The 138089-nt window shown below is 37.3% G+C and overlaps 3 protein-coding genes and 2 long non-coding RNA genes across 23 annotated transcripts; 1 reads left to right on the forward strand and 4 right to left on the reverse strand.

The window, feature by feature from the left end:
• Positions 1–3330: 3330 nt before the first annotated feature.
• Positions 3331–82774, reverse strand: LOC128019119 (centrosomal protein of 120 kDa). Of its 7 annotated transcripts, XM_052605174.1 has the most exons (21): positions 18155–18315; positions 17222–17378; positions 17033–17147; positions 16634–16734; positions 16204–16339; positions 15849–15997; positions 15574–15771; positions 14316–14540; positions 13776–14049; positions 12263–12413; positions 12043–12192; positions 11780–11962; positions 10365–10458; positions 10139–10282; positions 9380–9469; positions 8030–8122; positions 7796–7957; positions 7373–7495; positions 7193–7291; positions 3819–3964; positions 3331–3643 (listed from the first exon to the last, which is right to left on the reverse strand). In XM_052605174.1, the coding sequence occupies exons 5-21, from the start codon at positions 16271–16273 to the stop codon at positions 3445–3447; spliced, it is 2550 nt and encodes an 849-aa protein (XP_052461134.1). In that variant the 5' UTR covers positions 16274–16339; positions 16634–16734; positions 17033–17147; positions 17222–17378; positions 18155–18315; the 3' UTR covers positions 3331–3444. The 7 variants fall into 7 exon arrangements, with proteins under 7 accessions (XP_052461134.1, XP_052461132.1, XP_052461128.1 ...); XM_052605172.1 differs by lacking the exons at positions 16634–16734; positions 18155–18315 and adding an exon at positions 81732–82774; XM_052605168.1 differs by lacking the exons at positions 16634–16734; positions 18155–18315 and adding an exon at positions 62187–63264.
• LOC128019121 (uncharacterized) lies at positions 37148–61653 on the reverse strand. 9 transcript variants are annotated; one of them, XR_008185075.1, is made up of 2 exons: positions 51193–52269; positions 37148–38831 (listed from the first exon to the last, which is right to left on the reverse strand). XR_008185075.1 is itself a non-coding variant. In XM_052605179.1 (2 exons), the coding sequence occupies exon 1, from the start codon at positions 56850–56852 to the stop codon at positions 55947–55949; it is 906 nt and encodes a 301-aa protein (XP_052461139.1). In that variant the 5' UTR covers positions 56853–56954; the 3' UTR covers positions 42161–42793; positions 55502–55946. The 9 variants fall into 9 exon arrangements, 5 of the variants coding, with proteins under 5 accessions (XP_052461139.1, XP_052461138.1, XP_052461136.1 ...); XR_008185076.1 differs by lacking the exon at positions 37148–38831 and adding an exon at positions 41911–42793; XR_008185073.1 differs by lacking the exons at positions 37148–38831; positions 51193–52269 and adding exons at positions 41911–42793; positions 43329–43588.
• Positions 67695–80663, reverse strand: LOC128019122 (uncharacterized). Of its 3 annotated transcripts, none has more exons than XR_008185079.1 (3): positions 80216–80663; positions 68801–68894; positions 67695–68265 (listed from the first exon to the last, which is right to left on the reverse strand). It is a non-coding gene; the product is annotated as an uncharacterized LOC128019122 (long non-coding RNA). The 3 variants fall into 3 exon arrangements; XR_008185078.1 differs by lacking the exon at positions 80216–80663 and adding an exon at positions 76348–76790; XR_008185077.1 differs by lacking the exon at positions 80216–80663 and adding an exon at positions 72703–73150.
• A 4172-nt stretch (positions 82775–86946) lies between the features above and the next one.
• Positions 86947–102378, reverse strand: LOC128019123 (uncharacterized). Of its 3 annotated transcripts, none has more exons than XR_008185082.1 (3): positions 99780–102378; positions 88141–88234; positions 86947–87605 (listed from the first exon to the last, which is right to left on the reverse strand). It is a non-coding gene; the product is annotated as an uncharacterized LOC128019123 (long non-coding RNA). The 3 variants fall into 3 exon arrangements; XR_008185081.1 differs by lacking the exon at positions 88141–88234 and adding an exon at positions 92093–92186; XR_008185080.1 differs by lacking the exon at positions 88141–88234 and adding an exon at positions 95304–95397.
• Positions 102379–128075: 25697 nt separating this feature from the next.
• Positions 128076–132388, forward strand: LOC128019126 (cysteine dioxygenase type 1). Its single transcript, XM_052605183.1, has 5 exons — positions 128076–128361; positions 129064–129141; positions 130429–130586; positions 130671–130840; positions 131808–132388. The coding sequence occupies exons 1-5, from the start codon at positions 128192–128194 to the stop codon at positions 131835–131837; spliced, it is 606 nt and encodes a 201-aa protein (XP_052461143.1). The 5' UTR covers positions 128076–128191; the 3' UTR covers positions 131838–132388.
• The last annotated feature ends 5701 nt before the right edge of the window (positions 132389–138089 follow it).

Consider the following 138089-nt stretch of genomic DNA (forward strand, 5'->3'; position numbering starts at 1 on the left):
AAACAGCAATTTTGCATTTACAGTCAATAACAATGATTCACAATAAAAAATAATTTAATAAGGCACTAAGTAATGAATAAAAATAAGATACAAATATATTATGTAAAAATAAATAAAAAGTGTGATATATGCATGATGTTAGTGTTCAGATCTGTTCTGAACAGTCACACAGTGTATTAATAATTTATCATTTCTGTTGTCATACACATGTGACTATACACGACCCATTAATTTAAATTAATATTTATTCATCTAGCAGATGCTTTTATCTTTTATCATGCACTAATGCACTGGTTGTGTGTGTATAATTAAGACGGATATATTTACTGGAAAACAAGATAAAAGATGAAATAATATTGAGGAAGAATGTGACTTTTTGCAGTTTTGGGGGTCAGACCAGCAAATAAACAATATTCATATATAATCTATATCTGTAGATGTGGTTTTCGGACAGAAACGCATCACGTCTGTGTGACTGCATCGTCAGCATGACTTACGCTTCACCAAAAATGACTTTCCTTTGTATAAAGTGTAAATTCTGAATATTATATTTCTCCCACATCATGCTGAATGGCACTTTGATGATGATTTAATATTTGAGCTTCACTCTCTTATTCCCAGATCACCTTTATATCTTGTGTTTCCCAGAGCTTTAATATGATTGAGACACTTTTTAATGTAAGTGAAGTTTCACTGAATGCTCTTGTGCTTCTTTTCTAAACACGTTTTGATGAATCGTGTGATTCTCTGATAATCATGACTGTGCTGTATTTTCAGGATCAGCTCAAATCCAGCTTTTGTTTGCATGGTTTTAGCATTTTTGTACATAAGCACCATAGGCCAAAAAATGTTCTTGTGAATAAAGTAATGACCAAACTTTGATTAACATTACACTGCGTGATTGTGTTTGATTTAACTTAGTGACTTTACTCACACGGGGTACACTTTTCTTTCTTTAAAAAAAGCACCTCCCCCCCCATTTTTGGTCAAAAAATAACGTATATATAAAACAAACAAAATTTGTTAAAGAAGTTTATCATTATGAGAAATGTACAAAAGTTTTATTTTCAAAGTTTATATAATACATATAAACAATATATATATATATATATATATATATATATATATATATATATATATATATATATATATATATATATATATAATAAAATCAAAGTAATAGATTCAAACAAGTTGTGTTCCAAATTTGAAGTTGATATCAAAAAATAAAAAATAAAAATTTTATTTGATAAAAAACATATTTTGGTATTTTTTTGAAAATAAAATATTTATAATAAAGTATATATATATATATATATATATATATATATATATATATATATATATATATATATAAACAAACAAACAAACAAACTTTACAAACTTGAGGGGATTTTTTGTTGTTGCATTATTTAATTACCAAATATATGATTCGATCTTTTCTCAACTTCTTTTGATTAGTTTAGCACAGGTTTTGTATTTGACCTCAGCTCTCGAGTGAATCTTGCCAAAATGATCCACAAATAATGTTTCTTCACTCAAAACGGACATGTATGAGATCACATCAAACCTGTGCTTATACAGAGAGAACAAGTTAAATATTAAATCCAAGATTTGCTGATGATATTAAATAATGAGATTTAAAAGCCATTTTTGACTAGAAACCCATTGGTATTTAACGTCTCAACACTCTTGGTACACAGTGCATGGTGTTTCTGCTCAGGAGTCTCTCTGATGAACCTGATTTATTATCACACACCTCTCTCTCTCTCCTCCAAACAGCAGAAACAGTGATTTCTGGAGGACGGTGTTCATGTGGAGCGCTTGAGCCTCGTGTGTTTGCTGTTAAATGGCGTGAATGATTGGAGCCGAGTACATCAACATTATTCCTCCGGTCTCTGGCCTTGTTGTGTTTGCTTTGGCTCGGCTGATATTAGAGCAATAGCTTCTCGTCTGAATATAGTTCTGCCCCCTGGTCTCGCTGTAGTCTCTGGATCATCATTAGAGTTCAAGGCTCTTCTGGGGGATTGTTTCTGAGAGATGAAGACGAACGAGATGCTGATTTCTATTCTCGCTCATGGGAACCTTCACTCTGTGTTCTGCTGGTTCAGCTGTTTATTTGGTGAAATTAGGTGGTCATGAATGTGCAGTGTTTCGACACAGAGACGTGTTTTGGGAAGGGTTTTGTGTCGGGTCATATTGACTCATTGGTTTCAATGCAGTTTGACAAAAATCAACAGTTTGAGAAACAGCAAAGAGTCAAAGCTAAAGATTTAGTGTAGCTTTAAAAACACTAGAATACTTGACAACTTTAGACTTTTTTTGAGACGGTAAAAAAAAATCTACCAGAATTGGTAGGTCGCATTTTCTGACACGAAATTAATTTAAGCATTCGTCTTCCTCCATGTAATCGAGGTTAAAAGGCAATAGTACTGCTTACATGGTAAATCTAGGTTTTTAGACTTATATACATCATACAATATTAAAAACTCATCTTCTGACAAATGATTATCATTTAATGCCAAAAGCATATATAAGAACAACACTTACAATAATATTAGCTCATAAAACACGGAAATAAGATTATTACTGTATGTGGAGGACAGAGATGACGGAGAGTTACACTCATGTTCCTCTGTATTTCCAGCATCATTCCTCCAGTCTCCAGTGTCACATGATCCTCAGAAATCATGAGAATATTATCATCAGTTCTGGGTTTGTGATGCTTAATACTTTTATGGAACCTGTGATACTTTTTTTCAGGATTGTTTGATAAAGTTAAAAAAGAAAGAAATAGAAATCTTTTCTAACAGTGTGTTTTTATTATCACTTTTTATTAATTTTACACATCCTTGCTGAATAAAAACATTAATTTCTTTCATCAAAAAAAGAAATCAAAATACTGACCCCAATCTTTTAAATAATAATAATAAAAAAAAAAACATTTTAAATAAATGCTGTTCTTTTAAACTTTATTCTGCAAATAATCCTAGAAGAAAAAAAGGAATTATCAGTTAAGATGTAACAGTTTTTGGTTCAATGTAACCTTAAGTTTGAAATCAGTGTAGATTTCACTACTGAAATAGTGTTAAAAATTAACTTGAGTCACCTAAAAAAAAAAAAAAAGAAGAAATTCTGATTATTGCGTTTCGGTGGTAACAGATATTTCAAATCTTTCTGAAAATACAAAATGAGAATTAACTGCAAAATTCCTAGAAATGTGTTCCCTGGATTCTGTCAGACTCGTGACTTTATTTCTTCTGATTTCACCAGACCGGTCCGATTAAACCTTAATCTGAGCAGAAACAAACTGGATCAGAAACGTCAGAGTATGAAGAGATCAGAAAAACATTTATTTAAACCGACAGTCACATCTAAACCACACACACACACACACACACACACACACTATAACAGTCCCACAGCAAGGCTTTCTCGCGCGTGTCACGTGTTCCTGCGGCTCATGATCTGCTGGATCTGTCGGTCCAGCTCAGAGATGATCCTGTCGTCATGCGTGTAGACTCCGGTGCGCAGCAGCGTGTCTCTCTCCTCCAGCAGACGTGTCACGTGTTCATCAGCGCTCTCGCTCGCACACGCGTGTGCCGTGTCCCTCCAGCTGCGCGGCTCCTCCTGCGGCTTCAGCCTGACACAAGCAATCAAACCGGCTCCAGTTCAATCCAAACACATTTAATACACAGACATCCAGCATCTGAGCTCTACAGTTTAATGAGAGACAGCTGCTGAAACATGCGGACGACAGCATCAACAGAGGCAGAAAAACTCACTGCTACACGGTAAACAAAGGGTTACGTTCTCACCGGTTCAGCTCGTTCCGGATGTCCTGAAGCTCGTGTTTCTCGTTCTGGACGACCTCCTTCTCTTCAGCGGCCAGGTATCGTAACCTCATGTGCTCCAGCTCCTGCTGCTGCTTCCTCAGACGGGTCATAGCGTTCTCCTGCTCGCGCTGGACACACACACACACACACACACACACACACACACACACACACACACACACACACACACACACACACACACACACACACAGCTGGTGATCCCCTCTGTGAGAAACAAACACTTAGACGAGGCCTTGACTTACGGTCACACACACAATCATCTCTGCGGTGGAGAGGTGTGTAAACACATGAGCAGATTCACACACACCTGGGACGCTTCACTGAGCAAAGTTACCCAGAAACCCCACACAGATCCATCACAGCACATCTCTGTCACGTGTGGGAGCAGTAATGTGTTTAAAAGAAGTCTCTCCTGCTCATCAAAGCTGCATTCATTTGATCAAAAATATGCTGCGTTTCCACCGAAATTACCCGGAACTTTTTTTCCCAGGAACTTTTTTCCCCCCAGACCCGTTGCTTTCTGCGTTTCCACCGCGGTGTAAAGTACCGGGTAGATTAGGCAGATAGACCGGTGACGCAGGTCTGCGCGCGTTTCTCAATACAAAGTACCGCTGATTTAACAAAATAAATAAAAGGTACACTGATTTTGGACGTGCATCATCGGTAGTTAGTTCTGACTTCGTGCATTCGACCGGGGAGTGTGATGTCCGCGACGACGCGAATCCTGTAATTTTCCTCTCTGTATATTTACAATGAAACAAAATGGGATATCAAATACCACTGCCTCACTTGGTTTTCATTTAAGCATAATAACAGCTGCAGAAATGTACTTACTTCAGGGATATGTGTATATACAGCCATTACAATGAAACGAAATATTATATAAATTTGCCTTTTTATTTTCATTTTGACATATAGATAAATTGAATACAGACCACAGAAAACCTGTTAGATTTACCCCGCAGCTGAATTATATGTTATGTTTAACCACTAAAGACACATCAGAGCCAGCGGCACATATCAGAAGGTCTATCCCAGGAGAGGCTGCTTCTCTGCGGATACATGAGGACTGAGCTCCCGCTGATCGAGTGGAGCTCTCCGTCGCAGAGATCGGCCAAACACATTTTTAAATAGGCTCTGTCTTTATAAATAAACCATAGATTTGAGTTTTAAACAACTACATTCTCGCCTGAAATACTTTTAAAATTGAATTTCATGACACAATAACAGTAATATTTGAAAATGTTGATCTGAATAAATGGTGGTTGAACTCAACCAATGCTGTGTGAACTCAACCAATCAGGATGTTTAGCGCCAAAGTCCCGCCCCCGAAAGTTCCTGAACTTTGAAAAAGTACCACCTCGCCAGCAGGGACTTTCTGAGGGGCATTTCTTTACCCGGAACTTTATTTAGTTCCTGGTTCCTGCGGTGTAGTACCAGGTACCAAGTACCAGGCCAAAGTCCCTAGTTCCTGGGTAAAGTTCCTGCGGTGGAAACGCAGCTATACAGAACAAATAGTGAAATACTATTCTAATTACTGTATTCTCAGCATCATTCCTCCAGTGTCACATGATCTTCAGAAATCAGAATAATATGATGATTTACTGCTCAAGAAACATTTCTGATTATTATCAGCGTTGAAAACTATTTAGAGCTTAATTAACAAAAAAAAAAAAATTCTCGCTCTCTTTTTTCCAAATAATTTAATATTTCAGTAATCAATTAATACTAGGAAGGATGGGTTAAAGCAATAAAAAGTGATTTCTTTCTCATTTGGAACAGCTTGTTAAAGATTTATCTTTTATTTTATTTTTATTTTTAGATTATTGAAGAATAATCTAAAAAAAAAAAACTATTTTTGTGCATTTCTACTACTAATAAACAAACTTCTATAAATGTATTACTTATGTTTATTTATTTACTTCAGCAATGATGCCTTTTTAAAAAGAGACCAATCTTTAAGATTTACGACTTTTTTATGCTAGAAATTTCATTTTCAGTTCTACGCTCAAAAAGAGATTCACGGAAATAAACAATATCATAACTATTTCAAAAATATAATTTAGTCCCATAAAATCCACTAAAAATACAAAAGATTATCAAACTAAATATTGGTTTCATTCAAATAAAAATGATTTTTGACCAATACCAAAATTCAGTTACATTTCAAAGTGTATTAAAATAGAGTTATTTTAAATTCTACTAATATATGAGTGTTTTTAAACACGGCTGCTGTGTGTCTGAAACAGTTATGAGCAGCTGATAATCTCAGGTTCACGTCTGCTTTAACTGCTCCATTAGTCTTCAGCCGGTTCTGCTACGATCCACAACACAAACTCAAGACTATTTTTAGAGCCATTAAGATTTTTTACATTGCAGCGTTACTTTCACGACACTGAAGCACATTCTCACGACTGTGGAACTAAAGTATTAATGCACCACAACAGTGTCTGAGATAGAGATATATAAAATAATACAATTTCATTAAAAAATTCTAAAAACTATATAGATATTTATATGAGGAGTTCATTTCCAAAAGCAGAATAAAAATCATGTTTTTTCATTGTGCATTCCAATTAATCTCAATCAAACCGCAGTTGGGTTATTTTGATAAGGTTTTTAAAAAATAACTAAAAAATTACATCTAACTAACACAATAATAACACGATTACAAAACAAAAAACAGGATTTTTGAAAATTTGAAATGTTTTCTGTTTTTGCAACAACAAAAACCTCCATATATATATACATTAATATTTGTAATAATAATAACTTGAATACAGTAAAACTTACAATTATGAATAATTTATGTAAATAATTGTATATTTATATATTGTATTTTTAAATACATAAAACAGTAAACATGTTTCAAGCAAATATATAAACTATTATAAAATTATATCTATATACACACAAAATTTCAAACAAAATATTTTTAAGAAATACTTTTATAATTTCATGATGTATTTTTCATAATTATGTCTTTCAATATTTTAAGTGCTTAAGAGTAACTTGGATACAGTAAAAAGTAAAATTGTGAAAAATACATATTTATAAATAAGAGTATTTTATATAAATTCTATAAATTCATAAAGTATATATTCTTAAAACAGAATTCATTTTCTTTATGCAAACTTAGTTTTTGGGGTTAAAACTACAAGCTTTCACTTAACATTTCTAGCAGTGACGAGAATCCAGACAGCGATGGTAAAACACACTCAGTAACGTACTGAACCCATGTGACCTCGCCGTGTGACCTCGCCGTGTGACCTCGCCGTGTGACCTCGCCGTGTGACCTCGCCGTGTGACCTCGCCCAGTCTGTTGAGAGTCTCACCTGTTTAAACCTGGCCAGCTCCTTCAGGGCTCGTCCCCACTGCTGCTTGTAATGCAGTTTGGATTTGGTAGCAGACTCCAGTTTACGCTCCAGCTCCACCTTCAGGATAAACACAGATCTGATGTGATGAGGAAGACAGGCTCAAAGCCTCTGCTCTGTGCAGGGTTTCGTGTCTCTGACCTTCTCCAGGGTCAGCAGGTTGATCTCTGACTGCAGACGGACCTCGGGCCGGACGTTCTGCTGATCCCGGTACTGAACAAACTCCTTCTCCAGCTGCTTGTATTTGTTCTCAGCCTCTTGTATCTTTGATGAAGGAACAAGAAATATCAGATATTTTAAGTAATGCAAATATATTTGATGTATCATATATATATTTGCAGGCTGCATTTATTTGATCAGAAATACAGAAAAAACTATAAAATTAGTGAAATATTATTCTAATGTAAAACATCTGTTTTCTGTGTGAATCTGTGTTAAAGTGTAATGTATTTCTGTGATGCTCCGCTGTATTTTCAGCATCATTCCTCCAGTCTTCAGTGTCACATGATCTTCAGAAATCATGAAAATGATGCCTTGGTTTGACCCCCCAGCTCGTGTGTTTACCTGCTGTCGCTGCTGAGCCAGCTGATCCTCGAGCTGCCTGACCTTTGACCTCTCCAGCTCTACCTGGTGAGTGCAGTCCTGGCGCAGACGCCGGCCGCTGTCCTGCAGCTCTCTCATGTTGAGCTCGTGCTCGGAGCGGAGCTCTCGCTGCAGTCTCTGCGTCTGGACGAGCGACAGACGAAAGCCTCAGAAACACGTCACACCACACACGCTCTGAAGATCTTTCAGTCTCACCTCCATCTCAGCGTGAGCCAGAGCTTTCTCTCTCTTCTCCAGATCACACAGAGTCTTCTGCAGCTGCTCCTCCAGAACATTATACTCCAGCTCCTGAAACATAATCATTACAATTAGTTACTATGATACAACAAATACTTTAAAAATACAAATAAATGCAATTCATATTTATACATATATAAGTCAGATTTTAAACATAAAAATACATTTATGTTTAGCTCCAGAAAGCACTTATAAAATGACCCGAGTGCTCCTTTATGTGAAGTTTACATGATTCAATTCACATTTAAGCATGTGGCGGATGCTTTTATAAAGTGTTGCAGTGCAAGTGACCTTTACACACTGCAAAAAAAGCTTTTGTTTTGTTTCCAGCCCAGATCTCTAAAAATTCTTAAAGCTGCAGTCGGTAACTTTTGACGCTCTAGCGGTTAATAAACAGAACTGCTTGCGTCTTGCGGAAGAACATCGTAGCCGGAACTACTTCTCTCTGTTTATGTCTATGAAGAATCACAAAGGTACTGGGTTACTCCGCCGCGGTATCCCCGAAGCAATCTAAAATAGTCCGAATATAAACACTTATTATAGGTGCACCCTAGTGATTCAGCACAAGCCAAAAACACGGTTTGGAAAATGCTTTCATTGTGTACTCGCTTATTATATACATTTTTCTACATTTTGAACACAAACAAAGTTACGGACCGCAGCTCTGATTGGTTGTTTCTTACCAGGAGCGATGGAGTTTCTGCAAATGGCAATAGGACACTGGGAGGAGCCAGAGGAGCTTGATTTATTCACAGATTATCTGTCTCATATTCTACTGTCAGGATATAATGACAGGTTTAATAAATATAAAAGTTACCTACTGCAGCTTTAAATCAAGTAAATCTTTAGTCTTGTTTACAGAAAAAAAAAACGAGTCAAAATTCAGCTTTAGTTCGAAACTAGCAAAATAATATTCTTTTCTGTTAGAAATAAGTTTATTTGGCGTATCCCATTGACAGATTTCTCTTTTTTTTTCAGAAAACAAGTTGTCTAGATAAACCTTCTTGATTTAAGAATTTTTCTTGAGATTTTGGCTGGAAATAATTATTAATATGAATACATTTTATTTATATATTATTTTTTTAAATAGTTAAAACAATAGTAAAATAAAATTTACAGTTATTTAAATTTAAAGTTTCAATATCACAATAAACCTTGCCTTTACTGAAGGAGGACTGATGTTTTCTGTGTGTGTGTGTGAGCGTGTGTGAGTGTGTGGGTGAGGGAGCGTGAGTGTGTTTGTGTGTGTGCGTGTGTGTGAATGAGTGTGTGTGTGTGTGTGAGTGTGTGTTTGTGTGTGAGTATGACCTTCTTCTTGATGAGCGCCTCCCGCTGGAGATCTCTCTTCCTCCACTCCTCGGCCAGCGCCTGCATGTGACTCAACTCCTTCTGCTTCAGCTGAGGACAAAACAAGCCTGATTCACCTCTCTTCTGGTGTGGAAGTGATTTTACACTTGCCAAAAATGGAACGTTTTTATATTATAAACAAGCAAACAAGCCCAGCCCAGAGGAGAAGAAGTAACAAAACGCATCACTTTCCATATAAGGTAACTAAGTAACAGTTCTTCTAGGGAGAAACGCAACATTGTAACATTTCTTTTAAAAGTAACTTTCCCCAACACTGCTTGTAGTTCAATGTTAATATATAACAAATGATTAAAAACAGTTTTTAACTTTATAATTTACTGAGAAACACCTTAAAAACTAATATTTAAATATATAGAAGGTGTACAGATTTTCATAAACGCCATCATAGTAACATACACATGATTTTAACAACATTAAACCTTAATGCACGTGACTGTTAAATCTAAGTAGTAACAGTTGTTTTAATATAAAAGCATTCAATGTAAGGACTATTACAGTTTATACAGTAAAGGAGCTTTCCATTAGCCAATTAATAGTCTTTTACAATTAAAATTACAATCATTTTTAAAGTGTGTGAGCTCAACGCTGTTGTTAGAGCGAGAAGCTTTGCATTGTGAAGGTTAGAAGGTTACACCTCGCACTCTTAATATTAATGTTAAAAACAGCGGTGGTTCAGTGTGTTCCCTCTGAGATCTGAACCTGATTATCGAACAGATCCTCCTGCATCTCCTTCCACATCTCCAGCTCCAGCGCTGCCTTGTACTCCGGGGTCTCTCGAGGACGAGTGAGAGGCTCCGCCCCCCCGGGGCCCTGAGGAGGAGGAGCCAGAGCCGCCGCCGGCCCCTGATCAACAGACAACACTCCGCTGTTCAAGCCACATACACATTCAGATTCAGAACGGGAATCAATCAGAGAGCGACATCACCTGTGACGATTCAGAGACGAGGACGTCTTGAGCTTTCACGAAGCCCAGATCTTCAAGAACGCTCACGTAACAGAGTTCAGCCAACCTCTCGGACCTACAGTAAAACAGCTTTAGAGCTCACAATTCTCAAATAAAGAAGTTATATCTCACAGTTCTATCACAACTAGACAAAAGATCAGAACTGTGAGACATCAATCGTTATCATGTATCCTAAAAATGTGCTTGATGTGACATCTAAAAACATCTGAAACCCGTGTGCTTCAGACCGGTCTGACTCTCTTCCACAAACACAAAAGAGGATTTTATTCTCCGTACAGTGAAAGTGAATGGGGTTACATTCTACAAAATATTTTCATTTGTGTTGTAAAGAAGAATGAAAGGACAGCATGTTTATTCATTGGGTGAAACATGTTTAACCCCTTAAGGGTCACCCGCAGGCCCACAGCCATGACACATTTATTGCCTTTTTACTCTATCAAAAATAATAGCAATCACATATTAGATATCATCTGAAATCTAAAAACCTAACAATTCATCCCTACCATAGAAATGGTACTTTAACATCTTTTGGCAGTCTCCTCCCCTTAGTGGGAGGAGTCATATTACAAAATGTATTAATGTACTTTACAGTCTGAGTCTCAAGATTCCATATTTGGCGACAGAAGTAACATTGTATCAAAAATATAGAAATGGAGTGTCACCCGGAGGCTGTCTGTGGAATAACAGTCTAAATAAACTCCAACAGTAACCCCAATTAGATTCATTTTTAACATCAACTTCAAATTTGTGACATAACTTACATATTTAATTTCAACGCAATTTTCCAGTAAAACTTAAAATAATCACAAAAAGTAGACTTTACAGTTAATCAACTTCTATAACATTTTTCCAATACCTTCATATTTTGATCTGATTCCACTTCTACAATAAAAAGTGTCCAACCTTAGGTCTGTATTCTAAAGTGTTTAATAACCGAGAAGTTTGAATAGTGCACTTTTACATCCAGGCAGAACCATTTTTGGTTAATAATCACCTTATTCTGAAAAATCCAAGTGTTTCAAAAAGTGAAACGTAGCTCGTGTGTATTTCACGATGAGTTTCATTCAAATACAAATGCACAAATAATAATGCAATACACTTTTTTGCCTAAATCGAAGAAAGTAACAAAAACAACAAAAACCTAGCCTTTTAATTTATTCTTATATTTCTTTACAAAATGTATTTGTTCTATGTCCTATTCTGTTTGTTTCCTTTTGCACCTGATTCTACTGTTCTAATGTAAACATGTATTGTTGTCGTTGTTGGTTCACGATATACCGTTCTATAATAATAAAAAGATTTGAGCATTGTGTGTTTGGAGTGACCTAGAGCTAGTGGCTGGGATTAAAACAGACTATGATCGACTCTGCACAAACCCGTCTGCTCTCATGATGGGGATCCTCTCAGAACAGCTCTGTCTCCAGCGCTGCAGACCGGACGGGTCCAGGAAGCGTGTCTTCTCGGAGCTGAGGAGACGGGACAGATGAATGCTGACAGAACCCAGCAGAACATCTCCAGAGATCGGCTCTCTGTGCCACATCTCCACCAGCAGAGGAACCCTGGACACACCAGATCGAGCTGAAGCTGGACGGCTGATCAGGTACAGTCAAAGAGTCCCAACTATCTCTCAGAGTCTCACCTGAGGAACGTGTCCTGAAGCTGATTGGGTAAAGCGGCGAAATCAAAGGCGCAGTACGACTGCGGCAGAAACACCTCGGTGTTCTTCTTCACCTCCACCGCTGGACTGGTCATGATGGGAGCCGCGCTGCCGAAGAACTGGTAAGCGTACCTGGGGAAAGACACACGTTAGGAACACGCTAAAGGTGCGTGATGGAGCTCAGGCTGCGAGCGCTAGTCACCGGAGGATGCAGTTCACAGGGAAGCTGGTCCTCAGGTCTCGGACGCTGCGCAGGTCCAGGGAGAAGCTGTAGTGATGTGCAGACGCAGGGATGGAGATCTTCGGAGCAGAAACAGAGACGGACGAGTCTCCAGCATCAGCTTCAGTCACATCTGTCAGAACAAAACAGATTTCACACTTCAACACGTGTATCAGACAGTCACACATCCAACACTACTGCATTCACAGCACTATAAGGCCTTTATTTGAACTGAGATCTTAAAGATGAATAAATCATCTCTCCATTGATGTCTGGTTTGTTAGGAGAACAATATTTGAAAATCTAGAATCTGAGGGTGAAACATTTTTGAATATTGAGAAAATCCTCTTTAAAGTTGTTCAAATGAAGTTCTTAGCAATGCATATTACCGATCAAAATTAAAGTTGTGATATATTTACAGTAGGAAATTTACTAAATATCTTCATGGAACATGATCTTTACTTAATATCCTAATGATTTTTGGCATAAAAGAGAAATCTATAATTTTAACCCATACAATGAATTGTTGGCTATTGCTACAAAAATACCCGTAACATATATTTACATAAAAATGAAACACACTTATTCTGCCCAGTACTTATTAAAATATATAAAAGAAAAGAGGGATCATACTAAGTTTTATTATATTTTAAATGATTCAGAACTTTTGGGTAAAAGCAAGTGGTTTGAATTCGTATCATCAGCTTGAAACCAAAACTGAAATCAATTATATATCAAGCCTGAATTGCACTGGGACTCTTATTTTGAAATGTCTACGCTGTACTACTTAAGCAGAAATTTGCATTCTTACAGCCATCAACAGCATATTAGAAAAACTGTCATAATTTCATAATTCATAACTGTCTAACATCAACAGTAGATCAAAAGGGATTGCTTGGCATTAACGTGTGATATTCATTGACCGTGATCGTGCAGCGCTTATTATTTAATCAAATACTAACCTTTTGAAGGGTAATAATAATAATAATCATTTATGACCATTTAAGATATTTAAAAATGTTAATGATCTTAAATGTGATCGATTTAAATTTAAGACTAAAAAAAACTATTTAAATCATTAGGGATGCACGATAATATCGGCACAACATCGGTATCGGCCGATAAAAGCTTAAAATGACCATCATCGGTATGGGCCGATATGAATATTTCTGCCAATGAGCCAAACCGATATTCTCCAAGTGAAATAATTGACCTGTTTTTCAGGTGTGAATGTCCGTCTACATTTGTAAAATAATACATTTATGGTTGAATCAGTACAGAAGAGATACATGGATTTCTCTTCAGTAAAATTAAAGTTTAAATATATCAGGCGAAAATGTTTATATATATATCGGTATCGGCCAAAATTATTTTGAAAATAGCGGCATACCGAATATCGGCCAAAATCCAATATATACCTATAAATCATTCTGCAGAGGACAATGGAAATGAATGTCATTAATCCCACAGACTGGACATGTACTTGAACACTTGCCATTTGCTGTGGGCGGGGCCTGTCTCTCGTGCGCCGTGGGCGGGGCCTGTCTCTCGTGCGCCGTGGGCGGGGCCTGTCTGATGTCACTGCACAGACTCTCGGCCTCGCTCTCTGAGTGCTGGTGTTCAGGAGAAGCGTCAGGAGTCTGGAGAGGCCGGTCCGGTGATGGGGTCCTAAGGGCTCTGGGCTCCTCTGAGGGACGTTCACGACGGGCGGCTGGAACCGGGCCTTTCTTCACTGGCGTTTTAGGACCATTCTCAACGGGTACTTCCAGCTGTTGACAAAAAAACAAAACAAAACAAAAAAAACACATGATAGGCCATAATCAGCAACAAACTACACAGTCAACAGCATCCGGAGTCTAGAACTGAACAGAACTGGGCTAAAGAAAAAAGACAAAGCAATAAAATAATAAAGGATAATAGTTATTAAATGCACTAATTGTTTAACTGTTTTTGTACCATTACAAATCGACTTTCAATGTTAGTAAAGCTTTCTAACTAAACTCAAGTTTTCTTCAGTTAAGGGTAGCTGTGAGACCTGATGAGCGCTGTCTTCGGTTCGGAGGGTCACAGACACGCTCACAGTGGGCTGGAGGTCCGGCGGGACACACTGCAGGCCGGCCTTCACTCGCTGCGGAGGCTGAAGGATGAAAACACCCTCTATAGTGGCCGGAGCTTTAGTGAGATCAGCGCTGCTCTTCATCAACCCGGCCAGACTGACCTCAGTGCTGCCCAGAGACTGGTTTCCACAGCAGAGATGGATCTGTGCGCACAAAAGCACATTCTGTTACTACACACTGGTGCTGTCGATTTAACACGTTCATGTGCTGCGATTCATGCATTTAAAGTGACGCCTCTTTATCTCTCACTGATGCAGCTGCTGATAACCACAAACAGGCAAATTATACACTGATATGAGGCTAAAGATCAAAATAGGAATGCAAAAATGTTTAGTTCAGCAATATCACACCAGCAAGAGCTGTTTCTCCTCCACTGCAAATATGAAGTGATTTAGACAAAAACGTTATACTGTGTTATATTTTAGACATAACATTGTCTGTTTTTGCTCATTTTCACAGCTGAAAACAGTTCCAATCAAAGCTACAGCAGAACTGTTCAATTGAGCGTCTCTGATCAACACACAGCAGTGATTCGTTACTGAATGAGTCAGTGATTTCGAATGAATCGAGTGAGTCAGTGATTCAGTGACTCATTTATAAATTCAGTCAAGTCACCTTTATCTATATCAGTGCATTTAACAATACAGATTGTGTCAAAGCAACGTTACAGTATTTAATAAGAAACTAACATGTCAATAAAGGAGTCACTTGCTTCGTATCTGAACGATTCGGCTGAATGAACGATTCAATGACTCGCCACCATCTACTGCCTCTTTTACTTTCATATTTAGAATATCATTCTATTTTAAAATAATTTCAAAATGAATAAAAAAAAAAAAAAACATTGATACCACTTTATTGTCATTATGCAATGTACAATCTTAATATTTCTTTCTAAAGCTAATTTTTTTGCAATGTCTATTCAATGCTTTCAAATTTAACAATAATAATTTAAAAATATATTTTGGAGGGGGGGGGGGGGGGGGCACATTATGTAATTAATTAGATTAAAAAAGTAAAATAAAAAAACAAAATCACAGCCCTACGAAAGACACAGAAAAAGAGTACTGTGAAAAATCTGGAAATTTACGGAACTTTCCAGAAATCCCTGAAATAGTCCCAAAAATTCCTGGAAAGTTTCCAGCTTTCTGCAGGTGTCCTGAGAGCTGTGCTGACCTGCAGACAGGGCTGCTGACCGAGGAAGAGCCGCAGGAAGGGCTCACTGCTGCGGATGCGCACCGACGCTCGCTCCGGCTCAAAGTTCGGACTCAGCAGGTTCTGGAAAGGTTCACTGGTGACATCGTTCCCCAACAGAGTGTAATAGAAGAAGAACTCGGAGCCCTCGCTGGACAGCTTGGTGGAGCTGGAGATCAGCTGAAGATCAGAAGACGAGTCGTTTAGTCCTGACACACACAGAACATGAACCAATACACCACCGCAGCTCTCTTCACCTGCTCCAGCTTAGAAGCAAACGCAAGCGTCACCGACAGCACAAACATCTCAGCGCACACATCTTCAGGACCGATCTGATGGAAACCTTCCTCCTCGTTCAGAAGCGGCCTGAGTTTATCAGAGTCCAGAGCAACCAGCGCTGGAGAGCCTAGAGGTCACAGAGAGGTCATTAACAAACCCCACTCACATCCATCACATGACTGACAAACACAGCCCGAGACACAGACGTACATGAAGAGGCTCTGAAGCCCATCAACAGAGGAAAGACAGAAAATGGGAAGGAAACAACGGCGCAAACACAAGAAGGAAAGAGATGAGACGTGTGCACCAGGATAAGAAACAGCGCTCGGGTACCTGGCCTCGCTGGAGCTTTCTTGGCCTTGAGCGGCTCAGCTGCAGGTTTGGTGTCGTTCTCTAAGATCATGCTGATCAGAAGAGCAGGTTTCAGTTTGGTGTACTTGCTACTGAGTAAAGGATGCCATTTAGGAGCCTGAAGAACACACAGAAGACTTTCAGAAAAGTCTTTAAGACTATGCTTTTTTCTGAAAGAAGTCTTTTCCGCTCACCATTTATTTGATCAAAAATACAATAAAAATAGTGAAATATTATTATAATGTGAAAGAGCTGTTTTCTGTGTGAATCTGTGTTAAAGTGTAATTTATTTCTGTGATGTGCAGCTGTATTTTCAGCATCATTCCTCCAGTCAGAAATCATTCAAGAAACATTTCTAATTAATGCGGAAACTTTGATAAAAAAAAAGTTTGGAATAAGAAATAAAAAATACTTTTATTCATTAAGGCTGCATTAAACTGCTCAAAAGTTTCACTGAAGATTTCTATTTCAGATAAATGCTGTTCTTCCGATCTTCGTATTCATCTGTGAATCCTGTAAAGAATTAAATGTATCAGTTTCCACAAAAATATTACACTGATAATAATCAGAAATGTTTCTTGAGCAGTAAATCATCATATTATTCTGATTTCTGAAGATCATGTGACACTGAAGACTGGAGGAATGATGCTGAAAATACAGCGGAGCATCACAGAAATACATTACACTTTAACACAGATTCACACAGAAAACAGCTGTTTTACATTAGAATAATATTTCACTATTTTAACTGTACTTTTGATCAGATAAATGCAGCCTTGAAAGAAAAGAAACAGAAAGTGGAGGATGTGACCTGCTTGATCTCTTGCAGCGATCTGAGATCGAGGACGATGTATCCCACACACTCCCTCGCAGACGAGCTGGAGTCGATGGCGTAACACTGTAGTTTGATGGGTGTTCTCTGGAGCCTGAGGAAGACACAGTGAGAGAGGAGCTGAAGGAGGATCATCACACTGAGCTGGATCAGACGAGCAGAACTCACCGGTGCTGATGCAGAGTCTTGCGGTCCAGCTCCCAGGCCAGCTCAGTGCAGAACTGGGGCTGTTCTTTGTGTTCCACGGGGTCTGTGGCCAAACTCTCGCCGTCGAAGCGAGCCTCGACTACGAGCGTGTGCCGAGGACTCCTGGGAAACCGACGGCCTGATGAAGGAGAACAGGGATCAGAGGAATGTTTTAAAGATGTCTCTTCATGATCAAAAATACAAAAAAAATTAAATAAAAAATTGCTAAATATTTTTACTATTTAAAAAGCTGTTTCTATGTGAATCTCTGTTAAACTGTAATTTATTTATGTGATCAAAACTGCATTTTTCAATCAAACATACAGTAAAAATAATAAAATATTATTTTAATGTAAAACAGCTGTTTTCTGTGTGAATCTGTGTTAAAGTGTAATTTATTTCTGTGATGCTCTGCTGTATTTTCAGCATCATTCCTCCAGTCTTCAGTGTCACATGATCTTCAGAAATCATAAATCATAATATAATGTTACTGATTTATTATTGAAACCGTTGTGCTGTGCAATATTTCTGTGGAAACTGTGATGTATTTCCATTCAAAAGTGTGGAGTACTATATAAAAAACAAATTAATACTTTTATACATCGAGGATACATTGACCTGATTAAAAGTGACAGTAGAGGAATTTATGGTGTTACAAAAGATTCATATTTCAGAACAATACTGAAAAATAAACGATTAACGTTACAATAATCATGTACTGTGGTAAACACTTGATACTCTAAAGTGCTGAGAAATAGTGTTACCATGGTATTCTGTCAATAAACACATATTTAAATATAATTAATAAGCGTGTCAAGCCTCTGAAATCACTGGTGGTTCCTGTGAGAACATCACAATCATCAAGTATCCGTTTAAAAACACTGCCGGAGTCATAAACAAACACATCTCTGTTACCTTCGAGCACAGAAACAACAATCAGCAGCTGTTCTGGTTTTGAAGCCATGTTTTCGACACATTCATGATGATCTGAGGACGAGTTTGATCTGCTGTTTGTCTTTAGCGCGTCTGTTGTGTTTGAACAGCGACGGTAACTGACAGCCTGCGTCACTTCCGCCGGAAACAGCGGTTTGTTCGTGTGAGTGAGAGAGGCGCGCTCCCTCTGCAGGACGGATGAGCGCGTTACACGTTTCTCATAAACTACAAATCTTTTGTCTTTTATGAAAAAATACATAGACGAAGTAAGTAAATAACAGTAAATAAATAAAACAAAACAACAACTTTAACAAAATAAATAAAAAATATTAAATAAATGAATCGTTTTACAAGCTTTGAGATTCTTGGAAGATGAAATAGTTTGAACATACTGTTGAGCCTCTTTTTCAAAAACAATATATAAAGGATTTTGACGATTGAATTTACTACGGTGAATGTGAAATTTTAGGTTAGGTTAATAATAAAATATTCCTTAATTTTATCTTTTGGTATTAAAGAAGCCAAACAGTACATCCTTAAAAAGCAGAGGGAAACCCTGGAGCACACTGCTATTGATAACACTACAGAATTCAATCCAAAATTGCTGCGTGTGAGGACAATCCCAAAATATATGTATATCAGTTTCATTAGGGTCACCACAAAAACAACAGCTTGTATCTATGTCTTATTTAAATCTTCTCAAAAACACTTTAGTTGGGTAAAATCTGTGTAATAATTTGAATGAGATCTCTCTAACCTTGTTTGTTATTATGTATTTCGAAGACAGATTCCATACTTTTTCCAATCAATATGATCGACCACATTCGTCCAATAAAACACAGCATTAGGAGTTGTAACAAGCTCCTTCTGGAAAAGTGATCTAATCTTAAACTTACGAGATGAAGAAGGTGACAGAAAGCATAGTTTTCCTACTGGGATTTCAAATGGGTCTAAAGAAATAGATAAAGTGCTGGATGATCTAACAGCTCCTTTAGGAATAGCATCCATGACAATGGAAAATTCGTTGGGAGTTACTGGAAAATTAAATTTACATAAAAATTCTTCATAACCTCAAGAAATAAAATAACGTAAAATAAAATAACGTAAAGTAATTTAAAGTTGAGCTGGAGTGAGTGTCTTTCTCTGCTCTTGGTCTAAGCTCAACCTGAATAAACAAATTATGAAATGGATAAAAAAAAGAAAAAAAAAGGGTTTTATTCCAAGATAGCATGAAATAGATTATATTATATGCTGTTATAACAGTAACTTATACAATCTATTCCATGCTGTCTTAAAATGAATTTATTACTTAATAATCTTAATTAATTTATTCACAAATAATAATACCACATCTAAATGAAAATACACCATTACAAATCTAACTTCTGTATTCAAAATTCTGTAAGCATTAACAAAGTTTGAAAGCATTAACTGTAACGTTAACAACATTTTTAAAAGTAAAAGCACAAAATATTTCTTAATATTAGCTACTGCATGTGGCATTTTACAGCTAAAATGTTGAAGTTTAGCTGTTTTAACTACTGTAATCATTAAAAATGTAGCAACCTGAATATCACTTCCTAACATCATCCCTAGCAAGTAACTCTTTCTCCTCTCATGCTCCATACCTACTGTATTTTCCGAACTATAAATCGCACTTTTACCTGCCGTTTTCCAGATCACAAAGATGGCCAGTCAGCACCTGTTCGTGGATGTTTCGACGTGGAAAGCTGGTTCGCGAATCATTTGAGTCAGTTCGGGGATCGCAAATCATTTGAATCAGTTCGGGAGTTCGGAGCGGGTTCGCGAATCATTTGTTTGTGGATGTTTCGACGTGGAAAGCAGTTTGGAATGGAAATATTTATATTTTATTTGTTAACAACATAATTTTCGTACCTTAAAATCAGTAAATGTTATGAAATTAGAGAACTAAGCCAATAGAGTTCAGAGTGTGATTCATTTGAGTCAGTTAGGGAGTTCAAAGCGGGTTTGCAAATCATTTGAGTCATTTTGGGAGTTCGGACAAGGTTCGCGAATCATTTGAGTCTGTTCGGGAGTTCATAGCGGGTTCGCGAATCATTGGAGTCAGTTTGGGAGTTCGATACGGGATCATGAATCATTTGAGTCAGTTTGGGGGTTCGGAGTGGGATTGCGAATAATTTGAATCAGTTCGGGAGTTCGTAGCGGGTTCGCAAATCATTTGAGTCATTTTAGGAGTTCGGAGAAGGTTCGCAAATCATTTGAGTCTGTTCGGGAGTTCGTAGCGGGTTCGCGAATCATTGGAGTCAGTTTGGGGATCGCAAATCTTATGAATCAGTTGTCATCATTTGTGAATCATTTGAGTCAGTTTGGGGTTCGCGAATCATTTGAGTCAGTTCGGGAGTTAAAAGTGGGTTCGCGAATCATTTGATCGGGGCTTCGGAACGAGTTAGCAAAACATTTGATTCAGATCTGGACTCTGAAACACGTTTCGCAAATCACTTGATCGGGGCTTCGGAACGAGTTAGCAAAACATTTGATTCAGATCGGGACTCCGAAGCGCGTTTCGCGAATCATTTGAGATCAGGTCTTTCGAGCAGATTTGCAAAGTATTTGATTCTACCATGTAGGCTAGTACTAGATCAAGTTTTAATAAAGAGAAAAGAGGTTTAGAGACAAATTTTTGTTAATAGCCTGTTAGTAATCCCACAGTCCATAATCCCTGTTAGTTTTATCCAAAGCGATTTACAAATGAGGATAAAAAACAACACAACGAAAAACAACAAAAAGGGCAACCAAAAGTTTATAAGTGAGTATAAACAAGATGCATGCAATATGAAGGCAGATATTGTCTGATATGTTAAGAAATAATATAAAACAAAAAGTCCAGATGATTCAAGCTGTTCGTGACTGTGAGTGTAACAGCAGCAGCAGAGATTATTAACCGTAAATGAAAACATTTAAAACTCTGATTCCTCAATTAGAAAATAAATAAATAAAAATGTAGCAAAACTTTACATTCAGATGATATGTAGAACTCTCTGTGATTATCAGTGTCAGACAGGCGTACTACTCTGGCTGTGACATCATCATCCTGGGGAGGGACTTTGAGAGGATTCAGATCATCCCAGGAGCCAAACACGGGAACATCTAGGTGGACACACACACACACACACACACACACACACGGTTCTGGTGTCCAAACAACATCAAGGTCTTTATAAACTGTTACAGCACTTTCTCAGAGTGACAAATAGCATAGCTTTTAGCCTCATGGTTGCAGTTTGAGGTTTAGGAATTAGTTTTATTAATCTTTTTTTAGCCTTTATGTTATGTCAGTTTTAATAATTTTAGCATTTCAACTTTTTTTGTAAAAAGTTACTACTTTATAAATTAAATGAAAACAGTACTAAAATTAGTGCTTTTTACTTTACAAATCATTGCAAAGCAACTTTACAGAAAATAAGTTTCTCCCATATTTAGTAGTAGCTTACACGACTTATCTATATCATTTTACTTTAGCTTTATTTCAATTACAGAAAACTGTTTTTAGTTGTTTCAGTCTTAGTTAACAACAATGACACATAGTTGGTTGCTTTGGGAATAAATGTTAAACTGTGTGAGCTTATTTTATATATTTATTTCTTTAAATAAAATGTAAAAAATTATATATTTTTTGTACGAGTTTCTGTCTTCTGCTGAATGCTAAAAAGATGATGCTTTAAAGACCAAACGGTTGACGGTACCCATTCACTTCCATAGTATTTCTTCCTGTAGCATAGAAGTCAATGGGTGCCGTCAACTGTTCACTCTCAAAAAACATCTTCTTTAGTGTTCAGCAGAAAAAAAAACACTTTCAGGCTGAGGAAGAGTAAACGATAGCAGGATATGATTGTTTGATTCCTCTCACACAGACAATATACAGTTGTGTTCCAAATTATTCAACCCCCTTGACTTGCAAGACAATTTGCAGTGGAGGATAACATTTTATGAAATCAATTTAACAAAATCACCCATGTGGGTGTTTTGAAACTGCTGGGTGTTTCTGAATCATGCAATCTAAATGATCCCCCTTACCCAACCCCACCCCTAAACCTAACGTCACTATTACATCAACTAATCAGGTATCATGGTGTAAAAACACCTTGATCTCATAACTCCCATTACTTTTTTTTTTTTTGAGAGAACAAAAGAGGGGAAAACAGAGACATGTGAATCTGTAAAGCAATAAGATGCATACTGTATAACATATCAATCATGTTTCTAATACATTAAGTATCCTTTTCAGCAGTTTAAATGTCTTTAGAGCTTTTCGATTATTCTGTATTGAAGGTAGAGAGTCGTAAAAAAATCTTCAGAAATCTACCATTTGGTACAGTCGATATACATTTTGCTTTATGTATGATATTTTCCTAACAGAGTAAGAAGTGAACAAAAAAAAAAGTGAAGTGAAGTGACATTCAGCCAAGTATGGTGACCCAATGCTCTGCATTTAACTCACCCGAAGTGCACACACACAGAGCAGAGAACACACACCCGGAGCAGTGGGCAGCCATTTATGCTGCGGCGCCCGGGGAGCAGTTGGGGGTTCAATGCCTTGCTCAAGGGCACCTAAGTCGTGGTATTGAAGGTGGAGAGAGAATTGTACATGCACTCCCACCCACAATTCCTGCCGGCCCGGGACTCGAACTCAGAACCTTTCGATTGGGAGTCGGACTCTCTAACCATTAGGCCACGACTTCCCCTGGATTAAACCAGTATCACAATCCATAAACAAGACCATTACATCGGTTATTGTGACAAACTTATAAAATAACTCAAAAAGAAACCAAGAAACTTGGGACCAAAATAATTTAGTATAATTACAACTGAAAAATTAGTGTACAATTGTTTCATTTTCTTCTTTACAGAAACTACATAATGGCAAAAACCCTTCTTTAAACTTACCAATAAAATCATTACATGGATAGTATCTGTTTATTATTTTAAAGTGAGTTTCTTTAACTTTATTAGGAATTACATATTTATTTATATCTGACCACAAATTCTTAAAACCACAAATTACTTTCCTGCAGAGACCTATACTTGGTCGACTTCTGGCGACAGCGGAAGTTCGTCACTACGTTTGTGCACGGCCACGGAGCCTATTAACATAAAGCAAACAACAATACATGTATTATTTTGTGTTAAGCATAACACTTTAATAAAAACAACTCATTAATTTGGAAAGTTACTATCACATGTATGCAATAATATACCAGTTACTTAGAACATCAATTCAAAGTTAAATAACCTACAAACCATTATAAAATAATTTGAATTCTGCTTGTTCAACAGATTTGTTCAACTGCTCGTATTTCCTACATTGTTGTGGATTTTATTGATAACTTTAAATGTCTTTGTTAATTTTGTGTGACTTAAGCCAGAAAGAGAGCAGTATAAAAGGGTGATGGCAAAAGTATAAAAACACCGCTTCACTAACCTGCTCGACTGTTAGCATAACTGCTACCATGTGCTACATTAAATGTATAACGTTACATCTAACAATACAAATAAAACATACTATATTTGATTAATGTACATCTAACAATACAAATAAAACATACTATATTTGATTAATGTCTATATAGTTACCGATAAGCTTTTAATATAAGTTATTGTTTTAGTTAACACACTCACCTGGGACTGGACCATCTGGACATTTACTGCTCTGCACCACAAACAGCCCGTTATGACGCGTGATTTAACGTCTCCGCAACTTTTCCACGCAAACCTGGAAGGCACAGCCCACGGTGCGAGATCGACCGTACTCCGCTTGGACACGGACCTCATCCTCCGTGAAGGGCTTAGCACACACTAAAGTACCTTTCCTCAGAGTAATTGTCGTCTCCTCCTCTCACCATATAGCCCAATTCAACGCTTATTTTTATTTTCGTAGGTGGGAAAACTATGAAATGATAAATAAGTTTTTTTTTTTAAATTAGAACACAAAGGCACACTATACACATCTGAATACTTTTGGTCTCCGCTATTTTTCGGCAAGCGAATGAACGCTGTAGCGCTTTCACTGGAAAATAACTTGAGATCTGGGATTTGGAGCGAGTTCGCAAAACATTTGATTCATATCGCGACTCCGAAGATCGTTTCGCGAATCTTATGATCGGGCCTTCGGAGTTCGCAAAACATTTGATTCAGATCCGGACTCCGAAGCGCGTTTCGCGAATAATTTGATCGGGGCTTCGGAGCGAGTCGGCAAAACATTTGATTCAGATCGGGACTCCGAAGCGCATTTAGCGAATCATTTGATCGGGGCTTCGGAGCGAGTCGGCAAAACATTTGATTCAGATCGGGACTCCGAAGCGCATTTCGCGAATCATTTGATCGGGGCTTCGGAGCCAGTCGGCAAAACATTTGATTCAGATCGGGACTCCGAAGCGCATTTAGCGAATCATTTGATCGGGGCTTCGGAGCGAGTCGGCAAAACATTTGATTCAGATCGGGACTCCGAAGCGCATTTCGCGAATCATTTGATCGGGGCTTCGGAGCGAGTCGGCAAAACATTTGATTCAGATCGGGACTCCGAAGCGCATTTCGCGAATCATTTGATCGGGGCTTCGGAGCGAGTCGGCAAAACATTTGATTCAGATCGGGACTCCGAAGCGCATTTCGCGAATCATTTGAGATCTGGTCTTTCCAGCGGATTTGCAAAACATTTGATTCTATCATGTACTTGTCCAGATCAACTTTTAATAAAGAGAAAAGAGTTTTAGAGACAGATTTTTGTCAATAGCCTGTTAGTAATCCCACAGTCCATAGCATCAGTAACTGTATAATTTAGTAAGGGAAAATTAAAACAAAATAGGATGAGTTTCAATTTTTATTTTATTTTTGTAGAAATGGTCATCTTAACCTCTGTGCAGTGTTCAGGTTATTTCAGGACCCCAAATTAAATTCTAATACTAATACTGCATCATACAGGTGTTTATTTGAGTTGAATATTTCGATAATCATGTAAGGAAACGAAGCCATAATTTGATAAGTTTACATTTACATTTATTCATTCAGCAGACGCTTTTATCCAAAGCGACTTACAAATGAGGATAAAAAACAACACAACGAAAAACAACAAAAAGGGCAACCAAAAGTTTATAAGTGAGTATAAACAAGATGCATGCAATATGAAGGCAGATATTGTCTGATATGTTAAGAAATAATATAAAACAAAAAGTCCAGATGATTCAAGCTGTTCGTGACTGTGAGTGTAACAGCAGCAGCAGAGACTATTAACCGTAAATGAAAACATTTAAAACTCTGATTCCTCAATTAGAAAATAAATAAATAAAAATGTAGCAAAACATTACATTCAGATGATATGTAGAACTCTCTGTGATTATCAGTGTCAGACAGGCGTACTACTCTGGCTGTGACATCATCATCCTGGGGAGGGACTTTGAGAGGATTCAGATCATCCCAGGAGCCAAACACGGGAACATCTAGGTGGACACACACACACACACACACACACACACGGTTCTGGTGTCCAAACAACATCAAGGTCTTTATAAACTGTTACAGCACTTTCTCAGAGTGACAAATGGCATAGCTTTTAGCCTCATGGTTGCAGTTTGAGGTTTAGGAATTAGTTTTATTAATCTTTTTTTAGCCTTTATGTTATGTCAGTTTTAATAATTTTAGCATTTCAACTTTTTTTGTAAAAAGTTACTACTTTATAAATTAAATGAAAACAGTACTAAAATTAGTGCTTTTTACTTTACAAATCATTGCAAAGCAACTTTACAGAAAATAAGTTTCTCCCATATTTAGTAGTAGCTTACACGACTTATCTATATCATTTTACTTTAGCTTTATTTCAATTACAGAAAACTGTTTTTAGTTGTTTCAGTCTTAGTTAACAACAATGACACATAGTTGGTTGCTTTGGGAATAAATGTTAAACTGTGTGAGCTTATTTTATATATTTATTTCTTTAAATAAAATGTAAAAAATTATATATTTTTTGTACGAGTTTCTGTCTTCTGCTGAATGCTAAAAAGATGATGCTTTAAAAGACCAAACGGTTGACGGTACCCATTCACTTCCATAGTATTTCTTCCTGTAGCATAGAAGTCAATGGGTGCCGTCAACTGTTCACTCTCAAAAAACATCTTCTTTAGTGTTCAGCAGAAAAAAAAAACACTTTCAGGCTGAGGAAGAGTAAACGATAGCAGGATATGATTGTTTGATTCCTCTCACACAGACAATATACAGTTGTGTTCCTAATTATTCAACCCCCTTGACTTGCAAGAAAATTTGCAGTGGAGGATAACATTTTATGAAATCAATTTAACAAAATCACCCATGTGGGTGTTTTGAAACTGCTGGGTGTTTCTGAATCATGCAATCTAAATGATCCCCCTTACCCAACCCCACCCCTAAACCTAACGTCACTATTACATCAACTAATCAGGCATCATGGTGTAAAAACACCTTGATCTCATAACTCCCATTACTTTTTTTTTTTTTGAGATAACAAAAGAGGGGAAAACAGAGACATGTGAATCTGTAAAGCAATAAGATGCATACTGTATAACATATCAATCATGTTTCTAATACATTAAGTATCCTTTTCAGCAGTTTAAATGTCTTTAGAGCTTTTCGATTATTCTGTATTGAAGTTAGAGAGTCGTAAAAAATCTTCAGAAATCTACCATTTGGTACAGTCGATATACATTTTGCTTTATGTATGATATTTTCCTAACAGAGTAAGAAGTTTAATAATAGTATCCATAATTTAGTATAATTACAACTGAAAAATAAGTGTACAATTGTTTCATTTTCTTCTTTACAGAAACTACATAATGGCAAAAACCCTTCTTTAAACTTACCAATAAAATCATTACATGGATAGTATCTGTTTATTATTTTAAAGTGAGTTTCTTTAACTTTATTAGGAATTACATATTTATTTATATCTGACCACAAATTCTTAAAACCACAAATTACTTTCCTGCAGAGACCTATACTTGGTCGACTTCTGGCGACAGCGGAAGTTCGTCACTGCGTTTGTGCACGGCCACGGAGCCTATTAACATAAAGCAAACAACAATACATGTATTATTTTGTGTTAAGCATAACACTTTAATAAAAACAACTCATTAATTTGGAAAGTTACTATCACATGTATGCAATAATATACCAGTTACTTAGAACATCAATTCAAAGTTAAATAACCTACAAACCATTATAAAATAATTTGAATTCTGCTTGTTCAACAGATTTGTTCAACTGCTCGTATTTCCTACATTGTTGTGGATTTTATTGATAACTTTAAATGTCTTTGTTAATTTTGTGTGACTTAAGCCAGAAAGAGAGCAGTATAAAAGGGTGATGGCAAAAGTATAAAAACACCGCTTCACTAACCTGCTCGACTGTTAGCATAACTGCTACCATGTGCTACATTAAATGTATAACGTTACATCTAACAATACAAATAAAACATACTATATTTGATTAATGTACATCTAACAATACAAATAAAACATACTATATTTGATTAATGTCTATATAGTTACCGATAAGCTTTTAATATAAGTTATTGTTTTAGTTAACACACTCACCTGGGACTGGACCATCTGGACATTTACTGCTCTGCACCACAAACAGCCCGTTATGACGCCTGATTTAACGTCTCCGCAACTTTTCCACGCAAACCTGGAAGGCACAGCCCACGGTGCGAGATCGACCATACTCCGGTTGGACACGGACCTCATCCTCCGTGAAGGGCTTAGCACACACTAAAGTACCTTTCCTCAGAGTAATTGTCGTCTCCTCCTCTCAGCATATAGCCCAATTCAACGCTTATTTTTATTTTCGTAGGTGGGAAAACTATGAAATGATAAATAAGTTTTTTTTTTTTTTTAATTAGAACACAAAGGCACACTATACACATCTGAATACTTTTGGTCTCCGCTATTTTTCGGCAAGCGAATGAACGCTGTAGCGCTTTCACTGGAAAATAACTTGAGATCTGGGATTTGGAGCGAGTTCGCAAAACATTTGATTCATATCGCGACTCCGAAGATCGTTTCGCGAATCTTATGATCGGGCCTTCGGAGTTCGCAAAACATTTGATTCAGATCCGGACTCCGAAGCGCGTTTCGCGAATAATTTGATCGGGGCTTCGGAGCGAGTCGGCAAAACATTTGATTCAGATCGGGACTCCGAAGCGCATTTAGCGAATAATTTGATCGGGGCTTCGGAGCGAGTCGGCAAAACATTTGATTCAGATCGGGACTCCGAAGCGCAATTCGCGAATAATTTGATCGGGGCTTCGGAGCGAGTCGGCAAAACATTTGATTCAGATCGGGACTCCGAAGCGCATTTAGCGAATCATTTGATCGGGGCTTCGGAGCGAGTCGGCAAAACATTTGATTCAGATCGGGACTCCGAAGCGCATTTCGCGAATCATTTGATCGGGGCTTCGGAGCGAGTCGGCAAAACATTTGATTCAGATCGGGACTCCGAAGCGCATTTCGCGAATCATTTGAGATCTGGTCTTTCCAGCGGATTTGCAAAACATTTGATTCTATCATGTACTTGTCCAGATCAACTTTTAATAAAGAGAAAAGAGTTTTAGAGACAGATTTTTGTCAATAGCCTGTTAGTAATCCCACAGTCCATAGCATCAGTAACTGTATAATTTAGTAAGGGAAAATTAAAACAAAATAGGATGAGTTTAAATTTTTATTTTATTTTTGTAGAAATGGTCATCTTAACCTCTGTGCAGTGTTCAGGTTATTTCAGGACCCCAAATTAAATTCTAATACTAATACTGCATCATACAGGTGTTTATTTGAGTTGAATATTTCGATAATCATGTAAGGAAACGAAGCCATAATTTGATAAGTTTACATTTACATTTATTCATTCAGCAGACGCTTTTATCCAAAGCGACTTACAAATGAGGATAAAAAACAACACAACGAAAAACAACAAAAAGGGCAACCAAAAGTTTATAAGTGAGTATAAACAAGATGCATGCAATATGAAGGCAGATATTGTCTGATATGTTAAGAAATAATATAAAACAAAAAGTCCAGATGATTCAAGCTGTTCGTGACTGTGAGTGTAACAGCAGCAGCAGAGATTATTAACCGTAAATGAAAACATTTAAAACTCTGATTCCTCAATTAGAAAATAAATAAATAAAAATGTAGCAAAACATTACATTCAGATGATATGTAGAACTCTCTGTGATTATCAGTGTCAGACAGGCGTACTACTCTGGCTGTGACATCATCATCCTGGGGAGGGACTTTGAGAGGATTCAGATCATCCCAGGAGCCAAACACGGGAACATCTAGGTGGACACACACACACACACACACACACACACACACACACACACACGGTTCTGGTGTCCAAACAACATCAAGGTCTTTATAAACTGTTACAGCACTTTCTCAGAGTGACAAATGGCATAGCTTTTAGCCTCATGGTTGCAGTTTGAGGTTTAGGAATTAGTTTTATTAATCTTTTTTTAGCCTTTATGTTATGTCAGTTTTAATAATTTTAGCATTTCAACTTTTTTTGTAAAAAGTTACTACTTTATAAATTAAATGAAAACAGTACTAAAATTAGTGCTTTTTACTTTACAAATCATTGCAAAGCAACTTTACAGAAAATAAATTTCTCCCATATTTAGTAGTAGCTTACACGACTTATCTATATCATTTTACTTTAGCTTTATTTCAATTACAGAAAACTGTTTTTAGTTGTTTCAGTCTTAGTTAACAACAATGACACATAGTTGGTTGCTTTGGGAATAAATGTTAAACTGTGTGAGCTTATTTTATATATTTATTTCTTTAAATAAAATGTAAAAAATTATATATTTTTTGTACGAGTTTCTGTCTTCTGCTGAATGCTAAAAAGATGATGCTTTAAAAGACCAAACGGTTGACGGTACCCATTCACTTCCATAGTATTTCTTCCTGTAGCATAGAAGTCAATGGGTGCCGTCAACTGTTCACTCTCAAAAAACATCTTCTTTAGTGTTCAGCAGAAAAAAAAAACACTTTCAGGCTGAGGAAGAGTAAACGATAGCAGGATATGATTGTTTGATTCCTCTCACACAGACAATATACAGTTGTGTTCCAAATTATTCAACCCCCTTGACTTGCAAGACAATTTGCAGTGGAGGATAACATTTTATGAAATCAATTTAACAAAATCACCCATGTGGGTGTTTTGAAACTGCTGGGTGTTTCTGAATCATGCAATCTAAATGATCCCCCTTACCCAACCCCACCCCTAAACCTAACGTCACTATTACATCAACTAATCAGGTATCATGGTGTAAAAACACCTTTATCTCATAACTCCCATTACTTTTTTTTTTTTTTTGAGATAACAAAAAAGGGGAAAACAGAGACATGTGAATCTGTAAAGCAATAAGATGCATACTGTATAACATATCAATCATGTTTCTAATACATTAAGTATCCTTTTCAGCAGTTTAAATGTCTTTAGAGCTTTTCGATTATTCTGTATTGAAGGTAGAGAGTCGTAAAAAAATCTTCAGAAATCTACCATTTGGTACAGTCGATATACATTTTGCTTTATGTATGATATTTTCCTAACAGAGTAAGAAGTTTAATAATAGTATCCATAATTTAGTATAATTACAACTGAAAAATAAGTGTACAATTGTTTCATTTTCTTCTTTACAGAAACTACATAATGGCAAAAACCCTTCTTTAAACTTACCAATAAAATCATTACATGGATAGTATCTGTTTATTATTTTAAAGTGAGTTTCTTTAACTTTATTAGGAATTACATATTTATTTATATCTGACCACAAATTCTTAAAACCACAAATTACTTTCCTGCAGAGACCTATACTTGGTCGACTTCTGGCGACAGCGGAAGTTCGTCACTGCGTTTGTGCACGGCCACGGAGCCTATTAACATAAAGCAAACAACAATACATGTATTATTTTGTGTTAAGCATAACACTTTAATAAAAACAACTCATTAATTTGGAAAGTTACTATCACATGTATGCAATAATATACCAGTTACTTAGAACATCAATTCAAAGTTAAATAACCTACAAACCATTATAAAATAATTTGAATTCTGCTTGTTCAACAGATTTGTTCAACTGCTCGTATTTCCTACATTGTTGTGGATTTTATTGATAACTTTAAATGTCTTTGTTAATTTTGTGTGACTTAAGCCAGAAAGAGAGCAGTATAAAAGGGTGATGGCAAAAGTATAAAAACACCGCTTCACTAACCTGCTCGACTGTTAGCATAACTGCTACCATGTGCTACATTAAATGTATAACGTTACATCTAACAATACAAATAAAACATACTATATTTGATTAATGTACATCTAACAATACAAATAAAACATACTATATTTGATTAATGTCTATATAGTTACCGATAAGCTTTTAATATAAGTTATTGTTTTAGTTAACACACTCACCTGGGACTGGACCATCTGGACATTTACTGCTCTGCACCACAAACAGCCCGTTATGACGCCTGATTTAACGTCTCCGCAACTTTTCCACGCAAACCTGGAAGGCACAGCCCACGGTGCGAGATCGACCATACTCCGGTTGGACACGGACCTCATCCTCCGTGAAGGGCTTAGCACACACTAAAGTACCTTTCCTTAGAGTAATTGTCGTCTCCTCCTCTCACCATATAGCCCAATTCAACGCTTATTTTTATTTTCGTAGGTGGGAAAACTATGAAATGATAAATAAGTTTTTTTTTTTTTTTTAATTAGAACACAAAGGCACACTATACACATCTGAATACTTTTGGTCTCCGCTATTTTTCGGCAAGCGAATGAACGCTGTAGCGCTTTCACTGGAAAATAACTTGAGATCTGGGATTTGGAGCGAGTTCGCAAAACATTTGATTCATATCGCGACTCCGAAGATCGTTTCGCGAATAATTTGATCGGGGCTTCGGAGCGAGTCGGCAAAACATTTGATTCAGATCGGGACTCCGAAGCGCATTTAGCGAATCATTTGATCGGGGCTTCGGAGCGAGTCGGCAAAACATTTGATTCAGATCGGGACTCCGAAGCGCATTTAGCGAATAATTTGATCGGGGCTTCGGAGCGAGTCGGCAAAACATTTGATTCAGATCGGGACTCCGAAGCGCAATTCGCGAATAATTTGATCGGGGCTTCGGAGCGAGTCGGCAAAACATTTGATTCAGATCGGGACTCCGAAGCGCATTTAGCGAATCATTTGATCGGGGCTTCGGAGCGAGTCGGCAAAACATTTGATTCAGATCGGGACTCCGAAGCGCATTTCGCGAATCATTTGAGATCTGGTCTTTCCAGCGGATTTGCAAAACATTTGATTCTATCATGTACTTGTCCAGATCAACTTTTAATAAAGAGAAAAGAGTTTTAGAGACAGATTTTTGTCAATAGCCTGTTAGTAATCCCACAGTCCATAGCATCAGTAACTGTATAATTTAGTAAGGGAAAATTAAAACAAAATAGGATGAGTTTAAATTTTTATTTTATTTTTGTAGAAATGGTCATCTTAACCTCTGTGCAGTGTTCAGGTTATTTCAGGACCCCAAATTAAATTCTAATACTAATACTGCATCATACAGGTGTTTATTTGAGTTGAATATTTCGATAATCATGTAAGGAAACGAAGCCATAATTTGATAAGTTTACATTTACATTTATTCATTCAGCAGACGCTTTTATCCAAAGCGACTTACAAATGAGGATAAAAAACAACACAACGAAAAACAACAAAAAGGGCAACCAAAAGTTTATAAGTGAGTATAAACAAGATGCATGCAATATGAAGGCAGATATTGTCTGATATGTTAAGAAATAATATAAAACAAAAAGTCCAGATGATTCAAGCTGTTCGTGACTGTGAGTGTAACAGCAGCAGCAGAGATTATTAACCGTAAATGAAAACATTTAAAACTCTGATTCCTCAATTAGAAAATAAATAAATAAAAATGTAGCAAAACATTACATTCAGATGATATGTAGAACTCTCTGTGATTATCAGTGTCAGACAGGCGTACTACTCTGGCTGTGACATCATCATCCTGGGGAGGGACTTTGAGAGGATTCAGATCATCCCAGGAGCCAAACACGGGAACATCTAGGTGGACACACACACACACACACACACACACACACACACACACACACACACACACACGGTTCTGGTGTCCAAACAACATCAAGGTCTTTATAAACTGTTACAGCACTTTCTCAGAGTGACAAATGGCATAGCTTTTAGCCTCATGGTTGCAGTTTGAGGTTTAGGAATTAGTTTTATTAATCTTTTTTTAGCCTTTATGTTATGTCAGTTTTAATAATTTTAGCATTTCAACTTTTTTTGTAAAAAGTTACTACTTTATAAATTAAATGAAAACAGTACTAAAATTAGTGCTTTTTACTTTACAAATCATTGCAAAGCAACTTTACAGAAAATAAATTTCTCCCATATTTAGTAGTAGCTTACACGACTTATCTATATCATTTTACTTTAGCTTTATTTCAATTACAGAAAACTGTTTTTAGTTGTTTCAGTCTTAGTTAACAACAATGACACATAGTTGGTTGCTTTGGGAATAAATGTTAAACTGTGTGAGCTTATTTTATATATTTATTTCTTTAAATAAAATGTAAAAAATTATATATTTTTTGTACGAGTTTCTGTCTTCTGCTGAATGCTAAAAAGATGATGCTTTAAAAGACCAAACGGTTGACGGTACCCATTCACTTCCATAGTATTTCTTCCTGTAGCATAGAAGTCAATGGGTGCCGTCAACTGTTCACTCTCAAAAAACATCTTCTTTAGTGTTCAGCAGAAAAAAAAAACACTTTCAGGCTGAGGAAGAGTAAACGATAGCAGGATATGATTGTTTGATTCCTCTCACACAGACAATATACAGTTGTGTTCCAAATTATTCAACCCCCTTGACTTGCAAGACAATTTGCAGTGGAGGATAACATTTTATGAAATCAATTTAACAAAATCACCCATGTGGGTGTTTTGAAACTGCTGGGTGTTTCTGAATCATGCAATCTAAATGATCCCCCTTACCCAACCCCACCCCTAAACCTAACGTCACTATTACATCAACTAATCAGGTATCATGGTGTAAAAACACCTTGATCTCATAACTCCCATTACTTTTTTTTTTTTTTTTGAGATAACAAAAAAGGGGAAAACAGAGACATGTGAATCTGTAAAGCAATAAGATGCATACTGTATAACATATCAATCATGTTTCTAATACATTAAGTATCCTTTTCAGCAGTTTTAATGTCTTTAGAGCTTTTCGATTATTCTGTATTGAAGGTAGAGAGTCGTAAAAAAATCTTCAGAAATCTACCATTTGGTACAGTCGATATACATTTTGCTTTATGTATGATATTTTCCTAACAGAGTAAGAAGTTTAATAATAGTATCCATAATTTAGTATAATTACAACTGAAAAATAAGTGTACAATTGTTTCATTTTCTTCTTTACAGAAACTACATAATGGCAAAAACCCTTCTTTAAACTTACCAATAAAATCATTACATGGATAGTATCTGTTTATTATTTTAAAGTGAGTTTCTTTAACTTTATTAGGAATTACATATTTATTTATATCTGACCACAAATTCTTAAAACCACAAATTACTTTCCTGCAGAGACCTATACTTGGTCGACTTCTGGCGACAGCGGAAGTTCGTCACTGCGTTTGTGCACGGCCACGGAGCCTATTAACATAAAGCAAACAACAATACATGTATTATTTTGTGTTAAGCATAACACTTTAATAAAAACAACTCATTAATTTGGAAAGTTACTATCACATGTATGCAATAATATACCAGTTACTTAGAACATCAATTCAAAGTTAAATAACCTACAAACCATTATAAAATAATTTGAATTCTGCTTGTTCAACAGATTTGTTCAACTGCTCGTATTTCCTACATTGTTGTGGATTTTATTGATAACTTTAAATGTCTTTGTTAATTTTGTGTGACTTAAGCCAGAAAGAGAGCAGTATAAAAGGGTGATGGCAAAAGTATAAAAACACCGCTTCACTAACCTGCTCGACTGTTAGCATAACTGCTACCATGTGCTACATTAAATGTATAACGTTACATCTAACAATACAAATAAAACATACTATATTTGATTAATGTACATCTAACAATACAAATAAAACATACTATATTTGATTAATGTCTATATAGTTACCGATAAGCTTTTAATATAAGTTATTGTTTTAGTTAACACACTCACCTGGGACTGGACCATCTGGACATTTACTGCTCTGCACCACAAACAGCCCGTTATGACGCCTGATTTAACGTCTCCGCAACTTTTCCACGCAAACCTGGAAGGCACAGCCCACGGTGCGAGATCGACCATACTCCGGTTGGACACGGACCTCATCCTCCGTGAAGGGCTTAGCACACACTAAAGTACCTTTCCTCAGAGTAATTGTCGTCTCCTCCTCTCACCATATAGCCCAATTCAACGCTTATTTTTATTTTCGTAGGTGGGAAAACTATGAAATGATAAATAAGTTTTTTTTTTTTTTTAATTAGAACACAAAGGCACACTATACACATCTGAATACTTTTGGTCTCCGCTATTTTTCGGCAAGCGAATGAACGCTGTAGCGCTTTCACTGGAAAATAACTTGAGATCTGGGATTTGGAGCGAGTTCGCAAAACATTTGATTCATATCGCGACTCCGAAGATCGTTTCGCGAATCTTATGATCGGGCCTTCGGAGTTCGCAAAACATTTGATTCAGATCCGGACTCCGAAGCGCGTTTCGCGAATAATTTGATCGGGGCTTCGGAGCGAGTCGGCAAAACATTTGATTCAGATCGGGACTCCGAAGCGCATTTAGCGAATCATTTGATCGGGGCTTCGGAGCGAGTCGGCAAAACATTTGATTCAGATCGGGACTCCGAAGCGCATTTAGCGAATAATTTGATCGGGGCTTCGGAGCGAGTCGGCAAAACATTTGATTCAGATCGGGACTCCGAAGCGCAATTCGCGAATAATTTGATCGGGGCTTCGGAGCGAGTCGGCAAAACATTTGATTCAGATCGGGACTCCGAAGCGCATTTCGCGAATCATTTGATCGGGGCTTCGGAGCGAGTCGGCAAAACATTTGATTCAGATCGGGACTCCGAAGCGCATTTCGCGAATCATTTGAGATCTGGTCTTTCCAGCGGATTTGCAAAACATTTGATTCTATCATGTACTTGTCCAGATCAACTTTTAATAAAGAGAAAAGAGTTTTAGAGACAGATTTTTGTCAATAGCCTGTTAGTAATCCCACAGTCCATAGCATCAGTAACTGTATAATTTAGTAAGGGAAAATTAAAACAAAATAGGATGAGTTTAAATTTTTATTTTATTTTTGTAGAAATGGTCATCTTAACCTCTGTGCAGTGTTCAGGTTATTTCAGGACCCCAAATTAAATTCTAATACTAATACTGCATCATACAGGTGTTTATTTGAGTTGAATATTTCGATAATCATGTAAGGAAACGAAGCCATAATTTGATAAGTTTACATTTACATTTATTCATTCAGCAGACGCTTTTATCCAAAGCGACTTACAAATGAGGATAAAAAACAACACAACGAAAAACAACAAAAAGGGCAACCAAAAGTTTATAAGTGAGTATAAACAAGATGCATGCAATATGAAGGCAGATATTGTCTGATATGTTAAGAAATAATATAAAACAAAAAGTCCAGATGATTCAAGCTGTTCGTGACTGTGAGTGTAACAGCAGCAGCAGAGATTATTAACCGTAAATGAAAACATTTAAAACTCTGATTCCTCAATTAGAAAATAAATAAATAAAAATGTAGCAAAACATTACATTCAGATGATATGTAGAACTCTCTGTGATTATCAGTGTCAGACAGGCGTACTACTCTGGCTGTGACATCATCATCCTGGGGAGGGACTTTGAGAGGATTCAGATCATCCCAGGAGCCAAACACGGGAACATCTAGGTGGACACACACACACACACACACACACACACACACACACACACACACACACACGGTTCTGGTGTCCAAACAACATCAAGGTCTTTATAAACTGTTACAGCACTTTCTCAGAGTGACAAATGGCATAGCTTTTAGCCTCATGGTTGCAGTTTGAGGTTTAGGAATTAGTTTTATTAATCTTTTTTTAGCCTTTATGTTATGTCAGTTTTAATAATTTTAGCATTTCAACTTTTTTTGTAAAAAGTTACTACTTTATAAATTAAATGAAAACAGTACTAAAATTAGTGCTTTTTACTTTACAAATCATTGCAAAGCAACTTTACAGAAAATAAGTTTCTCCCATATTTAGTAGTAGCTTACACGACTTATCTATATCATTTTACTTTAGCTTTATTTCAATTACAGAAAACTGTTTTTAGTTGTTTCAGTCTTAGTTAACAACAATGACACATAGTTGGTTGCTTTGGGAATAAATGTTAAACTGTGTGAGCTTATTTTATATATTTATTTCTTTAAATAAAATGTAAAAAATTATATATTTTTTGTACGAGTTTCTGTCTTCTGCTGAATGCTAAAAAGATGATGCTTTAAAAGACCAAACGGTTGACGGTACCCATTCACTTCCATAGTATTTCTTCCTGTAGCATAGAAGTCAATGGGTGCCGTCAACTGTTCACTCTCAAAAAACATCTTCTTTAGTGTTCAGCAGAAAAAAAAAACACTTTCAGGCTGAGGAAGAGTAAACGATAGCAGGATATGATTGTTTGATTCCTCTCACACAGACAATATACAGTTGTGTTCCAAATTATTCAACCCCCTTGACTTGCAAGACAATTTGCAGTGGAGGATAACATTTTATGAAATCAATTTAACAAAATCACCCATGTGGGTGTTTTGAAACTGCTGGGTGTTTCTGAATCATGCAATCTAAATGATCCCCCTTACCCAACCCCACCCCTAAACCTAACGTCACTATTACATCAACTAATCAGGTATCATGGTGTAAAAACACCTTGATCTCATAACTCCCATTACTTTTTTTTTTTTTTTGAGATAACAAAAAAGGGGAAAACAGAGACATGTGAATCTGTAAAGCAATAAGATGCATACTGTATAACATATCAATCATGTTTCTAATACATTAAGTATCCTTTTCAGCAGTTTAAATGTCTTTAGAGCTTTTCGATTATTCTGTATTGAAGGTAGAGAGTCGTAAAAAAATCTTCAGAAATCTACCATTTGGTACAGTCGATATACATTTTGCTTTATGTATGATATTTTCCTAACAGAGTAAGAAGTTTAATAATAGTATCCATAATTTAGTATAATTACAACTGAAAAATAAGTGTACAATTGTTTCATTTTCTTCTTTACAGAAACTACATAATGGCAAAAACCCTTCTTTAAACTTACCAATAAAATCATTACATGGATAGTATCTGTTTATTATTTTAAAGTGAGTTTCTTTAACTTTATTAGGAATTACATATTTATTTATATCTGACCACAAATTCTTAAAACCACAAATTACTTTCCTGCAGAGACCTATACTTGGTCGACTTCTGGCGACAGCGGAAGTTCGTCACTGCGTTTGTGCACGGCCACGGAGCCTATTAACATAAAGCAAACAACAATACATGTATTATTTTGTGTTAAGCATAACACTTTAATAAAAACAACTCATTAATTTGGAAAGTTACTATCACATGTATGCAATAATATACCAGTTACTTAGAACATCAATTCAAAGTTAAATAACCTACAAACCATTATAAAATAATTTGAATTCTGCTTGTTCAACAGATTTGTTCAACTGCTCGTATTTCCTACATTGTTGTGGATTTTATTGATAACTTTAAATGTCTTTGTTAATTTTGTGTGACTTAAGCCAGAAAGAGAGCAGTATAAAAGGGTGATGGCAAAAGTATAAAAACACCGCTTCACTAACCTGCTCGACTGTTAGCATAACTGCTACCATGTGCTACATTAAATGTATAACGTTACATCTAACAATACAAATAAAACATACTATATTTGATTAATGTACATCTAACAATACAAATAAAACATACTATATTTGATTAATGTCTATATAGTTACCGATAAGCTTTTAATATAAGTTATTGTTTTAGTTAACACACTCACCTGGGACTGGACCATCTGGACATTTACTGCTCTGCACCACAAACAGCCCGTTATGACGCCTGATTTCACGTCTCCGCAACTTTTCCACGCAAACCTGGAAGGCACAGCCCACGGTGCGAGATCGACCGTACTCCGGTTGGACACGGACCTCATCCTCCGTGAAGGGCTTAGCACACACTAAAGTACCTTTCCTCAGAGTAATTGTCGTCTCCTCCTCTCACCATATAGCCCAATTCAACGCTTATTTTTATTTTCGTAGGTGGGAAAACTATGAAATGATAAATAAGTTTTTTTTTTTTTTTAAATTAGAACACAAAGGCACACTATACACATCTGAATACTTTTGGTCTCCGCTATTTTTCGGCAAGCGAATGAACGCTGTAGCGCTTTCACTGGAAAATAACTTGAGATCTGGAATTTGGAGCGAGTTCGCAAAACATTTGATTCAGATCCGGACTCCGAAGCGCGTTTCGCGAATAATTTGATCGGGGCTTCGGAGCGAGTCGGCAAAACATTTGATTCAGATCGGGACTCCGAAGCGCATTTAGCGAATCATTTGAGATCTGGTCTTTCCAGCGGATTTGCAAAACATTTGATTCTATCATGTACTTGTCCAGATCAACTTTTAATAAAGAGAAAAGAGTTTTAGAGACAGATTTTTGTCAATAGCCTGTTAGTAATCCCACAGTCCATAGCATCAGTAACTGTATAATTTAGTAAGGGAAAATTAAAACAAAATAGGATGAGTTTCAATTTTTATTTTATTTTTGTAGAAATGGTCATCTTAACCTCTGTGCAGTGTTCAGGTTATTTCAGGACCCCAAATTAAATTCTAATACTAATACTGCATCATACAGGTGTTTATTTGAGTTGAATATTTCGATAATCATGTAAGGAAACGAAGCCATAATTTGATAAGTTTACATTTACATTTATTCATTCAGCAGACGCTTTTATCCAAAGCGACTTACAAATGAGGATAAAAAACAACACAACGAAAAACAACAAAAAGGGCAACCAAAAGTTTATAAGTGAGTATAAACAAGATGCATGCAATATGAAGGCAGATATTGTCTGATATGTTAAGAAATAATATAAAACAAAAAGTCCAGATGATTCAAGCTGTTCGTGACTGTGAGTGTAACAGCAGCAGCAGAGATTATTAACCGTAAATGAAAACATTTAAAACTCTGATTCCTCAATTAGAAAATAAATAAATAAAAATGTAGCAAAACATTACATTCAGATGATATGTAGAACTCTCTGTGATTGTCAGTGTCAGACAGGCGTACTACTCTGGCTGTGACATCATCATCCTGGGGAGGGACTTTGAGAGGATTCAGATCATCCCAGGAGCCAAACACGGGAACATCTAGGTGGACACACACACACACACACACACACACACACACACACACACACACACACACACACACACACACACACACACACACACACACACACACACGGTTCTGGTGTCCAAACAACATCAAGGTCTTTATAAACTGTTACAGCACTTTCTCAGAGTGACAAATGGCATAGCTTTTAGCCTCATGGTTGCAGTTTGAGGTTTAGGAATTAGTTTTATTAATCTTTTTTTAGCCTTTATGTTATGTCAGTTTTAATAATTTTAGCATTTCAACTTTTTTTGTAAAAAGTTACTACTTTATAAATTAAATGAAAACAGTACTAAAATTAGTGCTTTTTACTTTACAAATCATTGCAAAGCAACTTTACAGAAAATAAGTTTCTCCCATATTTAGTAGTAGCTTACACGACTTATCTATATCATTTTACTTTAGCTTTATTTCAATTACAGAAAACTGTTTTTAGTTGTTTCAGTCTTAGTTAACAACAATGACACATAGTTGGTTGCTTTGGGAATAAATGTTAAACTGTGTGAGCTTATTTTATATATTTATTTCTTTAAATAAAATGTAAAAAATTATATATTTTTTGTACGAGTTTCTGTCTTCTGCTGAATGCTAAAAAGATGATGCTTTAAAAGACCAAACGGTTGACGGTACCCATTCACTTCCATAGTATTTCTTCCTGTAGCATAGAAGTCAATGGGTGCCGTCAACTGTTCACTCTCAAAAAACATCTTCTTTAGTGTTCAGCAGAAAAAAAAAAACACTTTCAGGCTGAGGAAGAGTAAACGATAGCAGGATATGATTGTTTGATTCCTCTCACACAGACAATATACAGTTGTGTTCCAAATTATTCAACCCCCTTGACTTGCAAGACAATTTGCAGTGGAGGATAACATTTTATGAAATCAATTTAACAAAATCACCCATGTGGGTGTTTTGAAACTGCTGGGTGTTTCTGAATCATGCAATCTAAATGATCCCCCTTACCCAACCCCACCCCTAAACCTAACGTCACTATTACATCAACTAATCAGGTATCATGGTGTAAAAACACCTTGATCTCATAACTCCCATTACTTTTTTTTTTTTTGAGATAACAAAAAAGGGGAAAACAGAGACATGTGAATCTGTAAAGCAATAAGATGCATACTGTATAACATATCAATCATGTTTCTAATACATTAAGTATCCTTTTCAGCAGTTTAAATGTCTTTAGAGCTTTTCGATTATTCTGTATTGAAGGTAGAGAGTCGTAAAAAAATCTTCAGAAATCTACCATTTGGTACAGTCGATATACATTTTGCTTTATGTATGATATTTTCCTAACAGAGTAAGAAGTGAACAAAAAAAAAAGTGAAGTGAAGTGACATTCAGCCAAGTATGGTGACCCAATGCTCTGCATTTAACTCACCCGAAGTGCACACACACAGAGCAGAGAACACACACCCGGAGCAGTGGGCAGCCATTTATGCTGCGGCGCCCGGGGAGCAGTTGGGGGTTCAATGCCTTGCTCAAGGGCACCTAAGTCGTGGTATTGAAGGTGGAGAGAGAATTGTACATGCACTCCCACCCACAATTCCTGCCGGCCCGGGACTCGAACTCAGAACCTTTCGATTGGGAGTCGGACTCTCTAACCATTAGGCCACGACTTCCCCTGGATTAAACCAGTATCACAATCCATAAACAAGACCATTACATCGGTTATTGTGACAAACTTATAAAATAACTCAAAAAGAAACCAAGAAACTTGGGACCAAAATAATTTAGTATAATTACAACTGAAAAATTAGTGTACAATTGTTTCATTTTCTTCTTTACAGAAACTACATAATGGCAAAAACCCTTCTTTAAACTTACCAATAAAATCATTACATGGATAGTATCTGTTTATTATTTTAAAGTGAGTTTCTTTAACTTTATTAGGAATTACATATTTATTTATATCTGACCACAAATTCTTAAAACCACAAATTACTTTCCTGCAGAGACCTATACTTGGTCGACTTCTGGCGACAGCGGAAGTTCGTCACTACGTTTGTGCACGGCCACGGAGCCTATTAACATAAAGCAAACAACAATACATGTATTATTTTGTGTTAAGCATAACACTTTAATAAAAACAACTCATTAATTTGGAAAGTTACTATCACATGTATGCAATAATATACCAGTTACTTAGAACATCAATTCAAAGTTAAATAACCTACAAACCATTATAAAATAATTTGAATTCTGCTTGTTCAACAGATTTGTTCAACTGCTCGTATTTCCTACATTGTTGTGGATTTTATTGATAACTTTAAATGTCTTTGTTAATTTTGTGTGACTTAAGCCAGAAAGAGAGCAGTATAAAAGGGTGATGGCAAAAGTATAAAAACACCGCTTCACTAACCTGCTCGACTGTTAGCATAACTGCTACCATGTGCTACATTAAATGTATAACGTTACATCTAACAATACAAATAAAACATACTATATTTGATTAATGTACATCTAACAACACAAATAAAACATACTATATTTGATTAATGTCTATATAGTTACCGATAAGCTTTTAATATAAGTTATTGTTTTAGTTAACACACTCACCTGGGACTGGACCATCTGGACATTTACTGCTCTGCACCACAAACAGCCCGTTATGACGCGTGATTTAACGTCTCCGCAACTTTTCCACGCAAACCTGGAAGGCACAGCCCACGGTGCGAGATCGACCGTACTCCGGTTGGACACGGACCTCATCCTCCGTGAAGGGCTTAGCACACACTAAAGTACCTTTCCTCAGAGTAATTGTCGTCTCCTCCTCTCACCATATAGCCCAATTCAACGCTTATTTTTATTTTCGTAGGTGGGAAAACTACACTCTAAAAATGGCTGGGTTAAAAATAACCCAATTGGCAACCCAGCACTGGGTAAATATTGGACAGAACACGTGCTGGGTTAAAGTAACCCAGCATGCTGGTTTACACATTTTAACCCAGCATGCTGGGTTATTTAGAAAACCCAAGTTAGAGTCATTTTTACCATTTGTGGGTTTGCATTTTTATGATTCTGGGTTATTCTTGCTGGGTTATTCTCATAATTTCACTTTTGCTTAATAAAGCAATCATGGAATAATAAATAATGAAGAATACAGGTTATTTAGACTGTTAAAAAATGTTTTTAATGCCATCTGATATTCAAAAATGTGTACCAATGACAAACAACATGGAATTTTCCCTTTTTTGGTTCCCAGCAAATGCAAAAAAATAAAAATAAAATAAAAATCACAGAATTACAGTTGAAATAAATAAGAAAATTATTTCTAAATGACCTGTCTAGCTGTTTAACTATTACATTTTGACATGTTTAGCTATTTAAATACACAGTGAAATGACACTGACAATTAACATTCTTTAAATTTAAATGTAAAATAATTTAAAGATGTCCTTAAATTTATATCAAGTATATAAAGACTCCTATGTAGGTAGATGTGCACTGCTTAGTGTAGTTCAACATATATAGTTCACCCAAAAATGAAAATTCAAAGATCTACTGTACACCTGAGAACAGTGTACTTTGCTTTAGAGCCTGTCAACGGAAGGACAATTTTCAAAAGGAATTGCAAATTATGTTTTCAATTGCGTTTTCCACGTGACAAATTGTGACAAAATCCAAACACAATTGCAAATCTTGAACAAAAACACTTTCAGAAACAACGAACAAAAAATACCTTTTCAGTTTTCATGAATGCACAGTGACTTCCAAATTTCAAATGGAAAAGCAAAGTCAGTTTGCAGCTGTATTTTCCATTTATTATGAGTAATAAGCCTCTCATATTGATCAAATACTGCATCATAGCAGCTTTACAGTATTAAATAGGAAAATAGTGTGTAATAATGCAAAGGGACAACAGTAAACACTCAGTTTTCAGTTAAAGTCAGTTCATCATTGATTCAGTGATGTATCGTCCCTCTGTGCGATCAAGTCGATGATATGGCTTGATATTAATTGTCCCCAACTAAGGAAAACCAAGGAACCGAAACTCCATCGGTGACAGAATGGAGAAAAAAACCTTGGGAGAAACCAGGCTCAGTTGGGGGGCCAGTTCTCCTCTGACCAGACGAAACCAGTAGTTCAATTCCAGGCTGCAGCAAAGTCATATTGTGCAGAAGAATCATCTGTTTCTTGTGGTCTTGTCCTGGTGGTCCTCTGAGACCAGGTCTTTACAGGGGATCTGTATCTGGGGCTCTAGTTGTCCTGGTCTCCGCTGTCTTTCAGGGATGTAGAGGTCCTTTCTAGGCGCTGATCCACCATTTGATCTGGATGTGTACTGGATACGGGTTGCTACGGTGACCTCGGAATAAGAGAGAAACAGACTAATGTTAGCATAGATGCAACATAAGAACAAGTAGATGAGGTGTTACTAATTACCATGTCTGTTTTTTCACTGTGTTGCACGTTACCTGCCAAAACTCAAAGGGAATCGCAATTACTTTAGCAATTTACTTTAGCCTCACATGGAAAACTGTCAATTTTTGCCAGAGGTGGGACCATACTATGGAGCCAAATGCTTTGAACAATGGAGGTTAAGGCACTACTAAAGGCAGCTGCCGCTCCGAGAGATGCGTGTTAAAGAACAGACAGTGCAACCCGAATCTCCTTATATTCTTGGCATCTCACACAATAAATAATTTTGTCATTTTTACCCCAAATGCAACTACTATCCCCTGCTAACAGTTAGAGCCACATGGTACTATTGGTCAATATTCACCATTAACCAAATGCTTTTCACCTGAGGAATAAAATATAGGGTATGATGCAAATAGGTAAATAAGAGTACGGGCATCAGAGTGCAAACAGTGAGAGATTTGGGGTAAAAACTACAGAATATATCCCAATGAAAACATGCCCCATAGTATAGTCCCACGCTTGACACAAATTGACAGCTTTCTGTGTAAAGCATCTGTAATTTAAATGCTTTTCAATTCCGTTTGGACTATGTCACAATGTATGCGTCCACATGTGGAAAAATGCAATTAAATATACAATTTGCAATTTATTTGGAAAATAGTCCAGGATATCCTTACCTGTCCATTGATTATGATCAATTCCTGAGAGATCTGCTGGCATTTTTAAATCGCCATGACAATTGGATGGGGTTTTGTGGACTCTGCTCGGTTAAGGAATTCCATGTTTGTTCCAACCTTTAAAATAAAGTAAAAAAAAAAAAATTGTTATATCTAAGCAGAATATGATATAGTGATTGGCTGAAAGGTGTGCTTTCAAACTGTCTAATCAATGGGATGTTCCAGTTATTATAAATCACAGTTTTATGTTAATATGCTGGCTATATCAAACACACACAGTCACTGGCACAGTGAGGGAGATCACACTGAATGCGCGCACACAGACATTTCTATGACAAGTCACGCAGGTACTGGGTTACTCCGCAGCTTTAAAACAGTCCATATATAAACACTTACAGATGTACCAAAGTGATAAGGACAAGTCAAAAACACGAGCTGGAAAATTGGTATAATATGATGTTTACGCTGCTAAATTAGGTACAGTCTGAATACAAAGCTAGCTTTAACTATAGCACGAAATACAAATATATGTGCGTTTAAGTTACGTGAGGGTTAACGTTAGTTGATTATAACAGACAAGCAATTATGTAAAATGTACGTTATAATAAACACGAACTTACCGTTAGACGCATAAGACTGCACTCGACGAGTTATTCTCTCACAAATGTATCCATGTGCTTTTCTGACAGGAAAAAACACATTTTGAATTATAATTTGTATGTAAAAAGACTTTATAAACCACAAAAGCATCAAAACACCTCACTAACGCGTCCTAAGTCAATCGCTGTGCGTGCGCCACTTTGAAATGCCCTGAGACGTCGATTCTTTTCCGGGAAATTTGTTCGAGAATTTCTGAACCGGTTTATTTGAACTGCATCGTCGGTTCTTTTAGACCTGCAGTCCGACTATATTGTACGTAATTTGTATGATTTACATGTCGATATGGACAACTGCAGGCGTTTACATTAGAGCAGAAAGTCGTATTCACTTTTTGAACTCATTTGACTCACTTAAATGTTAAATTCGCTTTTCAGTGTCAGAAACGACTTTTTCCTCTATTTTCACAGGTATTCGCATATTTCAGCCATCCGTCACTGTCTGAAACTTAATAAAACTATTAATCTGTCGTCTCACGATTATGCGAGTCACGTAACGTAGGTTGGCCGTTTGAGGTAACGTACAGTTCATCATTTAACGTAAATAATGTTGGCCTGTAGACGTTTAACAGTAGCCTATTGTTGCCGCAAAAAAAGTTATAATTCTGCCAATTTAAAATAATTATTAATGAAAACATTAAATAAACTTACCTTAAAACAGTTGAAAGCCGTGGCTTTGCCCCGTTGTTCTTCCAAAATGACAGTTGGGGAGCGATTTAAACATCTTCAAGGCGCGTTAAATAACCCAGCGCTGGCCTGAAACAACCCAGCGACGCAACCCAGCAGGTTTAACCCAACACCTGGTAAATTGAAACTACCCAAAAGTGTTTAAAAAGAAATAAAATAACCCAACAAAATGACCCAACAGACTCAACCCAGCATTTTGGGTTAAAAAATAACCCAGCCGTTTTTAGAGTGTATGAAATGATAAATAAGTTTTTTTTTTTTTTTAAATTAGAACACAAAGGCACACTATACACATCTGAATACTTTTGGTCTCCGCTATTTTTCGGCAAGCGAATGAACGCTGTAGCGCTTTCACTGGAAAATAACTTGAGATCTGGGATTTGGAGCGAGTTCGCAAAACATTTGATTCATATCGCGACTCCGAAGATCGTTTCGCGAATCTTATGATCGGGCCTTCGGAGTTCGCAAAACATTTGATTCAGATCGGGACTCCGAAGCGCGTTTCGCGAATAATTTGATCGGGGCTTCGGAGCGAGTCGGCAAAACATTTGATTCAGATCGGGACTCCGAAGCGCATTTAGCGAATCATTTGATCGGGGCTTCGGAGCGAGTCGGCAAAACATTTGATTCAGATCGGGACTCCGAAGCGCATTTCGCGAATCATTTGAGATCTGGTCTTTCCAGCGGATTTGCAAAACATTTGATTCTATCATGTACTTGTCCAGATCAACTTTTAATAAAGAGAAAAGAGTTTTAGAGACAGATTTTTGTCAATAGCCTGTTAGTAATCCCACAGTCCATAGCATCAGTAACTGTATAATTTAGTAAGGGAAAATTAAAACAAAATAGGATGAGTTTCAATTTTTATTTTATTTTTGTAGAAATGGTCATCTTAACCTCTGTGCAGTGTTCAGGTTATTTCAGGACCCCAAATTAAATTCTAATACTAATACTGCATCATACAGGTGTTTATTTGAGTTGAATATTTCGATAATCATGTAAGGAAACGAAGCCATAATTTGATAAGTTTACATTTACATTTATTCATTCAGCAGACGCTTTTATCCAAAGCGACTTACAAATGAGGATAAAAAACAACACAACGAAAAACAACAAAAAGGGCAACCAAAAGTTTATAAGTGAGTATAAACAAGATGCATGCAATATGAAGGCAGATATTGTCTGATATGTTAAGAAATAATATAAAACAAAAAGTCCAGATGATTCAAGCTGTTCGTGACTGTGAGTGTAACAGCAGCAGCAGAGATTATTAACCGTAAATGAAAACATTTAAAACTCTGATTCCTCAATTAGAAAATAAATAAATAAAAATGTAGCAAAACATTACATTCAGATGATATGTAGAACTCTCTGTGATTATCAGTGTCAGACAGGCGTACTACTCTGGCTGTGACATCATCATCCTGGGGAGGGACTTTGAGAGGATTCAGATCATCCCAGGAGCCAAACACGGGAACATCTAGGTGGACACACACACACACACACACACACACACACACACACACGGTTCTGGTGTCCAAACAACATCAAGGTCTTTATAAACTGTTACAGCACTTTCTCAGAGTGACAAATGGCATAGCTTTTAGCCTCATGGTTGCAGTTTGAGGTTTAGGAATTAGTTTTATTAATCTTTTTTTAGCCTTTATGTTATGTCAGTTTTAATAATTTTAGCATTTCAACTTTTTTTGTAAAAAGTTACTACTTTATAAATTAAATGAAAACAGTACTAAAATTAGTGCTTTTTACTTTACAAATCATTGCAAAGCAACTTTACAGAAAATAAGTTTCTCCCATATTTAGTAGTAGCTTACACGACTTATCTATATCATTTTACTTTAGCTTTATTTCAATTACAGAAAACTGTTTTTAGTTGTTTCAGTCTTAGTTAACAACAATGACACATAGTTGGTTGCTTTGGGAATAAATGTTAAACTGTGTGAGCTTATTTTATATATTTATTTCTTTAAATAAAATGTAAAAAATTATATATTTTTTGTACGAGTTTCTGTCTTCTGCTGAATGCTAAAAAGATGATGCTTTAAAAGACCAAACGGTTGACGGTACCCATTCACTTCCATAGTATTTCTTCCTGTAGCATAGAAGTCAATGGGTGCCGTCAACTGTTCACTCTCAAAAAACATCTTCTTTAGTGTTCAGCAGAAAAAAAAAACACTTTCAGGCTGAGGAAGAGTAAACGATAGCAGGATATGATTGTTTGATTCCTCTCACACAGACAATATACAGTTGTGTTCCAAATTATTCAACCCCCTTGACTTGCAAGACAATTTGCAGTGGAGGATAACATTTTATGAAATCAATTTAACAAAATCACCCATGTGGGTGTTTTGAAACTGCTGGGTGTTTCTGAATCATGCAATCTAAATGATCCCCCTTACCCAACCCCACCCCTAAACCTAACGTCACTATTACATCAACTAATCAGGTATCATGGTGTAAAAACACCTTGATCTCATAACTCCCATTACTTTTTTTTTTTTTTTGAGATAACAAAAAAGGGGAAAACAGAGACATGTGAATCTGTAAAGCAATAAGATGCATACTGTATAACATATCAATCATGTTTCTAATACATTAAGTATCCTTTTCAGCAGTTTTAATGTCTTTAGAGCTTTTCGATTATTCTGTATTGAAGGTAGAGAGTCGTAAAAAAATCTTCAGAAATCTACCATTTGGTACAGTCGATATACATTTTGCTTTATGTATGATATTTTCCTAACAGAGTAAGAAGTTTAATAATAGTATCCATTTCCAACAAAAAAAAAAGTGAAGTGAAGTGACATTCAGCCAAGTATGGTGACCCAATGCTCTGCATTTAACTCACCCGAAGTGCACACACACAGAGCAGTGAACACACACCCGGAGCAGTGGGCAGCCATTTATGCTGCGGCGCCCGGGGAGCAGTTGGGGGTTCAATGCCTTGCTCAAGGGCACCTAAGTCGTGGTATTGAAGGTGGAGAGAGAATTGTACATGCACTCCCACCCACAATTCCTGCCGGCCCGGGACTCGAACTCAGAACCTTTCGATTGGGAGTCGGACTCTCTAACCATTAGGCCACGACTTCCCCTGGATTAAACCAGTATCACAATCCATAAACAAGACCATTACATCGGTTATTGTGACAAACTTATAAAATAACTCAAAAAGAAACCAAGAAACTTGGGACCAAAATAATTTAGTATAATTACAACTGAAAAATAAGTGTACAATTGTTTCATTTTCTTCTTTACAGAAACTACATAATGGCAAAAACCCTTCTTTAAACTTACCAATAAAATCATTACATGGATAGTATCTGTTTATTATTTTAAAGTGAGTTTCTTTAACTTTATTAGGAATTACATATTTATTTATATCTGACCACAAATTCTTAAAACCACAAATTACTTTCCTGCAGAGACCTATACTTGGTCGACTTCTGGCGACAGCGGAAGTTCGTCACTGCGTTTGTGCACGGCCACGGAGCCTATTAACATAAAGCAAACAACAATACATGTATTATTTTGTGTTAAGCATAACACTTTAATAAAAACAACTCATTAATTTGGAAAGTTACTATCACATGTATGCAATAATATACCAGTTACTTAGAACATCAATTCAAAGTTAAATAACCTACAAACCATTATAAAATAATTTGAATTCTGCTTGTTCAACAGATTTGTTCAACTGCTCGTATTTCCTACATTCTTGTGGATTTTATTGATAACTTTAAATGTCTTTGTTAATTTTGTGTGACTTAAGCCAGAAAGAGAGCAGTATAAAAGGGTGATGGCAAAAGTATAAAAACACCGCTTCACTAACCTGCTCGACTGTTAGCATAACTGCTACCATGTGCTACATTAAATGTATAACGTTACATCTAACAATACAAATAAAACATACTATATTTGATTAATGTACATCTAACAATACAAATAAAACATACTATATTTGATTAATGTCTATATAGTTACCGATAAGCTTTTAATATAAGTTATTGTTTTAGTTAACACACTCACCTGGGACTGGACCATCTGGACATTTACTGCTCTGCACCACAAACAGCCCGTTATGACGCGTGATTTAACGTCTCCGCAACTTTTCCACGCAAACCTGGAAGGCACAGCCCACGGTGCGAGATCGACCGTACTCCGGTTGGACACGGACCTCATCCTCCGTGAAGGGCTTAGCACACACTAAAGTACCTTTCCTCAGAGTAATTGTCGTCTCCTCCTCTCACCATATAGCCCAATTCAACGCTTATTTTTATTTTCGTAGGTGGGAAAACTATGAAATGATAAATAAGTTTTTTTTTTTTTTTTAAATTAGAACACAAAGGCACACTATACACATCTGAATACTTTTGGTCTCCGCTATTTTTCGGCAAGCGAATGAACGCTGTAGCGCTTTCACTGGAAAATAACTTGAGATCTGGGATTTGGAGCGAGTTCGCAAAACATTTGATTCATATCGCGACTCCGAAGATCGTTTCGCGAATCTTATGATCGGGCCTTCGGAGTTCGCAAAACATTTGATTCAGATCCGGACTCCGAAGCGCGTTTCGCGAATCATTTGATCGGGGCTTCGGAGGGAGTCGGCAAAACATTTGATTCAGATCGGGACTCCGAAGCGCATTTAGCGAATCATTTGATCGGGGCTTCGGAGCGAGTCGGCAAAACATTTGATTCAGATCGGGACTCCGAAGCGCAATTCGCGAATAATTTGATCGGGGCTTCGGAGCGAGTCGGCAAAACATTTGATTCAGATCGGGACTCCGAAGCGCAATTCGCGAATAATTTGATCGGGGCTTCGGAGCGAGTCGGCAAAACATTTGATTCAGATCGGGACTCCGAAGCGCATTTAGCGAATCATTTGATCGGGGCTTCGGAGCGAGTCGGCAAAACATTTGATTCAGATCGGGACTCCGAAGCGCATTTCGCGAATCATTTGAGATCTGGTCTTTCCAGCGGATTTGCAAAACATTTGATTCTATCATGTACTTGTCCAGATCAACTTTTAATAAAGAGAAAAGAGTTTTAGAGACAGATTTTTGTCAATAGCCTGTTAGTAATCCCACAGTCCATAGCATCAGTAACTGTATAATTTAGTAAGGGAAAATTTAAACAAAATAGGATGAGTTTCAATTTTTATTTTATTTTTGTAGAAATGGTCATCTTAACCTCTGTGCAGTGTTCAGGTTATTTCAGGACCCCAAATTAAATTCTAATACTAATACTGCATCATACAGGTGTTTATTTGAGTTGAATATTTCGATAATCATGTAAGGAAACGAAGCCATAATTTGATAAGTTTACATTTACATTTATTCATTCAGCAGACGCTTTTATCCAAAGCGACTTACAAATGAGGATAAAAAACAACACAACGAAAAACAACAAAAAGGGCAACCAAAAGTTTATAAGTGAGTATAAACAAGATGCATGCAATATGAAGGCAGATATTGTCTGATATGTTAAGAAATAATATAAAACAAAAAGTCCAGATGATTCAAGCTGTTCGTGACTGTGAGTGTAACAGCAGCAGCAGAGATTATTAACCGTAAATGAAAACATTTAAAACTCTGATTCCTCAATTAGAAAATAAATAAATAAAAATGTAGCAAAACATTACATTCAGATGATATGTAGAACTCTCTGTGATTATCAGTGTCAGACAGGCGTACTACTCTGGCTGTGACATCATCATCCTGGGGAGGGACTTTGAGAGGATTCAGATCATCCCAGGAGCCAAACACGGGAACATCTAGGTGGACACACACACACACACACACACACACACACACACACACACACGGTTCTGGTGTCCAAACAACATCAAGGTCTTTATAAACTGTTACAGCACTTTCTCAGAGTGACAAATGGCATAGCTTTTAGCCTCATGGTTGCAGTTTGAGGTTTAGGAATTAGTTTTATTAATCTTTTTTTAGCCTTTATGTTATGTCAGTTTTAATAATTTTAGCATTTCAACTTTTTTTGTAAAAAGTTACTACTTTATAAATTAAATGAAAACAGTACTAAAATTAGTGCTTTTTACTTTACAAATCATTGCAAAGCAACTTTACAGAAAATAAGTTTCTCCCATATTTAGTAGTAGCTTACACGACTTATCTATATCATTTTACTTTAGCTTTATTTCAATTACAGAAAACTGTTTTTAGTTGTTTCAGTCTTAGTTAACAACAATGACACATAGTTGGTTGCTTTGGGAATAAATGTTAAACTGTGTGAGCTTATTTTATATATTTATTTCTTTAAATAAAATGTAAAAAATTATATATTTTTTGTACGAGTTTCTGTCTTCTGCTGAATGCTAAAAAGATGATGCTTTAAAAGACCAAACGGTTGACGGTACCCATTCACTTCCATAGTATTTCTTCCTGTAGCATAGAAGTCAATGGGTGCCGTCAACTGTTCACTCTCAAAAAACATCTTCTTTAGTGTTCAGCAGAAAAAAAAAACACTTTCAGGCTGAGGAAGAGTAAACGATAGCAGGATATGATTGTTTGATTCCTCTCACACAGACAATATACAGTTGTGTTCCAAATTATTCAACCCCCTTGACTTGCAAGACAATTTGCAGTGGAGGATAACATTTTATGAAATCAATTTAACAAAATCACCCATGTGGGTGTTTTGAAACTGCTGGGTGTTTCTGAATCATGCAATCTAAATGATCCCCCTTACCCAACCCCACCCCTAAACCTAACGTCACTATTACATCAACTAATCAGGTATCATGGTGTAAAAACACCTTGATCTCATAACTCCCATTACTTTTTTTTTTTTTTTGAGATAACAAAAAAGGGGAAAACAGAGACATGTGAATCTGTAAAGCAATAAGATGCATACTGTATAACATATCAATCATGTTTCTAATACATTAAGTATCCTTTTCAGCAGTTTTAATGTCTTTAGAGCTTTTCGATTATTCTGTATTGAAGGTAGAGAGTCGTAAAAAAATCTTCAGAAATCTACCATTTGGTACAGTCGATATACATTTTGCTTTATGTATGATATTTTCCTAACAGAGTAAGAAGTTTAATAATAGTATCCATTTCCAACAAAAAAAAAAGTGAAGTGAAGTGACATTCAGCCAAGTATGGTGACCCAATGCTCTGCATTTAACTCACCCGAAGTGCACACACACAGAGCAGTGAACACACACCCGGAGCAGTGGGCAGCCATTTATGCTGCGGCGCCCGGGGAGCAGTTGGGGGTTCAATGCCTTGCTCAAGGGCACCTAAGTCGTGGTATTGAAGGTGGAGAGAGAATTGTACATGCACTCCCACCCACAATTCCTGCCGGCCCGGGACTCGAACTCAGAACCTTTCGATTGGGAGTCGGACTCTCTAACCATTAGGCCACGACTTCCCCTGGATTAAACCAGTATCACAATCCATAAACAAGACCATTACATCGGTTATTGTGACAAACTTATAAAATAACTCAAAAAGAAACCAAGAAACTTGGGACCAAAATAATTTAGTATAATTACAACTGAAAAATAAGTGTACAATTGTTTCATTTTCTTCTTTACAGAAACTACATAATGGCAAAAACCCTTCTTTAAACTTACCAATAAAATCATTACATGGATAGTATCTGTTTATTATTTTAAAGTGAGTTTCTTTAACTTTATTAGGAATTACATATTTATTTATATCTGACCACAAATTCTTAAAACCACAAATTACTTTCCTGCAGAGACCTATACTTGGTCGACTTCTGGCGACAGCGGAAGTTCGTCACTGCGTTTGTGCACGGCCACGGAGCCTATTAACATAAAGCAAACAACAATACATGTATTATTTTGTGTTAAGCATAACACTTTAATAAAAACAACTCATTAATTTGGAAAGTTACTATCACATGTATGCAATAATATACCAGTTACTTAGAACATCAATTCAAAGTTAAATAACCTACAAACCATTATAAAATAATTTGAATTCTGCTTGTTCAACAGATTTGTTCAACTGCTCGTATTTCCTACATTGTTGTGGATTTTATTGATAACTTTAAATGTCTTTGTTAATTTTGTGTGACTTAAGCCAGAAAGAGAGCAGTATAAAAGGGTGATGGCAAAAGTATAAAAACACCGCTTCACTAACCTGCTCGACTGTTAGCATAACTGCTACCATGTGCTACATTAAATGTATAACGTTACATCTAACAATACAAATAAAACATACTATATTTGATTAATGTACATCTAACAATACAAATAAAACATACTATATTTGATTAATGTCTATATAGTTACCGATAAGCTTTTAATATAAGTTATTGTTTTAGTTAACACACTCACCTGGGACTGGACCATCTGGACATTTACTGCTCTGCACCACAAACAGCCCGTTATGACGCGTGATTTAACGTCTCCGCAACTTTTCCACGCAAACCTGGAAGGCACAGCCCACGGTGCGAGATCGACCGTACTCCGGTTGGACACGGACCTCATCCTCCGTGAAGGGCTTAGCACACACTAAAGTACCTTTCCTCAGAGTAATTGTCGTCTCCTCCTCTCACCATATAGCCCAATTCAACGCTTATTTTTATTTTCGTAGGTGGGAAAACTATGAAATGATAAATAAGTTTTTTTTTTTTTTTAAATTAGAACACAAAGGCACACTATACACATCTGAATACTTTTGGTCTCCGCTATTTTTCGGCAAGCGAATGAACGCTGTAGCGCTTTCACTGGAAAATAACTTGAGATCTGGGATTTGGAGCGAGTTCGCAAAACATTTGATTCATATCGCGACTCCGAAGATCGTTTCGCGAATCTTATGATCGGGCCTTCGGAGTTCGCAAAACATTTGATTCAGATCCGGACTCCGAAGCGCGTTTCGCGAATCATTTGATCGGGGCTTCGGAGGGAGTCGGCAAAACATTTGATTCAGATCGGGACTCCGAAGCGCATTTAGCGAATCATTTGATCGGGGCTTCGGAGCGAGTCGGCAAAACATTTGATTCAGATCGGGACTCCGAAGCGCAATTCGCGAATAATTTGATCGGGGCTTCGGAGCGAGTCGGCAAAACATTTGATTCAGATCGGGACTCCGAAGCGCAATTCGCGAATAATTTGATCGGGGCTTCGGAGCGAGTCGGCAAAACATTTGATTCAGATCGGGACTCCGAAGCGCATTTAGCGAATCATTTGATCGGGGCTTCGGAGCGAGTCGGCAAAACATTTGATTCAGATCGGGACTCCGAAGCGCAATTCGCGAATAATTTGATCGGGGCTTCGGAGCGAGTCGGCAAAACATTTGATTCAGATCGGGACTCCGAAGCGCAATTCGCGAATAATTTGATCGGGGCTTCGGAGCGAGTCGGCAAAACATTTGATTCAGATCGGGACTCCGAAGCGCATTTAGCGAATCATTTGATCGGGGCTTCGGAGCGAGTCGGCAAAACATTTGATTCAGATCGGGACTCCGAAGCGCAATTCGCGAATAATTTGATCGGGGCTTCGGAGCGAGTCGGCAAAACATTTGATTCAGATCGGGACTCCGAAGCGCAATTCGCGAATAATTTGATCGGGGCTTCGGAGCGAGTCGGCAAAACATTTGATTCAGATCGGGACTCCGAAGCGCATTTCGCGAATCATTTGAGATCTGGTCTTTCCAGCGGATTTGCAAAACATTTGATTCTATCATGTACTTGTCCAGATCAACTTTTAATAAAGAGAAAAGAGTTTTAGAGACAGATTTTTGTCAATAGCCTGTTAGTAATCCCACAGTCCATAGCATCAGTAACTGTATAATTTAGTAAGGGAAAATTTAAACAAAATAGGATGAGTTTCAATTTTTATTTTATTTTTGTAGAAATGGTCATCTTAACCTCTGTGCAGTGTTCAGGTTATTTCAGGACCCCAAATTAAATTCTAATACTAATACTGCATCATACAGGTGTTTATTTGAGTTGAATATTTCGATAATCATGTAAGGAAACGAAGCCATAATTTGATAAGTTTACATTTACATTTATTCATTCAGCAGACGCTTTTATCCAAAGCGACTTACAAATGAGGATAAAAAACAACACAACGAAAAACAACAAAAAGGGCAACCAAAAGTTTATAAGTGAGTATAAACAAGATGCATGCAATATGAAGGCAGATATTGTCTGATATGTTAAGAAATAATATAAAACAAAAAGTCCAGATGATTCAAGCTGTTCGTGACTGTGAGTGTAACAGCAGCAGCAGAGATTATTAACCGTAAATGAAAACATTTAAAACTCTGATTCCTCAATTAGAAAATAAATAAATAAAAATGTAGCAAAACATTACATTCAGATGATATGTAGAACTCTCTGTGATTATCAGTGTCAGACAGGCGTACTACTCTGGCTGTGACATCATCATCCTGGGGAGGGACTTTGAGAGGATTCAGATCATCCCAGGAGCCAAACACGGGAACATCTAGGTGGACACACACACACACACACACACACACACACACACACACACACACACACACACACACACGGTTCTGGTGTCCAAACAACATCAAGGTCTTTATAAACTGTTACAGCACTTTCTCAGAGTGACAAATGGCATAGCTTTTAGCCTCATGGTTGCAGTTTGAGGTTTAGGAATTAGTTTTATTAATCTTTTTTTAGCCTTTATGTTATGTCAGTTTTAATAATTTTAGCATTTCAACTTTTTTTGTAAAAAGTTACTACTTTATAAATTAAATGAAAACAGTACTAAAATTAGTGCTTTTTACTTTACAAATCATTGCAAAGCAACTTTACAGAAAATAAGTTTCTCCCATATTTAGTAGTAGCTTACACGACTTATCTATATCATTTTACTTTAGCTTTATTTCAATTACAGAAAACTGTTTTTAGTTGTTTCAGTCTTAGTTAACAACAATGACACATAGTTGGTTGCTTTGGGAATAAATGTTAAACTGTGTGAGCTTATTTTATATATTTATTTCTTTAAATAAAATGTAAAAAATTATATATTTTTTGTACGAGTTTCTGTCTTCTGCTGAATGCTAAAAAGATGATGCTTTAAAAGACCAAACGGTTGACGGTACCCATTCACTTCCATAGTATTTCTTCCTGTAGCATAGAAGTCAATGGGTGCCGTCAACTGTTCACTCTCAAAAAACATCTTCTTTAGTGTTCAGCAGAAAAAAAAAACACTTTCAGGCTGAGGAAGAGTAAACGATAGCAGGATATGATTGTTTGATTCCTCTCACACAGACAATATACAGTTGTGTTCCAAATTATTCAACCCCCTTGACTTGCAAGACAATTTGCAGTGGAGGATAACATTTTATGAAATCAATTTAACAAAATCACCCATGTGGGTGTTTTGAAACTGCTGGGTGTTTCTGAATCATGCAATCTAAATGATCCCCCTTACCCAACCCCACCCCTAAACCTAACGTCACTATTACATCAACTAATCAGGTATCATGGTGTAAAAACACCTTGATCTCATAACTCCCATTACTTTTTTTTTTTTTTTGAGATAACAAAAAAGGGGAAAACAGAGACATGTGAATCTGTAAAGCAATAAGATGCATACTGTATAACATATCAATCATGTTTCTAATACATTAAGTATCCTTTTCAGCAGTTTTAATGTCTTTAGAGCTTTTCGATTATTCTGTATTGAAGGTAGAGAGTCGTAAAAAAATCTTCAGAAATCTACCATTTGGTACAGTCGATATACATTTTGCTTTATGTATGATATTTTCCTAACAGAGTAAGAAGTTTAATAATAGTATCCATTTCCAACAAAAAAAAAAGTGAAGTGAAGTGACATTCAGCCAAGTATGGTGACCCAATGCTCTGCATTTAACTCACCCGAAGTGCACACACACAGAGCAGTGAACACACACCCGGAGCAGTGGGCAGCCATTTATGCTGCGGCGCCCGGGGAGCAGTTGGGGGTTCAATGCCTTGCTCAAGGGCACCTAAGTCGTGGTATTGAAGGTGGAGAGAGAATTGTACATGCACTCCCACCCACAATTCCTGCCGGCCCGGGACTCGAACTCAGAACCTTTCGATTGGGAGTCGGACTCTCTAACCATTAGGCCACGACTTCCCCTGGATTAAACCAGTATCACAATCCATAAACAAGACCATTACATCGGTTATTGTGACAAACTTATAAAATAACTCAAAAAGAAACCAAGAAACTTGGGACCAAAATAATTTAGTATAATTACAACTGAAAAATAAGTGTACAATTGTTTCATTTTCTTCTTTACAGAAACTACATAATGGCAAAAACCCTTCTTTAAACTTACCAATAAAATCATTACATGGATAGTATCTGTTTATTATTTTAAAGTGAGTTTCTTTAACTTTATTAGGAATTACATATTTATTTATATCTGACCACAAATTCTTAAAACCACAAATTACTTTCCTGCAGAGACCTATACTTGGTCGACTTCTGGCGACAGCGGAAGTTCGTCACTGCGTTTGTGCACGGCCACGGAGCCTATTAACATAAAGCAAACAACAATACATGTATTATTTTGTGTTAAGCATAACACTTTAATAAAAACAACTCATTAATTTGGAAAGTTACTATCACATGTATGCAATAATATACCAGTTACTTAGAACATCAATTCAAAGTTAAATAACCTACAAACCATTATAAAATAATTTGAATTCTGCTTGTTCAACAGATTTGTTCAACTGCTCGTATTTCCTACATTGTTGTGGATTTTATTGATAACTTTAAATGTCTTTGTTAATTTTGTGTGACTTAAGCCAGAAAGAGAGCAGTATAAAAGGGTGATGGCAAAAGTATAAAAACACCGCTTCACTAACCTGCTCGACTGTTAGCATAACTGCTACCATGTGCTACATTAAATGTATAACGTTACATCTAACAATACAAATAAAACATACTATATTTGATTAATGTACATCTAACAATACAAATAAAACATACTATATTTGATTAATGTCTATATAGTTACCGATAAGCTTTTAATATAAGTTATTGTTTTAGTTAACACACTCACCTGGGACTGGACCATCTGGACATTTACTGCTCTGCACCACAAACAGCCCGTTATGACGCGTGATTTAACGTCTCCGCAACTTTTCCACGCAAACCTGGAAGGCACAGCCCACGGTGCGAGATCGACCGTACTCCGGTTGGACACGGACCTCATCCTCCGTGAAGGGCTTAGCACACACTAAAGTACCTTTCCTCAGAGTAATTGTCGTCTCCTCCTCTCACCATATAGCCCAATTCAACGCTTATTTTTATTTTCGTAGGTGGGAAAACTATGAAATGATAAATAAGTTTTTTTTTTTTTTTAAATTAGAACACAAAGGCACACTATACACATCTGAATACTTTTGGTCTCCGCTATTTTTCGGCAAGCGAATGAACGCTGTAGCGCTTTCACTGGAAAATAACTTGAGATCTGGGATTTGGAGCGAGTTCGCAAAACATTTGATTCATATCGCGACTCCGAAGATCGTTTCGCGAATCTTATGATCGGGCCTTCGGAGTTCGCAAAACATTTGATTCAGATCCGGACTCCGAAGCGCGTTTCGCGAATCATTTGATCGGGGCTTCGGAGGGAGTCGGCAAAACATTTGATTCAGATCGGGACTCCGAAGCGCATTTAGCGAATCATTTGATCGGGGCTTCGGAGCGAGTCGGCAAAACATTTGATTCAGATCGGGACTCCGAAGCGCAATTCGCGAATAATTTGATCGGGGCTTCGGAGCGAGTCGGCAAAACATTTGATTCAGATCGGGACTCCGAAGCGCAATTCGCGAATAATTTGATCGGGGCTTCGGAGCGAGTCGGCAAAACATTTGATTCAGATCGGGACTCCGAAGCGCATTTAGCGAATCATTTGATCGGGGCTTCGGAGCGAGTCGGCAAAACATTTGATTCAGATCGGGACTCCGAAGCGCAATTCGCGAATAATTTGATCGGGGCTTCGGAGCGAGTCGGCAAAACATTTGATTCAGATCGGGACTCCGAAGCGCAATTCGCGAATAATTTGATCGGGGCTTCGGAGCGAGTCGGCAAAACATTTGATTCAGATCGGGACTCCGAAGCGCATTTAGCGAATCATTTGATCGGGGCTTCGGAGCGAGTCGGCAAAACATTTGATTCAGATCGGGACTCCGAAGCGCAATTCGCGAATAATTTGATCGGGGCTTCGGAGCGAGTCGGCAAAACATTTGATTCAGATCGGGACTCCGAAGCGCAATTCGCGAATAATTTGATCGGGGCTTCGGAGCGAGTCGGCAAAACATTTGATTCAGATCGGGACTCCGAAGCGCATTTCGCGAATCATTTGAGATCTGGTCTTTCCAGCGGATTTGCAAAACATTTGATTCTATCATGTACTTGTCCAGATCAACTTTTAATAAAGAGAAAAGAGTTTTAGAGACAGATTTTTGTCAATAGCCTGTTAGTAATCCCACAGTCCATAGCATCAGTAACTGTATAATTTAGTAAGGGAAAATTTAAACAAAATAGGATGAGTTTCAATTTTTATTTTATTTTTGTAGAAATGGTCATCTTAACCTCTGTGCAGTGTTCAGGTTATTTCAGGACCCCAAATTAAATTCTAATACTAATACTGCATCATACAGGTGTTTATTTGAGTTGAATATTTCGATAATCATGTAAGGAAACGAAGCCATAATTTGATAAGTTTACATTTACATTTATTCATTCAGCAGACGCTTTTATCCAAAGCGACTTACAAATGAGGATAAAAAACAACACAACGAAAAACAACAAAAAGGGCAACCAAAAGTTTATAAGTGAGTATAAACAAGATGCATGCAATATGAAGGCAGATATTGTCTGATATGTTAAGAAATAATATAAAACAAAAAGTCCAGATGATTCAAGCTGTTCGTGACTGTGAGTGTAACAGCAGCAGCAGAGATTATTAACCGTAAATGAAAACATTTAAAACTCTGATTCCTCAATTAGAAAATAAATAAATAAAAATGTAGCAAAACATTACATTCAGATGATATGTAGAACTCTCTGTGATTATCAGTGTCAGACAGGCGTACTACTCTGGCTGTGACATCATCATCCTGGGGAGGGACTTTGAGAGGATTCAGATCATCCCAGGAGCCAAACACGGGAACATCTAGGTGGACACACACACACACACACACACACACACACACACACACACACACACACACACACACACGGTTCTGGTGTCCAAACAACATCAAGGTCTTTATAAACTGTTACAGCACTTTCTCAGAGTGACAAATGGCATAGCTTTTAGCCTCATGGTTGCAGTTTGAGGTTTAGGAATTAGTTTTATTAATCTTTTTTTAGCCTTTATGTTATGTCAGTTTTAATAATTTTAGCATTTCAACTTTTTTTGTAAAAAGTTACTACTTTATAAATTAAATGAAAACAGTACTAAAATTAGTGCTTTTTACTTTACAAATCATTGCAAAGCAACTTTACAGAAAATAAGTTTCTCCCATATTTAGTAGTAGCTTACACGACTTATCTATATCATTTTACTTTAGCTTTATTTCAATTACAGAAAACTGTTTTTAGTTGTTTCAGTCTTAGTTAACAACAATGACACATAGTTGGTTGCTTTGGGAATAAATGTTAAACTGTGTGAGCTTATTTTATATATTTATTTCTTTAAATAAAATGTAAAAAATTATATATTTTTTGTACGAGTTTCTGTCTTCTGCTGAATGCTAAAAAGATGATGCTTTAAAAGACCAAACGGTTGACGGTACCCATTCACTTCCATAGTATTTCTTCCTGTAGCATAGAAGTCAATGGGTGCCGTCAACTGTTCACTCTCAAAAAACATCTTCTTTAGTGTTCAGCAGAAAAAAAAAACACTTTCAGGCTGAGGAAGAGTAAACGATAGCAGGATATGATTGTTTGATTCCTCTCACACAGACAATATACAGTTGTGTTCCAAATTATTCAACCCCCTTGACTTGCAAGACAATTTGCAGTGGAGGATAACATTTTATGAAATCAATTTAACAAAATCACCCATGTGGGTGTTTTGAAACTGCTGGGTGTTTCTGAATCATGCAATCTAAATGATCCCCCTTACCCAACCCCACCCCTAAACCTAACGTCACTATTACATCAACTAATCAGGTATCATGGTGTAAAAACACCTTGATCTCATAACTCCCATTACTTTTTTTTTTTTTTGAGATAACAAAAAAGGGGAAAACAGAGACATGTGAATCTGTAAAGCAATAAGATGCATACTGTATAACATATCAATCATGTTTCTAATACATTAAGTATCCTTTTCAGCAGTTTTAATGTCTTTAGAGCTTTTCGATTATTCTGTATTGAAGGTAGAGAGTCGTAAAAAAATCTTCAGAAATCTACCATTTGGTACAGTCGATATACATTTTGCTTTATGTATGATATTTTCCTAACAGAGTAAGAAGTTTAATAATAGTATCCATTTCCAACAAAAAAAAAAAGTGAAGTGAAGTGACATTCAGCCAAGTATGGTGACCCAATGCTCTGCATTTAACCCACCCGAAGTGCACACACACAGAGCAGTGAACACACACCCGGAGCAGTGGGCAGCCATTTATGCTGCGGCGCCCGGGGAGCAGTTGGGGGTTCAATGCCTTGCTCAAGGGCACCTAAGTCGTGGTATTGAAGGTGGAGAGAGAATTGTACATGCACTCCCACCCACAATTCCTGCCGGCCCGGGACTCGAACTCAGAACCTTTCGATTGGGAGTCGGACTCTCTAACCATTAGGCCACGACTTCCCCTGGATTAAACCAGTATCACAATCCATAAACAAGACCATTACATCGGTTATTGTGACAAACTTATAAAATAACTCAAAAAGAAACCAAGAAACTTGGGACCAAAATAATTTAGTATAATTACAACTGAAAAATAAGTGTACAATTGTTTCATTTTCTTCTTTACAGAAACTACATAATGGCAAAAACCCTTCTTTAAACTTACCAATAAAATCATTACATGGATAGTATCTGTTTATTATTTTAAAGTGAGTTTCTTTAACTTTATTAGGAATTACATATTTATTTATATCTGACCACAAATTCTTAAAACCACAAATTACTTTCCTGCAGAGACCTATACTTGGTCGACTTCTGGCGACAGCGGAAGTTCGTCACTGCGTTTGTGCACGGCCACGGAGCCTATTAACATAAAGCAAACAACAATACATGTATTATTTTGTGTTAAGCATAACACTTTAATAAAAACAACTCATTAATTTGGAAAGTTACTATCACATGTATGCAATAATATACCAGTTACTTAGAACATCAATTCAAAGTTAAATAACCTACAAACCATTATAAAATAATTTGAATTCTGCTTGTTCAACAGATTTGTTCAACTGCTCGTATTTCCTACATTGTTGTGGATTTTATTGATAACTTTAAATGTCTTTGTTAATTTTGTGTGACTTAAGCCAGAAAGAGAGCAGTATAAAAGGGTGATGGCAAAAGTATAAAAACACCGCTTCACTAACCTGCTCGACTGTTAGCATAACTGCTACCATGTGCTACATTAAATGTATAACGTTACATCTAACAATACAAATAAAACATACTATATTTGATTAATGTACATCTAACAATACAAATAAAACATACTATATTTGATTAATGTCTATATAGTTACCGATAAGCTTTTAATATAAGTTATTGTTTTAGTTAACACACTCACCTGGGACTGGACCATCTGGACATTTACTGCTCTGCACCACAAACAGCCCGTTATGACGCGTGATTTAACGTCTCCGCAACTTTTCCACGCAAACCTGGAAGGCACAGCCCACGGTGCGAGATCGACCGTACTCCGGTTGGACACGGACCTCATCCTCCGTGAAGGGCTTAGCACACACTAAAGTACCTTTCCTCAGAGTAATTGTCGTCTCCTCCTCTCACCATATAGCCCAATTCAACGCTTATTTTTATTTTCGTAGGTGGGAAAACTATGAAATGATAAATAAGTTTTTTTTTTTTTTTTTAAATTAGAACACAAAGGCACACTATACACATCTGAATACTTTTGGTCTCCGCTATTTTTCGGCAAGCGAATGAACGCTGTAGCGCTTTCACTGGAAAATAACTTGAGATCTGGGATTTGGAGCGAGTTCGCAAAACATTTGATTCATATCCGGACTCCGAAGATCGTTTCGCGAATCTTATGATCGGGCCTTCGGAGTTCGCAAAACATTTGATTCAGATCCGGACTCCGAAGCGCGTTTCGCGAATCATTTGATCGGGGCTTCGGAGCGAGTCGGCAAAACATTTGATTCAGATCGGGACTCCGAAGCGCATTTAGCGAATCATTTGATCGGGGCTTCGGAGCGAGTCGGCAAAACATTTGATTCAGATCGGGACTCCGAAGTGCATTTAGCGAATCATTTGATCGGGGCTTCGGAGCGAGTCGGCAAAACATTTGATTCAGATCGGGACTCCGAAGCGCAATTCGCGAATCATTTGATCGGTGCTTCGGAGCGAGTCGGCAAAACATTTGATTCAGATCGGGACTCCGAAGCGCATTTAGCGAATCATTTGATCGGGGCTTCGGAGCGAGTCGGCAAAACATTTGATTCAGATCGGGACTCCGAAGCGCATTTCGCGAATCATTTGAGATCTGGTCTTTCCAGCGGATTTGCAAAACATTTGATTCTATCATGTACTTGTCCAGATCAACTTTTAATAAAGAGAAAAGAGTTTTAGAGACAGATTTTTGTCAATAGCCTGTTAGTAATCCCACAGTCCATAGCATCAGTAACTGTATAATTTAGTAAGGGAAAATTAAAACAAAATAGGATGAGTTTCAATTTTTATTTTATTTTTGTAGAAATGGTCATCTTAACCTCTGTGCAGTGTTCAGGTTATTTCAGGACCCCAAATTAAATTCTAATACTAATACTGCATCATACAGGTGTTTATTTGAGTTGAATATTTCGATAATCATGTAAGGAAACGAAGCCATAATTTGATAAGTTTACATTTACATTTATTCATTCAGCAGACGCTTTTATCCAAAGCGACTTACAAATGAGGATAAAAAACAAAACAACGAAAAACAACAAAAAGGGCAACCAAAAGTTTATAAGTGAGTATAAACAAGATGCATGCAATATGAAGGCAGATATTGTCTGATATGTTAAGAAATAATATAAAACAAAAAGTCCAGATGATTCAAGCTGTTCGTGACTGTGAGTGTAACAGCAGCAGCAGAGATTATTAACCGTAAATGAAAACATTTAAAACTCTGATTCCTCAATTAGAAAATAAATAAATAAAAATGTAGCAAAACATTACATTCAGATGATATGTAGAACTCTCTGTGATTATCAGTGTCAGACAGGCGTACTACTCTGGCTGTGACATCATCATCCTGGGGAGGGACTTTGAGAGGATTCAGATCATCCCAGGAGCCAAACACGGGAACATCTAGGTGGACACACACACACACAAACACACACACACACACACACACACACACACACACACACGGTTCTGGTGTCCAAACAACATCAAGGTCTTTATAAACTGTTACAGCACTTTCTCAGAGTGACAAATGGCATAGCTTTTAGCCTCATGGTTGCAGTTTGAGGTTTAGGAATTAGTTTTATTAATCTTTTTTTAGCCTTTATGTTATGTCAGTTTTAATAATTTTAGCATTTCAACTTTTTTTGTAAAAAGTTACTACTTTATAAATTAAATGAAAACAGTACTAAAATTAGTGCTTTTTACTTTACAAATCATTGCAAAGCAACTTTACAGAAAATAAGTTTCTCCCATATTTAGTAGTAGCTTACACGACTTATCTATATCATTTTACTTTAGCTTTATTTCAATTACAGAAAACTGTTTTTAGTTGTTTCAGTCTTAGTTAACAACAATGACACATAGTTGGTTGCTTTGGGAATAAATGTTAAACTGTGTGAGCTTATTTTATATATTTATTTCTTTAAATAAAATGTAAAAAATTATATATTTTTTGTACGAGTTTCTGTCTTCTGCTGAATGCTAAAAAGATGATGCTTTAAAAGACCAAACGGTTGACGGTACCCATTCACTTCCATAGTATTTCTTCCTGTAGCATAGAAGTCAATGGGTGCCGTCAACTGTTCACTCTCAAAAAACATCTTCTTTAGTGTTCAGCAGAAAAAAAAAACACTTTCAGGCTGAGGAAGAGTAAACGATAGCAGGATATGATTGTTTGATTCCTCTCACACAGACAATATACAGTTGTGTTCCAAATTATTCAACCCCCTTGACTTGCAAGACAATTTGCAGTGGAGGATAACATTTTATGAAATCAATTTAACAAAATCACCCATGTGGGTGTTTTGAAACTGCTGGGTGTTTCTGAATCATGCAATCTAAATGATCCCCCTTACCCAACCCCACCCCTAAACCTAACGTCACTATTACATCAACTAATCAGGTATCATGGTGTAAAAACACCTTGATCTCATAACTCCCATTACTTTTTTTTTTTTTTTTTTGAGATAACAAAAAAGGGGAAAACAGAGACATGTGAATCTGTAAAGCAATAAGATGCATACTGTATAACATATCAATCATGTTTCTAATACATTAAGTATCCTTTTCAGCAGTTTTAATGTCTTTAGAGCTTTTCGATTATTCTGTATTGAAGGTAGAGAGTCGTAAAAAAATCTTCAGAAATCTACCATTTGGTACAGTCGATATACATTTTGCTTTATGTATGATATTTTCCTAACAGAGTAAGAAGTTTAATAATAGTATCCATAATTTAGTATAATTACAACTGAAAAATAAGTGTACAATTGTTTCATTTTCTTCTTTACAGAAACTACATAATGGCAAAAACCCTTCTTTAAACTTACCAATAAAATCATTACATGGATAGTATCTGTTTATTATTTTAAAGTGAGTTTCTTTAACTTTATTAGGAATTACATATTTATTTATATCTGACCACAAATTCTTAAAACCACAAATTACTTTCCTGCAGAGACCTATACTTGGTCGACTTCTGGCGACAGCGGAAGTTCGTCACTGCGTTTGTGCACGGCCACGGAGCCTATTAACATAAAGCAAACAACAATACATGTATTATTTTGTGTTAAGCATAACACTTTAATAAAAACAACTCATTAATTTGGAAAGTTACTATCACATGTATGCAATAATATACCAGTTACTTAGAACATCAATTCAAAGTTAAATAACCTACAAACCATTATAAAATAATTTGAATTCTGCTTGTTCAACAGATTTGTTCAACTGCTCGTATTTCCTACATTGTTGTGGATTTTATTGATAACTTTAAATGTCTTTGTTAATTTTGTGTGACTTAAGCCAGAAAGAGAGCAGTATAAAAGGGTGATGGCAAAAGTATAAAAACACCGCTTCACTAACCTGCTCGACTGTTAGCATAACTGCTACCATGTGCTACATTAAATGTATAACGTTACATCTAACAATACAAATAAAACATACTATATTTGATTAATGTACATCTAACAATACAAATAAAACATACTATATTTGATTAATGTCTATATAGTTACCGATAAGCTTTTAATATAAGTTATTGTTTTAGTTAACACACTCACCTGGGACTGGACCATCTGGACATTTACTGCTCTGCACCACAAACAGCCCGTTATGACGCGTGATTTAACGTCTCCGCAACTTTTCCACGCAAACCTGGAAGGCACAGCCCACGGTGCAAGATCGACCGTACTCCGGTTGGACACGGACCTCATCCTCCGTGAAGGGCTTAGCACACACTAAAGTACCTTTCCTCAGAGTAATTGTCGTCTCCTCCTCTCACCATATAGCCCAATTCAACGCTTATTTTTATTTTCGTAGGTGGGAAAACTATGAAATGATAAATAAGTTTTTTTTTTTTTTTTTTAAATTAGAACACAAAGGCACACTATACACATCTGAATACTTTTGGTCTCCGCTATTTTTCGGCAAGCGAATGAACGCTGTAGCGCTTTCACTGGAAAATAACTTGAGATCTGGGATTTGGAGCGAGTTCGCAAAACATTTGATTCATATCCGGACTCCGAAGATCGTTTCGCGAATCTTATGATCGGGCCTTCGGACTTCGCAAAACATTTGATTCAGATCGGGACTCCGAAGCGCGTTTCGCGAATCATTTGATCGGGGCTTCGGAGCGAGTCGGCAAAACATTTGATTCAGATCGGGACTCCGAAGCGCATTTAGCGAATCATTTGATCGGGGCTTCGGAGCGAGTCGGCAAAACATTTGATTCAGATCGGGACTCCGAAGCGCAATTCGCGAATCATTTGATCGGTGCTTCGGAGCGAGTCGGCAAAACATTTGATTCAGATCGGGACTCCGAAGCGCATTTAGCGAATCATTTGATCGGGGCTTCGGAGCGAGTCGGCAAAACATTTGATTCAGATCGGGACTCCGAAGCGCATTTCGCGAATCATTTGAGATCTGGTCTTTCCAGCGGATTTGCAAAACATTTGATTCTATCATGTACTTGTCCAGATCAACTTTTAATAAAGAGAAAAGAGTTTTAGAGACAGATTTTTGTCAATAGCCTGTTAGTAATCCCACAGTCCATAGCATCAGTAACTGTATAATTTAGTAAGGGAAAATTAAAACAAAATAGGATGAGTTTCAATTTTTATTTTATTTTTGTAGAAATGGTCATCTTAACCTCTGTGCAGTGTTCAGGTTATTTCAGGACCCCAAATTAAATTCTAATACTAATACTGCATCATACAGGTGTTTATTTGAGTTGAATATTTCGATAATCATGTAAGGAAACGAAGCCATAATTTGATAAGTTTACATTTACATTTATTCATTCAGCAGACGCTTTTATCCAAAGCGACTTACAAATGAGGATAAAAAACAACACAACGAAAAACAACAAAAAGGGCAACCAAAAGTTTATAAGTGAGTATAAACAAGATGCATGCAATATGAAGGCAGATATTGTCTGATATGTTAAGAAATAATATAAAACAAAAAGTCCAGATGATTCAAGCTGTTCGTGACTGTGAGTGTAACAGCAGCAGCAGAGATTATTAACCGTAAATGAAAACATTTAAAACTCTGATTCCTCAATTAGAAAATAAATAAATAAAAATGTAGCAAAACATTACATTCAGATGATATGTAGAACTCTCTGTGATTATCAGTGTCAGACAGGCGTACTACTCTGGCTGTGACATCATCATCCTGGGGAGGGACTTTGAGAGGATTCAGATCATCCCAGGAGCCAAACACGGGAACATCTAGGTGGACACACACACACACACACACACACACACACACACACACGGTTCTGGTGTCCAAACAACATCAAGGTCTTTATAAACTGTTACAGCACTTTCTCAGAGTGACAAATGGCATAGCTTTTAGCCTCATGGTTGCAGTTTGAGGTTTAGGAATTAGTTTTATTAATCTTTTTTTAGCCTTTATGTTATGTCAGTTTTAATAATTTTAGCATTTCAACTTTTTTTGTAAAAAGTTACTACTTTATAAATTAAATGAAAACAGTACTAAAATTAGTGCTTTTTACTTTACAAATCATTGCAAAGCAACTTTACAGAAAATAAGTTTCTCCCATATTTAGTAGTAGCTTACACGACTTATCTATATCATTTTACTTTAGCTTTATTTCAATTACAGAAAACTGTTTTTAGTTGTTTCAGTCTTAGTTAACAACAATGACACATAGTTGGTTGCTTTGGGAATAAATGTTAAACTGTGTGAGCTTATTTTATATATTTATTTCTTTAAATAAAATGTAAAAAATTATATATTTTTTGTACGAGTTTCTGTCTTCTGCTGAATGCTAAAAAGATGATGCTTTAAAAGACCAAACGGTTGACGGTACCCATTCACTTCCATAGTATTTCTTCCTGTAGCATAGAAGTCAATGGGTGCCGTCAACTGTTCACTCTCAAAAAACATCTTCTTTAGTGTTCAGCAGAAAAAAAAAACACTTTCAGGCTGAGGAAGAGTAAACGATAGCAGGATATGATTGTTTGATTCCTCTCACACAGACAATATACAGTTGTGTTCCAAATTATTCAACCCCCTTGACTTGCAAGACAATTTGCAGTGGAGGATAACATTTTATGAAATCAATTTAACAAAATCACCCATGTGGGTGTTTTGAAACTGCTGGGTGTTTCTGAATCATGCAATCTAAATGATCCCCCTTACCCAACCCCACCCCTAAACCTAACGTCACTATTACATCAACTAATCAGGTATCATGGTGTAAAAACACCTTGATCTCATAACTCCCATTACTTTTTTTTTTTTTTTGAGATAACAAAAAAGGGGAAAACAGAGACATGTGAATCTGTAAAGCAATAAGATGCATACTGTATAACATATCAATCATGTTTCTAATACATTAAGTATCCTTTTCAGCAGTTTAAATGTCTTTAGAGCTTTTCGATTATTCTGTATTGAAGGTAGAGAGTCGTAAAAAAATCTTCAGAAATCTACCATTTGGTACAGTCGATATACATTTTGCTTTATGTATGATATTTTCCTAACAGAGTAAGAAGTTTAATAATAGTATCCATAATTTAGTATAATTACAACTGAAAAATAAGTGTACAATTGTTTCATTTTCTTCTTTACAGAAACTACATAATGGCAAAAACCCTTCTTTAAACTTACCAATAAAATCATTACATGGATAGTATCTGTTTATTATTTTAAAGTGAGTTTCTTTAACTTTATTAGGAATTACATATTTATTTATATCTGACCACAAATTCTTAAAACCACAAATTACTTTCCTGCAGAGACCTATACTTGGTCGACTTCTGGCGACAGCGGAAGTTCGTCACTGCGTTTGTGCACGGCCACGGAGCCTATTAACATAAAGCAAACAACAATACATGTATTATTTTGTGTTAAGCATAACACTTTAATAAAAACAACTCATTAATTTGGAAAGTTACTATCACATGTATGCAATAATATACCAGTTACTTAGAACATCAATTCAAAGTTAAATAACCTACAAACCATTATAAAATAATTTGAATTCTGCTTGTTCAACAGATTTGTTCAACTGCTCGTATTTCCTACATTGTTGTGGATTTTATTGATAACTTTAAATGTCTTTGTTAATTTTGTGTGACTTAAGCCAGAAAGAGAGCAGTATAAAAGGGTGATGGCAAAAGTATAAAAACACCGCTTCACTAACCTGCTCGACTGTTAGCATAACTGCTACCATGTGCTACATTAAATGTATAACGTTACATCTAACAATACAAATAAAACATACTATATTTGATTAATGTACTTCTAACAATACAAATAAAACATACTATATTTGATTAATGTCTATATAGTTACCGATAAGCTTTTAATATAAGTTATTGTTTTAGTTAACACACTCACCTGGGACTGGACCATCTGGACATTTACTGCTCTGCACCACAAACAGCCCGTTATGACGCCTGATTTAACGTCTCCGCAACTTTTCCACGCAAACCTGGAAGGCACAGCCCACGGTGCGAGATCGACCGTACTCCGGTTGGACACGGACCTCATCCTCCGTGAAGGGCTTAGCACACACTAAAGTACCTTTCCTCAGAGTAATTGTCGTCTCCTCCTCTCACCATATAGCCCAATTCAACGCTTATTTTTATTTTCGTAGGTGGGAAAACTATGAAATGATAAATAAGTTTTTTTTTTTTTTTTAAATTAGAACACAAAGGCACACTATACACATCTGAATACTTTTGGTCTCCGCTATTTTTCGGCAAGCGAATGAACGCTGTAGCGCTTTCACTGGAAAATAACTTGAGATCTGGGATTTGGAGCGAGTTCGCAAAACATTTGATTCATATCGCGACTCCGAAGATCGTTTCGCGAATCTTATGATCGGGCCTTCGGAGTTCGCAAAACATTTGATTCAGATCCGGACTCCGAAGCGCGTTTCGCGAATCATTTGATCGGGGCTTCGGAGCGAGTCGGCAAAACATTTGATTCAGATCGGGACTCCGAAGCGCATTTAGTGAATCATTTGATCGGGGCTTCGGAGCGAGTCGGCAAAACATTTGATTCAGATCGGGACTCCGAAGCGCATTTCGCGAATCATTTGAGATCTGGTCTTTCCAGCGGATTTGCAAAACATTTGATTCTATCATGTACTTGTCCAGATCAACTTTTAATAAAGAGAAAAGAGTTTTAGAGACAGATTTTTGTCAATAGCCTGTTAGTAATCCCACAGTCCATAGCATCAGTAACTGTATAATTTAGTAAGGGAAAATTAAAACAAAATAGGATGAGTTTAAATTTTTATTTTATTTTTGTAGAAATGGTCATCTTAACCTCTGTGCAGTGTTCAGGTTATTTCAGGACCCCAAATTAAATTCTAATACTAATACTGCATCATACAGGTGTTTATTTGAGTTGAATATTTCGATAATCATGTAAGGAAACGAAGCCATAATTTGATAAGTTTACATTTACATTTATTCATTCAGCAGACGCTTTTATCCAAAGCGACTTACAAATGAGGATAAAAAACAACACAACGAAAAACAACAAAAAGGGCAACCAAAAGTTTATAAGTGAGTATAAACAAGATGCATGCAATATGAAGGCAGATATTGTCTGATATGTTAAGAAATAATATAAAACAAAAAGTCCAGATGATTCAAGCTGTTCGTGACTGTGAGTGTAACAGCAGCAGCAGAGATTATTAACCGTAAATGAAAACATTTAAAACTCTGATTCCTCAATTAGAAAATAAATAAATAAAAATGTAGCAAAACATTACATTCAGATGATATGTAGAACTCTCTGTGATTATCAGTGTCAGACAGGCGTACTACTCTGGCTGTGACATCATCATCCTGGGGAGGGACTTTGAGAGGATTCAGATCATCCCAGGAGCCAAACACGGGAACATCTAGGTGGACACACACACACACACACACACACACGGTTCTGGTGTCCAAACAACATCAAGGTCTTTATAAACTGTTACAGCACTTTCTCAGAGTGACAAATGGCATAGCTTTTAGCCTCATGGTTGCAGTTTGAGGTTTAGGAATTAGTTTTATTAATCTTTTTTTAGCCTTTATGTTATGTCAGTTTTAATAATTTTAGCATTTCAACTTTTTTTGTAAAAAGTTACTACTTTATAAATTAAATGAAAACAGTACTAAAATTAGTGCTTTTTACTTTACAAATCATTGCAAAGCAACTTTACAGAAAATAAGTTTCTCCCATATTTAGTAGTAGCTTACACGACTTATCTATATTATTTTACTTTAGCTTTATTTCAATTACAGAAAACTGTTTTTAGTTGTTTCAGTCTTAGTTAACAACAATGACACATAGTTGGTTGCTTTGGGAATAAATGTTAAACTGTGTGAGCTTATTTTATATATTTATTTCTTTAAATAAAATGTAAAAAATTATATATTTTTTGTACGAGTTTCTGTCTTCTGCTGAATGCTAAAAAGATGATGCTTTAAAAGACCAAACGGTTGACGGTACCCATTCACTTCCATAGTATTTCTTCCTGTAGCATAGAAGTCAATGGGTGCCGTCAACTGTTCACTCTCAAAAAACATCTTCTTTAGTGTTCAGCAGAAAAAAAAAACACTTTCAGGCTGAGGAAGAGTAAACGATAGCAGGATATGATTGTTTGATTCCTCTCACACAGACAATATACAGTTGTGTTCCAAATTATTCAACCCCCTTGACTTGCAAGACAATTTGCAGTGGAGGATAACATTTTATGAAATCAATTTAACAAAATCACCCATGTGGGTGTTTTGAAACTGCTGGGTGTTTCTGAATCATGCAATCTAAATGATCCCCCTTACCCAACCCCACCCCTAAACCTAACGTCACTATTACATCAACTAATCAGGTATCATGGTGTAAAAACACCTTGATCTCATAACTCCCATTACTTTTTTTTTTTTTTTTGAGATAACAAAAAAGGGGAAAACAGAGACATGTGAATCTGTAAAGCAATAAGATGCATACTGTATAACATATCAATCATGTTTCTAATACATTAAGTATCCTTTTCAGCAGTTTTAATGTCTTTAGAGCTTTTCGATTATTCTGTATTGAAGGTAGAGAGTCGTAAAAAAATCTTCAGAAATCTACCATTTGGTACAGTCGATATACATTTTGCTTTATGTATGATATTTTCCTAACAGAGTAAGAAGTTTAATAATAGTATCCATAATTTAGTATAATTACAACTGAAAAATAAGTGTACAATTGTTTCATTTTCTTCTTTACAGAAACTACATAATGGCAAAAACCCTTCTTTAAACTTACCAATAAAATCATTACATGGATAGTATCTGTTTATTATTTTAAAGTGAGTTTCTTTAACTTTATTAGGAATTACATATTTATTTATATCTGACCACAAATTCTTAAAACCACAAATTACTTTCCTGCAGAGACCTATACTTGGTCGACTTCTGGCGACAGCGGAAGTTCGTCACTGCGTTTGTGCACGGCCACGGAGCCTATTAACATAAAGCAAACAACAATACATGTATTATTTTGTGTTAAGCATAACACTTTAATAAAAACAACTCATTAATTTGGAAAGTTACTATCACATGTATGCAATAATATACCAGTTACTTAGAACATCAATTCAAAGTTAAATAACCTACAAACCATTATAAAATAATTTGAATTCTGCTTGTTCAACAGATTTGTTCAACTGCTCGTATTTCCTACATTGTTGTGGATTTTATTGATAACTTTAAATGTCTTTGTTAATTTTGTGTGACTTAAGCCAGAAAGAGAGCAGTATAAAAGGGTGATGGCAAAAGTATAAAAACACCGCTTCACTAACCTGCTCGACTGTTAGCATAACTGCTACCATGTGCTACATTAAATGTATAACGTTACATCTAACAATACAAATAAAACATACTATATTTGATTAATGTACATCTAACAATACAAATAAAACATACTATATTTGATTAATGTCTATATAGTTACCGATAAGCTTTTAATATAAGTTATTGTTTTAGTTAACACACTCACCTGGGACTGGACCATCTGGACATTTACTGCTCTGCACCACAAACAGCCCGTTATGACGCCTGATTTAACGTCTCCGCAACTTTTCCACGCAAACCTGGAAGGCACAGCCCACGGTGCGAGATCGACCGTACTCCGGTTGGACACGGACCTCATCCTCCGTGAAGGGCTTAGCACACACTAAAGTACCTTTCCTCAGAGTAATTGTCGTCTCCTCCTCTCACCATATAGCCCAATTCAACGCTTATTTTTATTTTCGTAGGTGGGAAAACTATGAAATGATAAATAAGTTTTTTTTTTTTTTAAATTAGAACACAAAGGCACACTATACACATCTGAATACTTTTGGTCTCCGCTATTTTTCGGCAAGCGAATGAACGCTGTAGCGCTTTCACTGGAAAATAACTTGAGATCTGGGATTTGGAGCGAGTTCGCAAAACATTTGATTCATATCGCGACTCCGAAGATCGTTTCGCGAATCTTATGATCGGGCCTTCGGAGTTCGCAAAACATTTGATTCAGATCCGGACTCCGAAGCGCATTTAGCGAATCATTTGATCGGGGCTTCGGAGCGAGTCGGCAAAACATTTGATTCAGATCGGGACTCCGAAGCGCATTTAGCGAATAATTTGATCGGGGCTTCGGAGCGAGTCGGCAAAACATTTGATTCAGATCGGGACTCCGAAGCGCAATTCGCGAATAATTTGATCGGTGCTTCGGAGCGAGTCGGCAAAACATTTGATTCAGATCGGGACTCCGAAGCGCATTTAGCGAATCATTTGATCGGGGCTTCGGAGCGAGTCGGCAAAACATTTGATTCAGATCGGGACTCCGAAGCGCATTTCGCGAATCATTTGATCGGGGCTTCGGAGCGAGTCGGCAAAACATTTGATTCAGATCGGGACTCCGAAGCGCATTTCGCGAATCATTTGAGATCTGGTCTTTCCAGCGGATTTGCAAAACATTTGATTCTATCATGTACTTGTCCAGATCAACTTTTAATAAAGAGAAAAGAGTTTTAGAGACAGATTTTTGTCAATAGCCTGTTAGTAATCCCACAGTCCATAGCATCAGTAACTGTATAATTTAGTAAGGGAAAATTAAAACAAAATAGGATGAGTTTAAATTTTTATTTTATTTTTGTAGAAATGGTCATCTTAACCTCTGTGCAGTGTTCAGGTTATTTCAGGACCCCAAATTAAATTCTAATACTAATACTGCATCATACAGGTGTTTATTTGAGTTGAATATTTCGATAATCATGTAAGGAAACGAAGCCATAATTTGATAAGTTTACATTTACATTTATTCATTCAGCAGACGCTTTTATCCAAAGCGACTTACAAATGAGGATAAAAAACAACACAACGAAAAACAACAAAAAGGGCAACCAAAAGTTTATAAGTGAGTATAAACAAGATGCATGCAATATGAAGGCAGATATTGTCTGATATGTTAAGAAATAATATAAAACAAAAAGTCCAGATGATTCAAGCTGTTCGTGACTGTGAGTGTAACAGCAGCAGCAGAGATTATTAACCGTAAATGAAAACATTTAAAACTCTGATTCCTCAATTAGAAAATAAATAAATAAAAATGTAGCAAAACATTACATTCAGATGATATGTAGAACTCTCTGTGATTATCAGTGTCAGACAGGCGTACTACTCTGGCTGTGACATCATCATCCTGGGGAGGGACTTTGAGAGGATTCAGATCATCCCAGGAGCCAAACACGGGAACATCTAGGTGGACACACACACACACACACACACACACGGTTCTGGTGTCCAAACAACATCAAGGTCTTTATAAACTGTTACAGCACTTTCTCAGAGTGACAAATGGCATAGCTTTTAGCCTCATGGTTGCAGTTTGAGGTTTAGGAATTAGTTTTATTAATCTTTTTTTAGCCTTTATGTTATGTCAGTTTTAATAATTTTAGCATTTCAACTTTTTTTGTAAAAAGTTACTACTTTATAAATTAAATGAAAACAGTACTAAAATTAGTGCTTTTTACTTTACAAATCATTGCAAAGCAACTTTACAGAAAATAAGTTTCTCCCATATTTAGTAGTAGCTTACACGACTTATCTATATTATTTTACTTTAGCTTTATTTCAATTACAGAAAACTGTTTTTAGTTGTTTCAGTCTTAGTTAACAACAATGACACATAGTTGGTTGCTTTGGGAATAAATGTTAAACTGTGTGAGCTTATTTTATATATTTATTTCTTTAAATAAAATGTAAAAAATTATATATTTTTTGTACGAGTTTCTGTCTTCTGCTGAATGCTAAAAAGATGATGCTTTAAAAGACCAAACGGTTGACGGTACCCATTCACTTCCATAGTATTTCTTCCTGTAGCATAGAAGTCAATGGGTGCCGTCAACTGTTCACTCTCAAAAAACATCTTCTTTAGTGTTCAGCAGAAAAAAAAAACACTTTCAGGCTGAGGAAGAGTAAACGATAGCAGGATATGATTGTTTGATTCCTCTCACACAGACAATATACAGTTGTGTTCCAAATTATTCAACCCCCTTGACTTGCAAGACAATTTGCAGTGGAGGATAACATTTTATGAAATCAATTTAACAAAATCACCCATGTGGGTGTTTTGAAACTGCTGGGTGTTTCTGAATCATGCAATCTAAATGATCCCCCTTACCCAACCCCACCCCTAAACCTAACGTCACTATTACATCAACTAATCAGGTATCATGGTGTAAAAACACCTTGATCTCATAACTCCCATTACTTTTTTTTTTTTTTTTGAGATAACAAAAAAGGGGAAAACAGAGACATGTGAATCTGTAAAGCAATAAGATGCATACTGTATAACATATCAATCATGTTTCTAATACATTAAGTATCCTTTTCAGCAGTTTTAATGTCTTTAGAGCTTTTCGATTATTCTGTATTGAAGGTAGAGAGTCGTAAAAAAATCTTCAGAAATCTACCATTTGGTACAGTCGATATACATTTTGCTTTATGTATGATATTTTCCTAACAGAGTAAGAAGTTTAATAATAGTATCCATAATTTAGTATAATTACAACTGAAAAATAAGTGTACAATTGTTTCATTTTCTTCTTTACAGAAACTACATAATGGCAAAAACCCTTCTTTAAACTTACCAATAAAATCATTACATGGATAGTATCTGTTTATTATTTTAAAGTGAGTTTCTTTAACTTTATTAGGAATTACATATTTATTTATATCTGACCACAAATTCTTAAAACCACAAATTACTTTCCTGCAGAGACCTATACTTGGTCGACTTCTGGCGACAGCGGAAGTTCGTCACTGCGTTTGTGCACGGCCACGGAGCCTATTAACATAAAGCAAACAACAATACATGTATTATTTTGTGTTAAGCATAACACTTTAATAAAAACAACTCATTAATTTGGAAAGTTACTATCACATGTATGCAATAATATACCAGTTACTTAGAACATCAATTCAAAGTTAAATAACCTACAAACCATTATAAAATAATTTGAATTCTGCTTGTTCAACAGATTTGTTCAACTGCTCGTATTTCCTACATTGTTGTGGATTTTATTGATAACTTTAAATGTCTTTGTTAATTTTGTGTGACTTAAGCCAGAAAGAGAGCAGTATAAAAGGGTGATGGCAAAAGTATAAAAACACCGCTTCACTAACCTGCTCGACTGTTAGCATAACTGCTACCATGTGCTACATTAAATGTATAACGTTACATCTAACAATACAAATAAAACATACTATATTTGATTAATGTACATCTAACAATACAAATAAAACATACTATATTTGATTAATGTCTATATAGTTACCGATAAGCTTTTAATATAAGTTATTGTTTTAGTTAACACACTCACCTGGGACTGGACCATCTGGACATTTACTGCTCTGCACCACAAACAGCCCGTTATGACGCCTGATTTAACGTCTCCGCAACTTTTCCACGCAAACCTGGAAGGCACAGCCCACGGTGCGAGATCGACCGTACTCCGGTTGGACACGGACCTCATCCTCCGTGAAGGGCTTAGCACACACTAAAGTACCTTTCCTCAGAGTAATTGTCGTCTCCTCCTCTCACCATATAGCCCAATTCAACGCTTATTTTTATTTTCGTAGGTGGGAAAACTATGAAATGATAAATAAGTTTTTTTTTTTTTTAAATTAGAACACAAAGGCACACTATACACATCTGAATACTTTTGGTCTCCGCTATTTTTCGGCAAGCGAATGAACGCTGTAGCGCTTTCACTGGAAAATAACTTGAGATCTGGGATTTGGAGCGAGTTCGCAAAACATTTGATTCATATCGCGACTCCGAAGATCGTTTCGCGAATCTTATGATCGGGCCTTCGGAGTTCGCAAAACATTTGATTCAGATCCGGACTCCGAAGCGCATTTAGCGAATCATTTGATCGGGGCTTCGGAGCGAGTCGGCAAAACATTTGATTCAGATCGGGACTCCGAAGCGCATTTAGCGAATAATTTGATCGGGGCTTCGGAGCGAGTCGGCAAAACATTTGATTCAGATCGGGACTCCGAAGCGCAATTCGCGAATAATTTGATCGGTGCTTCGGAGCGAGTCGGCAAAACATTTGATTCAGATCGGGACTCCGAAGCGCATTTAGCGAATAATTTGATCGGGGCTTCGGAGCGAGTCGGCAAAACATTTGATTCAGATCGGGACTCCGAAGCGCATTTCGCGAATCATTTGATCGGGGCTTCGGAGCGAGTCGGCAAAACATTTGATTCAGATCGGGACTCCGAAGCGCATTTCGCGAATCATTTGAGATCTGGTCTTTCCAGCGGATTTGCAAAACATTTGATTCTATCATGTACTTGTCCAGATCAACTTTTAATAAAGAGAAAAGAGTTTTAGAGACAGATTTTTGTCAATAGCCTGTTAGTAATCCCACAGTCCATAGCATCAGTAACTGTATAATTTAGTAAGGGAAAATTAAAACAAAATAGGATGAGTTTAAATTTTTATTTTATTTTTGTAGAAATGGTCATCTTAACCTCTGTGCAGTGTTCAGGTTATTTCAGGACCCCAAATTAAATTCTAATACTAATACTGCATCATACAGGTGTTTATTTGAGTTGAATATTTCGATAATCATGTAAGGAAACGAAGCCATAATTTGATAAGTTTACATTTACATTTATTCATTCAGCAGACGCTTTTATCCAAAGCGACTTACAAATGAGGATAAAAAACAACACAACGAAAAACAACAAAAAGGGCAACCAAAAGTTTATAAGTGAGTATAAACAAGATGCATGCAATATGAAGGCAGATATTGTCTGATATGTTAAGAAATAATATAAAACAAAAAGTCCAGATGATTCAAGCTGTTCGTGACTGTGAGTGTAACAGCAGCAGCAGAGATTATTAACCGTAAATGAAAACATTTAAAACTCTGATTCCTCAATTAGAAAATAAATAAATAAAAATGTAGCAAAACATTACATTCAGATGATATGTAGAACTCTCTGTGATTATCAGTGTCAGACAGGCGTACTACTCTGGCTGTGACATCATCATCCTGGGGAGGGACTTTGAGAGGATTCAGATCATCCCAGGAGCCAAACACGGGAACATCTAGGTGGACACACACACACACACACACACACACACGGTTCTGGTGTCCAAACAACATCAAGGTCTTTATAAACTGTTACAGCACTTTCTCAGAGTGACAAATGGCATAGCTTTTAGCCTCATGGTTGCAGTTTGAGGTTTAGGAATTAGTTTTATTAATCTTTTTTTAGCCTTTATGTTATGTCAGTTTTAATAATTTTAGCATTTCAACTTTTTTTGTAAAAAGTTACTACTTTATAAATTAAATGAAAACAGTACTAAAATTAGTGCTTTTTACTTTACAAATCATTGCAAAGCAACTTTACAGAAAATAAGTTTCTCCCATATTTAGTAGTAGCTTACACGACTTATCTATATCATTTTACTTTAGCTTTATTTCAATTACAGAAAACTGTTTTTAGTTGTTTCAGTCTTAGTTAACAACAATGACACATAGTTGGTTGCTTTGGGAATAAATGTTAAACTGTGTGAGCTTATTTTATATATTTATTTCTTTAAATAAAATGTAAAAAATTATATATTTTTTGTACGAGTTTCTGTCTTCTGCTGAATGCTAAAAAGATGATGCTTTAAAAGACCAAACGGTTGACGGTACCCATTCACTTCCATAGTATTTCTTCCTGTAGCATAGAAGTCAATGGGTGCCGTCAACTGTTCACTCTCAAAAAACATCTTCTTTAGTGTTCAGCAGAAAAAAAAAACACTTTCAGGCTGAGGAAGAGTAAACGATAGCAGGATATGATTGTTTGATTCCTCTCACACAGACAATATACAGTTGTGTTCCAAATTATTCAACCCCCTTGACTTGCAAGACAATTTGCAGTGGAGGATAACATTTTATGAAATCAATTTAACAAAATCACCCATGTGGGTGTTTTGAAACTGCTGGGTGTTTCTGAATCATGCAATCTAAATGATCCCCCTTACCCAACCCCACCCCTAAACCTAAGGTCACTATTACATCAACTAATCAGGTATCATGGTGTAAAAACACCTTGATCTCATAACTCCCATTACTTTTTTTTTTTTTTTGAGATAACAAAAAAGGGGAAAACAGAGACATGTGAATCTGTAAAGCAATAAGATGCATACTGTATAACATATCAATCATGTTTCTAATACATTAAGTATCCTTTTCAGCAGTTTAAATGTCTTTAGAGCTTTTCGATTATTCTGTATTGAAGGTAGAGAGTCGTAAAAAAATCTTCAGAAATCTACCATTTGGTACAGTCGATATACATTTTGCTTTATGTATGATATTTTCCTAACAGAGTAAGAAGTTTAATAATAGTATCCATAATTTAGTATAATTACAACTGAAAAATAAGTGTACAATTGTTTCATTTTCTTCTTTACAGAAACTACATAATGGCAAAAACCCTTCTTTAAACTTACCAATAAAATCATTACATGGATAGTATCTGTTTATTATTTTAAAGTGAGTTTCTTTAACTTTATTAGGAATTACATATTTATTTATATCTGACCACAAATTCTTAAAACCACAAATTACTTTCCTGCAGAGACCTATACTTGGTCGACTTCTGGCGACAGCGGAAGTTCGTCACTGCGTTTGTGCACGGCCACGGAGCCTATTAACATAAAGCAAACAACAATACATGTATTATTTTGTGTTAAGCATAACACTTTAATAAAAACAACTCATTAATTTGGAAAGTTACTATCACATGTATGCAATAATATACCAGTTACTTAGAACATCAATTCAAAGTTAAATAACCTACAAACCATTATAAAATAATTTGAATTCTGCTTGTTCAACAGATTTGTTCAACTGCTCGTATTTCCTACATTGTTGTGGATTTTATTGATAACTTTAAATGTCTTTGTTAATTTTGTGTGACTTAAGCCAGAAAGAGAGCAGTATAAAAGGGTGATGGCAAAAGTATAAAAACACCGCTTCACTAACCTGCTCGACTGTTAGCATAACTGCTACCATGTGCTACATTAAATGTATAACGTTACATCTAACAATACAAATAAAACATACTATATTTGATTAATGTACATCTAACAATACAAATAAAACATACTATATTTGATTAATGTCTATATAGTTACCGATAAGCTTTTAATATAAGTTATTGTTTTAGTTAACACACTCACCTGGGACTGGACCATCTGGACATTTACTGCTCTGCACCACAAACAGCCCGTTATGACGCGTGATTTAACGTCTCCGCAACTTTTCCACGCAAACCTGGAAGGCACAGCCCACGGTGCGAGATCGACCGTACTCCGGTTGGACACGGACCTCATCCTCCGTGAAGGGCTTAGCACACACTAAAGTACCTTTCCTCAGAGTAATTGTCGTCTCCTCCTCTCACCATATAGCCCAATTCAACGCTTATTTTTATTTTCGTAGGTGGGAAAACTATGAAATGATAAATAAGTTTTTTTTTTTTTTTATTAGAACACAAAGGCACACTATACACATCTGAATACTTTTGGTCTCCGCTATTTTTCGGCAAGCGAATGAACGCTGTAGCGCTTTCACTGGAAAATAACTTGAGATCTGGGATTTGGAGCGAGTTCGCAAAACATTTGATTCATATCGCGACTCCGAAGATCGTTTCGCGAATCTTATGATCGGGCCTTCGGAGTTCGCAAAACATTTGATTCAGATCCGGACTCCGAAGCGCGTTTCGCGAATAATTTGATCGGGGCTTCGGAGCGAGTCGGCAAAACATTTGATTCAGATCGGGTCTCCGAAGCGCATTTAGCGAATCATTTGATCGGGGCTTCGGAGCGAGTCGGCAAAACATTTGATTCAGATCGGGACTCCGAAGCGCATTTAGCGAATCATTTGATCGGGGCTTCGGAGCGAGTCGGCAAAACATTTGATTCAGATCGGGACTCCGAAGCGCATTTCGCGAATCATTTGAGATCTGGTCTTTCCAGCGGATTTGCAAAACATTTGATTCTATCATGTACTTGTCCAGATCAACTTTTAATAAAGAGAAAAGAGTTTTAGAGACAGATTTTTGTCAATAGCCTGTTAGTAATCCCACAGTCCATAGCATCAGTAACTGTATAATTTAGTAAGGGAAAATTAAAACAAAATAGGATGAGTTTAAATTTTTATTTTATTTTTGTAGAAATGGTCATCTTAACCTCTGTGCAGTGTTCAGGTTATTTCAGGACCCCAAATTAAATTCTAATACTAATACTGCATCATACAGGTGTTTATTTGAGTTGAATATTTCGATAATCATGTAAGGAAACGAAGCCATAATTTGATAAGTTTACATTTACATTTATTCATTCAGCAGACGCTTTTATCCAAAGCGACTTACAAATGAGGATAAAAAACAACACAACGAAAAACAACAAAAAGGGCAACCAAAAGTTTATAAGTGAGTATAAACAAGATGCATGCAATATGAAGGCAGATATTGTCTGATATGTTAAGAAATAATATAAAACAAAAAGTCCAGATGATTCAAGCTGTTCGTGACTGTGAGTGTAACAGCAGCAGCAGAGATTATTAACCGTAAATGAAAACATTTAAAACTCTGATTCCTCAATTAGAAAATAAATAAATAAAAATGTAGCAAAACATTACATTCAGATGATATGTAGAACTCTCTGTGATTATCAGTGTCAGACAGGCGTACTACTCTGGCTGTGACATCATCATCCTGGGGAGGGACTTTGAGAGGATTCAGATCATCCCAGGAGCCAAACACGGGAACATCTAGGTGGACACACACACACACACACACACACACACACACACACGGTTCTGGTGTCCAAACAACATCAAGGTCTTTATAAACTGTTACAGCACTTTCTCAGAGTGACAAATGGCATAGCTTTTAGCCTCATGGTTGCAGTTTGAGGTTTAGGAATTAGTTTTATTAATCTTTTTTTAGCCTTTATGTTATGTCAGTTTTAATAATTTTAGCATTTCAACTTTTTTTGTAAAAAGTTACTACTTTATAAATTAAATGAAAACAGTACTAAAATTAGTGCTTTTTACTTTACAAATCATTGCAAAGCAACTTTACAGAAAATAAGTTTCTCCCATATTTAGTAGTAGCTTACACGACTTATCTATATCATTTTACTTTAGCTTTATTTCAATTACAGAAAACTGTTTTTAGTTGTTTCAGTCTTAGTTAACAACAATGACACATAGTTGGTTGCTTTGGGAATAAATGTTAAACTGTGTGAGCTTATTTTATATATTTATTTCTTTAAATAAAATGTAAAAAATTATATATTTTTTGTACGAGTTTCTGTCTTCTGCTGAATGCTAAAAAGATGATGCTTTAAAAGACCAAACGGTTGACGGTACCCATTCACTTCCATAGTATTTCTTCCTGTAGCATAGAAGTCAATGGGTGCCGTCAACTGTTCACTCTCAAAAAACATCTTCTTTAGTGTTCAGCAGAAAAAAAAAACACTTTCAGGCTGAGGAAGAGTAAACGATAGCAGGATATGATTGTTTGATTCCTCTCACACAGACAATATACAGTTGTGTTCCAAATTATTCAACCCCCTTGACTTGCAAGACAATTTGCAGTGGAGGATAACATTTTATGAAATCAATTTAACAAAATCACCCATGTGGGTGTTTTGAAACTGCTGGGTGTTTCTGAATCATGCAATCTAAATGATCCCCCTTACCCAACCCCACCCCTAAACCTAACGTCACTATTACATCAACTAATCAGGTATCATGGTGTAAAAACACCTTGATCTCATAACTCCCATTACTTTTTTTTTTTTTTTGAGATAACAAAAAAGGGGAAAACAGAGACATGTGAATCTGTAAAGCAATAAGATGCATACTGTATAACATATCAATCATGTTTCTAATACATTAAGTATCCTTTTCAGCAGTTTTAATGTCTTTAGAGCTTTTCGATTATTCTGTATTGAAGGTAGAGAGTCGTAAAAAAATCTTCAGAAATCTACCATTTGGTACAGTCGATATACATTTTGCTTTATGTATGATATTTTCCTAACAGAGTAAGAAGTTTAATAATAGTATCCATTTCCAACAAAAAAAAAAGTGAAGTGAAGTGACATTCAGCCAAGTATGGTGACCCAATGCTCTGCATTTAACTCACCCGAAGTGCACACACACAGAGCAGTGAACACACACCCGGAGCAGTGGGCAGCCATTTATGCTGCGGCGCCCGGGGAGCAGTTGGGGGTTCAATGCCTTGCTCAAGGGCACCTAAGTCGTGGTATTGAAGGTGGAGAGAGAATTGTACATGCACTCCCACCCACAATTCCTGCCGGCCCGGGACTCGAACTCAGAACCTTTCGATTGGGAGTCGGACTCTCTAACCATTAGGCCACGACTTCCCCTGGATTAAACCAGTATCACAATCCATAAACAAGACCATTACATCGGTTATTGTGACAAACTTATAAAATAACTCAAAAAGAAACCAAGAAACTTGGGACCAAAATAATTTAGTATAATTACAACTGAAAAATAAGTGTACAATTGTTTCATTTTCTTCTTTACAGAAACTACATAATGGCAAAAACCCTTCTTTAAACTTACCAATAAAATCATTACATGGATAGTATCTGTTTATTATTTTAAAGTGAGTTTCTTTAACTTTATTAGGAATTACATATTTATTTATATCTGACCACAAATTCTTAAAACCACAAATTACTTTCCTGCAGAGACCTATACTTGGTCGACTTCTGGCGACAGCGGAAGTTCGTCACTGCGTTTGTGCACGGCCACGGAGCCTATTAACATAAAGCAAACAACAATACATGTATTATTTTGTGTTAAGCATAACACTTTAATAAAAACAACTCATTAATTTGGAAAGTTACTATCACATGTATGCAATAATATACCAGTTACTTAGAACATCAATTCAAAGTTAAATAACCTACAAACCATTATAAAATAATTTGAATTCTGCTTGTTCAACAGATTTGTTCAACTGCTGGTATTTCCTACATTGTTGTGGATTTTATTGATAACTTTAAATGTCTTTGTTAATTTTGTGTGACTTAAGCCAGAAAGAGAGCAGTATAAAAGGGTGATGGCAAAAGTATAAAAACACCGCTTCACTAACCTGCTCGACTGTTAGCATAACTGCTACCATGTGCTACATTAAATGTATAACGTTACATCTAACAATACAAATAAAACATACTATATTTGATTAATGTACATCTAACAATACAAATAAAACATACTATATTTGATTAATGTCTATATAGTTACCGATAAGCTTTTAATATAAGTTATTGTTTTAGTTAACACACTCACCTGGGACTGGACCATCTGGACATTTACTGCTCTGCACCACAAACAGCCCGTTATGACGCGTGATTTAACGTCTCCGCAACTTTTCCACGCAAACCTGGAAGGCACAGCCCACGGTGCGAGATCGACCGTACTCCGGTTGGACCCGGACCTCATCCTCCGTGAAGGGCTTAGCACACACTAAAGTACCTTTCCTCAGAGTAATTGTCGTCTCCTCCTCTCACCATATAGCCCAATTCAACGCTTATTTTTATTTTCGTAGGTGGGAAAACTGTGAAATGATAAATAAGTTTTTTTTTTTTTTTTTAATTAGAACACAAAGGCACACTATACACATCTGAATACTTTTGGTCTCCGCTATTTTTCGGCAAGCGAATGAACGCTGTAGCGCTTTCACTGGAAAATAACTTGAGATCTGGGATTTGGAGCGAGTTCGCAAAACATTTGATTCATATCGCGACTCCGAAGATCGTTTCGCGAATCTTATGATCGGGCCTTCGGAGTTCGCAAAACATTTGATTCAGATCCGGACTCCGAAGCGCGTTTCGCGAATAATTTGAGATCTGGTCTTTCCAGCGGATTTGCAAAACATTTGATTGTATCATGTACTTGTCCAGATCAACTTTTAATAAAGAGAAAAGAGTTTTAGAGACAGATTTTTGTCAATAGCCTGTTAGTAATCCCACAGTCCATAGCATCAGTAACTGTATAATTTAGTAAGGGAAAATTAAAACAAAATAGGATGAGTTTCAATTTTTATTTTATTTTTGTAGAAATGGTCATCTTAACCTCTGTGCAGTGTTCAGGTTATTTCAGGACCCCAAATTAAATTCTAATACTAATACTGCATCATACAGGTGTTTATTTGAGTTGAATATTTCGATAATCATGTAAGGAAACGAAGCCATAATTTGATAAGTTTACATTTACATTTATTCATTCAGCAGACGCTTTTATCCAAAGCGACTTACAAATGAGGATAAAAAACAACACAACGAAAAACAACAAAAAGGGCAACCAAAAGTTTTTAAGTGAGTATAAACAAGATGCATGCAATATGAAGGCAGATATTGTCTGATATGTTAAGAAATAATATAAAACAAAAAGTCCAGATGATTCAAGCTGTTCGTGACTGTGAGTGTAACAGCAGCAGCAGAGATTATTAACCGTAAATGAAAACATTTAAAACTCTGATTCCTCAATTAGAAAATAAATAAATAAAAATGTAGCAAAACATTACATTCAGATGATATGTAGAACTCTCTGTGATTATCAGTGTCAGACAGGCGTACTACTCTGGCTGTGACATCATCATCCTGGGGAGGGACTTTGAGAGGATTCAGATCATCACAGGAGCCAAACACGGGAACATCTAGGTGGACACACACACACACACACACACACACACACACACACACACACACACACACACACACACACACACACGGTTCTGGTGTCCAAACAACATCAAGGTCTTTATAAACTGTTACAGCACTTTCTCAGAGTGACAAATGGCATAGCTTTTAGCCTCATGGTTGCAGTTTGAGGTTTAGGAATTAGTTTTATTAATTTTTTTTTAGCCTTTATGTTATGTCAGTTTTAATAATTTTAGCATTTCAACTTTTTTTGTAAAAAGTTACTACTTTATAAATTAATTGAAAACAGTACTAAAATTAGTGCTTTTTACTTTACAAATCATTTCAAAGCAACTTTACAGAAAATAAGTTTCTCCCATATTTAGTAGTAGCTTACACGACTTATCTATATCATTTTACTTTAGCTTTATTTCAATTACAGAAAACTGTTTTTAGTTGTTTCAGTCTTAGTTAACAACAATGACACATAGTTGGTTGCTTTGGGAATAAATGTTAAACTGTGTGAGCTTATTTTATATATTTATTTCTTTAAATAAAATGTAAAAATTAAATATTTTTTGTACGAGTTTCTGTCTTCTGCTGAATGCTAAAAAGATGATGCTTTAAAGACCAAACGGTTGACGGTACCCATTCACTTCCATAGTATTTCTTCCTGTAGCATAGAAGTCAATGGGTGCCGTCAACTGTTCACTCTCAAAAAACATCTTCTTTAGTGTTCAGCAGAAAAAAAAACACTTTCAGGCTGAGGAAGAGTAAACGATAGCAGGATATGATTGTTTGATTCCTCTCACACAGACAATATACAGTTGTGTTCCAAATTATTCAACCCCCTTGACTTGCAAGACAATTTGCAGTGGAGGATAACATTTTATGAAATCAATTTAACAAAATCACCATGTGGGTGTTTTGAAACTGCTGGGTGTTTCTGAATCATGCAATCTAAATGATCCCCCTTACCCAACCCCACCCCTAAACCTAACGTCACTATTACATCAACTAATCAGGTATCATGGTGTAAAAACACCTTGATCTCATAACTCCCATTACTTTTCTTTTTTTTGAGATAACAAAAAAGGGGAAAACAGAGACATGTGAATCTGTAAAGCAATAAGATGCATACTGTATAACATATCAATCATGTTTCTAATACATTAAGTATCCTTTTCAGCAGTTTAAATGTCTTTAGACATTTAGACATGCAGTTTAAATGTCTTTCGATTATTCTGTATTGAAGTTAGAGAGTCGTAAAAAAATCTTCAGAAATCTACCATTTGGTACAGTCGATATACATTTTGCTTTATGTATGATATTTTCCTAACAGAGTAAGAAGTTTAATAATAGTATCCATTTCCAACAAAAAAAAAGTGAAGTGAAGTGACATTCAGCCAAGTATGGTGACCCAATGCTCTGCATTTAACCCACCCGAAGTGCAAACACACAGAGCAGTGAACACACACCCGGAGCAGTGGGCAGCCATTTATGCTGCGGCGCCCGGGGAGCAGTTGGGGGTTCAATGCCTTGCTCAAGAAGGTGGAGAGAGAATTGTACATGCACTCCCACCCACAATTCCTGCCGGCCCGGGACTCGAACTCAGAACCTTTCGATTGGGAGTCGGACTCTCTAACCATTAGGCCACGACTTCCCCTGGATTAAACCAGTATCACAATCCATAAACAAGACCATTACATCGGTTATTGTGACAAACTTATAAAATAACTCAAAAAGAAACCAAGAAACTTGGGACCAAAATAATTTAGTATAATTACAACTGAAAAATAAGTGTACAATTGTTTCATTTTCTTCTTTACAGAAACTACATAATGGCAAAAACCCTTCTTTAAACTTACCAATAAAATAATTACATGGATAGTATCTGTTTATTATTTTAAAGTGAGTTTCTTTAACTTTATTAGGAATTACATATTTATTTATATCTGACCACAAATTCTTAAAACCACAAATTACTTTCCTGCAGAGACCTATACTTGGTCGACTTCTGGCGACAGCGGAAGTTCGTCACTGCGTTTGTGCACGGCCACGGAGCCTATTAACATAAAGCAAACAACAATACATGTATTATTTTGTGTTAAGCATAACACTTTAATAAAAACAACTCATTAATTTGGAAAGTTACTATCACATGTATGCAATAATATACCAGTTACTTAGAACATCAATTCAAAGTTAAATAACCTACAAACCATTATAAAATAATTTGAATTCTGCTTGTTCAACAGATTTGTTCAACTGCTCGTATTTCCTACATTGTTGTGGATTTTATTGATAACTTTAAATGTCTTTGTTAATTTTGTGTGACTTAAGCCAGAAAGAGAGCAGTATAAAAGGGTGATGGCAAAAGTATAAAAACACCGCTTCACTAACCTGCTCGACTGTTAGCATAACTGCTACCATGTGCTACATTAAATGTATAACGTTACATCTAACAATACAAATAAAACATACTATATTTGATTAATGTACATCTAACAATACAAATAAAACATACTATATTTGATTAATGTCTATATAGTTACCGATAAGCTTTTAATATAAGTTATTGTTTTAGTTAACACACTCACCTGGGACTGGACCATCTGGACATTTACTGCTCTGCACCACAAACAGCCCGTTATGACGCGTGATTTAACGTCTCCGCAACTTTTCCACGCAAACCTGGAAGGCACAGCCCACGGTGCGAGATCGATCGTACTCCGGTTGGACACGGACCTCATCCTCCGTGAAGGGCTTAGCACACACTAAAGTACCTTTCCTCAGAGTAATTGTCGTCTCCTCCTCTCACCATATAGCCCAATTCAACGCTTATTTTTATTTTCGTAGGTGGGAAAACTATGAAATGATAAATAAGTTTTTTTTTTTTTTTTTAATTAGAACACAAAGGCACACTATACACATCTGAATACTTTTGGTCTCCGCTATTTTTCGGCAAGCGAATGAACGCTGTAGCGCTTTCACTGGAAAATAACTTGAGATCTGGGATTTGGAGCGAAAACAAAACATTTGCAAATTGTTCGCAAAACATTTGATTCATATCGCGACTCCGAAGATCGTTTCGCGAATCTTATGATCGGGCCTTCGGAGTTCGCAAAACATTTGATTCAGATCCGGACTCCGAAGCGCATTTAGCGAATCATTTGATCGGGGCTTCGGAGCGAGTCGGCAAAACATTTGATTCAGATCGGGACTCCGAAGCGCATTTCGCGAATAATTTGATCGGTGCTTCGGAGCGAGTCGGCAAAACATTTGATTCAGATCGGGACTCCGAAGCGCATTTAGCGAATCATTTGATCGGGGCTTCGAAGCGAGTCGGCAAAACATTTGATTCAGATCGGGACTCCGAAGCGCATTTCGCGAATCATTTGATCGGGGCTTCGGAGCGAGTCGGCAAAACATTTGATTCAGATCGGGACTCCGAAGCGCATTTCGCGAATCATTTGAGATCTGGTCTTTCCAGCGGATTTGCAAAACATTTGATTCTATCATGTACTTGTCCAGATCAACTTTTAATAAAGAGAAAAGAGTTTTAGAGACAGATTTTTGTCAATAGCCTGTTAGTAATCCCACAGTCCATAGCATCAGTAACTGTATAATTTAGTAAGGGAAAATTAAAACAAAATAGGATGAGTTTCAATTTTTATTTTATTTTTGTAGAAATGGTCATCTTAACCTCTGTGCAGTGTTCAGGTTATTTCAGGACCCCAAATTAAATTCTAATACTAATACTGCATCATACAGGTGTTTATTTGAGTTGAATATTTCGATAATCATGTAAGGAAACGAAGCCATAATTTGATAAGTTTACATTTACATTTATTCATTCAGCAGACGCTTTTATCCAAAGCGACTTACAAATGAGGATAAAAAACAACACAACGAAAAACAACAAAAAGGGCAACCAAAAGTTTTTAAGTGAGTATAAACAAGATGCATGCAATATGAAGGCAGATATTGTCTGATATGTTAAGAAATAATATAAAACAAAAAGTCCAGATGATTCAAGCTGTTCGTGACTGTGAGTGTAACAGCAGCAGCAGAGATTATTAACCGTAAATGAAAACATTTAAAACTCTGATTCCTCAATTAGAAAATAAATAAATAAAAATGTAGCAAAACATTACATTCAGATGATATGTAGAACTCTCTGTGATTATCAGTGTCAGACAGGCGTACTACTCTGGCTGTGACATCATCATCCTGGGGAGGGACTTTGAGAGGATTCAGATCATCCCAGGAGCCAAACACGGGAACATCTAGGTGGACACACACACACACACACACACACACACACACACACACACACACACGGTTCTGGTGTCCAAACAACATCAAGGTCTTTATAAACTGTTACAGCACTTTCTAAGAGTGACAAATGGCATAGCTTTTAGCCTCATGGTTGCAGTTTGAGGTTTAGGAATTAGTTTTATTAATTTTTTTTTAGCCTTTATGTTATGTCAGTTTTAATAATTTTAGCATTTCAACTTTTTTTGTAAAAAGTTACTACTTTATAAATTAATTGAAAACAGTACTAAAATTAGTGCTTTTTACTTTACAAATCATTTCAAAGCAACTTTACAGAAAATAAGTTTCTCCCATATTTAGTAGTAGCTTACACGACTTATCTATATCATTTTACTTTAGCTTTATTTCAATTACAGAAAACTGTTTTTAGTTGTTTCAGTCTTAGTTAACAACAATGACACATAGTTGGTTGCTTTGGGAATAAATGTTAAACTGTGTGAGCTTATTTTATATATTTATTTCTTTAAATAAAATGTAAAAATTAAATATTTTTTGTACGAGTTTCTGTCTTCTGCTGAATGCTAAAAAGATGATGCTTTAAAGACCAAACGGTTGACGGTACCCCTTCACTTCCATAGTATTTCTTCCTGTAGCATAGAAGTCAATGGGTGCCGTCAAGAAACCAAGAAACTTGGGACCAAAATAATTTAGTATAATTACAACTGAAAAATAAGTGTACAATTGTTTCATTTTCTTCTTTACAGAAACTACATAATGGCAAAAACCCTTCTTTAAACTTACCAATAAAATCATTACATGGATAGTATCTGTTTATTATTTTAAAGTGAGTTTCTTTAACTTTATTAGGAATTACATATTTATTTATATCTGACCACAAATTCTTAAAACCACAAATTACTTTCCTGCAGAGACCTATACTTGGTCGACTTCTGGCCACAGCGGAAGTTCGTCACTACGTTTGTGCACGGCCACGGAGCCTATTAACATAAAGCAAACAACAATACATGTATTATTTTGTGTTAAGCATAACACTTTAATAAAAACAACTCATTAATTTGGAAAGTTACTATCACATGTATGCAATAATATACCAGTTACTTAGAACATCAATTCAAAGTTAAATAACCTACAAACCATTATAAAATAATTTGAATTCTGCTTGTTCAACAGATTTGTTCAACTGCTCGTATTTCCTACATTGTTGTGGATTTTATTGATAACTTTAAATGTCTTTGTTAATTTTGTGTGACTTAAGCCAGAAAGAGAGCAGTATAAAAGGGTGATGGCAAAAGTATAAAAACACCGCTTCACTAACCTGCTCGACTGTTAGCATAACTGCTACCATGTGCTACATTAAATGTATAACGTTACATCTAACAATACAAATAAAACATACTATATTTGATTAATGTACATCTAACAATACAAATAAAACATACTATATTTGATTAATGTCTATATAGTTACCGATAAGCTTTTAATATAAGTTATTGTTTTAGTTAACACACTCACCTGGGACTGGACCATCTGGACATTTACTGCTCTGCACCACAAACAGCCCGTTATGACGCGTGATTTAACGTCTCCGCAACTTTTCCACGCAAACCTGGAAGGCACAGCCCACGGTGCGAGATCGATCGTACTCCGGTTGGACACGGACCTCATCCTCCGTGAAGGGCTTAGCACACACTAAAGTACCTTTCCTCAGAGTAATTGTCGTCTCCTCCTCTCACCATATAGCCCAATTCAACGCTTATTTTTATTTTCGTAGGTGGGAAAACTATGAAATGATAAATAAGTTTTTTTTTTTTTTTTTAATTAGAACACAAAGGCACACTATACACATCTGAATACTTTTGGTCTCCGCTATTTTTCGGCAAGCGAATGAACGCTGTAGCGCTTTCACTGGAAAATAACTTGAGATCTGGGATTTGGAGCGAGTTCGCAAAACATTTGATTCATATCGCGACTCCGAAGATCGTTTCGCGAATCTTATGATCGGGCCTTCGGAGTTCGCAAAACATTTGATTCAGATCCGGACTCCGAAGCGCATTTAGCGAATCATTTGATCGGGGCTTCGGAGCGAGTCGGCAAAACATTTGATTCAGATCGGGACTCCGAAGCGCATTTCGCGAATAATTTGATCGGTGCTTCGGAGCGAGTCGGCAAAACATTTGATTCAGATCGGGACTCCGAAGCGCATTTAGCGAATCATTTGATCGGGGCTTCGAAGCGAGTCGGCAAAACATTTGATTCAGATCCGGACTCCGAAGCGCGTTTCGCGAATCATTTGATCGGTGCTTCGGAGCGAGTCGGCAAAACATTTGATTCAGATCGGGACTCCGAAGCGCATTTCGCGAATCATTTGATCGGGGCTTCGGAGCGAGTCGGCAAAACATTTGATTCAGATCGGGACTCCGAAGCGCATTTCGCGAATCATTTGATCGGGGCTTCGGAGCGAGTCGGCAAAACATTTGATTCAGATCGGGACTCCGAAGCGCATTTCGCGAATCATTTGAGATCTGGTCTTTCCAGCGGATTTGCAAAACATTTGATTCTATCATGTACTTGTCCAGATCAACTTTTAATAAAGAGAAAAGAGTTTTAGAGACAGATTTTTGTCAATAGCCTGTTAGTAATCCCACAGTCCATAGCATCAGTAACTGTATAATTTAGTAAGGGAAAATTAAAACAAAATAGGATGAGTTTCAATTTTTATTTTATTTTTGTAGAAATGGTCATCTTAACCTCTGTGCAGTGTTCAGGTTATTTCAGGACCCCAAATTAAATTCTAATACTAATACTGCATCATACAGGTGTTTATTTGAGTTGAATATTTCGATAATCATGTAAGGAAACGAAGCCATAATTTGATAAGTTTACATTTACATTTATTCATTCAGCAGACGCTTTTATCCAAAGCGACTTACAAATGAGGATAAAAAACAACACAACGAAAAACAACAAAAAGGGCAACCAAAAGTTTTTAAGTGAGTATAAACAAGATGCATGCAATATGAAGGCAGATATTGTCTGATATGTTAAGAAATAATATAAAACAAAAAGTCCAGATGATTCAAGCTGTTCGTGACTGTGAGTGTAACAGCAGCAGCAGAGATTATTAACCGTAAATGAAAACATTTAAAACTCTGATTCCTCAATTAGAAAATAAATAAATAAAAATGTAGCAAAACATTACATTCAGATGATATGTAGAACTCTCTGTGATTATCAGTGTCAGACAGGCGTACTACTCTGGCTGTGACATCATCATCCTGGGGAGGGACTTTGAGAGGATTCAGATCATCCCAGGAGCCAAACACGGGAACATCTAGGTGGACACACACACACACACACACACACACACACACACACGGTTCTGGTGTCCAAACAACATCAAGGTCTTTATAAACTGTTACAGCACTTTCTCAGAGTGACAAATGGCATAGCTTTTAGCCTCATGGTTGCAGTTTGAGGTTTAGGAATTAGTTTTATTAATTTTTTTTTAGCCTTTATGTTATGTCAGTTTTAATAATTTTAGCATTTCAACTTTTTTTGTAAAAAGTTACTACTTTATAAATTAATTGAAAACAGTACTAAAATTAGTGCTTTTTACTTTACAAATCATTTCAAAGCAACTTTACAGAAAATAAGTTTCTCCCATATTTAGTAGTAGCTTACACGACTTATCTATATCATTTTACTTTAGCTTTATTTCAATTACAGAAAACTGTTTTTAGTTGTTTCAGTCTTAGTTAACAACAATGACACATAGTTGGTTGCTTTGGGAATAAATGTTAAACTGTGTGAGCTTATTTTATATATTTATTTCTTTAAATAAAATGTAAAAATTAAATATTTTTTGTACGAGTTTCTGTCTTCTGCTGAATGCTAAAAAGATGATGCTTTAAAGACCAAACGGTTGACGGTACCCCTTCACTTCCATAGTATTTCTTCCTGTAGCATAGAAGTCAATGGGTGCCGTCAACTGTTCACTCTCAAAAAACATCTTCTTTAGTGTTCAGCAGAAAAAAAAACACTTTCAGGCTGAGGAAGAGTAAACGATAGCAGGATATGATTGTTTGATTCCTCTCACACAGACAATATACAGTTGTGTTCCAAATTATTCAACCCCCTTGACTTGCAAGACAATTTGCAGTGGAGGATAACATTTTATGAAATCAATTTAACAAAATCACCATGTGGGTGTTTTGAAACTGCTGGGTGTTTCTGAATCATGCAATCTAAATGATCCCCCTTACCCAACCCCACCCCTAAACCTAACGTCACTATTACATCAACTAATCAGGTATCATGGTGTAAAAACACCTTGATCTCATAACTCCCATTACTTTTTTTTTTTTGAGATAACAAAAAAGGGGAAAACAGAGACATGTGAATCTGTAAAGCAATAAGATGCATACTGTATAACATATCAATCATGTTTCTAATACATTAAGTATCCTTTTCAGCAGTTTAAATGTCTTTAGACATTTAGACATGCAGTTTAAATGTCTTTCGATTATTCTGTATTGAAGTTAGAGAGTCGTAAAAAAATCTTCAGAAATCTACCATTTGGTACAGTCGATATACATTTTGCTTTATGTATGATATTTTCCTAACAGAGTAAGAAGTTTAATAATAGTATCCATTTCCAACAAAAAAAAAAAAAGTGAAGTGACATTCAGCCAAGTATGGTGACCCATACTCAGAATTTGTGCTCTGCATTTAACCCACCCGAAGTGCACACACACAGAGCAGTGAACACACACCCGGAGCAGTGGGCAGCCATTTATGCTGCGGCGCCCGGGGAGCAGTTGGGGGTTCAATGCCTTGCTCAAGAAGGTGGAGAGAGAATTGTACATGCACTCCCACCCACAATTCCTGCCGGCCCGGGACTCGAACTCAGAACCTTTCGATTGGGAGTCGGACTCTCTAACCATTAGGCCACGACTTCCCCTGGATTAAACCAGTATCACAATCCATAAACAAGACCATTACATCGGTTATTGTGACAAACTTATAAAATAACTCAAAAAGAAACCAAGAAACTTGGGACCAAAATAATTTAGTATAATTACAACTGAAAAATAAGTGTACAATTGTTTCATTTTCTTCTTTACAGAAACTACATAATGGCAAAAACCCTTCTTTAAACTTACCAATAAAATCATTACATGGATAGTATCTGTTTATTATTTTAAAGTGAGTTTCTTTAACTTTATTAGGAATTACATATTTATTTATATCTGACCACAAATTCTTAAAACCACAAATTACTTTCCTGCAGAGACCTATACTTGGTCGACTTCTGGCCACAGCGGAAGTTCGTCACTACGTTTGTGCACGGCCACGGAGCCTATTAACATAAAGCAAACAACAATACATGTATTATTTTGTGTTAAGCATAACACTTTAATAAAAACAACTCATTAATTTGGAAAGTTACTATCACATGTATGCAATAATATACCAGTTACTTAGAACATCAATTCAAAGTTAAATAACCTACAAACCATTATAAAATAATTTGAATTCTGCTTGTTCAACAGATTTGTTCAACTGCTCGTATTTCCTACATTGTTGTGGATTTTATTGATAACTTTAAATGTCTTTGTTAATTTTGTGTGACTTAAGCCAGAAAGAGAGCAGTATAAAAGGGTGATGGCAAAAGTATAAAAACACCGCTTCACTAACCTGCTCGACTGTTAGCATAACTGCTACCATGTGCTACATTAAATGTATAACGTTACATCTAACAATACAAATAAAACATACTATATTTGATTAATGTACATCTAACAATACAAATAAAACATACTATATTTGATTAATGTCTATATAGTTACCGATAAGCTTTTAATATAAGTTATTGTTTTAGTTAACACACTCACCTGGGACTGGACCATCTGGACATTTACTGCTCTGCACCACAAACAGCCCGTTATGACGCCTGATTTAACGTCTCCGCAACTTTTCAACGCAAACCTGGAAGGCACAGCCCACGGTGCGAGATCGACCGTACTCCGGTTGGACACGGACCTCATCCTCCGTGAAGGGCTTAGCACACACTAAAGTACCTTTCCTCAGAGTAATTGTCGTCTCCTCCTCTCACCATATAGCCCAATTCAACGCTTATTTTTATTTTCGTAGGTGGGAAAACTATGAAATGATAAATACGTTTTTTTTTTTTTTTAATTAGAACACAAAGGCACACTATACACATCTGAATACTTTTGGTCTCCGCTATTTTTCGGCAAGCGAATGAACGCTGTAGCGCTTTCACTGGAAAATAACTTGAGATCTGGGATTTGGCGCGAGTTCGCAAAACATTTGATTCATATCGCGACTCCGAAGATCGTTTCGCGAATCTTATGATCGGGCCTTCGGAGTTCGCAAAACATTTGATTCAGATCCGGACTCCGAAGCGCGTTTCGCGAATAATTTGATCGGGGCTTCGGAGCGAGTCGGCAAAACATTTGATTCAGATCGGGACTCCGAAGCGCATTTAGCGAATCATTTGATCGGGGCTTCGGAGCGAGTCGGCAAAACATTTGATTCAGATCGGGACTCCGAAGCGCATTTCGCGAATCATTTGAGATCTGGTCTTTCCAGCGGATTTGCAAAACATTTGATTCTATCATGTACTTGTCCAGATCAACTTTTAATAAAGAGAAAAGAGTTTTAGAGACAGATTTTTGTCAATAGCCTGTTAGTAATCCCACAGTCCATAGCATCAGTAACTGTATAATTTAGTAAGGGAAAATTAAAACAAAATAGGATGAGTTTCAATTTTTATTTTATTTTTGTAGAAATGGTCATCTTAACCTCTGTGCAGTGTTCAGGTTATTTCAGGACCCCAAATTAAATTCTAATACTAATACTGCATCATACAGGTGTTTATTTGAGTTGAATATTTCGATAATCATGTAAGGAAACGAAGCCATAATTTGATAAGTTTACATTTACATTTATTCATTCAGCAGACGCTTTTATCCAAAGCGACTTACAAATGAGGATAAAAAACAACACAACGAAAAACAACAAAAAGGGCAACCAAAAGTTTTTAAGTGAGTATAAACAAGATGCATGCAATATGAAGGCAGATATTGTCTGATGTGTTAAGAAATAATATAAAACAAAAAGTCCAGATGATTCAAGCTGTTCGTGACTGTGAGTGTAACAGCAGCAGCAGAGATTATTAACCGTAAATGAAAACATTTAAAACTCTGATTCCTCAATTAGAAAATAAATAAATAAAAATGTAGCAAAACATTACATTCAGATGATATGTAGAACTCTCTGTGATTATCAGTGTCAGACAGGCGTACTACTCTGGCTGTGACATCATCATCCTGGGGAGGGACTTTGAGAGGATTCAGATCATCCCAGGAGCCAAACACGGGAACATCTAGGTGGACACACACACACACACACACACACACACACACACACACACACACACACACACACGGTTCTGGTGTCCAAACAACATCAAGGTCTTTATAAACTGTTACAGCACTTTCTCAGAGTGACAAATGGCATAGCTTTTAGCCTCATGGTTGCAGTTTGAGGTTTAGGAATTAGTTTTATTAATTTTTTTTTAGCCTTTATGTTATGTCAGTTTTAATAATTTTAGCATTTCAACTTTTTTTGTAAAAAGTTACTACTTTATAAATTAAATGAAAACAGTACTAAAATTAGTGCTTTTTACTTTACAAATCATTGCAAAGCAACTTTACAGAAAATAAGTTTCTCCCATATTTAGTAGTAGCTTACACGACTTATCTATTTCATTTTACTTTAGCTTTATTTCAATTACAGAAAACTGTTTTTAGTTGTTTCAGTCTTAGTTAACAACAATGACACATAGTTGGTTGCTTTGGGAATAAATGTTAAACTGTGTGAGCTTATTTTATATATTTATTTCTTTAAATAAAATGTAAAAATTATATATTTTTTGTACGAGTTTCTGTCTTCTGCTGAATGCTAAAAAGATGATGCTTTAAAGACCAAACGGTTGACGGTACCCATTCACTTCCATAGTATTTCTTCCTGTAGCATAGAAGTCAATGGGTGCCGTCAACTGTTCACTCTCAAAAAACATCTTCTTTAGTGTTCAGCAGAAAAAAAAAACACTTTCAGGCTGAGGAAGAGTAAACGATAGCAGGATATGATTGTTTGATTCCTCTCACACAGACAATATACAGTTGTGTTCCAAATTATTCAACCCCCTTGACTTGCAAGACAATTTGCAGTGGAGGATAACATTTTATGAAATCAATTGAACAAAATCACCATGTGGGTGTTTTGAAACTGCTGGGTGTTTCTGAATCATGCAATCTAAATGATCCCCCTTACCCAACCCCACCCCTAAACCTAACGTCACTATTACATCAACTAATCAGGTATCATGGTGTAAAAACACCTTGATCTCATAACTCCCATTACTTTTTTTTTTTTTTTGAGATAACAAAAAAGGGGAAAACAGAGACATGTGAATCTGTAAAGCAATAAGATGCATACTGTATAACATATCAATCATGTTTCTAATACATTAAGTATCCTTTTCAGCAGTTTAAATGTCTTTAGACATTTAGACATGCAGTTTAAATGTCTTTCGATTATTCTGTATTGAAGTTAGAGAGTCGTAAAAAAATCTTCAGAAATCTACCATTTGGTACAGTCGATATACATTTTGCTTTATGTATGATATTTTCCTAACAGAGTAAGAAGTTTAATAATAGTATCCATTTCCAACAAAAAAAAAAAAGTGAAGTGACATTCAGCCAAGTATGGTGACCCATACTCAGAATTTGTGCTCTGCATTTAACTCACCCGAAGTGCAAACACACAGAGCAGTGAACACACACCCGGAGCAGTGGGCAGCCATTTATGCTGCGGCGCCCGGGGAGCAGTTGGGGGTTCAATGCCTTGCTCAAGGGCACCTAAGTCGTGGTATTGAAGGTGGAGAGAGAATTGTACATGCACTCCCACCCACAATTCCTGCCGGCCCGGGACTCGAACTCAGAACCTTTCGATTGGGAGTCGGACTCTCTAACCATTAGGCCACGACTTCCCCTGGATTAAACCAGTATCACAATCCATAAACAAGACCATTACATCGGTTATTGTGACAAACTTATAAAATAACTCAAAAAGAAACCAAGAAACTTGGGACCAAAATAATTTAGTATAATTACAACTGAAAAATAAGTGTACAATTGTTTCATTTTCTTCTTTACAGAAACTACATAATGGCAAAAACCCTTCTTTAAACTTACCAATAAAATCATTACATGGATAGTATCTGTTTATTATTTTAAAGTGAGTTTCTTTAACTTTATTAGGAATTACATATTTATTTATATCTGACCACAAATTCTTAAAACCACAAATTACTTTCCTGCAGAGACCTATACTTGGTCGACTTCTGGCGACAGCGGAAGTTCGTCACTGCGTTTGTGCACGGCCACGGAGCCTATTAACATAAAGCAAACAACAATACATGTATTATTTTGTGTTAAGCATAACACTTTAATAAAAACAACTCATTAATTTGGAAAGTTACTATCACATGTATGCAATAATATACCAGTTACTTAGAACATCAATTCAAAGTTAAATAACCTACAAACCATTATAAAATAATTTGAATTCTGCTTGTACAACAGATTTGTTCAACTGCTCGTATTTCCTACATTGTTGTGGATTTTATTGATAACTTTAAATGTCTTTGTTAATTTTATGTGACTTAAGCCAGAAAGAGAGCAGTATAAAAGGGTGATGGCAAAAGTATAAAAACACCGCTTCACTAACCTGCTCGACTGTTAGCATAACTGCTACCATGTGCTACATTAAATGTATAACGTTACATCTAACAATACAAATAAAACATACTATATTTGATTAATGTACATCTAACAATACAAATAAAACATACTATGTTTGATTAATGTCTATATAGTTACCGATAAGCTTTTAATATAAGTTATTGTTTTAGTTAACACACTCACCTGGGACTGGACCATCTGGACATTTACTGCTCTGCACCACAAACAGCCCGTTATGACGCGTGATTTAACGTCTCCGCAACTTTTCCACGCAAACCTGGAAGGCACAGCCCACGGTGCGAGATCGACCGTACTCCGGTTGGACACGGACCTCATCCTCCGTGAAGGGCTTAGCACACACTAAAGTACCTTTCCTCAGAGTAATTGTCGTCTCCTCCTCTCACCATATAGCCCAATTCAACGCTTATTTTTATTTTCGTAGGTGGGAAAACTATGAAATGATAAATACGTTTTTTTTTTTTTAAATTAGAACACAAAGGCACACTATACACATCTGAATACTTTTGGTCTCCGCTATTTTTCGGCAAGCGAATGAACGCTGTAGCGCTTTCACTGGAAAATAACTTGAGATCTGGGATTTGGAGCGAGTTCGCAAAACATTTGATTCATATCGCGACTCCGAAGATCGTTTCGCGAATCTTATGATCGGGCCTTCGGAGTTCGCAAAACATTTGATTCAGATCCGGACTCCGAAGCGTATTTCGCGAATAATTTGATCGGTGCTTCGGAGCGAGTCGGCAAAACATTTGATTCAGATCGGGACTCCGAAGCGCATTTAGCGAATCATTTGATCGGGGCTTCGAAGCGAGTCGGCAAAACATTTGATTCAGATCGGGACTCCGAAGCGCATTTCGCGAATCATTTGATCGGGGCTTCGGAGCGAGTCGGCAAAACATTTGATTCAGATCGGGACTCCGAAGCGCATTTCGCGAATCATTTGATCGGGGCTTCGGAGCGAGTCGGCAAAACATTTGATTCAGATCGGGACTCCGAAGCGCATTTCGCGAATCATTTGATCGGGGCTTCGAAGCGAGTCGGCAAAACATTTGATTCAGATCGGGACTCCGAAGCGCATTTCGCGAATCATTTGATCGGGGCTTCGGAGCGAGTCGGCAAAACATTTGATTCAGATCGGGACTCCGAAGCGCATTTCGCGAATCATTTGATCGGGGCTTCGGAGCGAGTCGGCAAAACATTTGATTCAGATCGGGACTCCGAAGCGCATTTCGCGAATAATTTGATCGGGGCTTCGGAGCAAGTCGGCAAAACATTTGATTCAGATCGGGACTCCGAAGCGCATTTCGCGAATCATTTGATCGGGGCTTCGGAGCGAGTCGGCAAAACATTTGATTCAGATCGGGACTCCGAAGCGCATTTCGCGAATAATTTGATCGGGGCTTCGGAGCGAGTCGGCAAAACATTTGATTCAGATCGGGACTTCGAAGCGCGTTTCGCGAATCATTTGAGATCTGGTCTTTCGAGCGGATTTGCAAAACATTTGATTCTATCATAATCAATCAGGGTATCTTCTGTCCATTCCAAATCCGTTTCCAATTAAAAATCAGAAAAGGAAACACTTGGTGAACTGGTTCAACCGGTTCACTAAGAAGAACCGGTTAAATTGAACTATTCGTTCATGAATCGGCCATCACTAATCGCATGGAGCTCATCTCCAAGATCGGCAAAACACTATTTTTTTAAATAGACGCTGTCATTATAAATAAAACGCATATTTGAGTTTAAAACAACTACATTCTCGCCTGAAATACTTTTAAAACTACATTTCATGACACAATAACAGTAGTATTTTGAAAATTATCCGAATAAAAATGGCGGTTGAAAATGCTGCGTGAACTCAGCTGGCACAAGCCCCCCCCCCCATGCCGCAAATTCACGTCTGTTGTGAAGTTAATTTCAGGCGCGAATGAAGCGAATTACTCGCGCGAATGAAGCGAATGATCTCAAAATGGTCAAGCAGCAAACTAGCGTTTGGTGTGAACACAGCATAAGAAATAAAGTGTTGTTAGAAAAAGTGGTGTTAAAAGTTTCATATTATACTGAATTTATAGGTAATGCTAAAGGCAATAATAATTCCATTTAGAGACACTTAAACAATCTGACTAATAAACCAAATAAACAGGGGATCAATAAATGGAAAGAACATAAATAAATAATTACACCGTTATGGCTAATGAATTAAATTAATATTTGTAGTGAAGTGACATTCAGCCAAGTATGGTGACCCATACTCAGAATTTGTGCTCTGCATTTAACCCATCCGAAATGCACACACACAGAGCAGTGAACACACACACACACTGTGAGCACACACCCAGAGCAGTGGGCAGCCATTTATGCTGCAGCGCCCAGGGAGCAGTTGGGGGTTCGATGCCTTGCTCAAGGGCACCTAAGTCGTGGTATTGAAGGTGGAGAGAGAGCTGTTCATGCACTACCCCCACCCACAATTCCGTCTGGCCCGAGACTCAAACTCACAACCCTTCAATTGGGAGTCCGACGCTCTAACCATTAGGCCAGATCAGGTTATTCCACTGAAACTGCAAACTGCTGTTTTATTGAAAATGTGAAGAAATCACTGTATAGGGGTGATGTGGTGGGAGCTGTTTTCCTTGACCTTAAAAAGGTATTTGATACAATCAACCGTAGTATACTTTTAACTGAAATGTCATATTTAAATTTTTCTACTAAGGCAGTACAGTGGTTTGCATCTTATCTTCAGGCTAGAGTACAGTGTGTTAAAGTTAACCAGGAAGAATCTTCACTCTTGAACATCAAAATGGGCATACCACAGGGCTCCGTACTTGGTCCTTTGTTGTTCAGTCTTTTTATTAATGACCTACCATTACACCGTTCAGGCGCCAGCTCCCAGCTCTATGCAGATGATGCAGTTCTTTATGCACCCGCTAAGTCACCAGAATTGGCTGCTGATGTTCTCTCTGCATGTATGGCTGATGTCGGACAGTGGCTCAATCAAAATCAGTTGGTGCTAAATTTTACAAAGACAGTCTCTATGTGTTTTTCTATTAAGAAACTTGATCTAAATAAAAGATTTAAAATTAACTTGCAAAATGAAAAAATTAAATCTGTAACAGAATTCACATACCTTGGATTGGTTATAGATCCTCAACTTAATTTTACTAAACATATCAAGAAAATCTCTAAAACAATACAAAGAAATCTCAACTGTTTTAAATTAATCAGACACTATATACCAAATCAGGCAGCCTTACTGTACATGCATGCTATGGTGTTTTCACATATTTCATACTGCATGACAGTTTGGGGGCAAGCAGCTCCATCTGCAACAAAACACATTGGTTCACTTTACAATCGAGCAATAAAAATTATGGATAAAAAGCCAATCCGCTATCATCACTGTTACATACTGGAGAAATATAAAATATTAAGCTTTGAAAGCTTTAGTAATTTATGTTTCCTAAAATTAATCTTCAAGTTTATTAATAATTTAGCACCTGAGCCTCTTAGTAAATTTATTGAAATACAGAACACCCAAAGAGTTACTAGAACTAGTTCAAATCATAACTCTACAATACCATACTGTAGGACAAGCTTTGCACAGACTGCCTTTTCTGTTAAGAGCTGTAGGCTATGGAATGCATTACCATCTGATATTAAGGACATATCTGACTTCAAAAAGTTCTTCCAGGATTAAGCTGTGGCTAAAGACAAATCAAAATTGTATACATTTTTAATTGTTGTTATAATTGTGTATGATTATGTATGTATGTATGTATGTATGTATGTGTATGTGTCAGGGGCGAATCTAAGATTTTGATTTTAGGGGGGCTCAGCCCCCAATAAGGGTATGATTAAAAAATATTATTTTACTATTAGGGTAGGGTTGTATACTACTAACCTTATTGCAATCCACTATTCCATTGTATTCCCTGTATTTCATATATGGGAGTAGGAGTACTGACTGAGCCATATATAACACTGTAAAAAAAACTAATAAACCAGTCACTGGAAAAGTTTGAATTGGGAATGTAGATTTTTTTTTTTTTTTAATTTTTTTTACAATAAAGACTTCCTGATTCAGTATTAGGACATTCATGTTTATCCTTTGATGATACCACTGCTTTTTCTTATGAAATGTACGTGGAAATTGGCAGAAAATTAAAACAACATAAGGGTTCAATGACTGCAATGAATCTTGGAACACAGTGGTATTGTGTGTGTGTGTGTGTGTGAGGCTGTCTGTTCTATTCTCACCTGACTGTTGCTCATTTGCAGACCTACTCCCGCACAACAAAAAAAATGTTGTATATCCATCTACAATGAAATATAAATTATTATATTTTATTATTATTATTATTATTATTATTAATTTTTAGCTTTTTAGCCTTTATAATCAACAATACGGTTGGTTATACATCAAGTCAGCCCCTGAACATTTATTTCATTTCAAATCATTTAACTAACCAGCTAATATTCATTAAGAATATAGACAAAACATGTATTAATGTAATTGTCTATTGGCAATATGTTTAATCTGTTCTATATTTATTTATATTTATTAAAAATAACATCATTATCAATTTGCCACTTCTATAAATCAATTACTTAAAAAAAAAAAAAAAAAAAAATCACAGATCCCTTTACTCTTACTCTAATATATGTATCATGATACACTAATGATTAATTATTACTTAATACAAAATTATGTTTAATAATAGAAAACAAAATAACTCCACGATGTTTCTCTCTCTGTGCCATTTAATACTTTCAGACAATGATGTGTGTCGTTAATAATTTATTTTGCATGGCTGCATAATGTAATGCCGAAATACACAATAATATGTTTTCAATTTCAAAAAGTAAATTAAAATAAATCATGATCGTTTTCTAAAGTATGTTTTCATGGGTGTTAATCGCTTCATTTTTGTTGGAAGAAAAAACATCTGTCACACTGTGATAAAGGCTGAAAGTGAAAGCAGCGAAGACGTACTGGTATTGGATGCGAGAACACACACACCACACGCGCACACACACACACACACACACACACACACCTTGTACTCTCTGATGTTCGTTCTGCTCGGCGCCCCTGTGGATTGAAAAACGCGCTGAATCCATGCAGACTCAGATAAGGGGAGGAGCCGGAACTTGATGCAGCTTGCCACCGTCTCAAATGAGTTTTTAAAGGGGACTGAAGCGATCACTAATTAATTAATCAAATAATTTTTTAAAAAGGGCCTAGCGACGCCCCTGGTATGTGTATATATCTGTATATCTATATATACATAGTTTTTTAGTATTTCTTGTTTTTATGTATGTATTTGTTTTATAATGTTCTTAGAAATGCCCAACCAGGGACAGGAGTTGAAAATTAGCACTAGCTATAAACTCTATATGCTGCACATCAGTTACAGGCTTTGTATTGTAACTATGTTTGCTTCTATGGTCCCTGTTAAATAAACTTTAAATAAATACATATTTTCCATGGTCATATCTATTAATTTATTTGCTATTATTATTTTGACGTGGTCTCTGGGTTCCTGACTTAAAAAAAGATATGCACTAAAACAGATGTGTATAGTGTAGTAGGCCTATAGCTTAATTTTGCGCCAATTTTTTCAGTTGTTTATGTTGCCCCCCCCAAACATGACATCCTGGTAACCCCTCTGTTTGAACTCCCGAACTGACTCAAATGATTCGCGAACCCGCTACGAACTCCCAAACTGATTCAAATGATTCGCGAACCCGCTACGAACTCCCAAACTGACTCAGATGACTCGAACTCCCGAACTAATTCAAATGATTTGTGATCCCCAAACTGACTCAAATGATTCGTGATCCCGTATCATACTCTAAAACTGACTCAAATGATTCGCGATCCCGCTCCGCCCCGAACTCCCGAACTGAATCAAATGATTCGCGATCCCCAAACTGACTCAAATAATTCGCGAACCCGCTACGAACTGCCAAACTGATTCAAATGATTCGCGAATCCGCTACAAACTCCCGAACTGACTCAAATGATTCGCGAACCCGCTATGAACTCCCGAACTGACTCAGATGATTCGAACCTCCCGAACTGATTCAAATAATTTGCGATCCCCAAACTGACTCAAATGATTCATGATCCCGTATCATACTCCAAAACTGACTCAAATGATTCGCGATCCCGCTCCGAACTCCCGAACCGACTCAAATGATTCGTGATCCCGTATCGAACTCTCGAACTGACTCAAATGATTCGCGAACCCGCAACGAACTCCCGAACTGACTCAAATGATTCGCGAACCCGCTCCGAACTCCCGAACTGATTCAAATGATTTGCGATTCCCAAACTGACTCAAATGATTCGCGAACCTGCTTTAAACTCCCAAACTGATTCAAATGATTCGCAAACCCGCTACGAACTCTCGAACTGACTCAAATGATTCGCTAACCCGCTACGAACTCCCGAACTGATTCCAATGATTTGTGATCCCCAAACTGAACCAACTTTAAACTCCCGAAATGACTCAAATGATTCGTGATCCTGTATCGAACTCCCGAACTGACTCAAATGATTCGCGTATTTTGATTACAGAAGTTACATTTGTAATGGTGTATTTTCATTTAGATGTGGTATTATTATTTGTGAATAAATTAATTAAGATTATTAAGTAATAAATTAATTTTAAGACAGCATGGAATAGATTGTCTAATATGCTGTTATAACAGCATATTATATAATCTATTCAATGCTATCTTGGAATTTTCTTTTTTTTTTATCCATTTCATAATTTGTTTATTCAGGTTGAGCTTAGACCAAGAGCAGAGAAAGACACTCACTCCAGCTCAACTTTAAATTACTTTTAAGCGCCCCAAGTCATTCTTTTTTTTCTGTCAATCCACCCTCAGAAGAAGACAAAATACCTGACAGTACAGAGAGTGTTTAAGTTGAGTGTTTAAATCAACACTACACAAAGATGGCGCAGACAGACTGTTGTCGAGTTTCCGCGCCGATTGCTGTGGGCCGGGTTTAGTCAAAGTCCAGGGCCGTTTTTTTATTCCCAGTCCGTCCCTGGTTCCTGGTTATGACGCAATCGTTAGCCTATTTTTTTACAAAAACTGCTTCTACGGGAACATAATATAAGATACAAGATAATGGAGCCTTTTAATTTAATTCAATTCAATTCAAGTTTATTTGTATAGCGCTTTTTACAATACAAATCGTTACAAAGCAACTGTACAGAAAATTATGTTTCTACAATATTTAGTAGTAGTTTGTGCACATTTGACAGGATTTTAGAAAAAATAAAAATAATAGTAATAATACAAGACGTAGTCAGCTAGATGATGAACTATCAATATTATTAATTAAGTTATTATATGATGCAGTCACACATGTAGCAATATTCGTTAGTTCTGTTTGTTGATTCAGGGTCAGCATCATCTGAGGTCCTCTGAGGGTCAGCATCATCTCTTCTCAGGTGTTCTGGATCCAGACTGGAGCTTGTGTAAATCCTAGTTACCAAGGGATGTAAATCCCGTGGCGAAACATAGAAACAAAATAGAGACATCATTAGCATAGCTGCTGATCCAACAAAGTAAAATTAGTTTAACCCAAGCTAATGAATAAAAATGCACCTTTGATCAGATGCAACTAAACTCACAATTTAAAAGATACATTATTCGAATGCTTGGCGAAAGAGATGTTTTTAATCTAGATTTAAACAGAGAGAGTGTGTCTGAACCCCGAACATTATCAGGAAGGCTATTCCAGAGTTTGGGAGCCAAATGTGAAAAAGCTCTACCTCCTTTAGTGGACTTTGCTATCCTTGGAACTACCAAAAGTCCAGCGTTTTGTGACCTTAGGGTGCGTGATGGGTTGTAGCGTGGTAGAAGGCTAGTTAGGTACGCAGGAGCTAAACCATTTAGGGCCTTATAGGTAAGTAATGATAATTTGTAACTGATACGGAACTTAATAGGTAGCCAGTGCAGAGACTGTAAAATTGGTGTAATATGATCATATTTTCTTGACCTGGTAAGGACTCTAGCTGCTGCATTTTGGACGACCTGTAGCTTGTTTATTGACGAAGCAGGACAACCACCTAGAAGTGCATTACAATAGTCCAGTCTAGAGGTCATGAATGCATGAACTAGCTTTTCTGCATCAAAAACAGACAACATGTTGCTTGGCAATGTTTCTAAGGTGGAAGAATGCAGTTTTTGTAACATTGGAAATATGATTTTCAAAAGACAAATTGCTGTCTAATATAACACCCAGATTTCTGACTGTAGAGGAAGTAACAGTACATCCGTCTAGTTGCAGATTATAATCTACAAGATTCTGTGTAGTGTTTTTTGGTCCAATAATTAATATCTCTGTCTTATCCGAATTTAATTGGAGAAAATTATTTGTCATCCAATCTTTTACATTTTTAACACACTCTGTTAGCTTAGATAATTGGGAAGTTTCATCTGGTCTCGTTGAGATATATAGCTGAGTATCATCAGCATACCAGTGGAAGCTAATTCCGTATTTTCTAATAATATTAACAAGGGGCAACATGTATATTGAAAATAGAAGGGGACCTAGGACGGATCCTTGTGGCACTCCATATTTTACTGATGATAAATTAGATGACACCCCATTTAAATAAACAAAATGGTAGCGATCGGACAGGTAGGATCTAAACCATCTTAGAGCCTGCCCTTGAATACCTGTATAGTTTTGTAATCGATCTATGAGTATGTCATGATCTATGGTGTCGAATGCAGCACTGAGATCAAGGGCGGTACAGTATACATCTAAAAGATGGACGACAGAGGCAATTTGTATGTTACAGGTCTGTTTAGATACCACTGATTGGGAATCCATGCGTGCTTCTTGTGACTCTTTGGACTCATATACTGACACTGTGTGTTCATATATTTCATTCTGTGAGCAAGCTTGTATTCCCACCAAAACTGTGGTGAAATATAACAACAACAAACCCTGGTTCACAAAATCCCTTAGGCTACTCAGGGAAACCAAAGAACAAGCCTACAGAGAAGGAAATGTTGATGAGTACAGGAAAGCAAAAAGTGCCTATAAAGTGAATATGGAGGAGCAATTTGGCATTAATGACTTTTCTTCAGCTTGGAGGTCACTGAAGAACTTGACAGGCTATAAAAGTAATAAACAACAAGTCACTCCATCTGCTAAACTGGCCAATGAATTCAATGTTTTTTATACAAGATTTGAGAAATCTCCATGCCCTCACCCTTTTCCTCCCGGGAGTGTTACACTCAGAGAGGGGGAGAACATTGGCCCTCAAGATCAAGTCACCTCTGATATTGACTTTGAAATTGAGGAGAAGGATGTGTATCAGATATTCAGCCGACAAAATGTAAGGAAAGCGAGTGGCCCTGATGGGATTTCACCTGCCACCCTGAAGTACTGTGCTAGTCAGCTAGCCCCAGTTTTTACGGACATTTTTAATCAATCAATTGTTTTATGCAGTGTTCCGAGTTGTTTTAAGTCATCAACCATTATTCCAGTACCAAAGAAAAACAAAGCTGTGGACCTAAACGACTACAGACCGGTGGCCCTTACATCAGTGGTCATGAAATGTTTGGAGAGGTTGGTTTTGTCACATCTTAAACCTATTACAGCTCCATATCTTGATCAATTACAGTTTGCTTACAGGGCAAACCGCTCGGTAGATGATGCGGTCAATTTAGGACTGCATTATGCTCTGGACCATCTTGACTCTCCTGGCTCCTATGTAAGGATGTTGTTCATAGATTTCAGTGCAGCCTTTAACACCATTCTACCAGAGCGACTGTGGGAGAAGCTGTCACTGATGGGAGTGGGACCCTCTATCTGCCGCTGGATTATGGATTTTCTTAGTGACAGACAACAGTATGTGCGGCTTGGCGAGCACATGTCTGATCCTCAGACTACTAACATTGGAGCACCTCAAGGGTGCGTGCTGTCACCATTTCTCTACTCACTGTAATACCAATGATTGCACTTCCAATAATGGTTCCATCAAGCTGATTAAATTTGCAGACGATACTACAGTAGTTGGTCTTATTAAGGGAAACGACGAGTCTGCTTACAGACAGGAAGTGTCTAAATTGGTTGCGTGGTGTGATGAGAACAACTTGGAGCTTAATCAGCAAAAGACTGTGGAAATGGTGATAGATTTTTGTAGAACACCCGCCTCCCTTTCTCCTCTAACTATCAAGAGCTCCGTTGTGAAGAGGGTGGAGTCAATTAAATTTTTAGGAACGGTTATCACAAATGACTTGAAATGGGAGGAAAATAGTTCCTCCATTCTTAAGAGAGCTCATAGTGGAATGTTTTTTTTGAGACAGCTAAATAAATTAAACGTTTCTAGCTCTGTTCGGTCTAAATTTTATAGAGCCACTGTGGAAAGCCTTCTTTCAGCATCCATTACTGTTTGGTTTGCATCCGCATCAGCCCAGGCGAAGGCCAGACTACAGCGTATTGTGCGCATAGCTGAGAGGCTGACTGGACAAAGGCAGCTGTCTCTTAAAGACCTTTATGAGGCCAGAGTCAGGAAGAGGGCGGCTAAAATTGCTGCTGATCAGTCCCATCCAGCAAGTGACATTTTTAGGTTGCTTCCTTCAGGAAGAAGGTACAGAGCAGTGAGGACAAGGACCTCACGCCATCTTAATAGTTTTTTTCCAAGAGCCATTTCCCTTATGAATAGCTGATCTTGCACTATTTTTGGACTTTTATTATTTGATGGATTGTTTTAGGCATGCTTTTGCAGCTATACGCATATATGTTTGTGTGTTGAGTTTGTGTGTTACTGATGGCCATATCAAATTCCTGTGTATCTGCTGATGCATTTGGCGAATAAAGTGCTTCTTATCTTATCTTAAGTAAGACTAGAAATGAGATGCAGCCTTGGTCTGACGCAAGGAACAGGTCATTTGTAATTTTAACAAGTGCAGTTTCTGTGCTATGGTGGGGCCTGAAACCTGAATGAAATTCTTCATACAGATTATTTTTGTGCAGGAAGGTGCTCAATTGAGCAGACACAACTTTTTCTAAAATTTTAGACATAAATGGAAGATTTGAATTAGGCCTATAATTTGCCAGTACACTAGGATCTAGTTTTGGTTTCTTAATAAGAGGCTTGATAACCGCCAGCTTGAATGGTTTTGGGACGTGTCCTAAAGATAACGACGAGTTTATGATATTGAGAAGCGGTTCTTCGGCTACAGGTAACAGCTCTTTCAGTAATTTAGTGGGTACAGGATCTAATAAACATGTTGTTGGTTTAGATACAGTGATAAGTTTATTTAGCTCTTCCTGTCCTATAGTTGTAAAGCACTGCAGTTTATCTTTGGGTGCGATGGATGAAACTGAAGTGTTAGACGCTGTAGAATCTACATTCGCTATTGTATTTCTAATGTTATCTATTTTATCAGTGAAAAAATTCATAAAGTCATTACTATTTAACGTTGGTGGAATATTTGAATCAGGTGGCGTCTGGTAATTTGTTAAATTAGCCAGTGTGCTAAATAAAAACCTTGGATTGTTTTGGTTATTTTCTATGAGTTTGTGTATATGCTCTGCCCTAGCAGTTTTTAGAGCCTGTCTATAGCTGGACATACTGTTTTTCCATGCAATTCTAAAAACTTCCAAGTTAGTTTTTCTCCATTTGCGTTCAAGACTACGAGGTACTTTCTTGAGAGAGTGAGTATTACTGTTATACCATGGTACAGTACGTTTTTCTCTAACCTTTTTAAATTTGATCGGGGCAACAGCTTCTAATGTTTTAGAGAAAATAGTGCCCATGTTGTCAGTCATTTCATCTAATTCATGTGTATTTTTGGGTACAAATAGCAGTTGAGATAGATCAGGCAGGTTATTTAGTGAATCTTTCTTTGGTGGCTGGAACAATAGTTCTGCCCAGACGGTATCGCTGCGACATATAGTTAATATCAGTTATACGCAGCATGCACGATACAAGGAAATGGTCTGTAATATTATCACTTTGAGGTAGAATATCTATAGCAGTAAGATCGATTCCATGCGATCTAATTAAATCTAGTGTATGATTAAAATGATGAGTGAGCCCGGTGACATTTTGCTTGACTCCAAAAGAGTTTATTAGTTCAGTAAACACAAGTCCTAATGTATCATGTGCATTATCAACGTGAATATTAAAATCTCCCATGATTAGATCCTTATCAACTGTAACTAGATGTCACGGTAGGAAATCCATTGTTTCCTCCGTGTCATGTTTTGTGTTTGTATTTGTACTCACGTAGTCTCCATGTGCTCGTTTGGTTGATTGTTGTCACCTGTGTGTTGATTGTCTCGCTCCAGCTGATCCTCATCTCCACTCAGCTACTTATACTCACTCATCTCTCTGTCTGTTGTCAGATCCTCATTCATGTTACAGCCTCACAAGTTGGATTACCGTCTCCCGTGTTCGTGTTCTGGATTGTGTTCGTGTTGTCGTCTTCGTGTGAGTGTTCCGGTCTGTTTCTGGGTTCATCCATTGACCGTCTTCACATTCACCACCGACTTCACCATCCAGCACTTCTCACGCCACCGTAGACCTTCAATCACCATTGCCTACATTCTGGACTCAGTCTTCATCGTACTCATTGCTGTGTTTTACTACCATCTTCAATAAACCATTTCTGATTGCCTGCATTTGCTTCTTCCTCTTTTACGAGCCGTCACAGTAGGATCTGACCATCATGGAAGCAGCAGGCGATCGCTCCCCATCTCATCTGGAGGAATTTCTGCAGAGAGCCGTTGGTCGTATGGATCGCCAAGACAAGGCGATAGATGAGATGGGTCGAGCTTTCCAAGCAATGGTGACGAAGGTGTCCGAGCTCGCTCTCCAGGCTCAACAACAACAACAACCGCCACCCGCTGCGCCACCCACGCCACCCACACCGCCGATCGTCTCCGGGGGGATTTCCCAGTCCGAACCACGCCTCCCCATTCCTGAGAAATATGCGGGTGAGCCAAAGTTTTGTCGATCATTTCTGTCACATTGTTCTCTGCACTTCGCCCTGCAGCCCCGCACGTTTACCACCGAGGAGATGAAGGTGGCATTCGTCTTGTCACTACTGACGGGTAGGGCTGCCCTCTGGGGGACGGCGGTGTGGGAGAACCAAGACAGCTGCTGTGCCTCGTTCCACGCCCTTTCGGAGGAGATGAGACGGGTCTTCGACCGCTCCGTCGCCGGGAGGGAGGCGGCTAGACTTCTCACGGACCTACGTCAGGAAGACAGGTCCGTATCTGACTATTCTATCGAGTTCCGCACCCTGGCGGCGGAGTGGAAGTGGAACGAAGAGGCGCAGTGGGATCACTTCCTGCATGGGTTGGCTGACCGCATCCAACAGGAGATCCGCGCCGTTGAACTCCCCACTTCTCTCAATGGTCTGATTGACCTCGCCATCAGAGTAGACAACCGACTCGACCAAGCCGACAGACGGAGGGGGAGAGCAGTTCTCGCGACCAGACCGGAGGCTCAGCGTCAGCGCTCAGAGGTTGTGGTCAGCCCACCTGGAGATCTTGAACCCATGCAGGTGGGGCGAGCTCGGCTCTCCCGGGAGGAGAGGATCAGGCGGAGATCCCTGGGACTGTGTTTATACTGTGGCAGCCAAGAACATCACATCCAGCGCTGTCCGGTAAAAGACCAAGCCCGATAGTAAAACTGAGGCTACTATCGGGTGGGATCTCTGCTAGGAAGACCACATCTACATCGACACTCCTTCCGGTGAGTCTACGGTGGTCCACCCACGCACTCGATCATCACGCTTTGTTGGATTCTGGGGCCGAGGGTAGTTTCATGGACTTCAAGTTTGCTAGTAAGCTCAACATTCCTCTCACCTTCCTCAAACACCCCATTGCACCTTTTGCACTCAACGGACACAGACTGCCAGTCATCACACAGACCACTCTACCTGTTTCTCTCATCACATCTGGTAACCATACGGAGGAGATTTCATTTTTCATCACGGACTCACCTCTATCTCCCATTGTTCTCGGTCACACCTGGCTCCATAAACACAACCCCAGGATCGATTGGCGTCTCGGATCTGTGGTTAGCTGGAGCGAGGAGTGTCATTTGTCTTGTCTTTTGTCTGCTGGTGTTAATGTTTCGGAGTCTGTGTTTCAGGGGGAAGCAGTGGATTTGGCTAACGTGCCCGCGGAGTACCACGACCTGAAGGAGGTGTTCAGTAAGTCTCGGGCTGATTCTCTTCCTCCTCATCGTCCCTATGACTGTGCGATAGAGTTATTGCCAGGTACTTCTCCGCCTAAGGGCAAGTTATATTCTTTGTCTATTCCAGAGACGGCGGCCATGGAGAAATATATATCCAGTTCACTAGCAACGGGGTTCATCCGCCCTTCTTCTTCTCCAGCGGGGGCGGGGTTCTTTTTTGTGGGAAAGAAGGACGGATCCTTGTGACCTTGCATTGACTTCCGAGGGTTGAACAACATAACGGTAAAGAATACCTATCCTTTGCCGCTTATGTCTTCAGCTTTTGAGAGGTTGCAGGGAGCGTCCGTTTTCACTAAATTGGACTTACGTAATGCTTATCATTTGGTCCGCATCAGGGAGGGGGATGAGTGGAAGACTGCCTTTAACACCCCTAGAGGCCATTTTGAGTACTGCGTCATGCCTTTCGGGCTAACGAACTCGCCGGCAGTCTTCCAAGCACTCGTTAATGACGTGTTGCGAGACATGGTCGATCTGTTCATATATGTTTACCTGGATGACATATTGATTTTTTCTTCGTCTCTCCAGGAACACGTGCAACACGTACGACGAGTGCTTCTGCGGTTGCTAGAGAATGGATTGTTTGTCAAGGCGGAGAAATGCATTTTTCATGCACAGTCTGTTTCTTTTCTAGGACACATCATTTCGACTGAGGGTGTTCGCATGGATCCTGAGACGGTTAAGGCTGTGGCAGATTGGCCATCCCCAGAGTCTCGCAAGGCCCTGCAGAGATTTTTGGGGTTCGCCAATTTTTACCGGCGTTTCATTCGCAATTTCAGCCAACTAGCCGCGCCTCTGACCGCTTTGACCTCCCTAGATTGACGTTCAGGTGGTCAGACGCAGCCGAGGCTGCGTTTGCCAAACTGAAGAGCTGCTTTGTTTCAGCTCCCATTCTCGTCACCCCTGATCGCTCACGTCAATTCATAGTGGAGGTCGACGCGTCAGAGGTGGGGGTAGGAGCAGTGTTGTCCCAGCGCGCATCCTCAGACGGAAAGGTGCATCCTTGTGCGTATTATTCTCACCATTTATCTCCTGCGGAGGTTAATTATGACATTGGCAATCGAGAGTTGTTGGCAGTCAAACTTGCACTGGAAGAATGGCGTCACTGGCTTGAAGGGTCGGGTGTACCTTTCATTGTATGGACGGACCATAAGAATCTCGAATACATTAGAACCGCCAAAAGACTTAACTCCAGGCAGGCTCGGTGGGCATTGTTTTTCGGTCGTTTCGATTTTACACTTTCTTACCGGCCGGGTTCCAAAAACATCAAACCTCCTCTTTTACGAGCCGTCACACTAGAAGGTCGGAGAGGAAATCTGCAAATTCTTTTAGGAATTCTGTATACGGCCCTGGTGGTCTATACACAGTAGCCAGAGCAAGAGATACATTAGATTTCTTTTGCATGTCTGACAGAGTAACATTTAGCAGAAGTATTTCAAAAGAGTTAAACCTGTATCCTGTTTTCTGGGTAACATTGAGAATATCACTATATATTGTTGATCAGTCTGACGGGGCTCATGCTTATAACAGTAGTTTGGTGGAGTAGACTCATTTAGACCAAAATAATCATTTGGTTTTAGCCAGGTTTCAGTCAAGCAGAGTAAATCAAAACTATTATCTGTGATAATTTCATTTACAATAACTGCTTTTGTTGTGAGTGATCTAATATTTATGAGCCCAAACTTTAAAAATTGTTTTTGTTCATTTACTTTACATTTTTCTGGTTTAATTACTATAAGATTTTTTCTAGATCCTACATTATATTTATATTTTGACCTCACTATTCAGGGAACAGAGACAGTCTTAATCGTTTTTACAGCGCAAGTACTTTTATCATTTAAGTGGGTGGAACAAAACTCATCATAATGGTTATTTGAGAATTGTCTTACTAGTCACATGGAGCGAAGTGTCCTGGAGATGTTGTCAGAGAGCAGCTCCGCTCCGATTCTGCTGGGGTGTAATCCATCAGCGCGAAACAGCCTAGGACGCTCCCAGAAAAGATTCCAGTTATTAACAAATAGCAGTTTCTGTTCTTTACACCATGACAACAACCATTCATTTAAAGCAAAAAGTCTACTGAACCTTTCGTGTCCTCGTCGATACGTGGGCAGTGGTCCTGACACGACGATCGTCGCCGCGAGAGTCGTGCTGCGAACCGTCTCGATCAGGCTCCTGAAGTCCCTCTTCAGCGTCTCCGTCTGCCGCAGCGTGGTGTCGTTAACCCCGGCGTGAAGCACGACCGCTCTGGGGCTCTCGCCGTCCTTCAGGATCGCGGGTATCTGCACAGAAACATCGAGAACACGAGCACCAGGCAAACAATGAGTGTGCACTTTACCTTCGGCTAACGTAGCACTTACGTGTCGGACGATGGAGTCTCCGATGATCACAGCGTCGCGTCCTGTCTCGCGGAGGGGAGCGAAGCGGTTCTGGATGGAGATCTCGAAGGCAGGAGGGGGAGAAGTCGTCGCCCGGGACCTAGCTCGTGTCCTCCGCTGTGGATGCACCCAGGGTCCGTGGTGTCCCGGCGTCGCAGTGAAGGACATCTGGGAAGATCGCGTCCTGGGTGCACCGGGCCTGCGCAGAGAAACACACGGAGTAGACGTGGTGGGACCGTTAACAGCACGCTGTATACTTACCCCGGACTTGTGAGCGTCAGCCCGGGATGATTCCAGCGCGGCTCTCCGCTCTCTCAGCTTGGCCTGCCTCTGTTCCAGGTCGCGAATCTGCTTCCCCACGGCCTCGAGCTCGAGCTGCACAGAGTGGAGCAGTGGTAATGTGTGTGAATAGAGTATTAGCAATGGAAGCGCAGTTAGCACCAACCACACTTGCTGATGCCAACCGGCTAAAAGCTAATAGAAGACCCGGGAGATCAAAATAAATCTAGTGATAGCGAGGCGCTCTGATTGTTTTTGTTGTAGAATACAATAGAGGATATATTCACACGTTATATAAATGGAAACGATGATGTATAAAATGTATTTTTAAGTTAAAAATAGTCAATGAAAAGAATAAAGTGATGGAGCTCAAACGCAGTACAGCCACCAACAACAAACAGGAAGTGATGTCTCACTTCCTGTGATTAATGTGATGATATGTTACGTGTGGATCCATACATTTTCGTGTTTCTTTAGAAATAATTAATAGACAAATGGAGTCTTTTAATGCCTCAGATGTAAAGTTATTCACTGTCAAAGTGATGCCAAAATGAATGGGAGTCAATGGAATGCTAACAGCAGGTGGGGGTCCGCTAGCTAATGGCGGCGCCCAGGGGTGCTTCAAAAAAATATGAAACCCTGCCCCTCTGTTCTAATTGACTTAATTTTTCTCCGTTGAATCCAGTGGGGTCCCTGTGTCCATTTCTTTTACTGTCTATGGTCAGAACGGCCGTCTTCACTGTCTTCGTTCATTTTCATTATGAATTGTAAAAAAGTATGATAATGTAAAAGCGACTAGAAGCAGATGAGGCTCTGCCATTTTTCTTTATTTTACTTTATTTACCTCAGTGTTTACTATACGGCTGTGCACGGGAAGAATGCGCACGAGACCGCTATGCAATTATATGACCATTTATTAAAAACACGTATATACACAGTTAACCAAATAAAAGTTTATTTTCATATTTGCATGACAGTTACAGCAGGGCTTCAATTCTGTTAATAGTCAAGTAATAGCAGCAATAGTCAATTAAAGTACTCAATGTTTTTTTGTTTTTTTTAATTGTATAGAGTACATATTTTAAATGTGATTGTAAATAAAAATTAAAATATGAATGTATAATATTTATGTTATATCCTAATCTGCGCGACCCCATTATTGACTTCTTTGATGACGTTTGCAGGGCGTTCCAAATGAGCGGTTATTGCCAGTGAAGTCCCCTTCAACTGATATACCTTGCTCAGGGAGTAGGGAGCAGTGAACACTGCGTAGGGACCCTGTCGAATGGAACGCACCTAATGAGTGAGCGATTTCAGACACAGCACTAGTAGTCTAGATGGAAATAGGGGTCCACGCGCACCCCCCGGCTTTTTTTATGCCACCTGATTTTTTAAAATCCTTAAAGTGTCTATTCTCATAATCTGCCAGGTGCCAAGCTGAAATAATGTCCCAAAGGGTTCTTTTTTAACCCTTTGCTGCACCCGACAGGAACCCGAAAAATCGAAAAGTGAAATAGAAAGTGGCATAACATTAGAAGTAAACAACATACAGAGACAAATGAACACATTTTCCCATACAATTCTGACCCCAGGAATTTAATGAAATGGTTATTTTTGACATTTGACAACATATTGACCTTTTTTCTGGACAAAAATAGCAAAAAATGGCCAAAGATGTGTAGAGGATCAACTATTTTTTCGTTTTCTCAAGCGCATAGGGTGATTTTTTTTTCCACAACATATTATTTCTTTATCATTCAAGTGTCTATTATAAGATTAAATTGGGTACCAAGCTGAAATAATGTCCAAAATGCTTAATTTTTAACCCTTTGCACCAAACCCGAAAAATCTAAATATGATTTAAAGTGGCATAACTTTTGATGTAAACAACTCACGGAGACAAATGGACACATTTTTCAATACAATTCTGACCCCAGAAATTGTTATTTGTCATGTTTTATAACATCTTGACCATCTGTGGTCAAAAAGAGCAAAAAAAGTTCATTTGACAGTGTTTTTATTATACTTAAAAGCCTGAAATAGGGTTTATTTGAACCTTTTACTTCACCTATCCTGAACCTGAAGAGATTTAAAATAGTTTTACTTTTGAAGTTAACAAAACAAAGCAAATTAGCTTAAATAAATAAAATAAATAAATAAATAAATAAAAAACTACAAAAAAATTCAAAAAGGTCCAAAAAGTTGGCTGAGCATAAACTGCAAGTTTTTGATTTTTGGGGCTTTGCAGCTGGTGGTCGTCGGTTCATACCTGCAGATCGCCATCTCCCACTGCTCTCTCTTTTGGAAAAATTTCAGTAAGTATTTGAAACTATAATTAAGATATACCTTTGTAGTCATAACTTAAAGTGATTTTTCAACAGTTTTTACTATAATCACAGGCTTTTGGAAATGTAATCTGTATTCTTGACTAGCAGTGATGGTAGCTTAGTTAAAGTGTTTTTTTTTTTTCAGGCTCAATACTTCATACATACTTAACAAGGGGAAAATTAAACATTGTAACACAGCTGAAGTGCCTCCAAAGAGGATTCGTTCCCTAACACGTATTTTACGTCTCAACTCAACAGTATGGTAATTTTACAACACTCAACACATGCCGGTGGGGAGGGCAAGCGAGAAGCTATCATATCTACACAGTATATGAGATATGAGACTCTATAAAGACGTCAGTTCACCAGACCACATGAGGGATATTTGTGAACAGGTTCCATTGAAATTAGAGGATTTCTCTTTGGATACAATTGGCTATCACCAATACTGCTATAAAAGCTTTACAGGGGAAATACACTCACCTAAAGAATTATTAGGAACACGATATTAACACTGTGTTTGACCCCCTTTCGCGTTCAGAACTGCCTTAATTATACGTGGCATTGATTCAACAAGGTGCTGAAAGCATTCTTTAGAGATGTTGGCCCATATTGATAGGATCGCATCTTACATGTGATGGAGATTTGTGGGATGCACATCCAGGGCACGAAGCTCCAGTTCCACCACATCCCAAATATGCTCTATTGGGTTGAGATCTGGTGACTGTGGGGCTATTTCAGTACAGTGAACTCATTGTCATGTTCAAGAAACCAATTTGAAATGATTCGAGCTTTGTGACATGGTGCATTATCCTGCTGGAAGTAGCCATCAGAAGATGGGTACATGGTGGTCATAAAGGGATGGACATGGTCAGAAACAATGCTCAGGTAGGCCGTGGCATTTAAATGATGCCCAATTGGCACTAAGGGGCCTAAAGTGTGCCAAGAAAACACCCCCCACACCATTACACCAGCAGCCTGCGCAGTGGTAACAAGGCATGATGGATCTGATGAATGTCTCAACAGAAATCATCAGAGACTCATCAGACCAGGCAACATTTTTCCAGTCTTCATCTGTCCAGTTTTGGTGAGCTCGTGCAAATTGTAGCCTCTTCTTTCTATTTGTAGTGGAGATGAGTGGTACCCGGTGGGGTCTTCTGCTGTTGTAGCCCATCCGTCTCAAGGTTGTGCGTGTTGTGGCTTCACAAATGCTTTGCTGCATACCTCGGTTGTAACGAGTGGTTATTTCAGTCAAAGTTGCTCTTCTATCAGATTGAATCAGTCGGCCTATTCTCCTCTGACCTCTAGCATCAACAAGGCATTTTCGCCCAAAGGACTGACACATACTGGATGTTTTTCCCTTTTCACAGCATTCTTTGTAAATCCTAGAAATGGTTGCCCGTGAAAATCCAAGTAACTGAGCAGAAATACTCAGACTGGCCCGTCTGGCACCAACAACCATGCCACGCTCAAAATTGCTTAAATCACCTTTCTTTCCCATTCTGACATTCAGTTTGGAGTTCAGGAGATTGTCTTGACCAGGACCACACCCCTAAATGCATTGAAACTACTGCCTTGTGATTGGTCGATTAGATAATTGCATTAATGAGAAATTGAACAGGTGTTCCTAATAATCCTTTAGGTGAGTGTAGATTGTTTACAAGTGTCAAAGGCTTCTGGTGAATCATTATCATTGAAAAGGGACTCTCTGCTCCATGCAAATCACTGTCAGTTCAATCTGAAGGAGCTCCAAGAAGATGTTCCTTCTTGTTTCTCAGTCAGTGTAATGCTGAGCTGTATATGAGGTTCAGCTTAATACACTCATGTTGTTGCATCTTGGAGAAAGTGAGTTCATGAGAGATGTCTTTGTCTCCCTGTAACTGTCTTGCCAATTTCTCACTGCGGTATTCAGGATTAGGAAAACCTTGATTTTCCAATGTCTTCATGTACAAGTTGCAGATGGATCTTAGCTGGACAACCTCTTTGCATTCAATCACATTCCTAAGAATGTAATCCTTTAGCACACAATATGACTTGTGATGTGCTGCTATCTTCTGGGTCTGCAGGCTGTCAGTGTTGTCTGCTGCCTTTCCTACTCTCTCCCTTCCACACTCATGGGTTTGGTACTCTGTGTTGAAGTTGTTTCTGCATGATGGATGATACTTAGCTTCCATTGCAAATAGGTCCTTGTCCTGCACCTTGCGATAAAGAGCCTCTTTCTTTAATTCCTGTGCCCTAGGTTCAATAACTTTCCAGCCTGGTTCCTTGTGTTTCCAAACCTGAAACTTTGTAAGCTCTTCAGTCTTGCCCTTGAACTTGGATTTTGCTTTGTGAAAGAAAATGCACGGATTGGGAAACAAGAAGGAACACCTTCTTGGAGCTCCTTTAGATTGAACTGACAGTGATTTGACATGGAGCAGAGAGTCCCTTTTCAATGATAATGATTCACCAGATGTAGAAGCCTTTGACACTTGTAATTGATTTATTTTCCCTGTATAGCTTTTATAACAATATTGGTGATAGCCAATTGTATCCAAAGACAAGTCCTCAAATTTCAATGGAATCTGTTCACTAATATTCCTCATGTGTTCTGGTGAACTGATGTCTTCACAGAGTCTCGTATCTCATGTCCCCCACCCAACTAAGCTACCATCACTGCTAGTCAAGAGTACAGATTCGATTTCTGAAAGCCTGTGATTATAGTAAAAACTGTTGAAAAATCACTTTAAGTTATGACTACAAAGGTATATCTTAATTATAGTTTCAAATACTTACTGAAATTTTTCCAAAAGAGAGAGCAGTGGGAGATGGCGATCTGCAGGTATGAACCGACGGCCACCAGCTGCAAAGCCCCAAAAATCAAAAACTTGCAGTTTATGCTCAGCCAACTTTTTGGACCTTTTTGGATTTTTTTGTAGTTTTTTATTTATTTATTTTATTTATTTAAGCTAATTTGCTTTGTTTTGTTAACTTCAAAAGTAAAACTATTTTAAATCTCTTCAGGTTCAGGATAGGTGAAGTAAAAGGTTCAAATAAACCCTATTTCAGGCTTTTAAGTATAATAAAAACACTGTCAAATGAACTTTTTTTGCTCTTTTTGACCACAGATGGTCAAGATGTTATAAAACATGACAAATAACAATTTCTGGGATCAGAAATGTATTGAAAAATGTGTCCATTTGTCTCCGTGAGTTGTTTACATCAAAAGTTATGCCACTTTAAATCATATTTAGATTTTTCGGGTTTGGTGCAAAGGGTTAAAAATTAAGCATTTTGGGATTATTTCAGCTTGGTACCCAATTTAATCTTATAATAGACACTTGAATGATAAAGAAATAATATGTTGTGGGGAAAAATCACCCTATGCACTTGAGAAAACGAAAAAATAGTTGATCCTCTACACATCTTTGGCCATTTTTTGCTATTTTTGTCCAGAAATAAGGTCAATATGTTGTCAAATGTCAAAAATAACCATTTCATTAAATTCCTGGGGTCAGAATTGTATGGGAAAATGTGTTCATTTGTCTCTGTATGTTGTTTACCTCTAATGTTATGCCACTTTCTATTTCACTTTTCGATTTTTCGGGTTCCTGTCGGGTGCAGCAAAGGGTTTTTACGGGTGGTGTGTGAATGTGGGCACATATTCTGGGTAATCACTGGCAGTGTGAAAGTGACCAATCTAGCGACCCGGGAACAATTGGAAACGAACAGGGGAAAAACTCCACTTCAGACAAACTCCAAAGGTTTAGGGGCCACAACGAACTCCCCCAGAAAGTTCACTTTGGTCAGCTGTTTCGAACTGATGAAACTAACTTCGTTCCGGCCTGATCGAAATGACGTCATATCAGTTCGTTTTTCGATTTTGTTTGATGTATATCGAGGTCTTAAATGAGCATGCAGTCTAGCTAGTGTTCAAGCGCTCATAACTCATCTTATAAACAATGAAACTGTCCATACACGATATGATAAATTAATCTCTTAGTTGCTTATGATGATGGAATTCGCGAGTTTCAGTCAGAACAAAACTCTGGGGTTTCAGCGATGACTAATCTGAACGTCTCTGATTGGCTACTGCCTTCCTAAATGCAACAGAATCTTGTTTATTTTTAAAAACGCGTAAAAATTAAATATGATGTAACATGACTAGGTCAAAATTTAATACATCAATCGAAACTTCATTTTAAGTACTATTATAGTTGTATTGAAAAACCAGGAGAAGCTCCAAGAAAAAAAAAATATATATATATGTGTGTGTGTGTGTGTGTGTGTGTGTGTGTGTGTGTGTGTGTGTGTGTGTGTGTTTTAGGGGTCCCTTGATGATTATGGGATATCTGAGACCACCCCCCAATTCATACACTGGATAAAAAAGAATATTATGCAGATTTTTATTAAATATATATTAAATGGTATTTGGTTATTTGTTAATAGTAATTAATTACACATGCAGTTATTTAGTTGCAGTTACACTTCCTGACCAGCAGGAGTCGCCAGTGTGCGAAGTCTCGAGCGCTTCTAACCAGTGAATCATTTTGTGAAGCAATTTGGTTCAGTTGATTTAAAGCTTTAAAATTATGGTTCTTCCAGTACTAGTGTTTATGAAGCTCGCTATATTACAAAAATCCTATTATAATCGCATTGTGAGTGTGCATGAACATAATCAATGTTTTTACCCTTTAAACGGGCTGGATTTATTTCACCATGATCCACATGATGGCGCTCCAGCACAAATCACATGAATACACTTTATAACACACTCTGAAACAAATCTTTGTAATTAAATACAGTCAGTTGGCATTTGTTCACCGGCTAGGTTTCAGATGAAAATGTTTTATCAAAATAAAATATTACTGATATGACGATTTTATCTGTATGTGAAGTTAATTAAGAGATATAACTACCAGTAAATATGAAGTTAACAATGTGTTTTGAAAAAAAGTTAAGCCACTGAATATAAAGCGGGTCAGTCCAAACTCTAACTGGGGAGGGGGGCGTTGATAAAGCCAATAAACAAACAAAACAAAATTATATTTATTGTCTCTCATATGTTCGTTTGTTAAAGCATCAATTGTTTATGAAGGTCTTCTTCATAGCTGACAGAGTAGGTTCATCAGTGAGCTGCATCAGTGGGCGGACCCTGCGTCTGTGCGCCAGTGGTCTCGTCCATCACAGTTCAGCTGGAGATATAAAGACTGAGCTCCTGCAGAGAGACTCAGACACACACACACACACTCTCTCTCTCTCAGTGTCAGAAACACACTCTCTCTCTGTGAGACACTCTCTCTCTCTCTCTCTGTCACACACACACACACAGCAGCGCTGGAGATGGAGCACACCGAGCTCGTGAAGCCCGAGTCTCTGGAGGATCTGATCCAGACTCTTCACAAGATCTTTGAAAGCGACAGAGTCAATGTGGAGGATGTGCAGAGCATCATGGAGTCCTATGAAAGTAAACCTCACGAGTGGATGAAATACGCCAAATTTGACCAGTACAGGTAATTAATTATATGATTATTATTATTCTCAGAATAATTGTGTGTAGACAGTTATTTTGCCATAGTTCATGCATTTAAGTCTTATAATCCCAAGGGTTGTTTTTTTTTTTACTTATTTAGTTTTTCAGATAACTGAGAAATGCAAATTAAATTATCATTAGGAAAATTTTAATTTAATGTTGCAGTCTTTCCAGTCTAACACAAACAAACGCAAACTTAAGGTGAACTGGGCTTAAATGAGTTGACTTTTACTCCAAACATAACTCAAATAGTTTTCTCCTTTATATCAGAGAAAAGAGCATTAATGTTTCTCGCTCCACTTCAACCAAAAGTCCAGTTCCCTCTTGTTTTTGTCTGGATGCGATGCTGGAGTTTTTCCTCCGTTGATGTTTTGTCTGTGGGCGGGGCCTCGTCTGAGAGGGCGGGGTCGAGGCGGGCCAATCAGAGCTCGGCTCCCGGCGCACACCCGCTCAATCCTTCAGCTGCTTTCTGGGACTTTCTCTCGATCTCTCTCTGGTCAATGAAACGAACATGAATATTAATGACCACAGTGACGTCAGCAGGACGCGTTGCATTGACCAGCAACAACAACAACAATGACAGTAGCTGTCATAACGAATGATTATTAGCATCCAGGAAGGATGAATGATTAAAGAAAAAGTATTTTCATTGAACTAAAGTCATTTTACTGTGTGCTTCCAGATACACCAGGAATCTCGTTAATGAGGGAAATGGAAAGTTCAACCTGATGATCTTGTGCTGGGGTGAAGGACACGGCAGGTACCTGATGTTAAATGAGTTCGGTGTGACCTGCAGAATCCTGAAATCATGTGTGGATCAATAACTGAACACACGTCAATCAATCAGAGATATTAACAGACTGATAAAGACCTGATAGATAGTAGAGTCCAATGTCTTGTGATTAGGGAAGTCATAAATACAGATAATATTCCCAAAGCCTTTCATAAATGCACTGATAAAATAATGCTCATAAAGCATAAGTGATTATTCCCTGAGGAATATGAAGAAAATAGCGTGTTAGGATGACCGAGCTGTTGTTAATATTTGTTCATGTTCACCTAATTCAGCTTAAAATCTTCAGCTCATCTGCGGCCTTGCATGTTAATAATTTCATCTAATTTTTTTTTTTAAATCTTGTCTAGATGAATCTCGTATAAGAGTCAAAGACAGAAACAATTTCAAAGCACTGAAAGTTTAATACAGCTTTGCTTTTTTTACCTTTGCATTAGAATGTGTCCTTTTCACACACACACACACACACACACACACACACACACACACACACACACACACACACACATGGAGAAGAACATGAATAACACACAACTTTAAAATATACATGTTTGAAAAGAAGTAGGAAGAAGCAAAGGCTTATGTCTATCACACATTTTTCTCCATGATTTACAGAAAACACTAAAATGTAATTCAGTGTAATAATAATAGTTTATAAACCGAAAAACATGAAAAAGATAAGTGCAATTTTTTATTTCTGACATTTTGTCTCAGAATAGTGATATAAACTCACAGTTGTAAAAGAATAATAGTTTGTGAGGGGAAAAGTCATAATTATGAGATAAAAATTCACTATTACTTGATTTTTTTATTTATTTTTATATTCCATACCAGAATCATTCATTAATGATAATCATTCAAAATGAACACATTAAAGACTGTTTAAGGGTCAGAGTTCAGCCCTAAAATACTAACTTAATGTCATTTAAAATCTTCACCAATCTTTGCCTTCACACTTCTAGATCTGACCCGTTTGTCTTTTTGATTTTTATAGTAAACTTTAATATGATCGTATATTTATATATATAGCACAGGTCCGAATAAGTATGTGTCATTTTCACATATATATCTGTCATGCTGAATGAGGATGGACATTATTTCAGCCATATTTTGACTATTTATTTTCACAGCTGTTATTTGAAACATTAAAGTAGACATGAATTTAATATGATTTGAGTGTGTATGAACTGGTTTGGTCTTTGACCCGTAATAACCCGAAGACGCTGAGTGTGCCTGTGTTTGGCTCGATTGCAGCAGTATTCACGATCACACGGACTCACACTGCTTCCTGAAGCTGCTCCAGGGTCAGCTGAAGGAGACGCTGTTCGACTGGCCCGACCGAAGACTGCAGGGAGGCATGACGCAGAAGTCCCAGCGGGTTCTGCTGGAGAACCAGTGCGCTTACATCAACGGTGAGAGGGTCAGCGGGACTCCTGAAGACCACTGAACATCAGTGTGTGCTGGGTCTCTGACCGGATTCACTCGCTGTGTTTCAGACTCCATCGGGCTTCATCGAGTGGAGAACGTGAGTCACACGGAGACCGCCGTCTCTCTGCACCTCTACAGTCCTCCCTTCCAGACGTGCCGGACCTTTGACCAGCGCACCGGTCACCACAACACCGTCAGGATGACCTTCTGGAGCCAGTTCGGCGAGAGGACGCCGTATGTAAGTCGATCTCTCGTTTCATCTTAATGCTGTGTCTTGATGCTCATTATGAGACGCTGTGTAGAAGAACGCTGGATGGACACAACATGACACACAGAAGATCTCATGCGCTCAAAGCTGATCAGAAAATGTGCTTTAATTATGATGAGTAAACTACGACGTGATAACCAGCCGATCGCATCTCAAACTAAGTTTTTATAATCCTGAATGATTTAGATTAATTATGTATCAGAGATAATCTGAGGAAACTTTTATTATTGATACTTTGCACCAGTTTGGTGGGAAGTGATGATATCGTTATCTTCAAACATGGAACGAAGAAGGTGTTGATCTGCAAATGTTTTACGTCATATTTGAATTTTCTTCGTACGTTAAATTTGTAACTTCAGAAGACACTTTTAGTGCACTTTTAAATAAACTTACAATCACTAAAACCATTAAAAAATGTCTTGACATGAAAATAAATGTTAACTGAAATACAATAAAGATATTTTATTTTAACTAAAGAATAATAACATTTTTCATTTTCATGTAGTTCACTTAAACTGAATACAAACTATACAGACGCTTAAAAATGAGAAGAACACAACAAAATAGATCAGAATATTAAGAGGCTCTGTCAGCGTGTGGCTGATGATGCGTGAGCTGTGGTGAATGAATCCTGCTGGAGTTAATGTGTGTGGATCAGATGAGCTGTAAAGCTGTTATCAGTGCAGTTCTTCACTCGGTGTTCTCTCCAGCTCCTGCAGATGTGTGGAGGGTTTAATGTCTGCCAAACACACTCTTATCTCTCATTCAGAGCTTGCATAAGCTCACCTTGACCACAGCGCTGTCTGGACTGAAGGGTTTCGACATCAGCGCTGTGCTTTGATAAGATAAGATCGGAGCGCAGCTTTGAAGCGTGTCTTTATCTATTAATTGAGAGCTCGAGCTTTCATCTGATCACTTTTGTGTCGCTTTCTTTCAGGAATCCACCGTTTCACAGGAGAACAACTGAGAAGCACAAGAAGATTTCCACATTCAATCGATGTATAAAACTTGATCCAACTCTTTTTAAGATTGACAGCGGACAGCGGGAAGAGTTAATTCAAGCTGCTTAATCGTGTCCTAGTTTAGCGCTGGCAGACGAGGCTGAATTATTTGAGCCGTGTGTCAGTCTGCTCTTTGTTGTTGAGAGGAGCCCGTTCTCCCAGCATTCCTGTGTAATCACGCTTTTGTACTGTTACGGGATGAGAGCTGTGGCCTGAAGTGTGTAATTTATGAGAAGAATCTGTTTGTTCGCTCCAATGAAAGCGCTGTCCCCGTCAACAACATCCCGCTTCAGCAGAACTCCAGCAATGTGTTTGTGAATCTCCACACACTCGCGCTTTATTGCAGATGAGCGTTTCAATGGAAGAGTTTATTTTTATGAATCCTGCCGTCAGTAATCAATGTCTCGTGAAATATGGTCTCTGTATTTGTAAACTGGAGCTTTTATTTAAAATGAATCTTTCCTTGAAATTCATTTTTGTCTTAATGTTAAAGTAAATAAAACCTTTCCCAAATGTTGTTCTGTGTGTGTGTGTGTGTGTGTGTGTGTGTGTGTGTGTGTTCATCTGTTTATTTCTTGCATGTACACACATTTATCAAAGCCACTAACACATTCAGGTTATCAGTTCTTGTCTTCTCAGAAAGTGTTTTGTGATATGGATCAGAAGAATCTTCTGGAGAACTCGTTTCATCTTCACACTACAGTCACACATTACACTGAACTCAAACTGAAACCATTGAAAAGATTATTAAACTGAAATAAAGTATTCAAATAACCAAGTTTAACTTGATCTACTAAATTGTAAATTAAATGAAGTTTATGTATTTAGCAGACGCTTTTATCCAAAGCTTTTTATTCAGGCTATCAATTTTTACATATCATAAAAATCAACAAAATTTTACATATGTACTAAAATCAATAAAACTAAACCAATAATAAATAAAAGTTCATAGAAACAATTTTTGTTTTTTAAAGAAATAAGAGAGATTTTTTTTTTCTGCCAGAACATTATCCAGATTTTATGGACCCTAAAGTGCAAAACTTCTAATACACATAAAACACCTGTAATAAAGTCCAAATGGATTATTTTTACAGTGCATATTTAAAAAAATAAATAAATATGAGAAAAGAATAAAATTAACATGAAAAGCAGGAAATATTAAATCAAAATATGATCAAAACGAACTAAATCAAATGATGATCTGATTGTTGATCTGAAGATGAGGAGTGTGTATGCGGTGGATTCCTCCGCTGCGTGACTGACGTGATCTCATCAACTTGTTTCTCCACGTTTCTGAACGAACAGACTTCTGGAAGCTTCTGAGAGTCGTGTTGGAGCACGTCTGCCAGAGTCTTCGTTCACACTGATCATCTTTCCACGCTGATGGCCAGGAATGAACACCACTGCACACGAGGGAAGCTAGAGGCTTTCAGTGAGAAACGAGCAGATTAATATAATCACTAGAGGACTCATTTCTCCATGCTTAAGTCATTTTTTCTAAACTCTTCACAGTTCTCTTGATACAGCAGTGATTTCACATTCAAACTACACTAAAACTACTGAAACACTTCATACGGTCTCAAATCAACTCATTCTTTCCAACGCAAGCAAACTTTATCATGACCTAAAAACTCAAACAACAGCATTATACAATGTTTGCTTTTGTAAAATTACTTAGTAAACAAGAATGAGACTTTCTACTGTTTATAATTCACTACAGTAAATGTTCATAGTCCATGTTTACTTTACAGCACATTTTCTCCTTCTGCAGATGATAATGAAACTGAAAGACTGACACCTGTTCAGGGATTTATTTTGTTACATTCAGAATATGTGGCATTATTGTATGAATGTAGCAAATGTCTGTTATATTAATTTCTTCGAGATGGTTTTGAGCTTCAGGTTGATCTGTTTTGTACAGAGTTGGTTGTAACTTGGGTAGGTTTTGTGTCTGAGTGAGAAGAGCTCATGTGATGTCAAAGATGTTTTCGTTTCATGATAAATGATGCGGTTCATCCACATTAATGTTCTTGAGCTTCGCTTTGTGAAGAGTTTTGAAAATGTGACCAAAATATTGAGAAAAGTGTGCTTAGATTGTAAAACACTGTAATACTGTAACTCAAACTGAAGAGAAACAGCTGCACTAAATAATGATGCATATGTTTTCATTACCTTAAATCATCAAAATTAAGCAGTTTCTACTGAAAGTAATATGAGATTCAGCTGAACTGGGCAGTTAGCGTAGGTGCAGATGTTTTACAGTGTGTTATCACTGTTTACGCTATCCTTCACTTCCGTTAGCGTCTGGAAGGTTCGATTCCGTCTGATTCTGTTGTTTGCAGTAAAGTTGTTTCTCAGCATGTTCTCTTCTCTCCACATGTGAGTTGCGTAACACACATAACAAGCTCCTGTTGGCCCGCTGCTTTAATTATGTGCCAACAAAATCAATACAGCAGGAACCTTGAGCCCCTGAGAACAGGAATTCAGTCACGTATCTCCATGCATTACTGCGAGAACGACGACGAGCCTCTCGTGAGTGTGGTCAGGACTCGAGGGGATTCTGGGATTCAGACCAAACCGTGTTTGACTGTCACTGATCTCAGCTGGAGAGTTCATGTGTTGCATAACCTCAGTCACCCATCAATGTTTTCAACTCTTCCATCACTATCATATCTGTGACAACAGCTATAAAACATTACGACTGCATTTATCTGCTTTTATCGTTCGTTGTCTTTTCCTCAGGACACACATCACAGACGCAGAAACTGTAACATGGATAGAAGATGTATTAATAACTTCACATAGGAATAACTCATCAGGATCAGCAGATAACAGAATATATAATGCTTTCAGTGTCTTTATCTGTTCATATCTGCAGGAAGAATAAACATTCACACTGTTTGTGTGTTAAATCATCCGCTGCTGTTTGTGTGTGTGTGTGTGTGTGAGACAGAGAGAGAGAGAGACTGTGTGTGTGTGTGTGTGTGTGTTTGTTTGTTTGTGTGTGTGTGTGTGTGTGTGTGTGTGTGTGTGTGTGTGTGTGTGTGTGTGTGTGTGTGTGTGTGTGTGTGTGTGTGAAAAATGATCTGTATGAAGAATTTCAGCATAGAAACTGCACTTATGACCTGCTTCTTGCGTCAGATCAAGGCTGCATCTCATTTCTAGTTTTACTTGATCTCAGTGCTGCGTTCGACACCATAGATCATGACATACTCATAGATCGATTACAAAACTATACAGGTATTCAAGGGCAGGCTCTAAGATGGTTTTGATCCTACCTGTCCGATCGCTACCATTTTGTTTATTTAAATGGGGTGTCATCTCATTTATCATCAGTAAAATATGGAGTGCCACAAGGATCCGTCCTAGGTCCCCTTCTATTTTCAATATACATGTTGCCCCTTGGTAATATTATTGGAAAATACTTCTGTGTGTTATATTAGACAGCAAATTGTCTTTTAAAAACCATATTTCTCATGTTACAAAAACAGCATTCTTCCATCTTAGAAACATTGCCAAGCTAAGAAACGTTATCTGTTTCTGATGCAGAAAAGCTAGTTCATACATTCATGACCTCTAGACTGGACTATTGTAATGCACTTCTAGGTGGTTGTCCTGCTTCGTCAATAAACAAGCTACAGGTCGTCCAAAATACAGCAGCTTGAGTCCTTACCAGGTCAAGAAAATATGATCATATTACCCCAATTTTACAGTCGCTGCTCCCAAACTCTGGAATAGCCTTCCTGATAATGTTCGGGGTTCAGACACACTCTCTCTGTTTAAATCTAGATTAAAAACACATCTCTTTCACCAAGCATACGAATAATGTATCTCTTAAATTGTGAGTGTAGTTGCATCTGATCAAAGGTGCATTTTTATTTATTAGCTTGGGTTAAACTAATTTTACTTTGTTGGATCAGCAGCTATGCTAATGATGTCTCTATTAGTTTCTCTGTTTCTGCTGGATCTTCATCCCGTGGTAACTAGGATTTAAACAAGCTCCAGTCTGGATCCAGAACACCTGAGAAGAGATGATGCTGACCCTCAGAGGACCTCAGATGATGCTAACCCTGAATCAACAAACAGAACTAACGAATATTGTGACTGCATCATATAATAATTGCTGTTAATCGTCTTGTTGATTATGTCTTTAATTATTTTTCTGTACATTCCTGTCATATGCACACAAACTGACAGTCACCACTGATAAGCTACTACTAAAATGTAGAAACGTTAATTTTCTTCAAAGTGCTTTGCGATGTTTTGTATCGTATAAAGCGCTATACAAATCAAATTGAATTGAACTGAATTGAGTGTGTGTGTGTGTGTGTGTGTGTGTTTCATGCTAGCCAGAACAGATTATTTTACTGAAAAAGGTCAGGCCTGGAGATTAAGGAAACACAATGGAGGTACAGAACGTGATATGGGTTTATAGCAGCGTGCAGGCTTCTCATCTTCTGAACATGTTGAACAGTGATGACAGAGACGTTAGGGAGTTGTTCCTCTCTGTTCCTGGATCTCAGGAGACACAGGGGGTCATTAGCCCGGCTGGGTTCGGTGTGTGGTCAGACTGGCCGGACCTGCTGGACCTCTGTAAGAGCAGGAGTATCACTGGAGCGGTCTCTCTCGGTCACTCAGCGAACACATCTCACAGTAAAAGCCAGATTACAAGTTCTTCTGGATCTGGTTTCCTACAGCTCGTGTTCCTCACTGTCTGCATCACACTTCAGATCAGATCACAGAAACACTGAACATCTGTCATGTTTACAAGAGAGTGTAGACAGCACACCGCGACAGAATAGTGGAAGACCTATCAATCCCTTTATACCATCTTTAGAAAGAATATAGAAACATTCCTGTGTAAATTCATCCATGTTTGAGTATCTGAGGAGTAACTCTGACCTCTTCTCTCTGTCTCCTAACTCTCCAGATGTTGTTGTGATGAATGAGGAGTTGTGTGCACCTTTGATCTCGTATGGAGGAAGCTTTAGTCATTAAATATCAACCACTCCTAAGTACTACTTTCAGAGATATGTTATCGAGGCAGATTACTTGTTTTTATATTTGGTATCTTACGACACACACAGGTGGGTTGTTAGAGGACTTCAACAGCTTGGGATGCCCAAAATGTACTGAGCTTCATCCTCTATCATCGACAGCTGTCATATATAGAGGAGACGCTGTTATTTATATCCAGAAGAACTGAGTGATGTGTGTAATACTGTAAAGATCTGTCTCCTGCCACTGGTCCATGATCTTGTACATGTGTTTATCTACATCTATAATAGTTTTATTTTAAGTGACTTCTTTAAAGTGGACTTAAATTGTTAAAATTGTGTGTGTGTGAGTGTCTGTGTGTGAGTGTGTGTGTGTGTGTGTGTGTGTGTGTGAGTGTGTGTATCATATCAGGACACAACTCTGTATAATGTCATGGGTATGACACAGGTATTACAAGGAGAGGGTGACTTATGAGGACATAACCCATGTCCCCATTTTTCAAAACACTTATAAATCATACAGAATGAGTTTTTTTGAGAAAGTAAAAATGCACAAAGTTTCCTGTGAGGGTTAGGGTTAGGTGTAGGGTTGGTGAAGGGAGAGAGAATATACAGTTTGTACAGAATAAAAACCAGTGTGTGTGTGTGTGTGTGTGTGTGTGTGTGTGTGTGTGTGTGTGTGTGTGTGAGTGTGTGTGTGTGTGTGTGGGTGGGTGGGTGGGAGTGTGAGAGCATTATAAGTTATGTAATCAGATAACTTGTTTGTAGTATATCTGAGTTGTGTGTAAACTCTGTCTGGTCTGGTCTGGTCTGGTCTGGTCTGTGAGGAACAGTCTCATTAACGAAACAGACAGCTGATTTCACTCAAACAGAAACCAGAAGGATTTCAGTCGTCTTTATCATAGAGTCACAGCTGAAACGGCTGAAACGAGAATAAGGTGAAATGGCCACAGATGGGAATGAGGGGTTTTATTGTTTATATGGAAAGGATAATGGTTTTTATGATAGTGTAAATGTGTCCCATTAACCCAGAAGCTGTGTGAGTGTCCAGAGGAAATGGAAAAGCCTTTTTGTAATAGTTTTCTGTGAGCAGTGAGTGTTCGGTGTGCTGTTTATAGGAGCGCTGAGCGCCTGAAGTTGAAAAGAAATCAACTCTGAGCTGCTGACGTCATTTGCCTTTTTCCCCATTGTTCAGTCAAATGAATCTGAGAGTCTGACCTT

The sequence above is a fragment of the Carassius gibelio genome, chromosome A8 (assembly GCF_023724105.1).
Source record: "Carassius gibelio isolate Cgi1373 ecotype wild population from Czech Republic chromosome A8, carGib1.2-hapl.c, whole genome shotgun sequence".
Classification (NCBI taxonomy): Eukaryota; Metazoa; Chordata; class Actinopteri; order Cypriniformes; family Cyprinidae; genus Carassius; species Carassius gibelio.

Coding starts and splice junctions, on each gene's coding strand:
- LOC128019126 (XM_052605183.1), top strand. CDS start 128,192: ATGGAGCACACCGAGCTCGTGAAGCCCGAGTCTCTGGAGGATCTGATC. Junction 129,142..130,428: donor TGGGGTGAAGGACACGGCAG/GTACCTGATGTT, acceptor GCTCGATTGCAG/CAGTATTCACGATCACACGG. Junction 130,587..130,670: donor CCAGTGCGCTTACATCAACG/GTGAGAGGGTCA, acceptor GCTGTGTTTCAG/ACTCCATCGGGCTTCATCGA.
- LOC128019121 (XM_052605179.1), bottom strand. CDS start 56,852: ATGATAGAATCAAATGTTTTGCAAATCCGCTGGAAAGACCAGATCTCA.
- LOC128019119 (XM_052605168.1), bottom strand. CDS start 62,406: ATGTTGTTTGGACACCAGAACCGTGTGTGTGTGTGTGTGTGTGTGTGT. Junction 17,379..62,186: donor GTTCTACATATCATCTGAAT/GTAATGTTTTGC, acceptor CTCCTTCATCAG/GCCGTCGGTTTCCCAGGAGT. Junction 17,148..17,221: donor AAGACTCTGCATCAGCACCG/GTGAGTTCTGCT, acceptor TGTCTTCCTCAG/GCTCCAGAGAACACCCATCA.